General features: G+C 42.6%; 1 protein-coding gene across 1 annotated transcript; it reads left to right on the top strand.

Annotated features, from left to right (window-relative positions):
- The first annotated feature begins 33,184 nt into the window (after positions 1 to 33,184).
- On the top strand, positions 33,185 to 137,900 carry MB21D2 (Mab-21 domain containing 2). Its single transcript, XM_059922087.1, has 2 exons — positions 33,185 to 33,785; positions 134,850 to 137,900. Exons 1-2 carry the CDS (start codon positions 33,575 to 33,577, stop codon positions 136,112 to 136,114), a joined length of 1,476 nt encoding a protein of 491 aa, XP_059778070.1. The 5' UTR covers positions 33,185 to 33,574; the 3' UTR covers positions 136,115 to 137,900.
- Positions 137,901 to 144,179: the final 6,279 nt, after the last annotated feature.

Below are 144,179 nucleotides of genomic sequence, written 5' to 3'. Positions count from 1 at the left end.
CTTACAACTTATTACAAGATACTGAGATAAGCTGAGACCTTATCTTAACCGTAAGAGATAAATTATTACAAAACTATGAAAAACCAAGAAAAATCTATGACGACAGTTGGTGCAGGGCTGTGTTTGGGTATCAGAGGTCTACTATGAGCACAGTGAGAGATCTGAATTAATAGAGGCCTTTTGGATGTCCTGGAAGTGTGTCTGAAGTATATCAAAATCAAAGTCTGTGTTACTGGGAGCAGTTCTGCAATGACTGGGCCCCTGAGCAAAATAACTGACAAATCTGATGCTTACATTGTGGTAGGTAACAGCTAGTCCTCAGCTACACCTGGACTTGTGATTGATCAGACATAATGATACCCACTGACTTGAACTTGAAAGGATGAAATTTACTGAAGATTGATATTTTTCCTCAAATCCTCACTGACTCTGTGGGGACGCAGTGTACTCGGCTTCATCAGAAGTGCTGATATATTATAACATTATCAGCAGTCGTTCTGCAGGACATCCTCGTATCCTCCATTTATTTCTGAGCTTAGGCGGACAGAATCTTTTTCACGACCTTCATCCCTTGCCACTTTCTTCTTCCCCTTTCTCCTTCTTCTCCCTCTAGTTCAACAGATAGTTTTGTTGCCAAGGGTTGAAGAAGGATGTGTTCTAGTTGGTATCCATTGTTCACAAAATCAGACCCGAGCAGGGAGTCAGGACAGATCTTAAAACAATATGGGAATTTTTTTTTTCCCACCAAGTTTAAGCTAACTTTTATCCATCTATGATAATTGATGAAGATAATCTATGATAATGGGTAAAAGAAAACCCAAAAGTTACTACTAGAATTTATCTTGGGTTCTCATTTTGATGCACTCTTTCCCAAATATTAAAAGGGATGAATTTTAGAGTTTTCCTCCTTGCAGCATCTGAGAAATATAAATGAGGTGTGAAATGAAAAGGGAGAAAGGTGAGAGAAAAAAAAATAGCTTTGGTCTAACCACAGGTAGAATAATCAACTTCTGAAAGATTCAGCATGAATATTTTTGAGCTCCTATCTTAAGCCAAGCAGTGACCTAGACCCCTGGAATGGGTGGGAGAGGGGATGCTAAAATGAATAAAGATAAAGAAATCATGGTCACTACCTTCTAAGAGAATTTGAGTTGGGACTTAAAGTGCATGATTTTTGACAGTTGGCAAGGTAAAGCGTGGTACAGAAAAACAGTAGTAAGCATACAATACCTGGCATAATAGACTCTTAAAAATTTAAGTTTGACTCTGGCTCATTTAGAGGCTGAGTACCTAGTCTGTTTATAGTCTTTAGTCATCTTAGAATTTAAGCTTTTCTTTCACTGGGACAGATTTTCACCATTCCAGCTTTGCACATATTTTGGAAATTTTGTACGGTCTTAAGTACTTTGCTGATTACAGCTGAAACTGATTCTTCCAGGCAGAGTAATTCATTCCCTCTTCTGAGTTCCCACAGTGCTCTGTTCACACCTTTATGGAGCAGGGATTACACTGTATATTAATTATCTGTCTCCTTCACAAGAGTGAGAGCTCCTCATGGACTGTATTATATCTTGTTGAGACAGGGAAACATAGCAGTTAGGCATTTGGGTGCTAAGCTCGTTCTGCCCAAATTCAAATCTCTGCGCCTTTTCCTACCTTGCTGTATAACCTTGGACAAGGTATTAGTTAACCTCTTTAGGTTTCAATTTCTTGCTGCAAATCAAAATGAACCTACCTCATGAGGATGTGTTGTGAGCATTAGATTAGATACATAAGGTACTTTCTACAGTGCTTGGCACACAGGGGGGCAATCAATAAATACAGGCTCTTATCCTGTAACCCACAGTTTCCTGCATGCAGTAAGTACTGAATAAAGTTCGTAGAAATTTGAAATGAATAAATTATTTTCCAAGAGCTGCCTAGATTGGGAAATAGTTTTTAGCCTATTTTTCCTGCCCAATTTCCTTCAGGTGAAAAGAGAAATCCCCTTTCAGACTCCATGTTGCTGGGGTGAATCACTCATTTCCCTTTGGTTTGGTAGGGAAGTGTCAGTCTCTGTTTCTTCCACATCCTGCCCAGAAACTGCTGGACTCAGCTGAGAACTGAAGAAGAGAGCAATGTCAGATGTACAGCTGAAATAAAAAACAAAAACAAAAGCGAAAACATCCGTGGCCTTTCAGTTCTCTGAGGGCTGCTTCTGATCATTCTCATGGAAGAACATACTGTGGTCTGGTAAAGAGGTTCCGGATCTCTGCAAGAAGTTTCGCCCACAAGAAAAGTTGTTTCTATACATCTCGATTTTGTGAATAAATGTAGGTCACCACCTGCTCCCGAGATGAGTTAATGCTCCTCTTCTGTGCTCCCTTAATACCTAAAGCACGGCCATTACTAACCTCGATTGAGCCCATACTACATGCTAAGTGCTGTTCTAAACACTTCACATGTATTAACTCATTAAATCCACACACAAATCTATGAGGTTGGCATTACCCCCATTTTACAGGTGAGGAGACTATGATACAGCAAGGTGAAGTAACTTGCTCCAAATGACACAGCAATAAATGGCAGAGCTGGGACGTGAACTGAGGCTGCCAGAGTTTGATGCACACGAACAGTATATGAAACTGCCTCTGCACCTGCTCTGTCACTTATTCCCCTGTTGTGTAGAAATCCTTCAATGGCAGGTTTCCTTATCTGCCTCTATAACCCATGTGAGCCTCTTGAGGGCACAGCCCATATCCCCACTGATTCCCCGGCTCCCGTCACAGTGCGTGATGCACAGTAGGTGTTCAATACACACTGAGTAAATGAATGAACGATTAAGCACATTGAGGCAGCGTTTTAGGCAGAAGATAATTTGTTGGATTTGAGTAAAGGTTGGGAAGCAGAGGAATCATGCCTGCCTCGGGCTCCTGTAATATCCCTTCAGAAGAAGGTTGATATCCCTTCAGAAGAAGCCTTAACCCTTCCAGATCCAATGGCTCTGAGACGGTGAAACTGGAGCCCTCCTTTTCATACCCTCAGCAAAACATTTCATACAAATCAGTAGATAGGAATTATTTAACTGACCTTTCGCCACATTGGTTTCAGATCTCCATACGGAGCCTTCACTACAGTCTCTGAACGGTCCCTTGGCCTGTTCAGTGCCTCCTGGTTGGTTCCATTTCTCCATCTGCCATAGTAACTGAGATGCCAAACATCTGCCAAACTCTTTCAAGGGAAATAGTCCTCAGTGGCTGGAGATACAGTATGCCCAAGAATTTGGCTTCTGACAGTCTCTGAAGAAGGCTTCCTGCACAAGTCTACCTTCCTTCTTTTTATCCCAAGAATTGAGCTCCTTTTCCTGCCTTTGGTGGCTTCTCTCCACAGATGTCTAAGGGCAGAACTGGGCCCTTCTACTAAGCTACCCAGCTGGCTACAAATTTCATTAAGAATTTGATGAGGATTCAAGATCCCAAGGTATTTTGCTGAAGAATAAATCTTGACTTGTTGCCAGGAATCCAAGGGTTTATAGCAGGCTTTTCGTGAACTGAAACCACATGTTCTCAACAACCTTCCTCATTTCCCTCTGGGAGATGGTGCCCCGCTCGGGTTGAAGTTTCATTTCTTTCCAAATTCCTATGACCATACAACTGTTAAACAGAACTCCTTTCCTCCAAACAACACACACACACACACACACACACACACACACACACACACACACCATCATCTGTTCCAAAAACAGCTGCATCCCGGCCTGACTCAAGTGATTTTGATACACATGTAAGTAAAGTGAAGAAGCCTGGCACAACAAGCATCTTTGAGTAGCCATGGGAAACATTTCTAACATTAACCTGCATAAAATTGAGTTCATTTAATGCAACATTCTCAGAAATATCTCAGTGTTATTTAATTTGTAAAGAAAAAAGACAAATTACCAATTCACCTAAAAAAATTTTTTTTACCCTTCTCCTCCATGGTTTACTGACAGTAAAAAATGAAAATGACCCTTTCCGTTCACCTGGTATCATCAACCTTCTTTTGCTCATCAAATATTTACTGACCCTCAATATGCAAAGCACAGGATACTATAGTGGTTCTTACCCATTGTTCTGAATAGCCAACTTAGAGATAAAACTAAAGATGAGTTCATATTAATAATGGAAGATAACTAAAGTTCAGTGGAGATGTGGTACCCTATCAGGAAAATTTAGAGAAACTCATGAGACCATCTATACCAGTGGTTTTTCTAAAATTTTCTTTAGCTCCAAAAACTCCTTACATAAAATTCTGTTTGGCAGTCTGCTACATCAAATAAAAGTCATTTCCTAATTGAGACAGCTGATATCCAGAGAGGATTCAAGATTGGCCAGCACCTCCAGACAAGTTCATAGCATTCCATTAGGTCTAGTCCTCTTATCTGTAGTCATGAAAGGTTGTGCTTTCCTGTTGAATTGCAGGCTCCATTATTGCAATACGCTGAGTCTTACAATGCTGTTAATAGACTCTGGAGACTTTAAACTTGCATCCTGACTCCTGGATCTTGGCCTCAGTTGCCAATAAAATATCTAATTAGGTTGAGCACTATTCTTCTCAGAATTTAGCAAATGTATCTATGGTTCAGGAAATCTTCTGGATTTAGTGGAAAATATTTAGATCCTAAAGCATTTCAAATGAGACTGGAGTGGAATGGAGGTGAAAGAATGGATTGCTTAGATGGCAGTAGGAAAACTGGAATAGTAGTATTATATGAAGAAATATAAAACTGTAGCCCTACCTTATACCATATTCAAACACGGGCTTCAGGTAGATTAAGGACCTAAATGCTAAAGATAAAACTATAAAGCTGCCAAAAGAATATGTAGGATATTTTTGTGAAAGGTAAAGAAAATCTTCCAAAGGGACATCCCAAAGTACAAACCATAAAGCTAAAAGTTGATGAATTTGACTCCATCAAAATTAAGAATTTCAGCTCAGTAAAAGACACAATAGACTGAGGACAGACTGGAAGAATGTATTTGTGATATCTGTTAACAGTCAAGGGATGAATATCTAGACTATGTAAGGAACTCCTACAAATCAACAAAAAAAGAAACAGAAAAACAAATAGAAAAGTACTCAGAGGATATGAAACAGTAATTGGTAAAAACGAAAGACCTTAAGTAGGTCATTTAAGAATGAAAGGAAAAGATGTTAATAATCAGAAGAATGCAAACTATAGCAATGCAATTCCACTTTACACCCACCAAAATGGCAAAATAAGAAGGGAAGATACTAGCAAATGTTGACAAGGATTTGAGGAGATGGGAAAAATCAGGAATTGCTGGTTTTAGTGTAAAATGTATGGCCTTGTGGAAAGGAATCTGGCAATGCTTAGTCAAATTAAGAATGATGTATCCTATGACCCTATAATCCCACTAATGGGTGTACCCAGAGAATTTCTCCCATGAGTTCACTAAGGGATACATAAGAGGAGGTTAATTGTTGCATTGCTTGCAGTATCGAAAATAGAAGTTACCTACAATCCACAGAGGAGAATAGATAAGTAAAATGTAGTTAATACTCTGGAATACTAGGCTATGGTCAGAGTTATTTAACCAAATAAATATATAGCCACATAGCCCAAAAGCATAATGTTGAATGAAGATTTATAGCTCAATATAATTAAGTAAAATACATACATAATACAGTATTTGCGTAGCTAAGAAAATAACAAATACAGTAGAATGAGCATCTAAGGGAGAGAAAGGACTAGAAATGACAGCTGTGAATTGAAGGAGAAAATGTAAAAAAAAAAGAGAGAGCCTTTGCATGGACTAATGATGATAGATAGTATTCTATGAACCAGTGACTATAAATTAAGTAAATTCTGCAAAACTAGGTTTAAAGAATAGAAAAGAAAACAGGGAGGGCTGTTGTTGGAGAGTTGATGATAGAGCCCACTAGTCCATCCTGTGGGCAGGACACCTGTGTTCCCATCCTGACTCAGCCTGTCACTTGTAGGTCACACGTGCCCACGATGCTCTTCTCTAGAGTTCCGTTTTCCCCATGGATGGAATAAAGATACTAGGCTAGAATTTCTAAGATCTTTTCCAGCTTCGTGCTTCAAGTACTCTATTCTTCCCTTCCCATCAGTAACCTCCATAATGTCATAAGCAACAATAAAACCATATCACCCATTTCAGAACATTTTTATTAACATTGAAAAATAATCTAACATGAGAAATGTCTTTGGCTGAAGGTGTGTTTTTATACTCCTGGCTGACAGAGTGACTTCATTTCTTTGAATGTGCAGGAGTTATCTCCTTAAAGCAACAGTTTCCCTTTTCATGGATCAATGAACAAAGGAAGAAAGTAAAAAAATAATAATTAAAAAAAAGACAAATAATATTCAGGAAGATTGGAGGTGCTATAGAACCAAAGAGTGATTTTTTTAATAACCTGAGCTTGGCGGATGATGTTGATGATACGACAGTGATACCAACAGTAATAATGACTATGAGAGCAACCTAGAAAATCATCAGTCCAGAAGAGTTTCGGCTTGTCTCTGGACACCTAGCCCATAGAGGCCACTAGGCCCCTCTAGCTGACTCTAGGTTCCTTTGGATCCTACTTTACTTTGAAACACACCCATGAGATGAGATTTGGAAAGTATTATAAAATGAAGGTCACTTTATAGAACTGTGGACTCCATTTGCAAAATAAAATAACAAAATGGAAAAATACAAACTATCAGAAAATCTATTCTGCATTGTGCTAGAAAAATCTTTTTGCCCTTTTAAGAGCTCATTAGAATGCAACAGTGTTCATTTCAACCAATTAATATTTTGGCTATGAATAGGAAAATATGTATGAATGGCCAGTCCAGTACAAACTAGAACATTTGCATAACATCAGCTCTTTCTTTGGTTGCATAATTAATCATTGCAGATCATCCATTTGTAAGCATAATTTTTCACTGTCAGGGGACATTATGTTTTACTTATTGAAACACTCTAAATCATAATTACAGCTATCATTTATTGAGCACCAACTAAGTTCCAGGTATTCTACATATATTAATTGTTATGCTTACCTCAATATTATAAAGTGAATATTATTATACTTGTTTTTAGGATTAGGAAGCTGAAGTTCAGAGAGGGTGATTAACTTGTCCAAGATGATAAGTACTTCAGAGCTAAGTCTGACTGTCCACAAAGCTCATGTTCTTTTTACCATGCTGTGCAACATGCTCTAAAGATTTATTTTCTGAAAATTGAGACCCTATATTAACAGCTAATGTTTATTGTGTGCTCACTATAGGGCCACTGCACACACAACTTTATATGCATTGCCTCATTCAGTTCACCAAACACCCCTATGAAACGTGGATACTCATATATGTATTTGAGGTAATGAGAAAACTGGGGTTTAAAGAAAGTACCTGGTCCAATATAGCACACCCAGAAAGCAATGGAATCTGGATTCAAGGTCTCAGTATCAGTTCACATTTTTCTTAATTTAATTTTTTTAACTAACATATAATGAAACTGACCTTCTTGGTGCACAGTTTCATGAATTCCAACACATGCATAGATTCATATAACCACTACCACAGTCAATCAGTATACAGAACAGTTCCATTGCCCTGAAAAACTCCCTCATGTTCGCAGCCGTACCCTCTTCCCACGCAGACCTCTGCACTTACTGATTTGGTCTCTGTCACTATAGGCTTATCTTTTTGAGAATGTGATATAAATGGAATCATGCATCCTAGAAACTTTCAAATGGGCATCTTTCACTCAGTATAATGCTTTTGAGCTTTATCCATGTTGTTGCTTCCCTGTCTGTTTCTTTTTACTGCTGAGTAGTTTTCCATTGTATGGATATATTGCATTTGTTTATCCATTCTTCTGTTGCAAGAAATTTAGATTATGTTCAGTTTGAGGTGGTTATGAATAGAGTTGTTATAAACATTTATGAACAGGTTTTCGTGTGAACATAAGTTTTCATCTCCTTAGGGTAAACACCTAGGAGTGGGGTTGTTGAGTTACATGGTAAGCTTAATCTTATAAGAAACAGCCAAACTATTGTCCAGAATGGCTGCCTCATTTTTGCCTTCTCTCCAACAATGCAAGCGAGTTCCAGTTTTTCTACATCATCATCAAGACTTGGTAGTGTTAGTTGTTTTTGTAAATTTAAAAAAATTTTAGCCATTCTAATAGGTGTGCAATGGTAAGCTCATGGCGATTTCATTTTCATTTTCCTATTGCATCCTTTTATATGCTTATTTGTCATCCATATTTCCTCTCTAGCAAAGTGTTTGTTCAAGTTTTTTGCCCATTTTTAAAATTAAGTTGTTTTCTTACATTTGAGTTTTAAGAGTTCTTTACTAGTCTACATAAAAGTATTTTGTCAGGGATAAGATTTACAAATATTTTCGTTCATTCACTTGTCTTTCATTATCTTAATAGTGTCTTTCACAAAGTATGAGTTTTTTATTTTGATGAAGTCCAATTTATTTATGTATTGATTTTTTTTATGGATCATGCGTTTGGTGTCATGTTGACAAATGAACTCTCTGACTGAAGGGGCAGGGGCAGAGAGAAAGAGAGAGATTGGAAGATGCTACAGTGCTGGCTTTGAGGATGGAGTAAGGGGGTCACAAGCCAAGGAATCTTCTAGAAGCTGTAAAAGGCATGGAAACAGTTTCTTCCCTAGAGCTTCCAGAAGCACTGCAACCCTGCTGACACCTTGATTTCAGCCCAGTGAAACCCAGATTTCGACCTCCAGAAACGTAAGATAACACATTTGTGTTATTTTTAACCACAATAAAAAGGACTCTACCTAACTCCAGGTCAAAAAAAATATCCTGACTTCTTCTAACGGTTTTATAGTTAACGTGTTTTATATTTAGCTCTACGATTCATTTTGAGTTTTCTTTTGTATAAGGTATGAGGTTTAGGTCAAAGTTCATGTTTCTGCTTATGGATGTGCAATTCTTCCATCATCGTTTGTGGAAAAGACCATTCTTTCTTCACTGAATTGCCTTTGGAACTTTGTCAAAATCAATTGGCCATATTTGTATGGGTGTTTCTGGGCTCTCTGTTCTGTTCCATTGATGAATGTGCCTGTCCTATCACCAGTCTATACCACACTGTCTGAATTCCTATAGTTTTATAGTAAGTCTTTCTTTAAATCTGGAGCTGTGTGTGATTCTTCAGCCAGTTCCTATTCTGAGCCAACAAACTGCAAGGCACAGGTGGATCAGCCTTGGTGCCCTCCTTTTCTTTGCCGCCTGGAAGGTGTTAATAACATATTTTTTGGTGTACAAAGGGGTAGAAAAGCAATGTACCTGGCCTACTTTCCAGCTCAAGAGAGAGAAGAAAGGCTGTCATCTGCAGCTTTTCCTCTGCCTGAACCACCTGGAAATTCCTGCCAAACACACTTACTACGTATCATACATTCAGGCCATATATTTATCAAGTGTGCTGTGTTGGGCACCACTATAGGCTCTGAGGAAGAACAGGAGAACAGGACACACATGGTTCTCCCTCCTGTGAGGTTTATGCCAAATGGTAAATGAATAACAACACGAGAACAACACTGGATGGCTATTCTCCAAAGAACTGCAATTGGGCCATGTGTAAAAGAGTGACTCAGGTATCTTAGACCACATGGCAGGGGAATGCTTCTCTTGAGAGATCTGAATGACAAGAGGAAATCGAATGGGTGAACATCGAGGCAAAGAGTATTCTGGGCTCTTAGTCTGAAGAGCCTTAGGTGAAGACAAGCTTGATGCATTTAAGAAACAAAAAAATGACTGGTAGAGCTAGGAGGGGGTGAGCCAGGGAGAGAGGTGTAAAATAAGGACGGAGAGGTAACAGGAGCAGGTTGAGGAAAGGCTTTGTAACTGAGACAAGAAGTTGGGTTTAACTCTAAGTGCCTTGGGAAACCATTAGAGAGTTTAAACCAAGATGGGTCATGTGACCAAAGACAGACCTGGGCTCCCAGACAAACAAATGGGGAAAGGGAGTAGAATGAGTGTCCCCAGTCCCCATCCCCACAGAAACATGTTCCCTGCTCACATTAACCTGTTCTCTGTGCAATGGTGATGTGCAGGAGATTCTAAAGAAGCCAAGTTCAGGGCTTCAATCCTCATAATTTGCATATCACCATTTCCTAGCCTAGACTGCAAGGGGACTGAGAGGGGAGAAGTCAGTCTCTCGTTGAACTGATGACTTGCCGAGGAACCTACTACCAAGGAGACTGGTCCCTGAGCTGGGGACAGGAGCCTGCTGTGTCACAGCCCTATGAAAAGTAGAAACAGAGACCCCTGTTCGCGGGTAGTTGTTTCATCACAGCAACTGCCTCATGGTTTCCAGTCTTCAGAAACAGTGAATTATAGGAAATTGGCTTAAAACTGCAGTATAAAAAAGAAAAGACCTGCATGGAAGGGTTTTCCAGCTATGAGGAGTTATAAGCACTGGATTGAATTTCTGAGCAGAGGTGTGTGCAGAGTCTCCAAGAGACTGTGTCCATTCTCTTTATTTAAACTCCACTTTGGATAAATAACCACCTCTGGGGAAACATAAACATAGCACCTCTTCCGCATTATAGAGTCACAATTCCAACTCCATGTCATCCCTTCTACCATCAGGGGGTATATATAAATTCTTATAGAGTTATAATCCATGTGATGCTTTCTTCCTAGTGCGGTTTTTTGCTTACCATTGTTTCACATACATTTTTCCATATAGCGGCACCATCTAAATATGTGCCATTTTACAGAGCTACACAGTGATGCAGTAGATAGAAACAGCTCACACATACAAAGCAATTACTATAATGTCAGGCAGGGTTCTAAGCACTTTATCTATTTTTACTCATTTAATGTTTCCTCCTTTTAACCCTCCAAGGTGGGTACCATCTATCTTAGCCTGGCTTCAAAAGAAAGTAGAGCCTGAAGCCAAGGGTCCCATAGACTACTTTATTCAGGGTGCAATCCCAAGGAAGCAGGGGTGAGGGAAAAGTGAAATGAGGTAAGGAAGCGGGGAGAGTCCATTTGAAGGTGCGTTATCAAGCTGGTTACCATCGAGTGTGATCAATTGCTCCATCTAACAAGACAGTCTTCCCATAAGACCCTACTGCAAAAAGCTGCACAAATTGCATCTGAGATGGTCATACAGGGGGAGGAAGGAGGAACTGTTTATCCACCAGTTCCCATCTGTCCCATGAGACTTTTTATTGCCACACACTTTGGGGTTGGCACATGTCACACTTGAGTATCAGCAGGGAAGCCTTGGGGTAGGTGACAAGAGCCAGGCTTAATGCCTCTTGAGGCATTAAGGGCTTAAGGCTAGGTACTCTGAGGGCTTAAGGCTAGGTACTCTGTAGTTTGCCTGCACAGTCACGGAGTCAGTCAGAGCCTGCATAAACCTGGTGGGGCAGCAATGGTGGAATATATAAGGGATTCTCTTATTGCACTGGTTTGGCTGATGGAACACAGAGATTAAGTACCTGCCCTAAACCACTTAGCCAGTAACTGGTAGAGCCACGATTTGAACCCAGAAGGCCAGGCTCTTAACAATATGTTAAACTAGCTCTTTGATTTGGGGAGATCTGGGTTGTATTTAGCTTTTCACTGAAATGCCTCAGAGCATAACAGAAGGATTCTTGGACAGAAATCTTAGATTCCAACCCTGGCTCAGAACCTTGGATAATCATTTCTCTATGGGTCTCCATTTGCTCACATGTTTTTGAAAGATCTCAGACAGCATGATCTTAGAGGTCTCGAATTCTGAATCACACTTCTAAAAATCTTTGAACAAATAATGTTCATCTTTTAAAATTTACAAATCTTTAGGATGTAAGGATTACACTACTGGGTCACAGGTTAGGACCATTTTTATGACTCATGGTTTAAATTAGCAGATTGCCTTTGAAAAGAATCTTATCAATTTAACACATTTACTATATCTTCAGTGGATGAATGTGCCTCTTTCCTTGCCTGATCATCGAGATAAAATAAAATTATATATAAAATATTGAATTTTTGGTGACTCGATACATGTGAAGTAGTGTCACTAGATTGCTTTGTTTTCTATTTCTTTAGTGACTAATTAAGCCGAACATGTCTCCAAGTGTTTTTCAGGTCATTTCCTCTTGTGTTAATTTACTTTTAGCCAGTCATTTCCCCTCTTTGGGGGATCAGCTTTAACATCTCTCAAATGAAAAGGTCGACTGAGATCTTTAAGGTTGCTTTGAGAATTAAGTGAGACAACACCTACCAAAGTCCTACTTCAGTTCTCCAAATACATAAGGGAAGGCTTTTCCATCTTCAGTATTTGTACAAGTGTAGAAACCAGTAAGCATGTCCTTTGACCAGACTCTAAGACATGTCTTGGTCAACCAGATCTCTTCTTTCTGGGATGGTTCATATGTTAGTCCTTCCTAAAAGAAGGACAGATGAACTTAAATGACCAGCATGGTGTTTTTTTTCCCCCAAATCCGAACAGTTTGTAATATTACTGTATGATGAGAACACATATCATATGCCTTTCCCAAGGTAGTGGTTATCTCCATTGGCTAGGACTTCTAGTTTTTCCTCTAAGCCTAAAGCTTCTGAAACACTTGACACATTTGTTATGAACTTGTGGTGACCTACTTATTCTAAGTTTCATTCTTTCAGCAGCTGAGATTAAAATGGTCAAAGCAATGAAGTCATTGTCATTCTTTGGAGATTTAAAAGAAATAGGACAACACTCTCAGACACTAGGGGAGTTTGGGGCCTGGGGATTGGGAATCTGCGAGCAGATGACCATGTTTCTATTTTGGGACAGAATTAAAAGAAAAAAAAAAAAGCAGGGGCTGATTCTTGAAGAGCTCCAGCCTCCTTTTTCTAAGCCTCTTCCTCCACTCTGCCATGCTCCTCCTCTTCGCTTTTCTCTCCCGTGAAAATCTGTCTTCAGAACTAAATTAGGAGGCAGGAGAGATGGGTTCGAGCCCATTACTGCCACTTGATAGCACTGTGGATTTTAGTATATCCGTTCTCTCCACTGAGGGTCAGTTTCTTCATCTGTTCCCATGATTACAGTCTCTTTTTATTGATTATTCACGATCTCCCATCAATTAGTATGTAAGATTCTTGAGTTAGATGCAATATCTTGTTTATCTCTGTGCTACTGACAAAGGCCCACTATGGAATTTGTCATAGAAAGGTGCTCTCTCCTTGTTAGTACATTGAGTTTTTATAAATCTCTCCTTGACCCTGACGGTGATCACCATCATTCGCTCTAAGGTTTACCAGGTGGATTAGTTTCCTAGAGCTGCTGTAACAAATTACCACACAGTTGATGGCTTAAAACAACAGAAATTTATTCTCTCATGGTTCTAGGGGCTAGAAGTCCAAACTCAAGGTGTCCACAGAGCATAGCTCTCTGAAAGCTCTAGGGAAGGATCATTCCTTGCCTCTTCCTAGCTATTGATGGTTGCCAATAATCCTTGGTGTTCCTTGGCATGAAACAACATCACTTTAATCTCTACCTCCATTGTTACATGGCCTTCTTCCCTCTGTGTATCTGTCTTTTCATGTCTCCAAATCTCTCTTGTCCTTGTAAGGGCAACAGTCATTGGATTTAGGACCCCACCTAATCCAATATGACCTCATCTTAACTTAATTAGATCTGCAAAGGCCTTATTCCAAATAAGGTCACAATCATGGGTGCCAGGTGGATGTGAATTTTGGAGGAACACTATTCAACCCAGCACCTCAGGACATCTCTGTATCCTTACTCCTCCCATCCCATAGCTTTGGACCTTGTCTCCTGCCCTCATCATGAAGAATCCTTCCCCCAGAATGACCCTTCTTACTGGAGTCATGATGAGCATATTCGTTGTTCTCCTTGACAATCGGCTCTCCCTCCTTCGATCCGTTTCCACCGGAGCCTGCTGTCAGACTAACCTCATGAAAAGGACAGTTTGGTTGTCTTTGATTCCCAGCTCAAAACCTTTTTGATGGCCTCCATTACCTATAGCATAGAAGCTGCACTTCCTTGGAAAGACATTCACAGACTTTACCACCTGATGCCAACTCTCCTGTCCAGTCATAACATCACAACTCTCCCCCATGCACAACTCAGATTATCCTTTCGCTCTACCATCTGCCCTTTTCTTCCTCCATCATCATGTCTTTCTCTCCATCTAAAAGCCACTCTCTTGATCACAGGATGTATTATTCCCTTCACTCTTGACAATCTACCTCTTTTCCAAAGTCTACCAAGATCCCCACCCCCCCACACCCAGGCAGAATATCACTTCTGCTCCAAACCCCCATAATATTTTGTACGTCAATTGACACTTTTCATCCTTACATTATCTGTGATCATGCTATTTCTCTTTTGATTAAAACATGAGCTCTTCAGAGCAGAGTTCCTTTCTCATTCCCCAAGTTTCTGGTTCTTAGGAGAAGATTGTACATTTTGAAGAGAAGAAGGAAAGATTCTAAAGTAATAATTTTCAGAAGGTGCTTTAGGGGGTGTGCAAATATTTAGTATTTCATTAATAGTCAAGCTGATAAAAAATGAAAATGCCATCTTTACTCCTAATTTCAAATTTTCATATTTATAAAAACAGCTCATTTCTTTATACTAAGCAAATGCTACACATTTGGATTTACCATATAAATATACATTAACACAATGTGTTTCTACTTTATAAGTCGGTTCTGGATAAGGTTATTTTTGCACTTAAAAAATTATGAAAACCACTGTAGCCTTGGGGTCCTGTATTTCCCTTGGAAATTAAGCATTTGCATTTCCTCTTAGATGCTCTTAATCCCCAGAGCCATAATGATGCTTGAGATTTTTTAATCCTACATGTGAGATTAAAGAAGAAGGATGCTCTAAGGCCAGAGAAGAAACGTCATGGACTTTGGAGTCACAAAGACCGTGACAACTTTGCCATTTAGTAACTGTGTGATTTGTGGGAAATTACTTAACATCCCCAAACCTGGTTTTTTCCTGTTCACACAGAAATGAGCTCTGACTCATAGGGTTGTTGAGAGGATTAAATAATATACCTAAAATGAATAACATATGAGACACTCAATAAATGACATCTACCTTAATGACAAAGATTAGTTCTGGCGAGAGTTGTCTTTTGTTTGCTTGTTTGTTTTTTTGTTTTCTTTGCCTGGTGAAATGCTGCCGTAATTCTAACATCAGCTAAGAGAGTGGATGAGATGGGCCTCAACCTCTAAATTGCCCTAAGGGAGAGTTAGCTAATGAAAAGCCACAGGAGTGAATTATCTGCTGATTACACCCTTTTGCTGAGGTAAAAAATTACTTTTGTAGAGATATCCAGTTTGCTAATTATCTTTTAAAATCAAATGAGAGCTCTTTCTAAAGTCCTGGTAGTGACCAAGAAAATGTATTAAAGGAAAAGTATCGAATTTTACCCAAGAATCAAGAAGAACTCATTCTGAAATAAAATAAGGACTTGAATACTTAATGTTTGGACTGGCTCTGGAATAGATAAAATATTTTCTTGATGTGGTCCCCTCCTTTAAGATTTGGTTGGAAAAATTTGACAGATGACTCTGGGAAATAGAAAAACCCACTTCCTGAATTAATTTGGATCTTTAAGAGGAAATCAGTGACTGATTTCTTCTCTTACTAGCTGGGTTTCAGATCGTCTTTTTCTCCTTTCATGAGGCTGCCCTTCTCTATTCTTTTGTGGACATTGGTACCTGTGGATGTTGGAGCCAAGAGTCTGTGTAAGCATATGCTCTGCTCTTTCCTGTAAAGGTCTGTCTTCTTAGTCTCAGAGGCTCTTACCCACACAGCCAGCAACATCCATGTGCTTATGGATGTACTTTCACTTTTATGACCAGAGTATCTGGGAGAAGTATTCATGCCCTTATAGGGTTTTTCAGGAACCCTCCCCCTGCTACATGTTTTTTTCTCACAGTAAGTCCTCAGACCCAGGATCTTTTTCATCTTCATTGCCTTAGACCTCAAAGAACTACTGTCTCTCCCTTTCTAAAGGTTCCCACCACTTCCCACTCTATCCCTTGGACAAGCCACCAGAGCTCTGATTTTAAATGTTTCACTACCAAAAAAGAATAGGGAACAGATATTAGCTAAGAAAAATTATTCAGGAAAGATGGAAAGTTTCTGGCATCTTGCAAAGTACGTAGAGCTAGTGTCCAGAGTTAGTGTTGATTTCTAACACTTTGCTTTCTATCCTTCGCTTTCATTATTCCAATAAATCATGATCCAATTTCCACCCGCGGAAATTACCCTGCCACACTTACATTCACACACACACACACACACAGAAGCAATCAGACAAAATAGATGTTCCTGACTGCTATGAGTATACCTTTTGTGTCCGAAAACTCCAGATGGGGTGTCTCTAAATTTTCCTAGGATTGGTTGACACAGGGCACTCAGTGCTATGGAGGTGACAAGACTAAAATAACTAGGGGATCAGATTATTTAGAGGGACTTTATTCTGCTCATTCTTATACCCAGATCTCTTACCATCCTGCAAACCCCACCATCAAGTTTGATTTTGAATCAAGCCAGCCCCTCCCTGGTGGTTCTTAAGTTGCCTAGCTTGGTGTCTCTGAGAAGTTTGCTGCTTTTTTCCCACCTTCAAACTGCCAGAGGGTACTCAAATCACCAGCTGAACACGACATACCTTCCTGGTCCACAAATTCTACTCAAAGATTAGGAACTTAAAATTCTATCTTTAGATGAAAATAAACACATGTATGTTGTAAATAGAAAGTAAAATTCTTATATTGGACTTTATGCAATTGCCAATATTCAACCATTTTTGACCTATAAAAATGGCAACTGCATATGGTTTAACCTAACACATTTTAAAGGTAACAAATGTTTTCTTTGGGCTTTATCCTCAGGCCCAGGGATAAAACTTCTCTTTCCATTGATATTAGGGATATTTCAAATAAAAGTTTGAAAAGCAGCATTTTGCACAGCATAATTTATTCAATGATTTTTGGAATATTTAGGGATGGTTGGAATAATTGGCTCTAACTCAGAAATGGCTAACTGTCAAACTAATCAGCACTGGATTCTGAGAGCAAACGGGAAGTGATAGGTTTCACTTTTTGAATTCTCTGAGAAGCATCAGCTTCTTTAGAGTGCTTCCATCTCTCACCCCACACCAACATTTTCCCCTTTTCTCTTTCATGGGCCTTGTTCGTACAGATCTGTTCAGCTTCTCTCATTTTTTCCCCATTACCCAGAGCCTAAGAATTGATGAAACAAACAAATCCACATCACATCCGATGTGTCTCCAGGTGAATCTCTCTCTACACTTTCTCCTGGGAGTGAGGCAAACATAGTATTTTCTTAAAGGACTGAGAGGAGAAGCTATGTTGGAGAAAATAAAATGTCTTTATGAAATGTTGGTGGGGCAGACTGGAGGGTGTGCAGAAAACCTTCACTTATGATTCAACTCTGCTTCTCATTTGCATTAAAGTTTTAGTCATGTGATCAGGAATCTCTTTCTCCCCTCTCAACTGCTCTCTTTTTTGTGTGTGTAGAATGTAAGTATTTAACTGAATGAGATAACCCTTCTAGGTTTGGCATTCCAAGACTCTACAACCTAAGAGCATTCACACCTGTTAGTAAAGCCAAGAACAGTGTAAAAATATATCAGGTGGGCTCACCATCAACAGAGGACATCAGTTGTTGTCTTTGGGGTGGGGTCAACACATTCTTTTTCATATTCTACTGCATATTTGCTTTATGTGCCTAGGTTTCAAGCTGTTTTGCAAAGATTATTAATCCATAATATTCACTAAATGCAAAGGCAAGGAAGGTATTGAAAGTGCTAATAAGAAGAGGCACATGATAATTATGTAAATGAGGTAGAGTATATTTAAAATTTTTAAGTGGCATAATTCACGAGACTGCAGAACATTTTCTGAAGACAAAGAGCTATTCACAAAGCAGGTGCAAGGATCTGTGTCTACCTGGGCAATCAGCAAGCATCATTAAGAGCAACAGAAAGTGACTGATGAACAAAATACCACTTGAGCGTAGGACTCTAGTTTCAGTGGCAATGTGTTTATTCAGAACAGAGAAGGCCATGAGTTCGTAAAAGAATTTAAAGGGGAAGCAGGGTAAACTTGCTGATGAGATCTGTTACAAGCTATGAATAGTGTGTGGATGAAGGATCTCAGTGAAGAGGGAGGGAGTGTAGGCACAATAACTGCTGAAAGATTCCCCATACTTAGAGGGATTATCAAGGAAGGAGGTGGCCTGACTCAACAGATTTCCTTCATATGAGATAAATTGGTTATTTCTGGAAACAATGTTGGAGGAAAGGTAAGAAGAAGTGAATACTTGGCTTTAAATTTTGAAGATCACACTCATGATTGTATGTGGTAGAAATGAGGATGTGGACGATAAGTTTAAACCTCTTCTGTATTTGTTAAGGTGAGTTGCTAATTCCTGTTGGTTTAACACAATAAAGGTATATTTCTCACTCATGTAAGAATTCAATGTGGGTGATGCTTGTGGGATGACATTTCAGGTGCAGAGAGCCAGAAACTCTGTTTCTCATGACTAAGCTCTCCTTTAGATCCTAGAAGCCTCTCCATTCACTTAACAGATACAGACAGGGGCTCTGGAAAAGGCACGCCCGCCTCTTAACCATCCCACCCAGAAGAGACACACATCAGTTCCTCACGCTTCCCATTGGCAAGAACTAACCAGATGCCTTCCACTCCAGACGCACAGGAGAAGGAGCAAGAAATATAATCCCAGGCTGGGCATCACTTCCTAGTGACAAACTTACACTATGAAGGAGTCTTTGGGGGTCAGTTATCTAGCTTTGCTACACCTACTGATTCAGTTATGAACAAAAGTATTTACAACTAACTTTCAGAACCCAACCTATCTATGTATAGAGAAATAGGAAACTTCTGTGGTAGGTACTCAAAAATAGGAGCTATGACTCACAGCATTGAATACCTATAAAATGAATGGATAAAAGTAATTTTTAAAGGAACAAACTACAGTTTAAAGAAAAGAGAGGTGCTCTATTTTAGACTGTAAATGTCTTCAAGTCAAGCTTGGGTGATACCCATGTGTGTGTGTGTGTGCGTGTATGTGGGCACAGTATCTCTTTCTTTGAGAAACTACTCCACCCTCATTCTGTAAATATCTTACTCACTTCTTGCAGTTAAAGGAGGTAGGGGAAGGACTGACCAGAGTCACTTCCTTACCTCTGGTCTTTCATGTGACCCAGTCCTGGCCAATCAAGCAGCTTCATCCCTCTGGTCACAGTGAGTTTTTGGAGATAAGCATGTGACCTAAGCTGGACCAATCAGAGCTCACTTTGGTGCCTTTTCTGCAGAGGCTCTTTCTCTAGGGCCATAATCTCTAAAATCCATGTAAGCCTGGCAGACATTCTAATATTACATGGAGATAGACTAAGAATGAAGCCAATCGAGAGAGCTGATGACATTATTTGAATGCCTGGACAACCAAGACCAAAGTCCATTACTTGAACTTCCTGTTATATGAGCCAATAAATTTCTCTACTTATACTTTTTCTTACTTTGCTTAATTTGATTTGAGTTATTTCTGATAGTAAAGCCTTCAAAATTAAAAATGTCCTAACTATGACACTTGGTTGGGATTTTTCATATCTTTTCATCATATTACTATTCTAAACCTTTAATGGCCTCATTAATTGCCCACAAAGCCAAATTATATCTCCTCTGCTTCATTTTCAGAACCTTCCATAAAAAGCGTTCACCTTCCTAATCCAAGAACATAAACCTTAGAATGCCCAAGCACGTCTTTCTCATATTGATATCTGGTTTTGGTCAGGTGTTTTAACCTGTTTCAACCTCTAAAATTCCACTTGTTAGCACAGCTCCTGTGGAAATTATTACTGCTCTGACGTCAGGGACCAGGTCTCACAGACAATGGTAGTCAACATTGCCATCTACACCCTTACCGCTCGCAACAGTTCAATTCTTAGTGTGGTACAGAACCCATAAAACACTCAGCAAATACTTGTTGAACTACTTTTCCACAGTGATATTTATTTGGGATGCAGACATTAAAAGTTTGAACAGTCTACATTTTTTTTTTCTTTCTGAGAGGGAAATAACTATCTAAGTAGACAATTTGGGGAGTAAATTTACAGCTTGAAAAAGGTGCTGAATTGACTGAAGCCTTCTTGGAGGTTAGCATTAGGGTGACCTTTTTCTTTATTTCATTTTGAACACTGTTATAGCTCAGATAGCAATTCAGAGAGGATTTCCCAGTAACTTATCTAAGCGGTCTTTTAAACATGAAAAAAGAAATCAAGTTCTTCACAGATCAGCTATCCTGAAGCTGTTAAATGCCTGTTCTTCATTATTCTTGATGTGCCATATAGTATAGTGTATAGTATTTGTTGAATGAATAAATGATATCCTCCTTCCATTGGGTTTTTCCCCCCAAACCCAGATCTCATTAATTCCTGAAAAATATTAGAAAAGTGTAAAATTAAGCTGTAACAACAGTTCCTTACATCTTTAAGTATTTTTATAGTTTTGATTCACATCCTATCATTTTTACATGCCCTCTATAAAAACTTTGTAGCTAAGAGGGAAGAATAATATGCATTTTGCAGAGGAGGTAACTGAGGCTCAGAGGTCCTAAAGGTCATACAGCTGGCAAACAACAGACCCAAGGTGTCAGGCCTCCCGAGGCAGCTGTATCACTTCCCACCCAGTACCCTATCCACTAGGTCATCACATGTTTTGGGAGGCAACCAGGAAGGCAGCCCAGTGTGGTGGTCAAGACCATAGAGTTTTACTGAAGTAGATACAGGTGAAAGTCCAGGTGTGCTGCTTACACAATGTGGCCTTGGATGAGTTACATGATCAATTCAAACCTCAGTTTTCTACCCTGACAAATGGGAATAATCCAATAACCTTTTATGGAGATCGTGAGGCTTGAATGACATGCTGTCTGAGACTCAACAAGAGCTTGGAAATCACTAGCTATTAAGGACAAAGTTGTTGGGGAAATGAAGAGTCACGCAGGTACAGAGAGTGGTTACCACAGGTCTGAAAAATGGACTTCGATCTCCATTTGGATGAAATCAACTAGTTATTGTGTCTATTTAAGGCACTGTAAAGGACTGGACCGCTACTGTGGGAAATGCTCCCTCCTGGAGAACATCAAGAAGAAGTTGCTGGCATTCACCCTCCCCCTTCCATGACTTTATCATTGAATATTATCCCTCGGTGAATATGCAAGGGAACCCACCTGAACAAACTCAGAGTAAAGTCTCCCAAGGAGGGCAATGGCAGGATTAGAATCCTGGGGTGGAGGGGCTGCATCTCCGCTAACCCCATGCCACCTGAAACTCCTAAAGGAATTGCTTGCTAAAGCACTTGTTGCACTCTCCCCACGTGACAGCACTTCCTCCTTTAATGATCAGCTACATGGGCAGCTTTTCCCACCCAGCTTTGTGGTGTTCTCAAGTCCTGGAAGAAACAGATGCCTCCCCCAGCTGCCACACCCCTGCCCACTCCACAGATGGGAGCCTGACCCATCCGGAAGTGACTTTTGACTTTTCATACTCTTCTAGTTCCAATATCAAGCAAGTGAGGCTTCTTATTTTCTACCTACCTCAGCCCTGCCTTTTGTACTTTTCTGAGGCCCTCTACCCTGATGATTGTCTTTGAGAATGTACACTCTTTTCAGGGGATACTCTTCTCTCTATCTGAAGGGATGTGACCTTATCCTGAGACCAGAGTGAAAAACAATAAGCTAAACCTTGTTACAGTAGATTAATACCCACTCTTGAAGGAGAAATTTTATTTAACAAAGACCGTCAGTTAGTTCGTGTGATTACCATTTATCTTCACCAAGATGCTCCATGTCTATCTCTCCACACCAGCCCTTCTGAAATACACACAGGTACCTTCCTAGACACACAGCTAACCAGGTTGTTCACGTGCTGTGGAGGGTTGAACTCTGCCCTCCAAAATGTAATCCAATAGTCTGTGAGGCTATGGTGTGCCTGTCCTACAGGATTGCTGTGGAGATTAGCAATAATATGATATCGTACACAATAAATCTAAAGCATTGTGTAAATTTAAAGTAATGGGATTCTGAATCTTTAGACACTTTCTGATTCTCCCCACCCTTGGAAATAATAGGACCTCGTCACAAGACAAATGTCCAGCTATCCACTGAGGAAGTTGAACTTTGATCCCCCTTGAGCAGTCCACACATCTGTGAATATCCACTCCTTGGTGATGTCCATTTATCTAATACCTTTGATTAATAACCTCATTTCTCCCCAGCCTCCCTTTTACTAGCCTCTTTGATAGATTTAATTAAAGTAATGCACTTTATGGAGATATGAAACCAGACACTTGATGATGTCACTTCCTGGTTTGGGTCCTCAGCTTCCCTTTCATAAAGAGGAAAGTAGGAGGGGCACAGGGGGAAGATAGGTCTACTTTGCTTCTGCTCAATTCACCGTGATATGAAACTGAGTAAAGACTTGCTTGGCAAATGTCTGGAATCCTCTAATTCCTATAATTCTCTTAATTTTTTAAAATGTTATACTAGTCTCAAAACCAGGCACATTGTTTCGAGTGCCATAAAACCATCAGTTTGGGGAGCAAACCCATGGCTGGTGAGGTCATTAGTAGAAAACATGAATTCCTAGGTTAACAAAAAGATGACTGACTTTAATGCAGGGATGGGGGAGGCTGGTAGAGGAGTAAGGCACAGGCAATATCTATTTCATAGTGACTTGCTAGACCAACAGCTATTCCTTGAAATAAGGGACGGGCTTGGGGCATGGAAACGTGATGGCTGAAAGGAACTGTAACAAGTGGAACATAAAAAGCACACCACTGTGAAATAACTGGAGTCCTGGGTGTCCCTCTCTGTAGAATATTAGAAAAGAATATTAATTAATTAGTTAATATTAATATTAGAATATTAATATTAGAATATTAATTAATTAATATTAGAATATTAATATTCTATTCTACTTGACTTTCTGGTGAACACGGTGGCTCCTATACGTATTTGCTTTCTGCATGCCGTTCCCCTGACCATGGCAATTTAATTATAGCACAAACCAAGAAATAACCTCGATTGAGTGCTAAAAGCAATAAGTTTTAATTTTATGATATATAAATCCCTGACCATCTTGTTCGGGCATCAGTCCCTATATGCTCATTGAAAGCTAGGACCTAATAAATTTCTTCCACTTATCAAAGAATAACATGACTTTTTCAAAGATAAGTAAATTGAAATAACAAAGATAAAGCATAGTCTCCTTTCTTAGGGATGGTAAAAATCATTTTTGAAGAGTCAACTGTAGCTTCTGAAAGAAAATGGCACTGACTTGTATGTGAAAGTTTTCTGTGTGACTTTGGAGGAGCCTCTTGATCTCTCTGTTTCATCTGCAAATGTTTTAATATCTTTGGAATAAGTACTTGAACAAGTACTGGGTAATCACTAGCTAAATAAAAGAGGTTTTGATGAATGCTCTATATTTCCAGCCCAACTGAACCACTCCATGTTTCTATATACATCACATATTTTCCTGACTCTACACTTTTGCTTTTGCCATTTCTTTCACTAGGAAGTCACCCTCCTGTTTTCCTTGTTCTAATTTTACCCATTCTCTAAGGACAAGGTCAACTGTCTTTTGTGTTTTCAGCTTTTCCCAACTTCTTTAACTAAAAGTACTGTTTCTTTTTGCAGACCCTCAAAGTTAGCACTTGTCCTTTACCTCTCTTATAGATGTATAGAGCTTCATATTTTTATGTAAATTGTTTATGCCCTTCCTTCAGAGGGCAGGGACTGTGCATGATGTATGTCAGAGCTTGGAATGTGATCAGCACTTAATAGATTTATAGGGTAGATGTGTGATGGTTAGTGTTATGTGTCAGGTTGGCTGGGCCATAGTACCGAATTCTTTTATCAAACACTAATCTAGCTGTTGCTGAGAAAGTATTTTGTAGAAGTGGTTAATATCTATAATCAGTTGACTTTAAGTAAAGATTACCCTCAATAATGTGGATGGGCCTTATAGAATTAGTTGAAAGGTCTTAAGGACAAAAATGAGGTTTTCTAGAAGAAATTCTGCCTCAAGACTGCAGGATCAACTTTTGCTTGAGCTTCCAACCTGCCAGGCTTGCCCTACAGATTTAGGACTTGCCTGCTGTACAGATTTTGAATTTGTTAGTCCTCACAATTGCATAAGCCAATTCCTTGAAATAAATCTCTTTATGTACATATACACTATTAGCTCCATTTCTCTAGAGAGCCCTGACTGATATAGATAAAGAGGTTACTTGCAGCACAATATATCCAGTTTATCATTTAAATTAAGTGACTTACAAAAAAATCTCATCTAGATCCGTATAGACCGTTATTCTCCAAATAACGTTTTCTACTCAACCAGGAAAAAAAATTTAAGTGACTTCCATGAACTGTAAGCTCCAAGGGGACATGAATTTTTGCTTTGTCCAATGCTGTATTCCCAGTGCCTAGAACAGTGCCTGACACATAATAGAAGTTCAAGAAAAACTTGCTGAAAGAATGAAGGAATAAAAAAGACAGCTTTATGGAAAATACCACTTTTGGCTATGTAGTAGGTTTCAACTTGCCCTTACATACTTTGGCTCTTGTGCTGACATATATGGCAGACAAAATCTCAGTCCTGCCATTCGGTGTGTTCCTATAGGCAAGTCACATGCATTCTTTGTATCAATGCATCATCTTTTTTATCTGAATGATTCGGATCTTGATCTGGTAGAATTCTGAACTCCCTCTTACCCTTCTTTAATACCTGTGATTTGCATGCCTGGCTATAGTATCATTAATTTTGCATCTATTTTTGTTATCATACACATTTGAATATTATTTATTATGTGATGATTGCTATTTCTTTCATGGCTCATCATGCTATCATCAATTACTACCTGAGATTTAGAAATTTGCTCTTCTCCAAAGTACCTAAAGAAAACTTCAGCCTACATTTCTGGAACCAGACTTCTTTTATATCTTGGTTGTAAAGAAATAAAAAGGCTCCTTAAGGCTTTTTGCCAAAACCACAATTCCTTGTCTTCAAGCGCTTTATAAACCGGCTATAAAGGCCCATATATACATTCATCCTGCACCTGAGCTTCAGAACATCAAACCTTTGCTTCTAATTTTAGGGTCAGAAAATTATTTTATAACTGTTTTGCAGCCTCTTGTAAATACTTCCTGGGGTACTTTCTTTGGGTACCTTTATTTCCTCTCATCTTGAAGGGAAAATTTCTAGAGTCTGAACATACCTGCTGAGCCCTGGCTGGTCCCTCAGAGCCCAGAGGCCATCTCTCTGTGCCCCAGGGCCAAGCTGCCGAGTGAGTTTCCACAGCAGGCTTTGCTCTATCCCGCCCCCCAGCAGAGAATAAGAGGCTATTAGCCAAGACACGCCAAGGAGGGGTTCTCCATGCACTTACAAATTCTCCTCTCTTGATTTCAGGTTAATTCTTTTAAAGCTAGGAACCTCAACAAAATTCTTAGGACGTCCAACTATGGAGTGTCCAACTGTGCAGGGAAAGACTGGGGAAACATAAACAAACAAAATGTGCTAGAAATTGTACTGAGCACAAGATTGCTTTGCTTGTCTTTTCCTGTCAGAGTCACAGTCTCAGAACGTCACACCTGGATGACACCTTATTCTATTCATTTGCACTTGAGGAAAAGGAGTTTCAGAGAAGAGGAGAGGATTTTCCTCTGATAATGGAACTAACGGCAAAATCCAGATTCACATCTGTCTCCTGACTTCTGGCGCTTTGCTTTTATCTGAATGTATTTATCCATAATGTGTATCTATATGGCTCCACCACCCCCCCGCAAAAATTCCGAGGCACAATAAGGTGCGCATAACTCACATTCACAGGGTAGTTTAAATAGACATGATTCATCAGAAATTAAATAGAGAAAGGGGGCTGTGGGGTTTTTTCTGTTCTTTTTTATATTTCTTTCCTTTTTTTCCCTGTTTTCTTTTGTTTTTCCACTAGATGATGTAGAAGCACTGGATAATCATTTAAGAGGTTTGAGGGGTTTTTTGGGGTTTTTTTTTTTTTTTTTCTGCTTAGAAACGACTAACAGGGAAATTAGAATGAGAAGACATGGTCCAGGAAGTGTATTTATGGTTGTGTGTGATAATGTTGTCAGAGCTGAAGGAGTGTCAGCATTTTCCTTAAATGCCCTCTCTCCAGGTTTTGCAACTTGGAATTTAAAATGAGCTTTGGACCACAGCTAAACATGCTGGGTCTCGGACAAGGGGAAACAACTCCTGTTCATGTACTGTGCTGGGCATAGTTGAAGGAAAAAAAAGCCAAGGTTTTCAAATAAACTTGTTACAGTGTAGGGCTTAGAGAATCATTTTCTGACAAGCTTTAGAAAACAAAACAGGCGTCATTACCATTCCCTGCTCAATTTTACAGGTCCCCTCAGAGAGCCAGCTTCTATCATTATACAAAGTGTGTAAATAAATGTGTTCAAGGAAATCCCTTTCTTTTCTTTTTTACTGAGAGCTTCTCTGAATGTGAATTTGGGTGTGGAATTTGTGTTTGATGTGTGGGACAGGTGTCTATACCAACAGAATTGATTTGTAGGCAGTGGAATGAAATTGTCTGCTAGATTGGACAGTAGGAAAGCCAGAAACAACAAAATCCACGGATATTTTAAGCCGAGAAAAAGAAAGACACAATCCTTTATTTGGGAACTTATGTGAAAACTGATATAAAACACCTTGTGTTCAGAGTGCAGAATATAGTTCTGTTTTGAGGTGGATCCTTACAGGAAACTAGTTCTCAGCTATTGCATTAACTGAAAAAGTATCACAGTCTTAGGTTCTCAGAGCTGAAAGGCACCTCAGGGGTCAAAGCCTATGCTCCTTACCAAGTCGGTAACCTCTTCTGGTGTAACCCTGACAGATGGGTACAGGGCTCTCTGAACACCACCCATGATGGGGAGTTTACTAATTCAGAAGGCAGCATATTCTGTGCAGAGTGGCTCACATGGATAGAAAATGCTTCTGTATCCTGAGCTGGAGCCTGCATTTCTGTAACTGCCACCCATCTCTCCTGGTTCCATCCTCTGTAGCCACTCAGATATAATATAAATTAATTTCCCCTGTGACACGCTTCATTTAATTGCTCACAGCAAGCCAAACCGAACATCTCCAGTCTTCACTGATAAGGTATTGTGCACCCTCCCCCCACCATCAGTACCTGACCCAGCACCCAAGGTACATACAAGACAGGATATGGATTGGCGTAGAGGACCCAGAGCCTGGCCTTTTGGCAAGTTCAAGGGCTAGATGGGGATGGTGCAGTGTCCAGGGGTTGCCAAGAGGGGTCCCACAGTTTCCCCAGAGCAGTGGATGAGGTTAAGTCATTTGTAAAGAAATAGGATTTCTAGGGCAATTATTCCATTTGCTTTTTCTTGCCTGATGTGTGGAGGTCAAGGAGGCTTAAGTTTCCCCAAAAGAAGGACATATTGAATATTTAGACTTAATTTTTTGTAAGTTATTTTGTCATAAAAGTTATTCAACAAAGGGTCTTCGCTCGGATTTTAAAAGACAGAGGAGAAAAGGTTTTGCTTGCCAGGATGGAACTTGAGCTTTGGGAGCCGATTGTGTATGTGAAATGCTAGATAAAGTGTAAAGCTCTCAAAAGCGTAAGAGATGGTTGATGTTTTTCTGGAGGCTCGGTGGTTGCTGATAACAGAGCCAGGGAGGTTTGATGGAAAGAACCTGGGTCGTAAATCAAAGACCTGAGTTTGGGGCCTGAGCCAGCCACATGGTTCATTCATTTACTTTCTCCTTTATCAAACTTGTATTGAACACTTACTGTGTGCCAGACACATTGGTGATCAAGAGAGACACAGTCTCTGCCCACATAGAACGTACACTTTTGTGAGGGAGACAGACAAGTTTTGAGGCAGCTACAACGAAGTGATAGAGTCAAAGGCAATGAGTCTATAAGGAGCCTCCAGGACCTACACGGGTGTGGGGAGGGGGTGGAAGAGGTTCAGGAAAAGCCCTTTGCAGGAGATGATGTCTAAATAGAGAGCTGACAGACAACAATTAGTCAGATGACTCCACAAACATCACCATCTCTCTGAGCCTCAGTTTCTTATCTCTAAAATTGGAATAATAATCACAATCCCGACCAACCTGCTTTATTCAGCAGGAGGTTGTGAGGATAAACAGGTTTATGTGATAAGTGTTTTGAACCGAAAAGTGTTCCATCATTGGAAGGAAGACAATTGTTAATAATTGTTATCAGATATTGTTATCTCCCATCCTAGAGTCCATTTTCTTCTTTCCACAGGTACACATTTGGCTTCCTGGGGCACAGCAGGAGCAGAGAATAGAAGGACAGATCTGGGTGATTTATATGCAGTTTCTGCACAGCTAGACCACCCAGGCCCCGGGGGGCTATTAGGGCACAGGGTTCAAGGAGAGGGTGAAACGAGCCCCCATGAACCATGTGAGTGTCAGAGGGGTGGAGCTTCACTCTGGGGTCACCTTGTTAGAACTGAAGAGACTAAGTCATGACTTATCCACCCTGCTCTGGGGACCTCACTAACAATTCACTGGCCTAATCTCACAAGAGGTAAAATTAGCAACTTGCCCCAGACGGGGTCATGTGCACCTGAACGACTTTGTGAGATACCCAGGAAATTCAGCTCTAGTCCTGATTACTACCTATTAGTGGCAAAAAGCTGTAGCTAAGTAATTCCAAACGTCAGCAATTCCTGATATATCGAAATTTAAACTTTCAAGATCAATGAGTCCATTTTGCCCAAGGGCCACTCTCCTCTTGTTTTTATTACGATTCTGGTCCAATTTCCTAGCATTTTCCACACCCCCTCTGGTGGTCTGGAAACACAAGAAATAGTTACTAAATTTGAAGTTAGTATGAGAAATAGAACAGCACTGCCTCTACCATGTAGGCAAGCCTCCTCTCCTTTTCTGTGTCCCAGTTCTCCTATCTCAGAGTGAAGGCGGTGGATGGAATTTATCCCCCAAGTCCCTTTTGCTGTCAACATTCCACGTGTCTGTGTTGTTTGCCTCTCTTTTTCCTGACTACATTTTCAAATCATAAGAAGCTCGGGCTACCTCCCCTGGTTAGACTTTTATTGAAAATGGAACTGCCCAAGGAGGCCAGATCTTGTAGCCTGGGCTGCTCTCAGAGCAGAGAATCTTTGTTTAGAATTAAATTTTGTTAATCCATCATGTGGGTGTGGAGCTTGCTATTTTTAATGCATGGGCTGCACAGCCCAGTTATTCATGGCTGAGAGTTTGCCACAGAACTTGAGAGCCATATTTAAAAACAAACAGCCCCAGAGAAGCAAGCAGTAGGCTTCTCTCACAAGCTCATACAATTTGGGTGCGGGAAAGTAAGGGGCCAAGTTCTGCCTCAAAGTGGGACAGCAGCTTGGAAAGGCAGTGAGTTTCTTTGGTCTGTTTGATGCCACACAAGCAAGTAAAGGAACGACCTACCTTAGTGCTTATTTAGATGGTACGCTCCATTGACCTTTCCTGAGTCATCTGTCAAAACTCTAGAAACCTGCACTTTTATTACAAGTCCGAGACACTCTTTAGCATCTTCTAATAATTTTCTCTTTCTCTTTCTCTTCACCTTCCTCTCCATTTCCCTTCCTTCTCTTAGGCCATGTAACATACACAAGGAAAAATAAAAGGCACACAAATAGAAACATTTCATTCAACTTAAGCAGAAATACCTACATTTATAAGAACTCAAGTGATGGTCAGGAAACCATAGATAGCTTGCATTGAGATATTTAATTGTAGCAAAAATCAACTAAATGTTGACTTCCTGGACTTTGAGAGATGGTATTAATTTGTTCATTCATTCATTCATTCAAACACATTAATTAAGGTCATACGATGAGCCAGGAAATGTATTAAATGTGGTGTTTACAGAGGTGAAGAGACAGCACTCCCCCTTGAGGAGTTCACAGTCTACTAAGACTCGGAGGTTAAAAAGTCTCCCAAAAGGGGAGTCTCACTATGAGAACCGTCCTGTGACTGGTCATCGGCCCTGTTACTACATTAATTTGGAAGGATGTTGGATGGAAGCTGGCCATGTAAAGTGGTCCGGACCTTCTGAGAGCTTTCATTCTGCTATACAGCCTAATGAGGGGAGGCTACCCAGTCAGTGATGGGTTTTTCTTACGGCTTAAGTAATTCCAATTTGGTGGATGAACCGGTCTTTGGCAAAACAAGATACTTCAAAAGAGATCTTTTCTTTTGGTTCTGTGGATTGTGAAGGACATCCCAATCTTTTAAAACTAATTATTTTAAATTAGAAGAGTAATACAAACACATGTAAAGAATTGTAGAAAGGGAGTAATACAAAATAACCAGTCACTCATAGGTGATCACTGTTGAAAGTTTCTCTCTTTAACTCTTATTGTAGTTACCATTACAACTTCTACCTATTGATTTATCAACTTTGGGTAACATCTATTGACTCCTCACTATGGGATATGAAGTATTAAGTGCAATTGCAATATCCTTCATGTCCCATCTTCCACAACATTCTCAGTTTTTGTTAGTTATATTTAATTATTACAAAGAATATCTTTGTAATTTTAATACCTCTACTTCTTGATTTACTGAAATTAGACTTCTATTTATTTCCTGCTATGTTTTGTTTTCCTGTTTCCTGTTTTGTTTTACGATTATGATGTTTTCAGTATTTAGTTTGTAATTTGATTTAAAAAATTTTAAAACCAAAAAAAAAAAAAGTCTCCCAAAAGACCAATTCAGGAAATTCCGGTCTGATCCTCTTTCCCTATTTTGCTAATTGGACAAGGGATAGTTATATCATCTTATCAGAGTTGTATAAGAGCATATAAAAGGTATTTAGTTTACTATTTAGGACATTCTCCAAATATATAGACTCACTGAAGGTCAATGATTCATAGAATTCGGATCTGGCTGATGGAAAGTAAACAGAAAATGTAGAAGAACAGAGAGACCATTTGTTGACTCCCTCATTCAAAACATCCAAAACCCAGGGCTGAGGCACAATAAGGCACAATTCCTGCTAACTACTTGTTTTATCTCTATGAATATAAGTATCACAAGGGAGAAGCATTGCCTCATTCACACTTTTGGAAATTAACAAAGAAAAAGTGTCTTGACTTTTTTGCCTGAATTCTTTCAAACTGTATTAGGTTGGAGGTTGTTGCTGGCATGGGTGAACTAGGATCATTCTGATCCATGAAATGACTGTGCCTCAGCCAGCTGTCTCACAGATGCCTACCATTGATCATGAGAGAAGCACTGACAGATGGGAGTGGATGGATTTGTGTTGGAGTTCCGACCACTTGCATAGCTTATCCCACTGCCCAGTTAATGGTAATACCCTCTCAGATGAGAAGTCAGGGCAGCACAGCAGACCTGCAAAAGCCAGAGTTTTAAGTAGCTCCCTCATCAGTGCACCAGCGTTCATGTGGACATGTATCCTCCCTCTTTAATATTGAGTAGGTAAGAAAGCTTGTTTCAAAGAGAAGGAAACCAAAAGCAAAAGAAATTAACTGGTTATGCCAAAGTTCTTCACTCATCACTTGGTTCAATAAACATTGAGTGCCTTCCTGCAGGGACAAATCTGAAGATGAGTAAGATGTAGTTCTTATCCTAGGGAAGCTCATAGTTTGAAACTTGCATTAACAATGATAAAGTAGGGCCAAAATTCATCAGAGGCATATGAAAGTTTCTGAAAGGGTGCAGTGGAGGTTCTAAGGAAGAAAATGTTGCCATCAGCTTGGGAGAGGGTCTTAGGGAAGGCTTTCGAAAAAGGCATGTTATGGAATTGGCTTTGGTATAAAGTTGGGAAGGGAGTAAAGAGGAGAAAAATCCAGGAGGATGTCAATACCCAGATCTGTGTTGTGTAAAAATCACCATGGCAACAATGTGGATAGGTTGGAAAGAGGAAAGAGTTAAGTTTATAACAACAACAATAGTAGCAGCTAACATTTAATTAAATGTTTATTATGTCAGGTATTGCACTTAGTGCTTGACCCACTTTATTTCATGTAATCCTTGAAACAACATATGAGACAGGAATTATCATCTCCATTTTATAGGGAAAGGCACCACAGAGCCTGGACGAACAAAAGAGTTTGTATTATTGGCCATGAGAACCCAGGTAAGAAAAAGCTTTTATCTCATATCAGGGACTGTGGGATACAGATGAGTTGGATTTTGGAGAATTAGGGAGGAAGATAACCTTTTATTCTAAGAACAAATAGGCCTCCTTAGTGTCTGAGTCAAAAACCTCATAAACACTGAAAACAGCTCTGAGATCCTATTCTGTCTAAAGGACCATGACTTAGTAGAATCTGCCTTGTCAAGTGAGTATGACTCCAGCTCAGGAACCATGTCCTTTGGCTTATCCCTGTCCCCTGAGATTCTGGCACTCCGCCTGGCAAACAGTGGGTGCTCCAATTGTATTTGCTGTATGAGAGAATTTTCACCTGTCATTCAACATTCATTGGAACCTGGGGCAATTCATTGTTCTTCCCCCTCCCCCACACCTACCCTTGAGTTTTCCTATTTTTATATTGGAGGGGGCTGAACCGCATTAAGTCATTGTATGTTAAGTTTAATAGGCTGTTATCCATGAAAAATTAATTACCTCGGGCAAAGGTTGGGATACTTTATTGGCTAATGGGCGTGTCTCTACGGGACGGGGTGGGTACTGTCTCTTTCTTTTTTTGATATGCTTAATCATATCATATTTGGCAATCTGTGCAGAAACGGCAGAAGATTGGTTTATATTCCTTAAGGCAGGTTCCTTCACCACCTAAAGGCTTTGGAGTTCTAGAGATGGAAACGCTCCCATAGGGATGCCCTCGCCCAGGACACCGCCCTTAAAATCAGACAGAGGAAGGCTCCCTTCATGAACGCGCTTGGCAAGCCCTGCCCCCAAAAGGGGTGGAGGTAGAGAAAGAATACGTCTACACCTCTCTCGTCTGCCCGAGTACAGATTGGCAAGTGGCATAGGCGCGCAGACCTCTGTCATTTATTTATTTTTCTTTCCTCTGGGTGCGCTGTCCCTTTAAATGGGGGACGCTGGTGCTGGCTCCGTAACACCGGAGCCGGCAGCTTGTTGATTTCAGAGCTGGTGAATTTCACATTGTTTCCACTTCACTTTCCTCGCCCGGGGGAGGCTCGGGTTGGCTCTACAACCGCTACCGCAGTTGCCAGCTAGGTCCAGGGGAGGGCAGAGACCTGCAGCATCTGGGCCGGCGTGGGGCCGCAGGGAAGGGTGTCGGGGCCACACACGCACTCTCGCTGCAGTCCAGATCCTTCTGAAGCCCGGACGCCCGGAGCGCACCGAGCCGGAACCGCCCGCCTAGACGCCCGCCCGCCAGCCCGCCCACGGGCCGGGGTCACAGCCAGGGAGCCGGCGAGGGGAGGAGGCCCAGGGGGGCTGGGTGGGGGGGCGGGGGTGGGTGCTGCCGCCGCCGCGGAGCTGCTACTCGGCGCGTTTTGTATGAAGATGGCGGCTCCCACCGCCAGCAAGGCAGCCTCCCTGGGCTGTAACAACAAGCCTGCGTTCCCGGAGCTGGATTTCAGGTCGGGAGCTCGGGTGGAGGAATTGAACAAACTCATCCAAGAATTCACGAAGCACGACCAGCGGGAATATGACGACCAGAGAGCACTGGAGATTCACACAGCCAAGGATTTCATCTTTTCCATGCTGGGTAAGGAGGAAAAAGAGGGAGGGATGTGTGTGTGTGTGTGTGTGTATGTGTGTGTGTGAGATGGGAAGCGGGGTGAAGAACCCATTCCCCCTTCTCGCGCGCTCTTTCCTTCTTGATTTTCTTCCCGGAGCCGGGTGCCTGGGGTATAACCCATCTCTGTTCCGCCTCTTCCCTTCTTTCTCCGCGGCAACCTGAGCTGCCTTCCTTCCCCTCCCTACTATACTTTGTGCCGGGTCCCTTTTCCACCCGAGTTCGCTGGCTCTTTTGTTAATTTCTCACCGACGGGGGGCTGGAGCGCAGGTGAAGTGTTCGTGGTGAAACGTCTCACTGTTTGGGGGAAGCCCCTGGAAGCCGCGCGGTCCAGGTGAGAACCGGCTGCGCCTTTCAATTAAGGGATTTGTCTCCAGAGACACGGACCTGCTCCTTCCCAACGCCGAGTCTCGGGTCATCGCCAGAGCTCGGGGCGCGGAGACAGCCTGGGGCTCTGGCTCGGCGCCCGAGCGACAAGTTGCTCTCTAGTCTCGCTTGCGGCGCGGCGCTGTCAAGCCGGGCCCCCGGTGGCCAAACTTGTTAGGTGTTCCCTGGTAACCCGCTCAAGTAGGCTGGGCGCAGGGAGTTCCTGCAACTTTGATTTGCAAATAGATTTCCCATTGAAGCGGTCGGAAGCATTTCCGGTGCTTCTCCGGGCTTCTCGCTGAGCTCGTAATTCCTAATTCCCAGCTCGAAGACGACCACGCTCAGAGCTCTGACCCCGAGGAGCGCCAGCCCCTTCCTCTTTGTGTGCTGTCTATGCACCGGCCGAGAGAGGTGTCCTGGGCTTCGAAACCCTGCGACGTCCGGGTTTAGAATAATGCCGCCCCTCCCACCCCCCAGCCTGGCACCTACAGGTCCTTAACAGATTGTTGAATGCTGTGTAAAGGAAAACAATTGAGTCAGGCCGGGGAGACCGAACCCCTCCCCAGGTGTCCTGTCGTTCGGATTAGTGCTGTGAGTGTCCGCTGCTGGGAGCCTCCCGCGTAGCTTGCGCTCCACCGGTGCAACTCTAGCTGCATGCAGTACGTGGCCTGGCGGTGAACACTCCGCAGAACTGAGACTCCAGTGTAACGCTGCCCTACCGCGTGTCTCTGTGCGCTCGACAAATACATTCTTAGGCAATTTTCCAGGTAGTGGGAAATTTAATTGAGAAAGGTCTTGGACCACAGAGGAAGACTGAGCTTTTGCCTTCCTCCTGCCGTCTACTTGGATTTCAGCCGGCTGTCTGCTGTCCTTGCTGGTTCTATCATCGGGTATTACCTCTCGGCTGGCTTCCTCCCCACAGCCCAGGTTGGGGGTAATACAAATTGAACGTGTGCCGGCGGTGGGTAGTAACGCTTTGGGAAGTTGGATGAAGCATGTTAAAACTTGGGGCTGGATTTTACTTTTTGCTCCACACTCCCCAAGTGTATCCTAGGTTGTGTATGGGGTTGAAAAGCTCTCCGTTGAGAGATTCGACCATTCAGCTAATATTCAGATGAATTAAATGTGGTGTGTGTGTGTGTGTGTGTGTGTGTGTGTGTGTGTGTGTGTTTAAATAACTCCCTAACCTTGCGGTGGGAAGCTTACAAAGCTTTCACATCTGAAAACCAGCACAGTGATTGTCAGAAGGGTGGGGCTACACAGAGAAGGCTCAGGGCAGTTATTTAAGTTGCTTAATCATGGCCTTTCTCTTTGACGTATATAATGGAAGTCTGCCATTGTGTTGTTATAGGACCGGCCTCAATTCCGATGTCTCCTGCCCTAGGTCGTTCACTAGGAAAAGGTGCTGGGTCACCATCAGTCGGGATAGTCATGGAACAGAAAATGGGAGGCTGTGGGGAGGGGTAAGTTTAAGTGCCCAGCTCATGAGGAAATCCTGTGCTAACCCCACGGCTGATACACTGATTTCGCAAAGCCTTTACGAAGGGTGAATTATTGCAGGGTGCTTAATTTATTTTGTGTTTAATATCATGAGTGGCATGGTGTTGACAGGTAAACGAAATTCCCTTTTATTCCTTTTTACCCAGTTGATCTTGCAAGAGAAGTCTTTCTTGCCCCCTGGGAATTTGATGTTTCCACCTGCGGGAGAGAAAAGTCAGGAGCATGTCGTTTAAGCCTCTTGCCCCTCTGGACACTGGAAGGCAGATGGCGAAATGAGCTTGCCTGTCTGTGTGTGGTGCGGCATTCATTTGTGAGTTGCCTGCTTTCCTTTAATGAGGTGCTGGCGGCTCTAGACAAGTGAAGGTTTGGCGACAGCAAGGGTCCCTGTGTGGATTTACTTTTCCTAAAGCGGATTTTCGCTTGGCTTGAAAAAACAAAATCTCTTTTTGTGCACTTTGTTTCACTTGCCGCAGTCCACAGTCTTTCATGAATATGCGAATGATGTGTCTTAATGACCCTCAGCTTGTTAAGGTGTTCACAGCGGTGGCGCCAGGCCCTTATTTCTGGGAGTTTTTGGGGGGCTGGGTGTGAGTCCTCTTGGCTTTGTTCTGCTTCTGTATGAGCGGCACCTGAGGATTGTCAGTAGCCTAAAAACATTATCCCCTCACACAGAACGAAATGGCAGAGGAGTTTGGTGCAAACCTCTTTAAGGGAGCTGTGGATAACGCTACCTCTGTTTTTAGGCAGCTGGCAGGGGCAACCACTTCTGTATGAGATTGTTAGCCTGGACTAAACGCCCCGCCCACCGGCTTCCCAGGTCCTTTTTGTTTTATCGAGATTGGAGGCAACTTTACGCAGAAGGGCAAAGTTGTGGTAGGCTATTGTCATAAACAATGACCTGTCGGCACCGGGAAACTCCACTGTCCTATCAAAGCAGGGGTCTGCATAGGCTGTGTAGTTGATCTGAGCCTGCTACCGGTCACCCAGCTGTCCATGGTCTGTCCTGACCTCCTCTGCTTGTCCGGAGATTCTGATTCCTTCAGAGGCAGGTATTTGCGGGAGTCATCTAGACTCACTGTTTATTTCTCTGCACCTTGGTCTTTTAGGAGAATGATTGCTGTTATTATCTAGTTAATATGTGAGAGCCCAGATTGTGGGAGAGACTGGCAGTGCATAATAAACACCATTTATCAAAATTCAGGGAAATTGCCAGAGTTCATTAATATTTTAATAATAATTGGTATTTGCATAATGTCTCTGCCAGCTCTTTTGTTATCTTCATTCCCTGGTGAGGTCAAATGAAGACTGGTTGTGTCCCCATTGAACAGATGCAGAACAGGGGTTATGAAGAAGCTAGAAGAGCCAGGAAGAAATAAGAAGTCGCTTCCCCTTCAGTCCAAATGGTTGGTACCATGGTGTGGTCATTATAGAGTAGTTATCACTTACTGACTGCCTTCTCCGTGCCAGGAACTTCACACAACCTTAGGAGTGGTATTGCTTTCCCATTACCCAGATGAGGATATTGAATTTTACTAGGGTTAAGAATCATCCAGGGTCCCATGGCTAATAAATGGAAGAGATGTTGCTAAAACTCTCTTGGCCCGATTCTAAGTCTTTTGCTATCAAGAATTGATGTATTAAGTCCAGAGGAGGGGCTTTGTTTAAAAAAAAAATATTGTCTCTTCTTTCAGAAATTTGTTTCTGATTTCAGCTGTATTAGGGTAATCCAGTCAGCATTTGACATGAGTTCTGGAGCAGTCTGAGTTGGAGTTATTTTATTCCATAGATCATTTGTTTGAATTTCAGGTTAAGAAACTGATGGTCATTAGAATAAAATGTTAAAATCTATAGTTCCTGTCTCAGTCTGCCTCTTGCTGGCTAGGTGGTCTTAGGTTTTTCATCCAGTAAACACAGATAATAGTATTTTCAATCTATTAAACATGGAATAATAGTAATGCACTGTTTCAGAATTATGTGTGTGAATATGAAGTTACTTTGTAAACTGAAAAGGAATGTATACATGATTTTATTATTTATTTAAAGAAATGGGCATTGTTAGAAAATCTAGTGAGCTTACACTGGAATTTATTTCTGCAGCTTCCTATCAGAAAGACTATAGAGTATAATTAGAGGTGACCTAGGAGAATATAGGCTCTGGCTGGAGAGGGCATGATTAATTCCAACCCACATTGCCATTTGTTAAGTTCATACTGTATGCTGGCCCTTGTGCTAGCTACTTCGCATAAATATATTCATGTAATTTTCTTCCAGAAACTTTGTAAGGATAAATACCATCATGCCTGTTTTAGAGGTGAAGTAGGTGATATTAATCCCCCTTTAAAGATGAAACACTGAGGCTCAAAGAGGTCAAGTACTTATGCCAAGATCATATGGAGTTTGAGTTTGAACCCAAGTATTCCTGACTCGAAAGCTCATGTTCCTTCCACTGTATGGGCAATCAGTTTCTATCGCTCTTGGGCCAGACAACCAAAAAGTCCCCACCCCGTGAGGAATGCTATACTTAGTACCCTGCTTAGCCTGCAGGAGCAGAGATGGTCTCTTTTGGCCTGTCTTTCTTACTTTCATGCGTTCAACAAATATTTACTGAATGTTATACTGTTTGCCAAGCAGTATGCAGGGTCCTAAGGATAAGATAATGAGCAAAAACTTTAATTCATATGGGCCTGTGGAGACCCCCTCCCTCTTCTGCTTTGCCCATCAACTTTAAGAGAATAGTTAGCTGACTCTTGTCTCCTTTCAGGCCCATGGTTGTGGTGTTTCTGAGTGCTGTCGGAACTACCGTATTTTTAGGTACTTTCTAGATCTACAGAGTAGGCCATTTTGAAGCCCTGTCTTTCGAGTGTTTGAATGTCACTTTTCCTTAATGAATCCATCCAGCAATCTTTACTGAGGGAATTTATTGTGAATCTTTGCTTTGTGGGTCTCCAAGTCTTGGTACGTTCTTTACTGTTCTAGTCACTAATGTGCTGTGGTATCTGTATAATGGATGTCATCTCTGAAGTCTGTTCCAGCTCTGAAAACATTATGCATCTGGGGCAGGGAAGTCCCTCTGAACATTTTTTTTTGCTTCTGGTTTGAGTTGGTTTCAATTCTCCCTCCAGGGTTCTGGGCGTTTGCTGCCCTTCATGACAAAAGAGCCCTGGAACCATTGATGATCCCTGGTCTTCCTATGATGCCTTGTTGGGCCACCCATTGGATAATGCATTGCTTGTGATTAGACTGGGTCCCTTTTGTATTCACAGAAATAGTAGAGTCTCTCATGTCAAACTAGGAACTTGTCCTTGATCGTTAGCTCTTTAGATTCTCCTGGAGCTTTTTAACAATTTGGACTCTCTGGTCCCGTTTCAGACCTATTGAATCCGAATCCCTAGAGATCCCCAAACTGGCTGCTGAGCACTCTGACATTCTGTCCCGTGTTAGGCCTGATGTTGTTCACTCCCTGTCCAGTAGAGCTGCTTGTGCGTACAATGAGCTGATCCCAGTTGACTTTTGAGACTAGAACCGGGCTGCTGTGTCTAACGAGCAGATGTGTCTGCTGGCTTCTGGTAAAGCTGGAGTCCTTCCCCCTGGGACGGAGACAGGGAGGCATAGTGACTGAGATGATTATTAGAATGTTTCCTCTGTGTCAGAGGTTGTAATAGGGTTTCACATCATTGGATCATTTCCCAAGGACACCATAACCCTTTGAAGTAAAGAAGTATGGAGAACTCTAGGATTAGAAAAATTCAGGAATTTGTCCAAGTTTACTAGCGAGTAAGTGGTATAGCTGGGACTTAACCAAGGTCAGGCTGATGCAAAACCCTTGCTTTCAACAGTGATACTATTCTGCCTTCTAGAGGGGCAGGAGAACTGGGTTCTAGCCCCAACTCCTCCAGTTAACTTGCCCTGTGATTTTGGGCAAGTCACTTAACAGACTCTGAGTCTCAGAGTCTGAATATGTAAGTTGGGGCAAATAATTATACCTACCTCCTGTGTTCAGATGCATTCAGTTCTGAAGATGAAGGTACAAAAGAAGGACATTTCTGAGTTCTAGTAAAGCTCTGTTTTGTGCTGTGTGGAATGTGTGTTACCCTAAGTCACCTAACCTTTTTTGGGCTTCTTTTTTGCCCACTTTCCAATTGTAGAAAATGCAAAGAAGAAAGTAAAATCACCTCCAAATTCTAATTACTGTTAATATTTGATGTACATTTTTTCTGGACGTCTATGTTTATAAAACACGCTTATACCCACTCATACTTACATGCATACAGTTTTACATACATAATCCTATTGGATATGTGGGGTTTTTTTTAGTAAATTTATCAATGTGCTGTCATCTACTACACTTTTGGAAAGGAGCTATAACCTGTGTTAAGATGTTTTCTTGCTTCTTTCATTCATCTTTTATTTCAAAAAAAGATACTGTTCTGGAACTTAGAGCACATTCTGTGGTTTAATGATTGGGGAATGAAAAACCTTCTTGCTGGTGACTTCTGAGGGTTTGGCCTGCCTTTCAATGCCATCTCCTATTTGTGTCTTTGCATGTTCTACATGGTCTCATAACATTACCCGAATTTCTCACTTTCTTCTTTTGCTTGGGCTGTTTTGTCTATCAGGATTTCTTAACCTGGGTCCATGGAAACAAAAACTTGGAATCTGTGAACTTGATTGGGGAAAAATTACCTCTTTATTTTTATTGATCGCTAACTGCAATATTGCATTTCCTTTCATTATAAAAGTAGGTAACAAACTATAGTAGTATTAACAGTACCTATGTTTTTTGCTTTTGTTGCCAATAGAAATCACAGATATTTTCACTTCACATTACAGATATTACAGACGTCTCAAAAAGCCATTCACTGCTGCTTTGAAATTATAGTAGATGTTAGACTTGCTGCTAGATTTTATTGACCTCATTAATAAAGAATCACATATGGTACTCTATCACAAATTTGTTTTTTAACTGCATTTTGTGTTTTAATACCAATTTTCTTTGAAGTCCTGTGTAATTTTATCATTCATTTAAATATACTTGTTTTTTTTGCAGAGGTCGCCAGGCTTTTCCAGCCTGTCAAGACATCTGTGTCACAGAAACAGTTAAAGAGTCTCAGCATTCTGACATCTTATCTCTGCTTTGTTTTCTTCTCCCAGCTCAAATGCGGCTTGACTCATGAAGCTTTCCTATATCTCTCCAAGGAGAAAAGAAGTTTCCCTTTCCTCTGTGTTCTCCTAACACCTGGTCCCCTTTCATAGCCCTTACCACATCTTTCCCCACGCTGTAGGCTAAATAATCCCTGCTCACTTACCTTTGCAGTGCCCAGTGGGCTTACGTAAACAGTAGGTGCCAACAGAGTGTTACGTGACTAGATGCATTTTTTTTTTTTTTAAGGTGCTGTGCAGAGAGGTTGTTTTTATTTTTTTTTTATTTTTTAATGCTATTCTTGTCTGCTTACATTCTTTTTTTTTTTAATGTATGTATGTATGTATGTATATATGGCTGTGTTGGGTCTTCGTTTCTGTGCAAGGGCTTTCTCTAGTTGTGGCAAGCGGGGGCCACTCTTCATCGCGGTGCGCGGGCCTCTCACTATCGCGGTCTCTCGTTGCCGAGCACAGGCTCCAGACGCGCAGGCTCAGTAATTGTGGCTCACGGGCCGAGTTGCTCCGCGGCATGTGGGATCTTCCCAGACCAGGGCTCGAACCCGCGTCCCCTGCATTGGCAGGCAGATTCTCAACCACTGCACCACCAGGGAAGCCCCACTTGATGCATTTTAAAAGAGCCTTTCCGTACACAGCTTCTTATTTCAGGCTCTATTTAAGGCATGAGCGCTTTCTGACATTGTCTCTTTATGGTTGCTCCCCTCATTAAGCCATATTCCGTCATCTTCTCTGGAGTCAAGAAAATCTTGAGCTGATCTCCTCATGTGGTAGGGGAGTTTTTTCCTAGATTCCAATAATAACATCCTTAAGACTTATCATAGGGCAGTTTAAGAAATGTCCCAATTAATTGCTGTAGCTTGTTGACCAAGAGCGGCAAACCATGACTTGTGGGAAATACCCCTTTCTTGTAGACCCTGACTTTTCTTCCCTGGGCATCCGGGGTACTTGGGCGAACCTCCTGCACTCCCACACTTGGGGCTTTAAAGGATGCATAGAAAGCGTTAAGTCATCTTTCTCATAAAGGTGTTCCTTACGCTTATCAGTCAACCTCCAGGTGTTTGGATGCCTATTCTGGAATCCTAATTGCAGCAATTATTTATGATTATAAGCTAACTTGCCATCAATACTTTATCTTTGAGCAGTGCTTTATAGATTACAATACATATTAGCATCTGATATGGTGTGGTATTATTCTTTGGACCAGCCTTTGAGAAAGGAACTAGTAACCCCCATTTACAGATGGGAATACTGAGACTCCGGGAGGTGATATGACTTAGTTGGAGGTTATAGAGTAGGTTGTAGAACAGACTCAACCCAGGTCTCCGGTGTCTTCTGCTCCAGCACATAGCCTGCGAAGAACTTGTGGCTTTTCTACCCAGATATCTTTCATGGTTGCTGGGGTGAGTCTATGTTCCCAGACCAGGCAAGGGTAGCAGCTTTCATACCTCTCTGGCTTTTCTACTCTCCACTGGGCCAAGGGTACACAGTGGGTAAGGCTGGCTGAGGGCGGCATGGCTCAGTACATACCCTGTAGGCATGCATTCTCCATGTCTGTTTGTTAGCCTCGCATATCTGAGGGCCTGTGACAGCATTCACAATGGACTTGGGTGACTACTTGCCAGCTGAGTGATCTCTTTAAGGGCAGTTCATAATTATGCCATTATGTGAGGCCCTGTCTCCAGGAAACAGCTATCTGTTTTTCGTCCACTTAAGTGCCTTTTCATGAATTCCCTCTGCACGAGATAAAGAGATAGATTACTAGGGACAGTGCTGCTATGAATAAAGCTGGCACGGGGAGCTGTTGTTCAGTTTGTTTATTTTTTATATTTTTTTCCCTCAACACAGGAAGACATGATTAATACTTGTGAGTTAAGTCAGTAGTGGGAGTTGGTGTAAGGCATGTTGAGGTTTTTGTTTCTTCTAATGAGTATTTGAATATCTACAGTGTGCATAGAATTAAGCATTCATTCATTAATTCATAAAATACATTCAACGTATGTTGGAGTGCCTACCATGAACTAGTGTAATTACTATGAAGTTACTGTATTGTAAGAGCACAGAGTGGTGAATTAGAGAAGCAAGGTCACTACCTCCATAGGACTTACGTTCTCTGGGGAATTCAACAAGATTTAAGCACATGAGTAAATAGGGATGTGTGCTTAAAAAAAAAAAAAAAGCACAGACCCTTATGATGGAAGGTCACTGGGTAGGATGGAGTGAAGAGTGATAGAGAAGGCCTCTCTGAAGCAGAGACATTTGAACTGGAAAGATAAGAAGGACCTGGCCACCTGAAGACTGACGGAAGTGTATTCAAGTAGGTAGAACAGCATGTGCAAAGGCCCTGGGGTAGGTCCATTTGAAAGCAGCTTTCAAGGCTGCTTAAATTATAGCAAGTCTGATTTGGTCTCTACAAGGAGGAATGGTCTGTGTTTGGATTAGGCCCACGGTGGAGGGAATGGGCTGCCTGCCTTGGAATATAGTGAGTTTCCTGCAGGTGGAGGTTTTCCAAGTGGGGCCACCCTTTGGCTAGGCTCTTGTTGATAGCATTCAGGGACTGGAGGAGAGGGGGACAGTGTAGAAAGGCTGGGTTACAGGTCCTCAAAAGGCCCTTTGTAGCCATGTGATTCTCTGATTTCACCTGTGATAGCCCTAAGCTAACAACAGTGAATTCTGTATTAGATGGTTTATGCGTCAAACTGCAGTTTTCATGGGAAAATGATAAACCTGTATTTTTTCATCTGGACTTCCACAGTCTACAAAATACTTTCATAGGCATAATCTAGTTTTGACTTCTCACAACAACCATATAGAGTAGGTATTATTATTGGCTCTATTTTAACATAGGAAGAAACCCATGGTCAAGAGAAGTAACTCACTCAAGGTCACTGAATGGTTGAGGTGGAATCAAATTGAAATCCTTTGAAGTTCACCCCAAATTCTTTGTATTAGGCTGATTCTAGAAACCTCCCTTATCCCACGCCACCTCAGGGTATGGAAGAAGGAGGATTTCTGGTCCAGAGAGAGGCGCTGAGGATCGGTAGGAAGAACCAAGCCAATAGACTGCAGGTCTGCACGTGCCCGTTGTCGGTATGCCAACTTGGAAGCACTTTTCTAGGCTGCTTCAGGATCACCCTTTTAGCAGCTGCAGCTGTTCCTAATAGCAGCTGCTTGTACGGATGGTGCTGTGATTAATAAAAAAATCTCAACTGTCTGTTCTCAACTGTGCCCTTGGTGTGCGCAGCCTGCTTTAACACAGGCTGTGTTTCTGATCTGGAACAACAGAATCCTGCTGGCATATGGTGCCCCAGGGACTCATAGCCCAGTTGTGAGAAGGGGCGGTCCCTCTAGATCCGAACCAGGGAGCCAAAGGCCCACCAGGGACTGGGTAGTAAGGAAAGTGCGTGCGGTGTGCCGCGTGGTAAATGCCAGCTGGTTCTTGGTGTCAGAGTCAGGGATGCTGGGCAGTAGGGGACTGCACTGGTGAAGGAGATCACCTCTCACCTCCCTTGTAGGTCAAACTGTGGCTGCCAGTTTATCACCTCTGATTTGGAATCTGAGGCCCCAGAGAGGGGCCATAGTTCATCCACTACTGTACAGCTAGTTTGGGGGCAGAATCGTGGTTAGAACCCAGGTTTCCCATCTACCTGCTGTGTGTCTTTGTGTGTGTTGGTGTTACTTCTAGCATGCCATTTCCAAATAAATTTTCCCTTTGAATGAAAAACTATCTGTGTAACTGAAAATAATAATAACCACACTCAAATAGTGTCTACCATGTTCCAAGAATAGTTCTAAGTGCTTTATACTTTATGTACATTATCTAAATTAATCCTAGCAACAACCCTATGAGGAAGGTATTATTCTTATTTACTGATGAGCAATCCAAAGCACAGAGAAATTAAGCAATTTGCCCAAAGTCACAAAGCTAGTGGTAGACTGGCAATTTGAACCCAGGAAACTGAGCTTCAGGCAGAAAATAGCAAATACCTATGGATCTTTTTTTACCTCATTAAGAAAAAAAACCTTTCCTCCTGCAAAGTGGAAATCATTGATGGAATACTACAATTTTTAAAAAAAATTTATTTATGTATTTATTTTTGGCTGCGTTGGGTCTTTGTTGCTGCACGTGGGCTTTCTCTAGTTGCAGCGAGTGGGGACTACTCTTCGTTGTGGTGTGTGGGCTTCTTATTGCAGTGGCTTCTCTTGTTGTGGAGCACGGGCTCTAGGCGCGCGGGCTTCGGTAGTTGTGGCACGTGGGCTCAGTAGTTGTGGCTCGTGGGCTCTAGAGCACAGGCTCAGTAGTTGTGGCACACGGGCTTAGTTGCTCCGTGGCATGTGGGATCTTCCTGGACCAGGGATCGAACCCGTGTCCCCTGCATTGGCAGGCAGATTCTTAACCGCTGTGCCACCAGGGAAGTCCTGGAATACTACAATTTTAATGCTGTTAGGAAACTTGGAAGTTAGGTGGCCTGAGTTCCTCCCTCCTCCATTTTACAGAAGTGGAAACTGAGGCCCAGAAGGGAAAGGGGACTTGATCATCCTGAACACTGATTTTACTTTTGGGCAGAGTGGAGGTGAGTTAAATGTCTGGCAAGTGACTGCTTCCTGAGAAAGGTGTTTGCACCTAAGACTGTCCACTCAGTAGCACGTGCTCCCTGGGGAGCATCTGCCTGGGTTTAAAGTGAAGGGGAATCACCTTGAGAGGGCTGTGCTTCTAGATAGGGAACATTTCCCTGCTACAGAGCTGCCTTGTAGTTTGACGTTTTTTTAAGCTATTAGGTGAAGAATGCTGAATAAATAACCTGGTGGGCACAGTGTATTTCTGGTGTGTCATGTTTGCTTTTTGTCTTTTGATTGTTCCTTGTCTTTCTCTCTGGTTCCCCCTGCCACCCGCCCCGTGACGTGTGTCCTTTTCTCACATCTCTGCTGTCTACATGGCTTTGAGTATCACAATGAATATTTTTGTCTCTGAACAGTGTGTATCTACAGTAAGGAAGGGAGCTGGCTGAGTAGACTGTGGGATGCTGGGGCCAGCCTATGTTTGGGAGGAGTTGAAGCTCCATGGGCTAGTAAGATGCCTGGCAATGGACCTTCCCTCTCTGCTGCTGGTCTGAGAGCTCAGAGACTTAGGAGGATTTAGAGAGTTGTAATAGGATTCAAAGAATGATAGAGGAGTTAAGCTAGTGGGGATCTTCCTGAGATCAGTTCATCCACCCCGTCATGTCGCTGGTGGGGAAATTTAACCCCACAGTGGTGGACGGTAACTTGCTCAAGGTCAAGCTGACGGTGGTGATGACAATGACTGTATTGGGAAACTCGTCCCTGCTGTTTATCAGGCATTGTTCCAAGTGCTTTGTAATCAGTAACCCATTTAATCCTCACAACAATACTGCGATGGGGGTGCTGCTACCATCCCCCTGCTTTACCTGTAAAGCAATTACAGCAGTTAAGTCACTTGCTCAAGCTGGTGAGAGGCTGGATTCAAATCTAGGCAGTTGAGCTCTTAACCCCGTGTACCTTTCCATAACATGAGCGCCGTCACCATGCCAGGCCCTGTGCTCGTTGCTGGCATAAAACATGAGGTGATGCTGAACGTTGAGGGAGCGGATGGAAGTGAGGGAATAGTGGGCAGAGCGGAGAAGAGGTTGGTTTGATTGTCCGGCGAGCCAGTTGCTAATTTGATTCTTCTGGCTCCTGGTCCAGACTCTTTTCATTCTATCATTTGGCCTTTCTTGGCAGCCCTAAGGACAAACATTCTTTTGATGCTTGTGGTTTATGTTTATTGAAAGTCCTTTGTGTGAAATACCATCTTATCCATGCCGTCTCTTCATTTTGAAAGTAAGAAGGTGTGTCTCAGCTAATTGATTGATTTAAGGCTCTATAAAGGTCACCTGGGCCCTTGATGCTAAGTAAATTGGGGCAAGTCTTATGAAGGTACAGGCTCTGCCCCCCTCTTTCTCCCCATGTCATTCCAGATTTAGAACATTTAATTAGGATATAGTTAATGTAGTCTATCATTGTGGGGGGAATGGGAGCTCATCTTTTTTCAGTGAAAGGCAGATGCCAAACGTACTCTTAAGACAGTTACTGTGAAATCAAAATTTATAAATCGAATTGGGTTTTAAGTGAACTAAGGGATCTGACTCTTTAGTGCAGTAAGTGACTACTTTTGAAAAGGGAATAATTCTTTAAGTAAAAACTGGATCTAGTTGCCCTGCTTTGTAAGGGCAGATGTTTGTACGTTGACTTGACTTAAAACACTGAAGCACATTGGCTTCATGCTACAAAATCAGTCGTTGGGATGAAATCACTTCTTGAAAATCTGGTGCTCATGATGCAGAGGATTGGAACTGGAATCCTCAGAGAGGCCTCATCCCCAACCTACTTACTCATTTTTTCCTGGAATAAAATCTCAGGGGAATGGAGCATCCAGGATGGGCGAGGCCATCTGGACAGTGTAGAAACTCATGGGAGAGAATTTTATCATCTCTGGTTCTTGGGGAAGAGGATGGATGGGAAATGAGCTTTCTGAGTATCTTTGTGTCATTCAGGACCAACCTACCTCTGTTCCCGTCTCCTGGGTCCCATCCTCTCTACCGGCCCAGCCTTCTTCCCTGGGGATTATTTCTGCCCCTTTTATCTGCAGTTTCTCCTTCATTACTGATTCCTTCTTAAACACTCACACGTGCCTTCTCCATATTCCTTCAACAGAGATCTTTGAGAATTTCTGTGCAACAAGCCCTCTGTGAACAGTAGGAGTACAGTGGGGAACAAACCTTCATATTGTTGGTTACAAGTCTTAGAAGGAGATGGACAGTGAAAAAAAATTGTAGGTTATGATTAATGCCCTGAAGGAAACACCAACCAGAACAGAACATGGTGCTGTGATTTGTCTTTCCTTCTCCAGCTTGACCTTGTTGACCATTCTCTCCTAAACTCTCTTCCCTTGGCTTCCATCCAGCATACTCTTGCTGGTTTTCTCCTTTTCCTCAATCTCCATGTAAGGGACAGATTTGTATTTCTTTGTCCAGCCCTTGGTGATCCTTCTGTCTTTTCTCCCCTCACACTTTCTCTGATCCTCTCGTAGTATCATTTTCCATCTCTCTTGCTGCCTTCCGAGTCTGTGCCCCAGCCCGGACTTGACTGCCTCTTGCACAAGTCTACTTGGTTGACCCAAAGGTGCCACGAATTGAGTGTCCAAAGTGAATCTGTCTGTGCTTCAAGCCTGGATCAGCCACACCACCTTTCACCAGAGTCATAAGACGGGAATTCGGGAATCATCCTGAGCCCCTCTCTCGTCCTCCTACCCCGAAGCTGAAAAGAAACCGAGGCCTGTCCATTCTGCCTCATCCTTTAGGCTCTGTTTTCTTCTCTCCATTCCCACTGTCACCACCTTAGTTAGGGTCACTACTGTCAGTTTCCTGGGTTACTGCGATCATCTCCCTGGGTTTTCTGCTTCCAATCCCTTAAATCCATTCTCCACGCTGAGTCACCTTTTAAATAGGCCTAAGCCCTCAGGGACAACCCATCATTCTTCACAGTAAAGTTAAACTCCTTAGCGTATTTTACAGTCTTTGGAGACCCAGCTCCTGCTCACATCTCTGGCTTCACCTCCTGCCACCCCTTCAGTTTCACTGTATGTTTCTTATACACCTGCTTTGAGATGGGCGCTCTGTGAGGTACTGACACTGCAATCTCTCTTGAAGTAAAAGCCTAAACATTCTGAACAGGATTAGAAGGACTCAGGGCTCTGTTTCCTAAGGCCTTTTCAAGCCCCATCTCAAACCTCAGATGTCCTCACTCTCTTGGTTTCAGCCACACTGGCCTTTCAGTTCTTTGGAAATACCATATCCCCACCACTGAGGCCCTTTGCTGGAATGCCCCATCCCTCCTCCCACACACCCATGCAACCAACTCCTTAACTTCTACTTCCCTAGATGATCTCAGCTCAATCCAAATGTCACTTCTCGAGGAGGCTTTTCAGGCTAGCCCAGGACAGGTCACATTCTCCTAAACCTGCATTCTATCTTCATAGGTGTCTTAGTTGCACTGATCCGTTATGAGTTTGCTGATGTCTGATGTTTCCCATTGTCATGAAGGCTCAATGATAGCTTATCTCGGACCTATTCTTGCTTGTCTTTTTCTACTTGCCTGAACCACAGTTGTTCAATAAACATTGCTAGTGTAGTTGGCTACTTTGCTTTTGTTCTTGAACTTGAACAGTTAGGTAGAACACAGTTCACAACAGGCATTGAGTTAGTCATTGTGTGCTGAGTTTTAAGGACATACCTTGGTGTGTTCAGGGGACTTCTCTTCCTAGACTCCCACCTCTCTGCAGCTTATAGCCATGGAATTATAAAAATGTACACTTCAGAAATTATCTAGTTCAGTCATTTCCAACCTTTTCTAAACATGAGGGTCTTTTTTTTTTCGATTAAAAAATGATGAGGATTCAAATGGTAGTGGTTATATTTTTACTATCAGTTTATTGGAGAAAAATGAGTAGTTATAGAAAGCTACTATGAATTTAGCTAACCATGTGAATTACTTTGAATTTTTTCATAATAGCATCTATATATACTTGAAAAATAGTAGTATGTAGGCTTGAGAGGTAGTGCTTGGTGGGCACGTGGATTTATAGCACCAATAACTCCATGCCCTTGTGGTCCCTTGGTTAGGAACTAGCCACTTGGTCTCGCCCTTTATTATGCAAATTTACATCAGATTTAGAACTGGTTACCTGTGGGTTTGGTTTCCCCTGTATGTGTTTGATTTGACCAACATGGTGTTTTTAAATATTTAGAGCAAACATTTAAAAGTTGGGAGATTTTTCACAAAACCAGATTTCCAGCTTGAAAAATGAGAAGGACTACCTTTATTTCCTGTATGGCCATAATCTCCTGGGACTGAATAGCAGCTGTGTCCTTTAGAGGCACCACACTTTCTCCAGTTTGTCAGAGTCCTCACTCTATCTCTGTCGCTGTATAGCAAGTTCATGGTAGAATGGCGACTAGAAACCCAGTGACTTCACCCGACGTGAGCGAGTGAGGCCATCTCCATCTCCACAGAGGCTTGTGGGCCGAGAGAGCCCTGGGCCCAGAGTCAGGAAACCTGAATCCTTGTCTCCTCGCTGTTACTGACTAGCTTGGTGACCTTGAAAAAGCTACGTAACTTCTCTGAACCTCAGTTTTGTCATTTGTCATTTTGTAGTAAATACCTCTTAAGGCTCACAGAGTTGTTGGATGTCTGGACGGAAAGTTGTTTAGTCTAATGGAACATGTTTGTTATTAACTCCCTCATCTTCTCTTTCCTTGTCTTTTTTTTTCCTCTCACTGTTATAGAGGAATCTACCATTTATTGTTGCACCTCGATGTTCATTTTAGAAATATGAGAAGGGAGCTATTGATTTCTCTCCCCAACCCTTTCTTATCCACATCATGTCTGGAGGCAGCTCTAATCCTTTAATCCCATGCTGTCTGCTCCTTCTGGGGGGTCCCATGGCCATAAGCAAGCTCCTGCAGTGACTTCCAAGACACCCCAAAGTTGAACTCCAAGTATCAAAGAATTGGAGCCCACTGATTGCTTGTGGAGAGGCTCAATAACTAGCCAACTCTGTCATTGCTCACATCTATGAAATACTAACAGGATACCAGGCTAACATGGAGGATTTCGTTTTTAGTGGCAATATCCTTGTAGCCAGATTTGTGGAACAAACAAATTTCATTGTTTCAGAGGAACCATACTGGTTATTTTTGTCCTTCTGGATCTGGAAGGGAGAGTAGGCATCAGTACCACAAAAGAGGAAATAAATAGGAGTGTCAGCCTCGGAGATTACAAGAAGCAGGGTGGATCCTGGAAAACAAAAATGGGGACTTTGGAGTCAGGCAGACCTGAGTCTGTTACTGCATAGCTGTGTGACCTTGACTAGCTTGTGTGACCTTGAGCTAGTCAAGGTCACACAAGCTAGTCAAGGTCAAGCTGTGTGACCTTGACTAGCTTGTGTGACCTTGAGCCAACTAGCCTTTTTGATGCTTTTCTTCATTCATAAAGCAGGGATAAAAGAATGTATTTCATCCTTTAATTTTATACTCAGTTTTAGTTTTTAAGGATGTTGAAGAGAATGCCAACTTCATTGGGTTGTTTTAAGGATGAAATTAGTGCATGTTTAATATGTTAAATGAGCAACACAGTACACGAAACTGCCCTTCTCTTCCAACTTTTGGCTGAAAATCCTTTTTTACTTCCTTTAAATAGGATTAATAGGTCAGCCTGTGAACAGGGAAGCAGAACATAAAGTTGCCTGAATAAAGGTCTAGTGTAATTCTTCGTGCAAACCTTTTGGTTTAACATTTTACAGAGCAGGTAGAGTGGAGCTCCTACTGATTTTTTTTTTTAAGTTTTGTAAATAAAAAGCTAGGTTTTCCAGGAAACTAAAAGAAATTTCTTCTGCCTTTATTAGTTTCCCAGACATTTCCAAAAGTGAGGATGCTTACTGTAGCCACCCTGTGAACCCAGCCCGAGGGGCCTTTGGAAGGGGAACAGAACACCTCTTGCTTGGCTGGATTAAAGTAATTGAAGTAGAGCTGAGCTTTTCAATCTGATGCTTATACGAATAATTTTCACTTAGAAGAGAGGGAGATAGTTTAGGGGAGACCTGACTTGGAGATGGTTGGGGTGTGTATTCAGCTGCGGGAGAATGTGAAACTCTCACTCAAAAGTCTGCATATGGAGTTTAAGGTTACACTAATCCTTTTGAGAATTTAGGGTGGTGCTGGAGATTGCGCACCTGCTGGTGAAATGAAGAAGGTGGGCACTGGACCAGAAGTAAGGTATTAAGAAAAGACATCCCCACCTACACGTCCCTTGAGAAGTGAGGGCCATGGCGAGATTCCCTAGCAGGTCCCCCAGTCCCTCACCCACCCCCCAGTTCTCTTCATTTCCTGCATCTGTTGGAAATCCCTGTGACCAGCTGGCTGGGTGGAGTGGGTTGATGAAATTGGAGTTGATCATGAGTTGGATACCGAGAAGAATCTGGTTTTTTTTTTACTTGAAGTATACTTGATTTATGATGTTGTGTTAGTTTCAGGTGTACAGCAAAAGTGATTCAGTTATACATATACATACATATATTTTTTTTTCAGACTCTTCTCCATTATAGGTTATTACAAGATACTGAATATAGTTCCCTGTGCTATACAGTAGATCCTTGTTTATTTTATGTATATTAGTGTGTATCTGTTAATCCCAAACTCCTAATTTATTCCTCCCCGCCCCTTTCCCCTTTGATAACCATAAATTTGTTTTCTATGTCTGTGAGTCTGTTTTGTAAATAAGTTCATTTATATCTTTTTTTTTTTAGATTCTACATATAAGTGATATGATATTGCCTTTCTTCGTCTGACTTACTTCACTTAGTATGATAATCTCTAGGTCCATCCATGTTGCTGCAAGAGGCATTATTTTACTCTTTTTTAAGGCTGAGTAGTATTCCATTGTATGTATATACCACATCTTCTTTATCCATTCATCTGTCGATGGACGCTTAGGCTGCTTCCATGTCTTGGCTATTGTTAGTAGTGCTGCTATGAACATTGGGGTGCATATATCTTTTCAAATTAGGGTTTTCATTTTTTCTGGATATATGCTCAGGAATGGGATTGCTGGGTCACATGGTAAGTCTATTTTTAGTTTTTTAAGGATACCAAGAAGAATCTTGAAGAGACTGAGAAGGGCTTGGGAATGTGCTCCGAGATTTCAGACAAAGAAGAGATTGCTTACCAATCCTTATCTTTCTTATTAGTCTTACCTTTTTGCATTGTGGTTGGATGAGAAGCCTAAGGGAGTCTTCCCCTTGAGGGAGAGCTGCCTCATGAAATGGGGGCATCTCTGGTCAGAATGCTTCCTCCTTTGCTCAGGTGGGAGATGGAGGGGTGGGGTGCTGGGGGGGAGGAGAAGAGGGCTTCTTAAAGAACGGAGAGGTGGAGCTTCATCTCCAGTTTGAGGAATAGAAGGGGAAACTCTAACAATGTTCTCAGGAAAAAAATTAGACTCTACATTATGGACCATGGGCAACAAGTTTATAAGATTCTGGCAGCTTTTAAATGTTCTTGGGTTTGGTGTTCTATTTACCTGTTGTCTCTCTGTTGTGATGAGAGGTTGAGATCTTCCAGGATGAAAAAGGTCATGTATTTGTCTTCAGGGAAGCCGGGTAGAGGGTTGGTCAGAAAGCTGGGCGGCACTATGCTGTACTCCACAATCAGCTGGGGAGAGAAGATCCTGGGCTGGGCTCTGAGAGATGGTCAGCGAAGCCTGCCTCAACAAGGCTAAGGATTGTTAAGGACGTTTCCCAAGCATTGCAGGGAATGGAGTATGGTTTTATATGACCGGCGTTGGATACCTCATTCTGTTACTGTATGTCTTCATCTTCAGCAAAGCACTTCCTCTCTCCAACCCTGACTTTCCCCAACTGTCAAATGAAGAAACTGGGTTGTCCTAGTCTGTGATGCTAGGATTCCATAAGTAGAATCATCTCTCTCTTAACTGATACCAAAACTTGCATCAAATAGCTCTACTTTTGAATCCTGGGATAGACATGGAGATTTGCTGCAGTGGTTGGTTTGGGGGCAGTTATTTATTTTTCGAGGGAGTGTCTGGAGGGCAGTTTCTGTTCTCATTTGAGGCAGTCCTGGTGTCATGTCACAGGACACACGGGGAAGCCCAGATCCCCTCCTGTGGCTCTCAGAAGAGTCACTCATAGATTCCAGGGGAGTTTGGCCCCTGTCAGGGTTTGTTCACTTGGCCCCTTCTGCTGTCAGTGGTACGAAAGCTCAGGGCTTTCTCCTGAGCAGCCTGTGTCGTTGCTATGGAAGGCCCCAAGGAGGCAGTTTACACTGAAGGTGACAGCCAAATCTTTTTGTGCAAAGTAAGTAGGACACCAAATGGGAAATTCATCTTAATCTTCTTTAAATACTTCCTGCTCATGTGCCAAGGTTCTAAGTAATACAATTTCAAAGGTTCAGAGGTGTCTAATATAATTTCCCCCCCTCTGTACATAATTCTGTGTCCATTGTGTAGCTCTATTAGAAGCATTAGGGTAATTATAGAGCAACTTTCTGCTTTTCAATTGCTGTAACATTAGCCCCGAGTCTGCCCGGACTGGCCGTATTAATAAGCAATGACTGAAAATTAAAAAGAATTCAACAGAATTTTCTGAGGCTTTCTCCCTCAGAATGTGCTACTACAGGCAGGCAGTGTGGTCCATGGGGATGCACTTTGGGTGAGGAGTTCAGAGGCTCAGTTTCTAAATCTTCATCTGTAAAATGGAGACAGAAGTCTCTGAACTCCGAGTCACTGGTGGGTGTGAGGACCAGCGAGCCTGTTGGGTGTGAAGGTAGGTACTTTGGAAGCTCATGATGGATCATACACGTGATAAGCAGTGGGGGTTGTCTGAGCAACAAGGAGCTGCCACTTTCTCATGTGCTTCTTATGTGTGTATTTTGTGGAATAGAAATTTTATATTTCATATTTGGGCTAATAATTGTAATATTTGTTTGGCACGGAATAGTGTACAAAGTGCTTTTACCCCCAAACCCTGTGAGGTAAGTGGTTTTGTTTTTTCCCCTCCTACCAACCCAGCAATTAAGGCGTAGATGGGTTAAATAATATGCCTAAAATCAGATTAAACTATTGGAAAGTAATTTGTTAAAACTTCTGCCTTGTGTTCACAGCTTTTGGAGCTTTTCTTTTCTCATGTAGCGCATTTTTACTTTGGGAAGAGCTTCCCATCACCTCTGTAACAATAACAATAGCTGACATTTTCCCCATTTTACAGATGGGGAAGGTGAGGCACAGAGAGGTTAAGTAGCTTGCCAAAGGTGACACAGTTCATGTGGAAGACCAATTCGAGCTTTTTCTATACTATTACTACAACTACTAAAAACATTAACATTGACATTTCTTGTTAACTCCTGTCTTTGCCCCTCTCTCACAGTCAATTTGATTTTCAAAATCCCTCTTTTGCTTTTCTCTTACTGATTTGGAAACAGGAAAAGTCAGTGCTTTTCTGACTCTCCTATTAGATTTGTTATTCTAATCCAGATGTTATACGTCAGCTGTCTGCAGCCTGAATTTTGCTTGTAGACCTATTGTGTTTGGCCCTGATTGTATTAAAAACAAACACGCAGTTGAGTTAGATGACAGCATCTTCAGGCGACTGTTTAAAACAAATCTAGTAGCTAGTGGGAAGCAGCACAGGGAGGAGATCAGCTCGGTGCTTTGTGACCATGTAGAGGGGTGGGATAGGGAGGGTGGGAGGGAGACCCAAGAGAGAGGAGATATGGGGAGATATATGTATACATACAGCTGATTCACTTTGCTATAAAGCAGAAACTAACACACCATTGTAAAGCATTTATACTCCAATAAAGATGTTAAAAAAAAATAAACAATATAAGGAGAATCCAGAATTCAAAGGTGTAAATTCAAGCATAGAGGTAAAATAAAGGGAGCGAATTGGATAAATTTATTGCTACTGCCTAAATGACCTGCCTTCTATTACCAAAGTCAAAGATTATGTAATAGATCTTTTGTGTAACTAAAAAAATAAATAAAACAAATCTAGATTTCTGGTTTCTCATGTAAAATTGTGGCAATATGGGATCTGCTCATCCACACACTACAAAGGGAGTAGCATCAAACTACTCTCTTTAGCCTGGAAATGATCTTCATTTTCTTCTCCCTATCTCCTTTCTCCATCCCCCACCTAACTACTAGACTGAGATCCCTAGGAGTATATACTTTATGTAAGAGAAAAAATAAGTAAATTTTGGCATAGAGATGAAATTCAGTAAGTGTATGTTGAGTTGAATTAAAGTGGGTGGCTTAAGAAATAGGCCTAGTTTGGTAACAGAACATTTGCTATTTGTGAGGTGACTTGTTCTTATGGTACTTTTTGCGCAGATGGGCATATAGGGCTTAATCTGTTATGTAAGGGAATAAGGGCTCTATCCCTCTTCTTGAAGGTCTGTGACTCATCAAAAGGTGATATACTCAGACCTGTTTTTAATAAAAGTACTTGATTATACTGCCCAGTATTTTGGAAATATGAGGAAACTTTTCCTAAAAACAAACGGTAGAATTGATGAGTTAAATGAGATAACATATGTGAAAGCCCTTTCTATATTGTTGGGTATGAAGCCAATAAGGTATTGGAGATGTTTGGAGAGCATTATCCCCTTATTACCATTTCAAGCTCAAGATAGCCTTTGAAGTCTGCTCACTGCCACTTTGTCCCTGGCTCAACAAGCCACTTAACCTCTCTGAGCCATTTCCACAAATGTATGTAAATGTGGCTAATGCTATCTCCCTCCTGCCTTTGCCAGTGCCTGGCAAAGAGAAAGTGTTCAGTATAGATGCTGAATAAGTGAATGAATAAATAAATAAATAGGGTGATTTTTGAGACCGAGCTAATGCACATAAAGCATCAAGCAGAGTGTCAGCGTATATTAGACAGCTTGCAGTTTTTAGTTTAGGTTGGTTTTTAAACTCTTCTCCTGCACGCAGGCTTGAAAATGATCTAAATTCTTGGATGAAGGGAGCTGAGGGCTGGCGGGTATGCTGGCAGGCAGGTGACAGGAACCACAGAGCCCCAGCTACGTGAGAGACATTGGATAGAGAGAAGCAAACTCATACCAGTGCCAGAGCTGCCCTTGATGCTCTGATCCGTGTCTTTTCCCATCCAGAGCATGCTGCAGGCAAATAATTAGGCACGGGCAAGATGAGTTCAGACTCATGGAAATCTGGACCTGGAGATGAAGACTATTGGAAATAAAATGTCAGGTCTGGAAGGGCCCTTCACAGTCATCAGGCTGAACACTTTCTTTTTATGAAAGCTGTGTAGAGATGTGGAAAGAACAAAGAGCAAGGACTTTGGAGTTGGACAGTCCTTGGTCTAAATTTCTGTTTTGCCTTTTCCTATCTAAATGTTAGCATGAGTCTTAACTTCCATGACCCTCATGGCAATTCACTGGATGTTTGTGAGGTTGAATTAAGTATAAAACATTCTTAGCCCAACGCCTGATGTGTAGTTGGTACCTAAGAAAAATGGCCACCATCCTTGTTATGGAAAAGAAATGGAAGCCCAGAGAGATAGGACTCATTGGTCAAAGGTACCAGCCATGCGGGGTGGAGCTGGTGCTGACACTTCCTGATGTGGGAGTGTGGTGGGAAAGGACAGGGTGAAGGGGAGGGGGGAGGAGACGTGGACTTACTATGACCAAGATCGAGTTGCCTCTTTTGGGGAGGGAGCTAAGACAGTAAGTTTAGTACCATCAAGGCAGGACCTTACTCGCCTGTTTGAAATAAAATGGCTCAGCCAATTAATTTGAGCAGGAAGCTTCCAGTGGAACTTTCTATGAGTCAGAAGATGATGTGTGTTTTTTAGTCTAAATAAATCTTTTGTTTCATCTTCCCCTGAGTGGTGTTCTTTTTCTTTGAGATAAGCTGTTAAGAAATGATGAGAAAATGACCTCTAAAAGTACAACTTTGAGCATGTCACCATCATTTTTCCTCCACTGAAGACAGTCTTTGAATTTTTATTACTAATATGTTAAAATCTCCATTCTTCCTCTCGCCATTGCTCTGCCTGGATCTGATATTTCTGAGAGGCCTGCACATTCTATAACATAACCACCTGCCATGGGAGATGTGAGGGCGGCCGTTATGACTTCACGCCATGTTCTCATGTCATATATCGTTTTTGCTGAAATGCACTTGTTTCAGAGGTTTTTACAAGATAGCACAATCACTGAGCTTCATGGCTTTCAGAATTTATGATCCTATGCCGTCAGGAAGAGGCATGGTTTGCCAACTGTTAACTTTATAGGTAAGGTTTTTTCTTTAATCATTTCTTACAAAACAGACTTTTTCAATACCTAGAAAATTATCTTGCAGGAAGCTCAGGTTGTTTTCCTCCTTCATGTATTATAAGTACCCGTATTTCAAGGCCCAGCCTGAAAACCATCTTAATGGAGACCTCCTTAATCCTCTTGTCAGAAGGATTCCCTCTGCCTCCTCTGAACAGAATTATAGGATGTGAGTGTGTGAGGGGGGAGTGAATAAATAATATTTTAATTTTTCTGCTGGTGACTTTCCACTCGTCTGTTTGTTGAAGGCGGGGACGGTGTGGGTTTCTTCCATACCCTTCCTGTGGCTGGTTCCTTCTCTGCCTGTGTGAATGGTGAGGGAGGGGCGTATTCTGAGTCCTTCCGCTAGACTTTGGATCTCTTGGATCTGGAGTTCAAAGGGCAGAGAGCTAGTGCCTTTTGTGCAACATCGTTCCCTGCTGAGAAAAGCAAGAATGAACCTTTTAGGAAAAATATTTGCAAAGAGGCGAGGGATTTAGAAGCTTGTAATTAGATTGCAAAAGACAATGAGTGAAGACAAAGCATTTTAAGTGAAATAATTCATATAAACTGCTCAGTGCTTGCCTGGCACTTAGCAAGCTCTCAGGGAGCTGTGAGATCATATGGTAATGGCTTAATCACATACCATACTGGCTAAAGGAGGGAATCCTCCATTATAAATTATAATCCCTGCCCTCTGGGCATGCCTAGTCTAACAGATAATAGAATAGTCTCTGAGGACCAAAGACTTTGTCCTCAAGTTTACCTGATGACCATAAAACATTAGACAAACTAATTGGATTTTGTGGTAGGATTTTTACAGGTAGAAATTCTTTTCTTTTTTTGGTTCTTGAGAGATTGATGGTTGTTTAGGAACACACAAGCTTAAATGGATTTTTGTTTCTTTTATCAGATGGAATTTACTAGAGTTTCTAAGATATTTTGCTCTTTTAACCTCACGGCTTGTTAATGATTCGCAAGTCTTGCCTGGGCCTCTGAGCTTTGACTTCTAGACACGTTTCTTTGGTTTAGTCGTTACTTAATAGATTTAAAAGCAGAAACCTATCAGGGCAGGACTTTTTCATTGTTATTTAATGAGTTTAGGTGTACAGGACTGGCCCTGAAAAAAACAAACTTGATTCCTGGGATTCTTCTGTTTTTGTCCTGTCCGTTTTGGTGGTTAGCACTGGATGAGTAGTGGTGCCTGGTGCTGGGGTGCAAAGGAGTGGGGAGACCTTTCTCCAGAACAGGGCAGTAGTGTTGGTGCCCTTCTACTCCCCAGAGAAGCAATCTAAACAAAGCTTTGCTGACTTCTCCCCTTGCAAACGCTTGCTGCCTATAAGCCTTGCTACTCCAGGTGTGACCCTTGGACCGGCAGCATCACCTGGGAACTTGTTAGAAATGCAGAATTTCAGGCCCTACCCTGGTCCTGCTGAACAGAAACCACATTTTAACAAGTTCTCAAGGTGAACCACATGCACATGCATTCAACTTTGAGAAGCACTGTCCATTCTAGAACTACAACAGGTGAAAAAGGTCTCAGAACCATTAACATTTGAAAAATATGCTGCTTTTTATTTCTACTTAAAAGCAAAACTGGTTAAGCAAGTTGTGGGGGGGTTGTGGTTGGGCTAAACCCTTATTTAAATTTTCTTATTTTGGAGAACTTCAAAGATATAAAAGCAGGGAGACTAGTGAAATGAATCCCCATTTACCTATCACCTAGCTTCAGTTGTTATCAACTCGGCTGATTTTGTTTCATCAGTAACCCCCATCCTACCCTGGATTATTTTAAAGCAAATCCCAGACATATAATTCTCCCCTAAGGATTTCTTTTTCCTTTTTCAAAATTGGTGGTAAAATATATAGAAAATAAAATTTACTAACTTAACCATTCACAGTTCAGTGGTGTTCAGTACTGCATTCATATTTCTGTGCAACCAATCTCGAGAACTCTTTCCATCTTGCAAAACTGAAACTTTGTAAACATTAAGCAACATCTTTTGCCTTTTTAACATAGCCACAGTACCATCACACCTCAAAAGATGTTCCATTAATTCCTTAATAACATCAAATACCCCAGCAGTGTTCAAATTTCCCAGAGTGTAGTTTAGCTTAAAGAAATCAAAGGCATTCAGTTTGGCATCTTCTCTGCATGAAGCTGGTGGCCTAGTTTGTTCAGTGAAGAATCTCGAGACAATGGTGAGAGTGGAGGTTTTTCTCCTTTCCCAGCCTGAAGCTAGGTAGGATTTTGTGTGAAGACTTTGTAATTTCTAATCTTATTCTATTTTCAGGTATCAAGAATTTTGCAGTAAAAAGAGCATGGGACTTTTGAATAAGAAGAATTAAGTCAGAGTCAATCACTGCTTCGTAGAACTGGGCAAAATATTTACCCTGTTATCATTTCAGGCACAAGATGACTATGAAAGTCGAATTAAATTCTAATACCGTATAGCAATAAGAATGTATGAACTAGAGTCATATTTTCAACATAGGACAATGTCAAAATCATAAAGTTTAGAAGAGAAAGTTGCAGAACGGTTTGTACAACAACACTGTTTATTTAATGTTCAACAAAAAACAATACTATGCATTGTTTATGAGTACACATGGAGTAAAAGCACATGAACACATGCTTGAGAATGACACCTGCACATTTCAGGGTAGGAATCAGCACTCTAAATGGAATGGAATAATCGTATCTGTGTTCTCTATTCAAAAATCTGAAGGAAATGTGTCAAAGTATCAAGATTTGCCTGATGGATACCTGGGTATTCATGGTATTACCTCTGTTACGTACGTTTGGAAATATTGTAAAAGAAAGACTTTTAAAAAGCTGGTCAATTTATATACACATATTTTGTAAACTCACGTACTCAAAAATGTTCGTGTGATTTATTGATGCACCCAGCTCATCACAAAAAATTGGATGCTGTGGACAAAAATTAGGAAAATGATTTAACTGGTGGGGTTCAAGACAAAAAAAGTGAAAAGGGACCACTGTGAAGTGTGGGAAATTTGTCTCAAATTTCCGCTGGTCTTCTGTGCCCTGCCCACCTTGTCTACGTAGATTCTGGTGACATTCCAAAGAGTTATAATGGTGGGCCAGGGCCATTTTGATTTTATTGGAATTTATAGCTCTGCTGCGTCTGAGGAAGCTTTGAGGTGACAAAGTCCCAGCTCTGCCGTGGCCTTGAAAGCATTTTACACGCCCAGAACCTGCACATTGCTCTCACTTTCATCTGTTGCTGTCCCAGCCCTAGATAGCACTACTTCTGAGTCCTCTGAGACAGATGGTGTTTTTAAAGATCACTGAGAAAGGGGGCTTCTCGGAGGACTGTTTCATGTTTAATCACCTCTCCCTTCGGAATGGCCTTCCTCACATCCGGGTTTTCCTGCTGTGCGAGTGGAGACCACTGATCAGTGGTCTCATTATAATAATCCTTGCCCAGAGGATGTGATAAAGGTCACAAACTTGATATTTATTCATGAGCAGAGTATAGAACTGAAACTGATCATAGTGGATCTTCTTTCTGGCAAAAAGGAGGAGGATTTGGGCTTTTAAACCAAAATACGTTTGCTGGGGGTGGGAGCAGACATGTTGTTAATTGAGCCACATTGACAAAAATGATAGAATATGTCTTCCCAAGAGTGTAAATACGGTGCTATTTCTGAGGTTGTCTAGCGGCAAGATCCCTTCGTTGTGGATGTTTTATTGTTAGTAATTAAATGGAGCTCACAACTGCAGTCACATTGGTATCTGAAGACAGCCCGAAGGTCTGCCTCTGGTCTAATGTAACCCTTGCTACTATGATTTTATTTGCCTCACAGAACCGATTTTTTCCTCTTAATCATATTTATTGCTCTTATCTCAACTCTCAAATATGTCTAATCTTCCAGAAACATATATAATTATCTTTTAAGGGTCTGAATCGTGCCAGACGTAGCAGAAGAATTGCTTCTCGGCTCTCGCATGTCACTAAATCTTTCTGTACCAGGTTTTACCTCTTTGGAGTAGGAATGATACTCTGTCCTTTCCCATCTCTAAGTGATTCATGGATTTGTCCTCTTATTTAAGTATTCATCAGATGTTTTTTGAGCTCAGAAACGTTCATTTGTTCATTTATTTAATAATTATTGCATGTCAGTTTTGTGCCGAGAAGTAGGGTAGGCGCTAGAGACGTGTAACTGAATGAGGCAGATGATCCTTGCTCTCATGGACCTCAGAGGCTACTCCAATAACATCCTAAAAGGGAGGCAGGGAGTTCTTTTCAGGAATTAGAAGCAATGGGAATGATCTTTGTTGGCTCTCAGTCCCTTGAGGTCTCAGTGCTTACAAGGCTAGGATAAAGGGCAAATATCACAGAGAATGACAACCAGAGCTCAGTACATTTGGGGACAAGAGCAGATAACATTGATGCGACTTCTTTTTGTCCACATCACATTTATACCTTTCTAGTGATAAAATTCCGCAGGATCAAGGTTTTGTCATCTGACTCGGAGGGCTCCCACTGGCCCGTCCTGCCAAGTTTCTCCAGAGGCTTCCCTCTGTTTGCCTCCAGAGGTACAGATATGCTTATTAAGTTAACCAGTTTGTGACATAAACTTCAGCAATTTCTGTAGCAAAGACCTGCTGGAGAGCCTGCTTTTTCCCAGCAGGGTTTTGGTAACTGACAGCTCAGATTTCATGACTGTCAGTACAGTTTTCTTACAGCAAAGATATGCATTTATTTAGGGTATTTGGAGGGTTTGTCAGTTAAATTTAATTTTTCATTTCAAAAAATAGTGGGGTGGGGAAGTGGCTGATGTTTCTCTTAGAACCATAAAACACTGGCCTGAAAGGACCTGTAGAGATCTTCCAGCTTCCCCCTTCCCCAGCTAACAGGTGGGGAAACCAAGGTCCAGAGTGGCTGGAAATTAGCCTTTGTTCTCCTGGTGAGTCACTACCGGATCTAGGACTTTTCTCTAGTCTTGGGTTCCTTCGTCTATTATGGTGGTTCTCACTTGAATTTATGGGTGGGATATAGAAGTCCAGAAAGGATGCTTTTGTTTTGAGTTTGCATCTTTGTATCTGTTTACAAAGACAGATGCTTGCTACAGAAAATTCAATTAATACTGAAAGATATTAAGAAGAAAGCAAAAATCCTCTGAAATCCCAGCACCCAGAGATAATTATACTGAACATTTTGGAGATGTTCATATTGGGGAACATCCTTCCAGGCAATCCTCTATATAATTTTATACATTTATATCTGTCTTAGTATACAGTTACAGATGTATATAACTCTATAATTTTCAGTAAATGGGAAGAGCAACATTTTCTCGCAATTATTTTTCCTTTAATCTGAAAAATGATTATCAACTTATTTTAAGTACAGATGGAAATATTCTCCTATTGATTTGTATTTTACTCATATTAATATATCCCCAGTAATGTAAATTATATTCTTACTATTCTTAAATTTAATCATAAATATCAAGGCAGGTTATGTCTTTGAAGAGGTGGCTGTGAAGAGATGAGCCACTTAGGTCCCCTTTGAGGGAAGGGCTGGCTGCCAGTTGCACAGAGCGTGGTCTGCACACAGCCTTGTGCTGGCTGTCAGCTCTGTGAGGGTCCCCCTGGCTGGGCTGTGCAGAGAGCTGCTCACCCTAGGACATGTCTTCCTGGGGCCACCTGCATTGGGGTAATATCTGGTGACATCAGGCGATAAGGAAAGGCGTATGAAGGCTCCCGAGAAACCAGAACACCCCCTGATAGACTGAGGCTTTGGATGCTCTTTGCTGCCTCCTCTTCTGCCCAATCCTGCTTCCTCCTCCTCCCCTTACAAGGGTTGACCCCTAATTAACATCTTGAACCCCAAACTCCATCTCAGCTTCTGCTTCTGGAGAATCCAACTTACAACTGTGGATATTGTCCTCGTAGTAATCATTGATGCAGCAGGAATGCCTACTGCAGCCCCTCCTGGGAGCCAGTGGAATCCTAGGGAGCTCAGGAATCTCCTCATCCTTTCCTCCTCTCCGAGTGAGCTCACCCTCTCACCCCTACTCAGAGGTTTGGCATTTGAAGAATTTTGGCCTTGGGCAAGCTCACTGCTCTGTGGGTTTAAGGGAAAGCTTAAAGGCTTTCTTGCCATGAGGTATTCTCTGCAATAAAGATCTATTTTAATTGTTTATGACATTAGTCAGTTAAAGATTCATCTACTTTGGGGACTTCCCTGGCAGCCCAGTAGTTAGCACTCCCCCTTCCAATGCAGGGGGTGCGGGTTTGATCCCTGGTTGGGGAGCTAGGATCCCACATGCCTGGTGGCCAAAAAAAAAAAAACACATAAAACAGAAGCAATATTGTAACAAATTCAATAAAGACTTTTTTTTAAAAAAAAGATTCATCTGCTTTGGGAGAAATTTCTCTAGAACTGTTGAAAGCTCCTGCCTAAGAGTTGATTAAGAAGTGTTTGTTGTTGTTTTGCGGGGTTTTTTTGCCTCCAGCAGATACCCCTTTGTTTAGCTCTCCCCCTTCTTCCAACCTGCTGCGCGGTGATCAGCTTCCTGTCTTGAGGTTTCCTATTTGCATAATCTCTCCGATCATTCTTTCATTTCCGGGAGAAATTAATAATCTCACTAAGCAGCTAGAAAGGGATACGGAGATGGAGGAAGCAGTGAATGCCGTTTCGAGGCCCGATGCGGGTCTGTTCCAGTCACTGCCTTTGCTCAAATGCTGTGTCTTCTTGGTTATTGTTGGGAGCATCCGTGGGCCCCGCCTCTCCATCTTCTTGAGGTCCCCTTGGAGACTTTAATTTCCAGGCTGTTTGTGCTGCCAGCCCTTGTGCTGGTGGCATCTGGCTTAAAAAGAGCCACATGTGCTCTGTGGTCCCTTGGAATCTCTCCTTTCTCTTTATTAAATACTCTGGGGGGCAGAGAGAGCCGTTCTTGATCTCTCCCCTCCTAACCCCCAAGATGCAGTTTTTTTGGTGCTTTTAATCTTCAGCCTTAGCCAGCAACTGCTGTGTGTATTTTGGAATCTGTGCATTTTAGGGAGATAAGGAATGCTTGCTGAAGGTTTGGTCATTGCTTCTTTACTACCTGTTCTGTCTCTTTTTCCCCCGGGGGTGGGGGGCTGGGGCGGTGTCCTTTCGTATTTTGCTGACACAGTGATCCTGTTCTTCAGCACAAAGTGCCCACCACGTGATCAGCATGCGTGTAGCTTGGGCTGAAGAGTGGAATTGGGATTCTCACAGTAAGGTCTGCAAGACACAGTTCATATAAATGCAGACATTCAAAAGCCTCACTTGCTTAACGGATGTTTTTTAAGGCTATCAAAAAGTTAGTTTTTCATGAAAGGGCAAACTAGACCAGAAGATGCTGCTGAATAAGTCTTTATTCTATAGAAGGTAATAGGCAAAAATCTGGTTTCAAAGAAGTTGTTAAGCTTTTTATTTCTTGTCCAGTTTTCTCTATAGGGGGAGAAAGGTCTATAAAGGCACTCACCTGTGTCCACCTTTTTAATAACTTAGTCCTGCCCCTGAATTAGCCTGGGGGAAGAGAACTTATAAGTAGATGATGCACCATAGCGTCAAAAAGCCTTTTGAAGTCTTTTAGTTCACATTCACCATTTTGGATGTTGAGAGATGGGAAAAAGGGGATGGTAAACCTTTGGTTGGGGGATAGACCCTACCTAATTCCAGGTTTTTTTCCTCCACCATCGTGCTGCCTGTCTGCGGTTTTATTCTTTTGCAACAGTTAGGTTTGTGTGAAAAGGACGTTATGATTTACTTGGGAACCCTGAATTCCCAACAACTGGTATCTTTGGTCCTTCCAAGTTCTGACAGCAAAAATGCCCATCAGAATTTTGACATGGAAACCCCTGGAGAGAAAGGTGTGTAAAACCTGTGCATCAGTCTGTAATACTTGCATATGAGTAACTTGGTGTCACTCAGTTGTCACTTACTCTTGTTAATAAAGATGCATTGGCTAGGAGTTTGAGCAAGTATTTGAATAACTACAGATAAATGTTGTAAACTATGTATGTATAGTATGTAACTACAAATAAACAGTGAATATATGAGTAATTTCAGATGAACCGTGTGGACCATCGGAAGATCTCTGTATGAAGCCTTGTGGGAGGACGGTGAGGTAAACTCTACCTTTATTCTCACTGACGTGGATGGTCGGGGAAGCCTTTGCGGATGAGTTGATATTTGAGATGTGCAGAGCTTGGAGTAGAGAACTGGGAATGGCACTGAAGAAAGGTTCAGATACTGAAAAAGTACATAACATCACCTGTTTGGTGGAGGGTACCTAGTTTGAAATGGTTCTGAACACTCAGAATAGTTGTCAGACTTCCTTACTTTGAAAGCTTAATTTCAGATTTAAAAAAAAAAAATTATGACCTAGATAGTTATGAGTGTTACTTTAAAGATGAGCTTGGAATCATCTGGAATGATTTGAGGGTAATACAGCTTGAGCACAAAATAATAGATGTAGTAATCTCTGAGAATTCATTCCATCTCCTAAGTTAGAACTCTGAGAAAATGTTAAGTGTGCAGCCAAGGCTTTTATGGAATCTGTGGGGTCCTGGCTAACATGGTACAGGGTCTTAGAGTTGCCTACAAATCAGTTGCTTTTCATCTCCTACTTCTTTCTTCTTTCTCCCTCTTTCTCTTTCATGCATTCATCCATAATCATTTTTAATTACTGTGGGCAGACATAGTTCTTGATTCTGGAAATAAGTGATGAGAAAGCCTCTGCCCTCGAGTTTCACTCAGAAAACAGCCTATTGTAATTCTGAATAATAAGCATAAGGTGCTACAAGAGCAGCATAGGGAGAGCACCTAACCCAGATTTGGAGCCCTAAGGAAGTTTATGGAGAAAGCTGGAGCCTTAGGGACCAGGAGTAGGAAGTAGCCAGACCAACATGTAGGAAAAATGTGGAAAGGAAGACCGTTCTAACCAGAGGGCGTGTTGTGTTCAGAGGCCATGAGCCCAAGGAAAACGTGGTCCCTGGGGGAGCCGCAAATAGCTTAGAATGACTGACAATGAAGGGACAGGAGGAAGGGGCCGGAAGTGAGGCTGGGAGTCAACAGGGGCTAGATAATGTAAAGCCTGTGAGCCGACCTCGAAATATAGGGCATTATCTTCAAGATATGGGGCAATTGAAGGGTTTTTTTTAGCAGGGGCGTGAACTGCTCTTTAGGAAGACCACCGTGGCTACCATGTTGATAACAGATTGAATAGACTAACTGAAGAAGACCGGTTAGATGTGTGTTGCAATGGTCCAGGAGAGGGATCACGAGAGCCTGAGCTGGAGTAGGAGCAGCAATTATGGTGAAAACAGGAGAGAGGGTCAAGAGACTGTTAGGGGACTTCCTGGTGGCTCAGTGGTTAAGAATCTGCCTGTCAATGCAGGGGACATGGGTTCGAGCCGTGGTCCAGTAATATCCCACATGCCGCGGAGCAACTAAGCCTGGGCGCCACAACTACTGAGCCCTCGCTTTAGAGCCCGCGAGCCACAACTACTGAGCCTGCGTGCCACAACTACTGAAGTCTGCAAGCCTAGAGCCCGTGCTCCGCAACAAGAGAAGCCACCGCAATGAGAAGCCCGCGCACCACATCAACGAAGACCCCATGCAGCCAAAAATAAATAAGTAAATAAATTTATAAAAAAAAAAAAGGGAAGGTGAAACTGATCAGTTGAGGGGGTTTGATGTGGGTGGTAAAGGAGAGGCAGAAATCTAAGGTGATGGCCAGGTTGCTCTCTTGGGCACAAGAACACATGGTGGAGGCATTCACAGCAAAGAAAGACAGAGAGCAAAGGGGAGCAAGGTTTTGTGTGAGATAGAGAGGTTGGCATTGATCCTATTGAGTTGGCAGTGCCTCGGGAATGTCCTAGTAATTGTATTGACATTCCACCTTTGCCATCAGGTGTCCTAACACTCCAGGTAGTGAGCGTAGAATGTCAGAAGGATAGGGACTTCCAAGTTTGGCATGGATCCTCTGATTTTCCACGTGAGGGAAGTGGAGTCCAGAGTGGTAGAACGACTTGCTGAGGGTCGGTCACACAGCTACTTACTGTTTGATCTGGGCCTAGTGTCTAAGTCTCCAGCATCTGTGTAGAAGTATTTCCACTCTGACTGTAGCATCTGAAAAATGTATAGAAGTAAATAAATGCATATAACCATGTAGTCCCTCGCTTGGGAAGAACTGCTGGCAGTAAAAATGTGGGCCATAAATCCATGTGGGGACTATGCCCTGTTTGCATCTCATTTGCTTCCATCTGCCTTGACTTAACATGATTATGGCAACTTTGTTAGGCAAGTGGTTGCTTAACACAGTGGAAAGTCTTAATTCCTTTTTAATGCTATGTGTGGAGAGAAAGTCAACTTTAATGTTTAATCATTTGGCTGTCTCTTGACAAAGTTTATTTTAGTATTCCATTTGTGTACCCATAAAATATATACATGCATATTTTTTTACATTTCCCTTCTCATTCCAGATTTCAGTGACACAAAAATATTTTCTTTTTAAAGTATTATTGCTATATAAACACTGCGACTTTAATGAAAAATTAAAAATTAAAAATCCACCCACAGCCTTTCCATAATAACAACAACAAAAAATCAAGCTTTATGTTCTTTTACTTCTTTTCTCTCTACATCCATATGGTAATTCTAATTCATATTCAGTTTTCTGACTTTTTTCTTCCATCAGATATTTTACCATATTGTTCGTTTGTCCATCCATCCATCCATTCATTCATTCATTCATTCATCCATCTCTTTGGCAAGCATCTGAGTATCTTCTAAATGCCGGGTCCTCCGCATGGTATTAGGGGATACAGCAGCAGCAGTCCTCGCGAAGCTGACATTTGGAGAATAGGGGAATGGTTGGTGGGTAACATATTAATAAGTAACAAAACCTAATAGAAAAAAAACTTACAATTGAGTTACTAAACATGGTGCAGGCTGTTGTTTTCATGTTGTAGATGTAACATAACTACTTTCTTGTTGTTCAACATGGTATCAGTCAGTGTCTCAGGCGGAAACGGGTGGCACACCCAAATTAGGGAAAACAGAGGAGCGGTTCCTAGAGGGAAATTTACAAAGGTGTGGTCAGCGTGTAGGAAACCCCCAGGATGGTGCAGTACTCCAGGGCTGGGGACCATAAAGCACATGTTTGCCTGAAGGGGCCATAGGAGGAGACATTTTAAATGTAAACATTTAAAAAGCATCTTCCAGTATTGTGCCCAGTGCTGAAGAGAAGGGAGGGAATGTTCTAGGGGAGTCTTCTGCTTCCAGGGAGTGGAGCTCACAGAGCAGGACAGCAGATCAGAGAGCGGTAAGGGAGGGATAACAGGGGAGAGGCACTAAGAGGCTGCTTGGTTTCTTCAGCTGTGAAATTGGTTGAATGGTGGGCGTGGGGGGATGGGAAGAGAAGGGAGGGAAGACTGGGTTGACCTCAGTGGTTCCTTCAGGCAGAGCTTTTCAGATTGGGGCAATGGACGGGTTATAGATGAGGAGGGGGAATGGGCATGGAGGCCTCCTGGGACTGGTGACTTCCGGTCCTGGAAGCCTCTTCCCCTTCACCCTGGTATCATCCTCACTCTCTTCTGTGTGCTGTGACATGGTGAAGCTGGGAAATGTCCAGGGGCTCTTTGAGTTATTAAGTACTGTCATTCTAGAAATTCTCCCTGTGGTGTCTGAACTTACACCCTTGAGAGCTCGTAACCATTACTCAACTCTAATGGAATCATATCAATAGTTACTTCCTATACAGTGGCTTTCCATTTTCAAGGTGCGGGGAGGCAGATGGTGCCAGGGGGAAGGGCTTCATTTTGGAGCAAAGCACATAAGCACTGCCCCCCACTCTTGGTGTATAGGACAGGGGTCGGGGGTTGCTTCCTTGGGGTTTGTGTCTTCTACGCTGGTGAATTTCATGCTTGGTGCTTTGCTGAGCATTGCCCGTTTGGGGATCTGCTGGGCTTGGGGAGCTAATCACTTAGGCTGAGCCTCAAGGAAAAGGCAATAGAGGTCAGGATCCAATGGCATGTTTAATAGCTGTGCCCGTGTGTGTGTGTGTGTGTGTGTGTGTGTGTGTACGTGTACGTGCGCGCGTACTTTTGTGTTTCTGAGAGGGAAACCTTGGCTGTGGCCTCTGTTTTCAAAGACATAGTGTGGGATATTTAATGTTATCAAGTTATTTATTCGTCCATTCTTTTGTTCTCTTTGGCTCTTCTGAAGGAGGGAGAGGGGTTTGTCCAGACATGAGCCTGAAAAGAACCTGGAAACTGATTCTGGGTCTTCATTTCAGCCATCCCTTGACCCACGATTCTTTTCTGTCTATTGAAATGTTTGGCCCTAAAGTCAGAGCTTTGCCCTTTTGATCCAGAGGCCTCCAGGGGTGGTGCAGAAGGTTAGCAGTGAGCTCCCTTTTACCTTGGGATACATTTTGGTTTTTTGGGCTCTCTTTATCTTTTTTTATTATTGCCTCAAATCCTTTTTGGAAACAGGTTGAGCAGTAAATGAGTAAATGTTCCTTTATCGAAATCTAAACAGCCAAAAAGCAAGGCAAGCATTATTTCCATACTTCAGTATTATGAGACACAAACTTGGATCATGATTATAAAAAAGTGGGTGAAATGTCTAGGATATGTCACAAGATTAGGTCAGCTCTTTGTTTTTCTTTATATCTCAGTACCTTATGATGTCTCTGTTTAGTACCCAAAGGTATTTCTAGTTAGTAACATGCCTTTTGAACCATCCAATAGAGTCTAACTAATTGCTCTCCCCATAGAGCTTTGCCCCCATCATGTCACTCGTCTACTTGAAACCTTCCATGGCTCCCATTATCATGAAATTGAAAGTCATCCCTGTCATCGTGTCTTTAGGGACCTCCTGGCCTCTGCCCACTCCCCCAACCTCATCTCATGCCTCTAGCCTCTTCGTGCTCTCCACTCTGGGTTCCTTCAAGGTCCTTTAACCCAACTCACTTCCTCTTGACTTCAGACCTTGGAACATGCTCTTTCTGCCCTCTTTCTCTCTCCTATTCTTCAGGTCTTTCCCTGACCCCATAGATGAGGCTAGATTTTTCGGTTCTATTCCCACATCTGTACCTGTACTTGTCAGCTCTTCTCCATAGAAGATGCTCCCCATGAGGACAGGTTTTGTGTTGTTCTTGGCACCATTGTATGCCTAGCTTCCTGCACAGTGTCTTTTTGTTGAGAAAAAGGAAGCATGTTTTACAGTAGTCAGGTTTATTCTGACATTATTAATCCATGTTTAGTAGGTCCCATCACCTCCTAGATAACCATAATTTTTAATAAGTTAGTACCCTTCCTTTTCCAAAGAACCTGGGTACCTTCAATCTACAAATGGTTGTAACTTTCCATGCTAGGCGACTGTCAGCATGGGTGGCATGGGCAGAAGGTGGATTGTGTATAGAAGTGACTGACCCATGAGCATGCTCGCCTTCCATGTGAATTAAAGCTTTAGAATTGGAAATTCTTATTTGTATAATATCCATTGGTGGCCTCATAATAACCTCTGAAAGTTCTTTATCCACATCTGACAACTAAGAGATGTTCCTGGTAACTGAGTAGTGTCTGGTTGAGCAGTCGCATTGGATATTTGCTCTGGGGATGGAGATGACCAATTAGGCCACGTTGATTAGAAAGAGAGCAGTATGGAGTTACAGAAGGAGACCATTCTCTTCGGAAGTAATATATTTTAACCTAAACAAGGCATGTGATAAGAAGCTATCTCTGGACCTGCCTGTTTCAATGTGGGTTTTGTATTTTTAAATATAAGGGTAGCATGGTCAAAACACCCAACTGATCTAGGGCACTCACTCATTGCCCTCACTGTGCTGTAAATGTTCTGGCTTATTTACCCATTTTACAGATAAGAAGTTGAGAGTCAGAGGATATCATTTCCCAGGGAGACTCAGTTGCGGGGATGGAGTTGAGGTTCAGATCCAGGTTTCCTGACTCATGCTGGGGAAATCCTCTCTGGGCACTTGAGAGTAAAGGGCAGCCCTGATCGCATGGTTTGGGGATCATTGTGTGCCTGAGCAGTTCTGGGCCAAGCTCATCAGATTTGGTTGTATTGATGTATTTCATGATGGTTGTTAATCGGCCTCCTCCAGAAAGTCATTCTGACAAATCTCAGGCCCTTGTTCTACTCGAGCATCATCCATCCAAGTACTATTGCTGTACAATTTATTTTCCTCTGGGAATTGCTTCGCATGCCTCTAATAGAACGTGAGTGCTGCAGCCGCCCTGTTTCTTGCCATTCAGTTCCCTTTCCTTGCTCAGTTCGGCAGTTGTAGACAGTGCTGTTTGCTGCCCAGAGAGCCGTGGTCTTTTCCATTATTCATGATGTTAGTGGCATGTCGCTTGCTTTGGCCTGTGCAGGCTGGAAGAGACTCATTGATGGCAGGGGGTGCAGCTACTGCTCTTTCCTGTGGAACTGGCCATCACCCCAAGTGCAAGCCGAGGTCTAGGGCTATTGGGGTGGGGTTTGCAGAGTGAAGCGTCTCATCTGGGTAATTGGCAGCCTTCACTCTCCTTTGGCACAGCCAGGAAACCCAACTGTGATTAGAGTCTGGGCAGTGTGAACCACGTACTACGTTGTGCTTGGGGTTTATTCTAGTGATGTGGGAAACAGGATTTGAGCATCAGACCTCAGCTGGAGCCGGCTTTCGGATTCTGGATCTCTTCCTTCACTGTGTCTGTCTCCTTCACCACCCAATCCAGCCACATTATTTTTCCTCCTCTTATCTCATTACTAAATGCAGTACATTTATTTTAACAGCTAGTCTGTGGCCTGCTTAATCAGTTAGTGTTTATTAGATGGACACATTTTCAGTTAGTAACATGGTCCCCAAACTCTCTGTTTCATTGCCTCTGTCATTTCCCACTGTGCTTTCTATGGTAGTTTGCTTAGCTAGCCACTAATACCAGTCTGCTGGGTTACCTTCAGTTTTTCATGATTATATGAGGTAGTGAATAGCATGAAAGAGTTGCCCTCACAGAATCCCAGGGATGTTCTTCCTAGGATTATTCTTTCCTAAGAAAGAAAGAATTCTTCCTTCCCTCAACATAGCTCAGTCCAATCTTTCATTTTAAAGACCAGAAAGCGAGGCCCTGATGTGTTTTAAAATGTTGCCTGTATGTCTCCCCCTACTTCGTCCACCTCCAAGATGATGTCTTTCTCTGCTACTGATGCCTGATTGGCTAGGAATGGAAGAAAGCAAGGGCCAGCGATACCCCTTTCTCCATTAACTGGCAGTTAGGAATTTCAGCAGCAGCAAAGTGTCAGAAAACTCAACACAAAGTTGCCTAAGCAAAATGTGAATTTATTGACATGCATCACTGACAAGTCCAGGGGTAGGTTTGCTCTACCTGCCTCTTCTGTTTCAAGTTCATGGGGGGAACCTCTGCCTTATTTATGTCTCATTGGCTCTGAGTGAATCAGTTACCCACTCCTGAAGCAATCACCGTGCTCAGAGGGATGACCAGGCTGATGGGCAGAGATAGGGGGTGGGATTACCCCTGGAGCAATGGAAGGTGAATCCCTTCCTTTTATGTGGACTGAGAGTGGGGAAGGGGTGGTTCCTCAAATGAAAATCTTGTTCTTGGGCTATGGGGAGGATGGACGCAGACAGTGATGGTTCACCATAAACATGCACCCAACCCTTTCACCTTCCGGATTTGGCTGCCCTAGCGAGGATGGAGTAAGAAGTGGAGGACCACCAGTCCTCCAGGATGCATAATGGTCACAGAATCAGAGTTGTTCGAGCTGGAAGGGCTTTTATAGGTCCCTGTTTCAGGTACTGATTGCTGCATGAAAAACTACCCTAAAACCTAGTAGCTTAAAGTAAGGACTTTTGTATGTGATGACCCTGTGAGACAGGAATTCAGACAGTGTACATAGGGGATGGCTCATAATTGCTCTATGATTTCTGTACCTCCGTTGCAAACTGACCAGACACCTCTCTCCCTTGCTCCTTCCAACCTCTCCCCCACCTCTAGTCTTTCTTTGTGACTAGTTTGGCTTATGTCATAGCATGACAGCCTCCGTGTAAGTCAGACTTCTTATGCGGAAGATGAAGGCTCCCAGAGAGAATGCTCCAAGAGGCTGAAAGTGGAAGCCGCTAGCTTCCTAAGGCCTGGGCCTGAAAGCCAGCAAAGCATTCTTCCACGGTATTCTGTTGATCAAGTGGTGGCAGAGTCAGCCTAGATTTCAGGGGAGAGGTCCTCTTTCATTCATAGATAAAATAAAAGCGCCTGAAGCCCTAAAGGAAGCAGTGATTGACCTCATTTCTCAAGAGCCCTCTTTCCAGAAATAACATGGAAACAAACAACAACCAGGACCAAGTCCACACCCTCTCCAGCCAGAATGCCTGCCCTCGCCACCTTTTGCTGCCTCTCCTTGTGCCATCTGTGAGCCATGGGGCCCAGAGCAGCGGAAGCCAGGGCGTAGGGTTTCCTCTCTGCACATGAGATGCTGACAAGATGCCGCTTGTTGGTCTGCGGAGCCGCTTTGCATCAGCCTTAGGCCGCTTGGCTCTGCTGGGACTCCTTCCTCAGCCAAGAGCCAGGAGCACGAGCCCGTGAGCCCGTTTGGGTTGTACTGCAGAGGATTCCTTGTTGCGTTTTTCCTCCCTGCAGGGGTTGTGGGCATCGGGTGTGAGGGACCGAGGGTTCCACAGCTTGGCTTATCTGAGCTGCCTTTTCCTCCTTTCACCCCAGCGCTGCTCCCACTAATTAGTGAGGCACTGACATTCCCGTTTGAAAGTTAGTCACTTCGTAACCTAATATTTCAATAGCTTCTGGGTTTATTGTCTCCCTCCGACCCCTGGCTTCACACCATCTTGTGTGTACGCGCTCGGGAGAGGAGATGAGGGGGAAGGGAAATGGGTTTCTCCAATCCCTCTCTGTTCTCCCTTCTCTTCCGGGAGGAGGGAAAATGTACAACCTTTCCGCACACAGGGTGAGACATCTATTTCTAGGCCTGTGGGGCTGGAGGAGAAAGATGGTCAGAAAACATGGTTGTGCTTAGTATTTGAGCAACTTCCCAGGAAACCAGTGGACTCCTCTAAAGATGAGAACTATCTTCTCTCCTTCTGAATTATCTCATACCTAGTATGAGGACAGATTGGTTTTTTTATATCCTTATGTTTCATGCGATCACCCAAGTGCCTCAAAAGCAGGTGCTGCCTTCATGGAAATGCAAGACAATTAAGTTAGTTCAGAATTCATTTACAACCTGGGGCACCTGGAAAAGAATACATAACAATTCAGAATGATATGAGCATGTGTGTGTGTGCGTGTGTATATGTGCATGCGTGCATGTATGCGGAGATGCACTGTGTCTTTAACATTATAGATTAGGCAGAAATAAATCCCTGAAACACACATACTGGGCTACGGGATAGGATGAGGTAAGGAGATTAATTAAATGTAAACTTCATTTATTTCCTTGCATTAATTCCCTTTTTAATCAGAGAGACATCTTAAAACCAGAAGATGAGATTGAATTTATGTTCTTTTTGTTTTTTTAATCCTCATGAAGAGACAGCACCAGTAGTATTCTCAGTTCTTTCAGGAAGAATGTGATTCTGGTTTACACTTGTATGTTGCAGCTTTAGTCTCTATTTAAATTTTGCAGTTACTTTCTTAACTTGAGCATTTGGGAGAAATTCTGAGCCCTGGAAATGAACAATTAGCTTAATAGAGTGATACTTCAGGAAAAGTCCATGGGCACGAGGGTCAATGACTCTGTTCTCAGTTTCTGATGAGTTGATTTCCTCATTACCATTGGTATCAGCAACTTCAAGCAACCTCCCTTGCTTTTTAAAGGAGGCAGATATAGTCATATATTGGACACAGAAGTCACATATTGAACATAGGAGCATGGCAGGGGTGGCAGGTCAGGGAAGGGGTTAGAGGGGTCTGCTGGACCAGATCTGCTCCCTGAGCTCTGTCGCAGCTACATGCATCCCACATCTTCAATTCCTACTTTACCCTCAACTCGTTTCTTAAGACACCCACATTCAGAATGTGGAGATGTAGTTATTTTGATGGTATGCATGAAATCTCTCTCACTTATAAGATGGAGGAAAGCAGGACTTGCTCTTTTTGCCCTTCCAGTAGACTCTTCGTGTAAGTTGAGTAGTTTCCGTTTACTCCTGCTGAACCATTTTCCCAGTATACCATCCTAGGAGTCCTTTTACATGCTTCAAAGGACAAATACACAGAGCTATGAAGGCAGGAGCACCCTGGGGTCAGGAGACCGAGGTCTAACCTTGGGGGAGCCTCCAACCTGCAGTTCACCTAACCCCTGGGCTACCTCTTAACCTCATAGATGCTACTCGGCTCCCATGGTTGTTATAAGAATAAAACCCAGTGACACGTGAGAGTGCTCTGCAGGGGGGGGAAGCTCTCTACACCAGAGGTTGTATAATTATGTTCTGAGAGGGCTCACAGCTGTCATGTGTGACACACTGACATCTTCTCATGCTCCTCCACTATTGAGAAGCAGCTGTTAGTTTCATTTCTGCTTCTCCCATCTCCATATGCCAGAGTGAGGAGAAATGAATGGATTCAAAATCTGGTGGGGGAAACCATCTGATGCGTCTAGCTTTTCATCCATGAGTATTTTAAGTGTTGACATCCCCATTAGAACTACAAGGTGGACATGTATATGTATGGCAGAGTTGCTTTGCTGTGCACCTGAAACTATCACAACATTGTTAATTGGCTATACTCCAATATAAAAGAAAAAGTTAAAAAAAATAAATAAAACCCTGAAAAAGAAAAAAAAAGAAAAAAGAACTACAAGGTGGTATATAACCAGCCATGGGGGAAGGAATCTAGCACTCCAGTTACTCTAAAATGAAACAATAAACATGACATAGTGTTCTGGGTGTGAGGGGGGGTAATTAAATAGGACTCTTAAAAATTGGAATCAGGGTTGTCCAAGCACTTGTGAGGTTTCCTAGACTATTTCCTGTACAGGTTAAGATGCTTCCCCATAGCTCTTATTTTTTGTCCCTTCTTAGGCCCTAATCTACCCATATCTGGAGGAGTTAGTCCAAGGCCTTTGTACTGGGCTGTCATGTCTAGAAAGCACTTCCTTATCTGGTTCACCTGGAGGACACCTACTTTTTAAAGATCTAGTGCAGATGTAACCTTTGCAAAAAGTCTTCCCTGCCGCCCACTGCCGCGGATGACATTCTACTCTTTTGCTTACCTCTGTGTTTATAAATGCCTCTGTTACAGCCCTATCACTGATGTAAAGGCATCTGTCAAGTTATGGTAGAAGGTGGATGGTGAGTTCTCTGAGGGTAGGAATCATGTCTCCTTATCCTGTGTCCTCAGGGCTTCGCAGAATTTTTGTCACATATTAAGCACTCAGTGAATGAGTTTTAAAAAAACCCAACTAAACCAGTTTCCTGCCATTCCTTCTGATTCGAAAATTAATGTTATTACTCCATCAAAATTCCCGCTTGGAAAACAACTTTCAGTTCCTAAGACATAGATAGAATGTCACCAGGTTCAGGGATTGCTACGTTTATCAATTCTGAAGGGCTTCAGTAACACATTGTCGCAAATTGGGTGGCTTCAAACAAATTTATTCCCTCACAGCTCTGGAGGCTAGAATTCTGACATCAAGGAGCTGGCAGGGCTGTGCTCCCTCTGAAGGCCCTAAGGAAAAATCTTTTCCTTGCCTCTTCCTAGTTTCTGGTGGTTGCTGGCCATCCTTAGAATTCCTTGTCTTGCAGCTGCATGATTTCAGTGTGTGCCTCCATCTTAACATGCCGTCTTCTCTGTGTGTGTCTGTGTCCAGCTTTCCCTCTGGTCATTGGATTTAGGGCTCACCCTAATTCATAAGGACCTCCTCTTCACTTGATTACATCTGCAATGACCCTATTTCCAAATAAGGGCACGCTCATAGATAAGGGAGTTGGGGGGTTAGGACCTGATCTTTTTTGCAGGACACAATTCATCCCAAATTGCACTTTGACCTCTTATGGAATCATGACTCCTTAACTCCTCAGCCTCTTTTCTCAATGGTTGTCCAGCCCCTGCTTCAGTGCCTCTAGCACTGGGGAGTGACTCTTCCAGAGGCAAATTTTCTGTATTTGGGTGGCAGCTTTTGGGGAATTTCTTTCTCTAATGGGGGCCCACTCTCCCTCCCGCCATCTCCATCATTCAGCAATCAGGGTGAACATGGAGTAATAAGCGTCCTCCTCTCGAGGGAGGAGGGAGGGCTTTCAGGCTTTGAAGATGGTGCTCCTGACTTCCAAGGCTTCTCCTCTCTAAATCTTCCCAGTTTCTTCAAGTCTTCGTCCAGGTATAGTTTCATCACCAAGCTTCCTCCACACTAATGGAACTTTCTATTTGTCAGTGCGTTGGGTGAAATGAAATGAGAATCTTCCAGGTGTAGTGTGGGCACAAATCCAAGCAGACACATCTACTTCCAGAGAATCCACTTCTGTTCATGCAGCTTCAGTCACACAATCTTAGTGGTCATCACACCCCCTTGAAACGTTTGAATTATTCTCGGTTGCATGTGGTGCTGCTAAGCTCCGTTCTTCTCATTTAGCATTTTGGCCCCTAGAGCAGGGCCTGGCCCTAGTGTGATTATACTTTTCTCTGCTGCACTTGGCCTGTGGCCCCAGCCTATGAAAACAACTGTTATCACAGAGTTGTCATTGCATGTTGGATGATAATGTCGGATGATAACGGACTGTGATGGGGGAGGGTGATAGGAGGGGCTGTCACTAGAAATGGGTCTTTGTTAGAGGTCATGGTACTGATTCTCTGTCCCCACACAGCTAATCAGAACAGAACCCAGATATGATTTGGGGCTTTAAGGAGCTTTTCACTGCTTCTCTGATTTGCTACTGAGGTGGAAAACACCTTTCATACCGTTAGGTGGGAGGTCTTCTCCCATACTTGGGTGCTATTTGAATGCAAGTAGACTCTGGTGGCCTCAACCCTTTCTATTTGAATGAATTTACACAGATGAATAAATGAGTGCCTTAGATGGTCAGAACCAGAAGGGGCTTGGAGATGATCACCTGAGGGCAGTATAGGGTTTGGATTAAGGACATGAGACTGGGAATCAGGCGGATTCGCAGTCCTGGCTCAGTTAGCAGACATTTGATCCTGTCCAAAATGCTCATAAGACATTTGGTCCATAAAACATTTGGTCCATGCCAAAAGGTTTTTGATATTCGGTCATATTTGGTCCTGTCCAAAATGTCCACGGAGATGGAGACAGTTGATCCACACCCAAAGGTTCTTGATATTTGTTCCTGTCCGAAACCATTTGGCATGGAACAAATATGCTCATGGACGTTTTGGATAGGACCAGCTTTTTTTTTTTTTTTTTTATAACTATGTTTATTCTTTTAAAATTAAATTTATTTATTTATTTTATTTATTTTTGGTTGCGTTGGGTCTTCGCTGCTGCGCGCGGGCTCTCTCCAGCTGCGGCGAGCGAGGGCCACTCCCCGTTGCAGTGCGCGGGCCTCTCACTGCTGTGGCCCCTCCTGTTGCAGAGCACGGGCTCTAGGCGTGCGGACTTCAGTAGTTGCGGCACGTGGGCTCAGCAGTTGTGGCTCACGGGCTCTAGAGCACAGGCTCAGTAGTTGTGGCGCAGGAGCCCAGCTGCTCTGCGGCATGTGGGATCCTCCCGGACCAGGGCCCGAACCCGCGTCCCCTGCATTGGCAGGCGGACTCCCAACCACTGCGCCACCAAGGAAGCCCAGGACCAGCTTTTAAGGACCTTTTGGCGTGGACCTAATGTCTTATGGATGTTTTGGACAGGACCAAATGTCCAGCGAGGCCCGGCTCTTCCTCTTGCCTGTGAGTTTTGGAAAAATTATTTTGTTAAATGGGGTTAATAATAGTATCAACTCAGAGGGTTGTTACAATTCAATGAACTAATAGTATCCATTTAATTCTCAGTAAGATGCAGTCAGGAAGGGAAGCTGAGGCCCAAGGAAGCCTAATGATTTGCCCAAGGTCACTTGGTGTGCGCTGCCCCAAAGCAGGAACGAAGTTTAACCTTTTGGTTTTTCGTTCAAGGCACTTTCCTCTAAACCACTCCAGCGCTTCAGAAATCATCAGCTTACGTTATTTATTTACCAATCTGCTTTTGTTTGCAGAATAAAGAAAGAGAAATAAAATTGGTATTTAAAACCTTCCTCACTAGAACATCGATTGTATCCCTCTGAGTGTCTATGGATTTATTTCAGATGTGTTTAGATTACTTGTGGGAAATGGCTGCCTTCTGAGTCAGGGACATAAGTGAAAAAGTGGCCGTAGACGTTGGTAATGTCGCCTGCTTGTCCTGGGTGGCTCTGGCGGTGCTGGCCCCTGGGGCGGGCAGGCAGACAGGGCACAGAGGCTGTCTGTGCCCACTCAGCAACTGCCTGCATCCTGAGGCCATGTTCTCTCCATTTAATATGCAATGTGGACTATATTTTCTCTCAATTTCCTGTGAATTGGAGAGGTACATTGTGCCAGCTTTCCTAAATTGCCACAATCAATATTCTACTGCCTTTATTTTTTATGCATGCTAATGACTTTTCTCCTTTTCAGATTTACTTGTTTCCCAAATCAGTCTTTGCAGCGTTAAAAAATATATAAATAAAATAACTAGAAAAGAAAAAAAAAAAAAGCCCTTTGCATCCCCGTGAGTTTCTGCCCAGTTTTGTGGCATGAACCTGAAATGGGGGTGGAAAACAATGCAGGAGAGACCCTGGCTGGCCTTTCTGGGCTGGCCAAGGCAGAGTGAAGGGCGGGGCAGCGCTTTGGCTTAGGGAAACACTTGGCCTCGTGAACAACAGCTTGAAAGCCTGTGCTACATTCAGTGGCTTCAAGCATCATTCTCTCCCCCTACCCTCCCCGCCTCCCCAGCTGAATTGCTTTTTAACAGGGTCTGTGTGAGACTGGGGCTACCAAAGTGGCCTCCTGAGATTGGGTGGTAGCCCTCCAGCTCTATTTATACAGAATTATGTGTATATACTGTCCCAGACATTTGGGGTTTCCTTGTACGGTATCTCTGCTTTAGTTTTCTTTAATCATCTTGCATTTAGGACAAGGAACCCCTCACTGGTGTGACACTGCTTCCTCCACCTGTAATGTCTACTCTGACACCTACTCATGTCAGCATCTGTGTTTTGGGGTTTTTTTTTTTTTTCCTGAATACCATCCATCATTTCAGGATGAGGGCAAATGATGTCTTCTTCATGAAGCCTCTGATTTCTGCGTTTATTCATTGTTTTCAGTAAACATTTCATTGGGTGTCTAATACACACTTGGTGCTGTGGATGAAGCTCTGAGGAAAACGGACAGAGATCACTGCCCATGGCCCTTCCATCCTATGCAGGGGAGAGAGAGAAAAAATGTATGCATAGGGTGTCAGATGGTGGAGCAGGGATGGGGTTGTCCTTAGTCAAATGGTCCAGGAGAGAGGGCCTCACTGGGAAGGTGATACTTGAGTTGGGACATGAAGATGGAAATTCTGCCTTCTTCTCTGACTGACCTTCAGGCACTCTCTTAGCTCTGTTGTGGGCAAGGAATCCTTTTGGGGGGGGGTGGAGGGAGGAGGGAGAAAGAAAGAAACACGAGAGAGCGTGTGTATGTGTCCGTGTATGCACACACTTGCCACACTGTCTAGCATTTTGTCTCTTGGTGCTTAATAAGTGACTTTGGAGTAAAGATTGATGGCCAGGCTTGTTTTACTGCTGTTCCCAGTGAGGTGAAGTGAGACCTATTCTGTATTGCGCAGTATTGTTCAGCGAGGGTCCATGGTCTTTGGTGGTGGTGCTGACATTGCTGTGTGAGCCCACTACCCAAGAGCCCCTTCCAAAAGCTTAGTTTTCTCAACCTTAAAATAATGGAGTTGAATAACTGACTTTTTAAGAGCTCTCCCAGATCCATAGTCCATCCATTTTGTGCTATGAAATCCTGGTTCAAGTGTCATCCTGTGTAGGATCCTTTGCGGGTGAGTCCAGCTCACAAATTTCTCCCCTGCCTATGCTGTGGTCTGTGTCCTGGAAGTAGCATCTGCAGGTGTATCGTCTTCAGCCCTGTGTGTCCTGAGAGCGTGTCTTCTCCAGCTAGATTGTGAGTACTTACGAGATAGGTCCAGGAACATATCTTGTCCCATTTATAACCTGCAATAGATGATACTAAATTGAGGGTTAGCTGATTCATAACTTTATCCATTGATCTCCATTATTTATTGAGTGCCTGGAAAATCTGTCAGCCTCTGTGTTAGATCCTGGAAATACTCCTCCGTGAGTCCACTGGAAGTTCACAACATATGAGATGAATAATATTACTGTAAAGCACTTGGTTGTTTTCACAGTGGTTTCACGTCTCTTTTACCCTCTTGGTCTTCAGACATCGCTCTGATCGAGGCAGGACTTATAATATGATGTTATATTTTGTGCCCTTTAATTACAGAAGTGTAATAATACGACTTGGAAAAAAATAGAAAGAGGGCAAGCAATTTAAAGGGTGCTGATGACTTGGAGTCCCACCAGGAGGCAGTGTCCTCAGGGGCAGGAGATGGCAGAAGGAGACAGAAGTGTGCACTCTCCTTTGGCCTCAGGTCCCATGTGCTCTCATGGTATATGCATTAAAACATGTTGACCCTACCATCTGGGTGAGTGTAGGGATATCCAGGGCTGCTTTTTTTTTCAGTTTTAATATTTTTTTAGTTTTTTTTTTTAGATTTAATATTTTTTAAATTGAAGTATAGTTGATTTAAAATATTGTGTTAGTTTCTGCTATACAGCAAAGTGATTCAGTTATACATAATATATGTATATATTCTTTTTTAAATATTCTTTTCCATTATGGTTTATCATAGGATATTGAATATAGGTCTCTGTACTATACAGTAGGACCTTGTTATTTATCCATTCTGTATATAAAAGTTTGCATCTGCTAACTCCAACCTCCCACTCCATCCCTCCCCCAACCCCCTCTGCCTTGGCAACCACCAGTCTGTTCTCTATGTCTGTGATTCTGTTTCTGTTTCATAGATAGGTTCATTTGTGTCATATTTTAGATTCCACATATAAGTGATATCATATGGCAGTTGTCTTTCTCTTTCTGACTTACTTCACATAGTATGATAATCTTTAGTTGCATCCATGTTGCTGGAAATGGTATTATTTCGTTCCTTTTTATGGCTGAGCAGTATTCCATTGTATACGCCACATCTTCGTTATCCATCTGTCGATGGGCATTTAGGTTGTTTCCACGTCTTGGCTATTGTGAATAGCGCTGCTGTGAACACAGGGGTGTATGTATCTTTTTCAGTTATAGTTTTGTCTGTATACGTGCAGGGCTGCTTTTAACATATTTGATTTTTGCCCATTGACTTAGGAACCGATATCCTGATGTGATGTATTCCTCCCGCCTTCTCCCACCTCACAGGTGAGGAAACTGTCTCAGAGGGAGGACTTTCCCTCCTCTCTCTGCGTGAGGGGCAGAGTGAGAATTGATCTCATGCCCTCCTAACTGCAGCCGGGCTTTTTCCTCTTTAGCCACATTTCTGTAGTTCCTCAGCGATGCTGGACATGTAGACTGGCAATGCCTATGGGAGGAAAGGAGCCCAGGAGCTGGGTAAGATGCACAGGCTGGATGGGTTCATCACAGAGTGGTTTTCCTTTGAGTCTTCAGCCAGCTCTGGGCTGCCTCGGGCTCCTCCTGGCCTGGGCTGGAGAGGCCTGTTCAGAAATCTGCGGCTGCTTCTCCTCTGGCGTCTAATGAATTCCAACTCACTTTGAATGCTCCCTCGGCTCAACTGCAGTTCTTTAAAGCCCGTCTTCCACGTGGAACTGGCAGGTTCATTTAATCATATGGGAGCCAGATAAAAACGCTTTGTTCTTTGTTCCTAGGTTATGCCATTTCAGAATATTTCTTCTCCCACAAATTGCTGAGGCTGCTCAATTTGGGCTTTCAATCGGTTCTCTCTGAGCAGATCTTTCAATTTATATTCCAAGGCCTGTTCTTTTTGATTACACGTTTTAGGATATCCGTTAGATTTCTTTATTTATTCATATTTCTTTTGGCCTTTCTCTTTTCTTCCTTTATATCTCTTCCATTGTGAAAAGTGTGCAGTCATGGTAGCTGTAACGAAATGCAAATACTTCTTTTTCCTGTTTGCCTGCTGTAGGATATTATTTTTTAATTTATTTTTGCTTAATTTTTTTTTCCTTATGTTTTAGGGTGGTGGTAATAATAATGATGATGACGAATATGCCGATGATGTCTTCATTATTTTTAGATATCACGTAGGCAGCAGGTTATTAGTGGACAAGAGATTCAGGCTTCAGAAAATGTGCCAAGTGCAGTGCCAGGGGCAGGGGTAGAGCTGTGAAAAAGGTAAACTGGATCTCTTTCCTTGTGGTGCTTAGGGCCTGGATTCCCTCATGTTTCCTCATTTCTCCTGTGAGATAGGCATTGCGATTCTCACTGAACCCGTGACGTAGCTGAGACGCAGAGTGCTGAAGTGGTCTGCACCAGCTCACAGTGTTAAAAAGTCTGGAAGCTGGGGGTTAAAGCCAAGTGCGGAGGCTCCAGGGCTTGTGCTAAAGGAAGGTATCCCACATCTCACCTCCTCAAACCTGCCCTCTGATAAGACGTGGTGGGGGCAGCCCCACCTGAGTACAGTCAGAAGCTCTTCTGATTTCCTTTATTCTGAGCATAGTTCTCTGGCGTTTTTGTCTTGCTTTACAACTTCTCCAAAGCTCCATTTTCTATCCCTTAAATGGTAGGCGGTGGGGAAGGGGGAGGGCACGAGGGAGAGGAGTTTAATGTTCAAGAGAATGAGTTCTGGAATCAACAGACCTCGCACAGAATCCTGGCACTGCTGCGTTTTGACTCTGATCTTAGAAGCTGGAACCCCAGTTTCCTTATTTGTAAAATGGAAATGATGGTACTTACCTGAGAGATCATTTGAGGATTTAATTAAAGCGCGCGCACACGCACACGCGCACACGCACACGCGCACACACACACACACACCCAGAAACGTAGTTGAAGCATTTAGTATAATGCCTGTCATTTAGCATAGTGCAAAATAAATGTCCGCAGACATCCTATTTCTGTTGGGGTCCCTTATTCATTGACATAGTCAGTGGGTATTTATTGAACGGCGCTCAGGTTGTAACCCCGATACTACTGTTGTAACCCCTGTGTTGGCCCATCATAGGTACTCAGTAAGGAATTGTAAATAAGACATGGTTACATTTGTGGTGAACTGAAACTTGGTGAGCATCAAATGATAAAACTCACATGGCATTAAATGCTACCTTAGTGTGAAAAACCACTTGGCACAGAAGTGCCCTGCAGAGAAAGGAGTGTTGAGTTCTGACAGGGTCATGATGGAATAGAACGGCTGTGGAATGGTGTGGAGGTGAGGAGTCAAGAGGCCTTAAGTGGGAGAGGAGCGGATGTGGGTGTGATTGGTCTAAAGGTCAGGCTGAGGACTTCAGGCTTCACTCATGTATGCACACATGTGTTCATTCATTTGCTTATTTGTTCATTTATTTATAAATATTGGGGTATGGGAAGATGGATCAAAGAGCTATACAGTAAGATAAACCAGGTCAATGGCGATTCAGATAGTCTCAGGGGGAGGGAGATGTTGAGGGCTGGATTCAGGGTGATAATGGGAAAGAAAAGTAGCTGAGAGAAATCAGAGACGATGAGACGGAAGCACTTTTAAGAATCTGGATTTCTGAGTGCTCTGGAAAATAGAAACAGGCAAACCCAGAGAAATTTGGAAATGGAATAAGATTGCTACAGGCAGAGAAAATGAGCATCTTGATGAAAGTGACCTGGAGAGACTGTCCAGAGAGTCTATGGTGAGGAGTTAATTCTGAAAATTCTAAGGCACAGCTTGAAGATTTGCTGGATGACTGGGCTTCACCTGTTTCTTTATCCATCTTCTAATTATGTCGGCCATATTGACACATTTTCTTTGTTCTAATTGTTTTAAATTTCCTATATGTAGAGCCTTTGGAGTCTGGAAAATGCAAGAAAGAACATTTCTTTTTTCTCTCCATCATAAAATAAAAACACTATTTTCCTTTTCTTATTTGAGACTATAGTGCATTTCCCCTTCCTCTGTTTTTTTCCCCCTTAAAAAATTTCTGTGGGGAAAATGACCTCTAGAACGTGTGTATGGGGAGGGTGGCAAGGATGGTTCAGCTGAGTGCTAGAATATATTTAAGAATTCTTCACTGCCCGCCGGTTCCAGAAAAGAAACTGTTGCTTTGAAATACGTGCCAGTTTGTTTCCTGTGCATTCTGTCCTTACCACCCTCCTTTCCAGTTCATTTATTTTTGTAGTCATTACATTGATTAAAGGGAGGCGGTATAAATAGGTCTGCATATTGAAAATTGAGGCTGGGCATGCTGATGGAGGACTCTGATTATGACCCCAACTGAAAGGATGAGATAGGCTCCCCCTCCGCACCCCCCTTTTTAATCCTGAACTGATGCATCCAAGTTCTGTTGTTTGATCATTTCCCCTGTTGGCACAACCTGCTTTGACCCTCAGCCTCAGTGAATGAGTGTGTGCTGGCCTGACTCCAAATGCCTGGGAGACCAAACTTGGCCCAAGTTGGCCAATCATTCCTTGTAGCTGCTCAGTTGTTCTAGTCTTTGTTGATGTTTCCTAGAAAATTTTGGCTCCGCATTTGTCATTGGTTACTTAGTTTATCTGATGTTTAGTTTGTCTTGCTTTTTGTTGGGGAGTTTGAGGGATACAATGATAAGACTTGGGCATAGTTCTGGAGGCCATAGAGGAGGAAGAGGAGGGATAATGCCCTTTTTCTTTAAAGTGTGCAATTTAGTGGTTTTAGTCTACTTACAGCGTTGTACAGCGATCACCCCTCTCTAATTCGAGCACATTTTCATCACCTTGAAAAGAAAGCCCATACCCATGAGCAGTCATTTTCCTTTCCCTCCTCCATAGCAACCCCTGGCAACCACTAAATCTACTTTCTGAATATAGATTTGCCTATCCTAGACATTTCATATAAATGGTATCATATAACATGTGGCCTTTTGTGTCTGGCTTCTTTCATTTAGCAGGTTTTCAAGGTTCATCCATTTTGTAGCATGTATCAGAACTTCATTTCTTTTTATAGCCAAATAATATTCCATTGTGTAGATATACTCCATTTCGTTTATGGGAGTAATATCTTGAGTATTTGCTTGGGGTGTCTCTATGTTCACTGTTCCATGAGCTTTGCCTTCTTAAATTTGTCTGTCCTCACACTTAACCTACGGTAGGTGCACTTGCAATCACCATTGTAAACCTAGTAATTGGCACAGCTAGTAACTGGCAGAGCAGGCTTGTTTTTAACTACAGTCTGTGCTCTTAACCCCCACCCGCATTACAAGTCAGAGGATATGAAGCATTTAAAAGTGATTATAAACATGGAAGAAGGTTACAAAAGTCTTAAACTGCTGTATGGGTCAGTAGCTCAGAGGCCGGGGTGGCTCGTGGTTTGAGGGTGGCTGATACAATGTGTGTTGTACTCTGAATCGTTCTTACGTGCGCTTTGGATGATGGTGCACTGTGGATTTAGGTCAGCAAAAGTGATCCAGGCCAATGGCTGACTCAGGCAATGGGCGGGGCTGAGCCTGAGGTTCCCAGACAGTCTGTGCACGTGGGTGGGGCTGGGGGCAGGCAGGGACAAGCAGCTCTTTCAGTGGCATGTAGAGGAGCACATGCAGGGCTGAGATTGGTGGCTGGTTCACCACACATGTGATGAGTGATGGAGTGAATGAGATACCACGCTGGGTGCCAGATTGGAGAGCCTTGAATTGAAACCTCGAATTGAAGAGTCCATGCAGTAGGGTGCCTTGGAAGGTGCTGAACCCTGCAGGGATGAGATGCTTGCTTTTTGGGCGGTGTATGTCTTGTCCAAGTCTGTCCATCTTTCTGTTACTCTGCTTGAGCTTTTGTCCAGCATCTGCCTGGGGTCCTTTCCAGGAGTCCTGTCCAAGTCCTTTCCTGTGGCATTGTAGAGTGAACGCCCTAGGAGATGGAATCTTCAGGCCTAGTCAGAGCCCCAGGGAGTCGTTCTGTCATAAAGCACTTCCGTCTCTGGCAGTTCAGTTATTCATTCAGCCAATATTTGAGGCCCTACTATGCATCAGGAAGTGTTCTAGGCACTTGAGACATACATCATTGAACAAACTGGGGAAGGACTCCCACTCTCTTGGAACTTAAACATTCCAGCAGGGGAAAACAGACAATAAACAATTGACATGATAATAAATTATCATTTTGTTTTTTATTTATTTAAAATTTTTATTAAAAAGTTTTTTGGCTGTGTTGGGTCTTCGTTGCTACATGCAGGCTATCTCTAGTTGCGGCGAGCGGGGGCTACTCTTCGTTGTGGTGCATGGGCTTCTCATTGCAGTGGCTTCTCTTGTTGTGGAGAATGGGCTCTAGGTGCGCGGCCTTCAGTAGTTGCAGCATGCGGGCGCAGTAGTTGTGGCTCTCAGGCTTAGTTGCTCCGCGGCATGTGGGATCTTCCCAGACCAGGGATCGAACCTGTGTCCCCTGCATTGGCAGGTGGGTTCTTAACCACTGTGCCACCAGGGAAGTCCCATTTTGTTTTTTATTGAATACAGTAAGTGTCATGAAAAAAAAAGGAAAAGTAGAGCAGGGTAAAAGGCAATGGGAAGAGGTTGCAATTTTGAATAGAGTAAGATGGTGATACTAAAGCAAAAACTTGCAGACGGTTAGAGATGAGCTGTGAGAACATTGGAGAAGGGTCTTCCAGCCAGGGCAGAATTCTAAAGATGGTCAAGGAGCAGCAAGGGGGCAAGTGTAGCTGGTGTGAGCACAGCAGAGGAAAGTGGTGGGAAAGCAAGGCTTGTCACCCCTCTGGCCATTGGGAGGACTCCAGCCTTTCCTCTAAGTGGGATGGCATTTCAGCACTGAACAGGGGAGTGACACATTTGCACGTGTGCTTTAAAATGATCTCTCTGGCTGCAGCGTTGAGAATCTTATAATGGTATTGAATCTGTAATACGTTAAGTACACTTCTTTGTGTAGACAGATTAACTACTCAAGAAATAAAAAAATCATAACTGTGGTGGATCCAGAAGTTGGGGAATTCCAGAGTTCTCTGTTAGGCTCCCAGGGGCCCTCTGAATACGTTTGCTTTTCCTTGTCTGTGGTCAATCAGAGCCTCAAGGGGAAATAACACTTTCTATAGCAGAAGCTTATCCAATGCCATGGTCATGGGGATGGGTTTTCCTGCTGCTGGCTGTACGTGACCAGGCTTTGGATTTTATTCTAGGAAGATTTGGCAATTAGTACTGAATCATTTGTATACCTTAAGTGTATACTTTAAGAAATAGAGATGTGTGTGTGTGTGTGTGTGTGTGTGTGTGTGTGTGTGTATATACATATATATATATATATGTATATATACACACACACACACACACACACATACACACAGTACGTAGCTCCTGGATGCTAGTGTATTAAACTGTTGTAGGTTGGTTTATTCCATTTTACAAGGTTTTGTTCAGGTTAGAAGTATGAACTCAGAAGTATACTTTTAGTCTGCAAAATAGTGGGTCTGTCACAATCTCAACTTACTTTGTTTGGAGTAGGAAGTGGGTCAGGAATTATCTCCTATATGAATGGACAGCCTCTTGTGGCATAAATGTATAATAATATTAAAGTACTGATGTCACTTTTAAAAGTCTGGCTTGATGTTGGGCCTTCTCTGGACCAGAATATTTTTGAGGACCCCTCCAGTGTTTGAAATTCGTGTATAATTGTTGTATTCCCTTCTCCCCTCCCCGTTAGGGATTTGTGGGATAACTCTTTGGCAAAATGTCAATGCAAACGTTTGTAGAGGTGGGTGAATGAATGAGAAAGCAGAGCAGGCATTTAACTGGCAGGTTGAAAGGAAAATGTCAGTTTTTGTGGGTTAAGCAGTATCTTTGCAGCATATTTGCACTTGACTTCTTCCAGATTTGTCTACATGAAATAACCTCTGTGTTTTCATATAGGAAATATTTGCATAACTTTAAAATATGTGTGTAATGCTGGGTATGTGACCAGATGGACGAGCATTTCTTGGCTGAGACATGTAAACAAGCTGCCGCTAATGTTAATGTCACAGCTGTAGACATAAATATATTTTGGTTGCTTATATTTTATTTTTGAGAGTGTACAGTACTTTGAAACTAAGCCCAAATGGAGTTTCTATTTGAATCTGGTTGATGGAATTTTCATTTTTGTTTATCAATTTTGCCTGCTCTGATTCAGTTAGAGTATTTCAACCCCATGTTAAATGGATGCAACTGTTTACATTTTTCAGATAGTGTCCAAATAATCATTTCCATCTCTAGATCCCTGGAAGACAGTGCTCTGCAAACAGCTTTAGGGTGTTGTAGTCAGTGAAAAGTAAGTTGTCGACTAGGTTGATGGGGTACTGAGTTTGTAAAAAGGCTGAGCAACTGATTTGCTGCTGTGTTGAATTGGGAATTGTTTGTCCTGCAAGAACTCTGATTTGGGGTGTTACGGTGTTCCATTGTTGTATAACCTGGGAATGAAGGAAGATGAAGTACCTACTATGTATCAAGAGACATCCTGTCACGTGCTATCTCATTTAATCCCAACTCTTCATGAAAATTGTTATTATTTCTATTTCATAATGAGGAAAATTACCCTTTGAGAGACACCATTCCCAAGATGCCTAACTACTAGTTAGTGGCAGAGCCAAGATTTAGAATCAGTTTTAATCTACTCAAAAGCCCCTCTTCTTTTTAGTGTCTTTGGTTGACTTTAGGGAGGGAGCAATCTGACGTTTGTCAAGCATGTCCCAAAAGATTGGGTCTGACAGGTCTAATGTTTCTTAATCTCTGGATAATTAAATGGAGAACCTATGCCTTTGCCTGATTGTGAGTTTATTTTCAACCCTTAATCAGCAAAGTAATATTGGGTCTCTGAGACCCAATCATCTGGATCTTGTTTTGACAAATAATTGTGCGATTGTCTTGGGGACTAATAAAGCCTTAGATTCCTTCCAACTCTGTGACCCTGAGACCGTGAAGACTCAGGAATGGCTTCTCCCAGGGGATTCCCGGAGACTCTGCTTCCATGTGGTTAGTCTTCCCTGGATCTGGGCTCTGGTTGCTACCTCCAAATAAAGGGGTTCAGGGAACCCTGAAATCAGGTCATCTGGGAGAGCTTAAATTAACTGGCATTTAACAAAAATGTTTGCAGGAATCAAGGTCCCATGCACACAGCTGCCTATACCAAAGTCTCACAGGCCATCGCCTGAGTTAGGGATGGTGTAATGTTCTTCCTGAGACTAGTAACGAATGAAGTGGTTGGAGTTGCTTTTTCCCTGGCTCTTAATTACATATGGAAAAAAACCCCTTACTCAGTAAATTATGTCATTTGAAGAAAGCGCCAGTCACCCTATAATCCTTCTTTTACAGTTCTTTAGGCTTCTCATCACTTAAGTCTGCAACTTCTGAGCTTCCCAAGGAAGTAGGACAATGAATACATGTGTTTCTTTTACTTTTGAATCCGATTTACTTAGCAGTCAAATCTTTGGTGAGTAGAGGATCGCTCTTGTTAAGAGGCTGTTAATAACCCATTGTAAAAGTTCCAAGTGAGAACTAAAGGGCCAGAGCTTTAATCTTGTCGCCCTCCCTCTGGAGGAAATGAGGGAAGACGTTGCCAACCGTCTGGCTGAGGGATGGGAGGCTTGGAGGTAGACTTTCTCCTGCAGATCAAAGAGGGGCTCTTTACTTATTCAGGCTTCTCTTTTTTAAGGCAAAACATGGGCCGTGTGTGAATGGTGTCCTTGTGAAGGAAGAGGCTGGAATGGGGCCCTGGGGGTTAACCTGGGGAAGGGGTCATGGGCAGGGAAGGGTGTTGAAGCATTTCATCTCCCTCTGGGGTCCCCAGCCTGTCGGAACGTGGGAGCTTTGTCACAGAGGCACTTAAACCTCCACCCCGTCTCCCTCAGGGGGTTTTGCTGGCTCCACTTGCCAGAGGAGAGAAATGACAGGGGAGAGATCTGCTGGGGAACAGAAGTGGGTGCTGCCATTTTGTTTACCTCATCACCTGTGTTTCTGGATTGCATGGGCGCTTTGGCATCATGTTAGCAGTGTGGTGTATCTGCCCATCAGTCTTTGAAAGGGCAGGAAAGGGCAAGGCGAGCAGCACCGTGGTGGGGAGAGGTGAATGGAGATTGCCAAAGGTTTTAGGGAAAAGGTGCTGATGTCTCTGAAGTAACCACATGATTGAGGGCATCCACTCACACCAAGGCAAGGAATGTAGAGGGAGTTAATCACATGAGCACTAACTAGCCTTCTGGGGTAACAAAAATTGTCTAAACCCATTCCTTCCAAGGGTAAAATAAACTTGAATGTCGATGTGCATTGTGTATCCAGGCCTGACCATCGCAGAGACTGGGACGAGGTAAAGTGTCTCCTGAGACTTGGCCGGTGGGGAGGACCCCATTCAGGTGGTTTCAGTGTAGGTTTCTGACCAAGGGAGGCACAACTAGAAGGAACACAACTGAGCAGAAATCAAAACCTGGACAACAGCAGCATATTTCATAATCAGCAATGGAGAGTGGTCGCTCCAGACCTGGGAGGGCAAGAGCTCTGGCCCAAAGCTGGCAGTTTGGGACTCAGTCTGCAAAGGGGGAGTCCATTTCAGGAGGCTGCTTGTCCGACTCTGCTAGGAGGGTAGCTCTGGTTGCTTACATCCTGGGCTGGGCACTGCGTGAGCACCTCTCTCCCTCAGGCTTCTTGACATGTGGACAAAGAAGAGGGCATTTATTTCTGTTTAACGGATGAGGAAACCAAGGCTCAGGAAAGTGAAATAACCTGCAGGTTAGGCGGCTGGTAAGTCGCAGAGCCAGGATGGAAATACAGGCGTCCCCTTCCAACGTCTGGAGCTCTTTCTTCCCTGACCCAGCTATAGTTGTTTATATGTACGTACTGTACATGTGCCCTTTGGCAGATTTCACTGTTTCCCAAATAGAGAGATGCTTCTCTTTCTGTGACTTTATCAAGTCCAATTTTCAGGCGCAAACGTCCCTACCTCTATTGCTTTTGAGCCGAGTAGAATGCTTGGCATCTATTCCGTCCCGATACGGCATGGTGTTAGCAGAGCTGTCCCGAAGTGGTGATGACAGTCCTGTGTCATCACAGCAGGAGGAGAAGCACGGTTCCTGAAGCTGGGTGCTTAGCACCTTCACTCCCTGGAAGGCTAATCGGCATTCTGCTAGGACATGTCAAACACAGGAAGGAGCTTGCTTTCAGTTCTTGTCTTTTGTAGCTCCCCTGAAAGGACAGCCTTAGTGACAGACGATCTTCGTTTAGCAAGCTACAGATGGGGCTGATGGAGCCCCTCCCTGTCTGGGGTTGAATCACGTTACTCCCTTTGTAAAAGCGTCCGTGTCTCCCCATTGCCTGAGAGATAAAGTTCACATTTCTCTTGGAATTCCAAGCCTCCCTGTGCACCTGGCCTCCCAGTCTTCTCCTTCTCAGGCCTCCCTAGAGCCAGCCTTCCAGCGTGCACCGTGGCCTCCCAGCCATCTCCTTCTCGGGCCTCCCTAGAGCCAGCCTTCCAACGTGCGCCATGGCCTTCCCAGACTTTCTGAATGGCCTCTGCCACCATCTCCCCGTTAGGACCCTAGCTGCACTCTGAATGTCACCTTCTCCAGTAAGTCTGCTCTCCCCTCGCCCTTGATAGTCAGCCTTCGGTTAGTCAGCTATGACCATCTTCTGCCTCCACGAAAGTGCCCCAATCCCTGCTTCCATTTGCTCACAGACTCATCTCTACCTCACAGGACCTGGCAGAGTGCTGGGTGTAGGGTAGATGCTCAAAGTGTGCTGAACTGGAGGGTTCCGGTTTTGCTTCCGGGTGGAAGTGAATGTCAGGGCACAGTGCGTTCCCTGGAGGCTCAGAGAATCTGCCTTCATCTTATTCTTGCTGACCACCATGGGGGTGGAAGGAAGCGAGAAGAGTGCTGGGCTGGGGGTTAGAGAAACCAGGATGTAGTCCCAGTCGACTCTCTAGGCTGCACGACCTGGGCCAGTAGCTTTAAGTCTCGCTTAAGTCTCTCTCAGCCTCAGTTTCCCTAGCTGTCAAATGGGTGTGGGCCAGACGACCTCCCGCACATGGGCGCTAGCCTTGTAGGTCTGGGAAGGGATGGCCACGTGTGCTCTTCCCACCATGTGTGGCACGCTGCTGTCTCTCCTCCAGGCCCTCGGAGACTCTGTGAGTCAAAGACAGTCAGCCAAAGGGTGGGGCCCCTTTGTCAGCCGTCCTGCTGTAATTTCACCAGAATGGCCCTCACCGCTCTCAACATTAGCAGCAACTTCGGCAGCCTCTGAGTAATTGGATAGTGTCACTTCCCAGAGAACCCCAGGGATCCCACAGTGTAAATGTTGTCTGAATCTCCATTGGCATTTTGGTGATTTTTCTCCTGTTACATAGATGACTGGGCAAGATTGATAGTACTAATATTGTTTCTTAGGGCTTTCCTCCTCCGACCTATCGCTGGCGTGAAGGATTGTTTTTGAATTTTCTGAGGGTCACTTACACAGTGTCCTCTTTTATTAGTATTTGACATTATTAAGGATAACAGTGTAATTTGGAGTCCATTCTTGCAGTCGAGGTGATTTAAGAGGAAACAAAGCTTACACATTCACTCTAATTTTGTGTCTAAATCATCTCTGATATTTATGGCATTAATTTCGTAGTGCAATGTGTCGTATGCCAGAACAGCATGTTATATGAATGACTGAAGGATGTGTCCCGTGGTAGTCGTGTCCTCAGGCATGTAACTGACTCTGCACACAGATTAAATGACCAAGTGGAGATTCAGACACCTCAGGCTCTGGCAGACGGCCATGCTCGACATGGTGGACCATGTTCATGATGTATCTCACATTCATTTCTTCTCTCCATTCTTAACTTCAGCTGCACTCTAGATCAGCTCCTTATTTCCTCCCCTGGGGCATTACGGAAGACTCCCGCTTGACTTCCTTGCCTCTGGTTTTGTGTAGCTAATGCATCTTCTACTACATGCCCACCAGTGGGAACTCTCAGCCCTAGTTACTGCGTAGGCATCTCCTTACTCAAGGATCTGTACTCACCCTCCACGGTCTGAATTAGAAGTGGCAGATGCCCTGGCTGGCGTCCTGTCTCTCTCCGCACCGCCCGTTGAACCTGTGTGATGCTTTCCTGCCTCTCTGCCTCGTTCACTCATGTCTGCAACCCAGTGCTGCTCCCTCACCTGTCAAACTCATCCTTCCGTCCAAACTTACTTCTTTGACAAACAACTCCCAGCCTTCAGGTATTTCTTCCTCTTCCAAACCTTGCAACTTTCATTGTAACCTACTGCGTTAGTGATTTATTGCGGTGTAACAGGTTCCTCCACAACTTAAAACAACAAACATCTGTTATCTCCCACAATTTCAGAGGGTCAAGCATCTGGGAGTGGCTTAGGTAGGTGCGTGGCTCTGGCTCAGGGTTTCTCAACCAGGGCTGTGGTCATTTGAAGGCTTGACTGAGGTTGGAGGATCCATTTCTAAGCTCAATTATGAGGCTTTTGGCCAGAGACCTGAGTTCTTCTCCACTTGGTCCTCTCCAGAGGGCTGTGCGATGATATGACAGCTGGCTTTCCCAAAGTGAGTGATCAGAGAGAGAGAGAGAGAGAGAGAGAGGAACACCAACTTAGATGGAAGCTGAAATGCCTTTTTGTTACCTAATCTTGGAAGTGAAAACTATCACTTCTGTTGGTCACATTGACCCGCCTTGGTACATTGTGAGAGGTGACCACTCAAAGATGTGACTACCAGAAGGTGAGATCAATAGGGGCCACCCTGGAGGCTGGTTACTGTACCTGCCTTGTCTTTTGCATTCATATACTCTGTTTTTCCAGCTAGCCTGGGAACTGTGGAAGATCAGAAGCTGGTGTCATTCACTGTTGTGGCGTCATTACTTCATTCAAAGTACTTTTTCGTGGAGATGCTTATTTTGTCTTCACAATAAACTGTTGGCTTTAAAAAAAAAGCGGGGGGTGGGGGGAAGGAAATGCAAGAAACTAAGGCCCAGGGGGTTTAGCTATGTAAATCAAATCAATCAGCTACTATGAGGCAGAGCTTGTGAATTCAGCCCTAGGTCCTTCAGATCTAAAACCTGTTTTCTTTCCATTATACATGTGGTTTGCTGATTCTGATTTCTGTAAAATATTTTCTACAACCTGCTTCCTGTCTGTAAGCTCTGGTGAAAATTAAGAGACAACTCAGCAGCACCCAGTGATTGCAGGAAATATTTGTATGTAACAATCCCAAATTGTATATGAAAGTTTCTAAGAGGTTGTGCTAATCAACTGAAACCTGGTCTTCTAGGCCTTCATTTATTCAGCAATTGCTTCATCAAAGCCTCTGATATCTGGCTGTTCTACTGGACAAGGTCGCTTGACAGGCCCTTACCAGTGCTGTCTTTCAGCAGGATTTTTCTTACTTGGTCATCTGGGGAGATCCAGCCTGTCACCTCCCACCACAAGAAACTTCCTACCGCAAAACCTTGCTCATCTGTTTCAAACAACGAAGGCTTTTGAGAACAAACTCTAGATTTTTTAGGTTTGGTAGGATTGGGCTATAATTTAAATGGGAATAACTCCTGATCAATTGCCCCAGATACTGTGACTTAACTTCACAGGGAGGGTGGAGGGTTTGTGGGGAGGGAAGAAAAGCAAAAAAGCAAAAAGGAAAAGTCCTTGCTGTACCCTCAAGCACAAAGTTATGGTGGTTGAATTAAAAGAGCTTTGATTTTCTTTTTCATTTCGAACAAACTCTGTCCCCCTTAGTTGACTTTGAAACTGTGGGATGAGTATAAGCGTTTCTAATTTCAGCCCTTCTCCCTTTATTCTCTGCAAAAAGGGGAGCGCGGCAGGTGGCTTTCTAAAACTTGAACACCTCCAGTTTTTGTGTTCCCTCTCATGATCGCCTTTTATGTCTGCAGGGGACCTTTACACTTATTCTTGTAATGCTCCTTGAATTTTTGACTTATTAACTAAAGATACATTAAAAAAAATACTTTTGATTTAGGTATGTCCTCCAGGCCTCAGTGCTTGGAAGAGTTTTGAGTATTGTTTTTCAAGCTCTTCTTTTATCTCTGCGTGGGTATGCTTTTTGTTTTTTATTTTTTTCAAGGCCACGGGGTGGTTTAATATTACATGCCTTACCACAGTGATTTTCCCCCAAACGGTGGAATTTCTTGGATCTCTTTAAAGAGTCTGAAAACCCTGGGGAGGAAGAGAAAGAGATTTGAAAAAGAATTGGGAATGAGCTTTCTCAGATGCGTTCCTACACCTCAGTGGTTATAAGTTTATTTTCTGTGTAGATTGACGTTTCCTTTGGCAGCCGTGCTCTGAATCAGATTCTTCAGAGCTCCAAGGAAGTTCCCATTCTGATTACAGTAGAATTCTGTCTCACTATTTTGTTTTATTTTTGCATATAGCAGGTTTAGATAAATAATACTTAAATATGTATATGTAGACATACCCACAAGCACAAAATATTTCTAGTTGTGTCCATATTTATTTGCAGTTCTTCTCACTCTCGCCTTCAATATGAATGGGCATTTACAAATTCAGGGGCACAGTTGTAAGTCCTTGAGAGGCGTTACCTGATCAGGTAGCGTTAAGCAGTTTAGATACATTTTGCAGGGCCGGTGCAGACATAATTGCTAGGAACAGCACAGGTAGGAGGTGTCCGCCAGAAAGAATTGACAGCAGGGAGATGAGTTTCCCTGTGGGTGGGATTTCCTTAGAGAGTGCCAAGGGGCTGCTTTGCACCTAGAAGGAAGGTATACAGATCCAGAGAGGGCCTTGCAAAAGGAATTAAGGTGACCTGGGTATATTGGCCTCATCACCTTCTGGTGTGCATACCTTTGCTTATAATAAACATGCTAGTAATCATAATGATTAATATGTCTAGCACTTTGCTGTTTGTCCCGCACTGTCATGGATTTTATCTTCTTTGCCTTTGTAGAGTCTCTGCCCCTTCACCACTATTGAGTAATAAATAATTTTCATTTTGTAAAGAAAGAGGGTAGTAGCTCAGTGGCTAAGTGAGGTACAGAGCTAAAGCTGGGCAAGTCGGGTCTCACACCCAAGTCTTTTTGCCTTCTAATTTATTACATTTATGTGCCTCTGCCCCTAACCTAACAGACTGTTCGCTAGCTTGACTTCATAAAAGGAGAATAATGTATTGGGTACCCTGGTCCTTTCTTCTACCCCTGCTCCCAGATTCCATGAGGGCAGCGTCAAGACCAGAGATGCTTCTGTATTTCTAATTTCTATTCCATTCTCAGAGTATGACATATATTGGAAATTGTAGTGGTTTAAAATATGTCCACAAATTCTTTGATACTTCCTTTAAAAGATGAGGCCTCGGGACTTCCCTGGTGGCGCAGTGGTTAAGAATCTGCCTGCCAATGTGGGGGACACGGGTTCGAGCCCTGGCCCGGGAAGATCCCACATGCTGCGGAGCAGCTAAGCCCCTGCGCCACAACTGCTGAGCAACCCCCACTCGCCACAACTAGAGAAAGCCCGCACACAGCAACGAAGACCCAATGCAGCCAAAAATAAAAATAAATAAAAATAAATTTATTAAAAAAAAAAAAAGATGAGGCCTATTCTCCATGAATGTGAGTTGGACTTAGTGACTCATTTCTAATGAATAGAAAAAAGTGAAAGTGATAATGTGTAACTTCAGGGACTGGGTCATGAAAGGCACTGTGGCTTCCTCCTTTCTCTCTCTGTTGGATTACTTGCTCCTAGGGGAGGTATCTGCCGTGTCATGAGGACACATAGGATGTCTTATGTAGAAGCCTAGGTGGGGAGGAACTAAGGCCTCTGCCAGCAGTCAGTGAGAAACTGAGGCCTCAGTTTGGAAGTGGATTATTTGGCCTCAGTCAAGCCTTCAGATGACTGCAGCCCCAGCCAGTGACTTAATGGCAACCTCGTGAAAACCCTTGAGCCAGAAATACCCAGCCCCACCACACCTGAATTCCCAACTTACAGAAACTGAAAGATAAGAAATGTTTGTTGTTACAAGTCACTAAGTTTTGGGATGTTCTGTTATCTAACAGTTGGTAAGCTAATATAGAAATAGATGGATGGTACCTCAAAGAACTCCAGGATTATGATGTTTGTGATAGTTAGTGATAATGACTCAATGATATAAACTATGATTTGTAGACACCAGCTACTTCTCAGTTGTTTTCTTTCAACTCTGAAAAGTGTAGAGCGGTTTTGAGTATTTCCCAAATTTTATACTCACCCAAGGATCACCTAAAAATACACAGTCCAGAGCCCCACCCTAGACCCGTGAAATAGCACAGCCTAAGGATGAGGTTTTGAAGTTTATATTTTTTAAAAAAACCAAACCCTTTTGAGATGATTCAGATGCAGACAGCCGTGAACATGTCCATTTAGGAACCAGTGAACTAGAACCTTTCCCTTTTTCCTGAAGCCAGTTTTGATAATCAAGGTTTGCTATGGATAATTTCATCTGAGTTCTCTTTCAGGGCCTCCGTCTTCTGTGGTGGGGGAACATGCAGCTAGGTCCCCCCTGGAGCCTCATCTCAGGCTTGGCATGGAGCCCATGTCAGCCCAGGGACCCGGGGACTGCCTGGTCAGGTCTTGTGTGTGACCAGGAGTGGAGAATGGAGATGGGTTCCAGTGCAAATGTTGAGTCTCATGCCTGGTATTAGTCTCAAAAACAGTCATGCTTATGTTTGAGTGTCTCTCCCTGTACACAGACTTCAGGAGGCTCCTTTGGGAAAGAATAGAGCACAAAGGAAAGTCAGTAGCTAAGGTGAGCACTCCCTGGAGGAAAGTTGTTAGCCTTCTAGAGTAGAAGTCCTAATACCTCCTGGATGCTGACAGAGTTCTGGGTAAAACAGGGCATGTTTTAAACATGCGTTTTCAGTTCATTGAAATACCATAATTTATAATTGGTCACTCAAGCATATTATGACTGTACACTGGGTATGAGTTTTTTGATGCATATGTCTATGCCAAGTTTCAGTGTTTTATTGTATGACACGGATTGTTTTTAAGGAAAAAGTCCAGGCTGTTGAATATACCTATTTCCCTCTATAAGCTCTGTTCTAGTGTCTCTTCAGGCACTAAGTACCTGTGTGACCTTGGGAAAGTTACTTTCCTGCTTTAGAACTGAAGTCTTTTCATTGGAGAAAGGAGAGATATAGACAAGAAGATCCAAGTTCTTATCTAAACAGGTGAATCAGTTCAGCATTGTATTAGTTGACAAGGGCTGCTGTAACAAAATACCACAGACTGGGTGGCTTAAACAACAGACATTTATTTTCTCACAGTTCTGGAGGCTGGAAGTCCAAGATCAAGTGGTCAGCAGATTTGGTTTCTCCTGAGACCCCTCTTCTTGGCTTCTCAATGTGTCCTCACATGGCCTTTCCTCTGGGTCTCTTTGTGTCCAGTCTCCTGTTCCTATAAGGACATCAGTCTGCTGGGATTAGGGTCAAAAAGAGTCACATTTGGAGGTACTGGGGGGTTAGAGCTTCAAAATATGAATTTGAGGGGAGCACACTTCAGCCCATAACAAGCGTCCAGATTACCTTTGGGTGTTAGAGGTCCACTGTGAAGCAGTGGCCAGGGTTAGGTGCAGAGCACCCATGGGCATCTATAGCAGAGGCAGAACAGACAGTAAACCCCCCTCTAGATATCTGGTCCTTTCTCTGCTTTCCCAGAAACAAGCTCTGAGGTTTTCTCTCTGTGTTAGTAGGGTCAAAGTTAGAGTCACAGGATGCTAGTGATAACCGGGACCTTTGAGTAATGCCCTTTATTTAATAATAGAAGAAGCTGAGGTCCAGGGAAGAATGGTGCTATGTTTATAATTAGGTCTCTTGATTTATGCCCCAAGTCTATTCACTCAAAGCCAAATCAGAGCATATAACCACACTCTCTGACATCACTGTTGCCTCACTCCAACACCTCTGAGATACCCCAGCTTAGGAGAGGTAGGACATTTTTTTCAAGCTCCAAGGAGGGGAAGATATAATGGTTTTTCATAGGGAATGTGCTAAGAACATTCCAAAAATAGTGACATCCTGTAATCAAAGCTTTTTGTCCAAGGGAGGGCTTTTCTCACCACTTTGTTCTTGGTCTTCCAAAGGAGGGCAGGTTTTTCACCATGAGTTGTAGGATCAAGGCTAGTAAACCTTCAAACTGACAAGAGTTTTGTTATATTTAAACAGGTGAAGAAGAGAGAGAAACAGAAGTGAGCCATTTACTTCTTTAGTTTAATTCCAGAGTTAGAACTGGAAACGATTTTTGATATCTAATGAAACTGTTTTAGACCCAACAGATTGTCAAAATATTCTAAGCAATTACATCAAATTGTCATATTTCTTTCTGGAATCTGTAAGTGACTTGGGGATCAGAGATGTGACCTGGCCCTTTCTCTGGGTTAAGTGGAAAAAAATTGCAAATATTGCTACATGCTTTTAAGAAACTTTTTAAAGATGCAGGGGCAAATTGAATTAGAATAATCCTCTCAAATATCCATACCTGTTGTAGAAAGCAGTTGTCTACATAATCCAGATATTTCAGTCTCTCCTGGGAAAGAAATTCTGTGAGCATCACACTGCTGGTCCCAGTTTGTCTTAACCTCATGCTAAAATAACTAGCATTTCATTGTGAACCCATTGAAAGAAGAAGGCTGCCCAGGTTTTTCCCAGATTCTGAAACAGGGACATCCGAGTTTAAGCATCAGTTACATGTTATCTGTAAAGTGAATTATCTGAACGCAAAAATAGAGATATCTTTTAATATTGTACAGGAAGGGTGAGTTGCTTTGGTTGTATCTCTGCTATTCATGAGACAGAATATTTGTACGACTGACCCACTCCTTATTTTTGGAGAGTTTTTAAATGATTTATTCATTCAACAAATAATTAGTCGAGTGAGGCTTCCTGCACTAGGGATATAGCAGTGAGCGGCAGCAACAAATATATGTTTCTACTCTCAGGGAATTTAGTGAGAAAGCTGGACCTTCATAAAATAGTTTCACTTTTTTTTTTTTTTTTAAAGTTATTTATTTTATTTATTTTTGGCTGCGTTGGGTCTTCGCTGCACGCGGACTTTCTCTAATCGTAGCGAGCAGGGGCTGCTCTTCATGGTGCGCGGGCTTCTCATTGCGGTGGCTTCTCTTGCTACAGCGCACAGGCTCTAAGCGCCTGGGCTTCAGTAGTTGCAGCACGTGGGCTCAGTAGTTGTGGCACACCGGCTTAGTTGCTCCCCGGCATGTGGGATCTTCCTGGACCAGGGCTCGAACCCGTGTCCCCTGCACCGGCAGGCGGATTCTTAACCACTGCGCCACCAGGGAAGCCCAGTAGTTTCACTTTTGAAAGTAAAATTGCAGGCTGGGATACATTCTCCACAGGAAGGAAGCATGATTCGAGGAGGTATGGGAGCAGATAATGAAGGAGCCTGCCCCAGACTGGAAGGTTTCTCCCTGAGGACCTGACTCTGGGTTGAGAAATGATGGATGAGGGAGAGACTAACTAAATTGGAAGGTCCAAGAAGTGGTGGCAGAAGACAGGGGTCTGGCAAATAGGTCAGAGGTCGTGTAATAGGTCAAGTAAAGGAGAATCAGTGGGTTGGGAATGAGAAAATTTGGATTTTTGTCTGTCTTGTTTCCTTTTTTTGGTGTAACTCTGGGAAAGATGGGTTCTTTGGGCCTAATGTCCTTATTTGCATAATGACTGAATTTGAATCAGAGAATCTGAGGGACCTCAGAGTCCCTGAACTAGATTCTTTCATTCATACAAATTGACCAAGCACCTGATGTGTACCAGGTAATCTGATTGGTCCTGCAGTTCAAAGAGGAATTAACTGGGATCACTGACCTCAAGCAACTTGGTCCAGCAGCGGAGACAAATAGATAAGGCAATCCATTGTGTTGTCATGTTGTGAGTGTCATGGGAAGACAGATGAGAATGGGATTAACCCTGATGGGAGGAGAGGGGCAGTTGGGAAGACTTCACAGAGTAGAGGCTCTTTGACCGAAAAAACAGGGTGAAGTCAGCTTGGATAGCCAGATGGTACGAGGAAATTCGTGGAGATTGGAAATATTCATTGGAACATCAATGAGTTAATACTACTCCATACTCTATATCGATAACTTAGTCACGTCCTTTTGAGCCTCTACGTGCACCTCAGACTCCAAGGTTGATTATGAAAATCCTTGCCCTGAGTCTCCTTGCTCCATAAGGCTGGGGAAGAGTAGAAGCAATTTCCATGTTCTGTCTTGGTATCCCATCTGTCAGAAAATGCCCTTTACACAGCAGGGTTGTAGTGACTTAATTATTGTTTGGGAGATATTTAGACATTCAGGTCAAGGATGAAATTCTGTTGCAAAACTGAAAGCACATGAGTAAGATGTTGGAAAATGAAGTGGAAGATTTTTTTGTGTGTTTTGTTCTTATAGGGAAAGATTTTAATGGCCTGACTCTGCTGCCATAGTTGGGTCAGATTGTCAGAAAATTATGTTATGCACCAGAGAAAACAAGAAGAGGCTTTTGAGGAGGTGCTCTAAAATTATTTTCTGTTTATTTGCATAAGTATTTGGCTTGAATAGGAAATCGACATTCCTTGCCAAGATGGGGTTAACATTCCTATGATGTTTTAAAAGCTGGCCAAGGGATTGGCACGAGAGGAGACAACCCACGTAACTCAGCGAAGAGCTGCTAGAAATTGCGTTGTGGTCATTTAGTCTAAACGTGATTAGAAACAGAACAAAACAAAACAGTATTCATTTTAAAATCTGTTTCTTGCCTACTTCCAAAAAGACGTGAGTATTAAGAAAAAACACATGACTATAACATGACCATTAAAATACACAACAAACTCAAAACCTCCCAAGAAGCTTTGTGCAGCAGCAACTATGTTTTTGACCAAAAATATTAATTATTTTTAATGTTACTATCATTTGGGGGGCATGGATTTTAGGTGAAAGATTCCTGGCAGTCTAAGCAAAAAAGGAAAATATGGTTGCTTAGCAACTCTTATTGACTGATTAAAAAAGGAAACAGGTCACAAACTACTATGTATAAAATAAATAAGTGGGCTTCCCTGGTGGCGCAGTGGTTGAGAATCTGCCTGCCAATGCAGGGGACACGGGTTCGAGCCCTGGTCTGGGAAGATTCCACATGCCGCGGAGCAACTAGGCCCGTGAGCCACAACTACTGAGCCTGCGCGTCTGGAGCCTGTGCTCCGCAACAAGAGAGGCCACGATAGTGAGAGGCCCGCGCACCGCGATGAAGAGTGGCCCCCGCTCGCCGCAACTAGAGAAAGCCCTCGCACAGAAACGAAGACCCAACACAGCAAAAATAAATAAATAAAAATAAATTTATAAAATAAATAAGTGACAAGGATATATTGTACAGCGCAGGGAATATAGATAATATTTTATAATTATAAATGGAGTTTAACCTTTAAAAATTGTGAATCACTATGTTGTACACCTGAAACTTATATAATATTGTACGTCAGCTATACCTCAATTTTTAAAAAAGGAAACAGATCAGCCTATTAGGAGATACATTCTTTAATATATCTCCCCTAATATTATGCAGATTTTTATACTATAAGCATTGAATAGTATAATTTTCCATGACTTCAGTAAGTTTTCTAGTGATGGCAAATTCCTTTGTAAGACAGTTTGTTTGTGTTTTTTTACATTGACCTTCAGTAAAATCTTATACCAGATCGAGGGCCTTTTTTATATGGGGACATAGCTAAGGCAATCCAGACTTATACTTTCCTATTATGTTTGATGCAAGGAAAAATATTAATAAGGGATGGATATTATATTGTTTTGATCAGTGTTTTAAATCTTGTGTGTTCATAAGAACTGCCTGGGGCCCTTGGTAAAATATAGATTCCAACACTCACTCCAGATTTACTGAATCAAAGTCTCTAGCAAGGGGCCTGGGTGTATATTTAACAAATGCACTAAGTCATTTCTTATGCTCCAGCAAGTTTAGGGAGCACTGCCATAGATGGTTTTCCTTAACTATTTTCCCCTCTCAGTTGGGCTTTGTGGCAGTCATTTTGAGCATAAATTGTGATAGGAGCCCGAGGCAAGAGCATTAAAAGTGAAATGATGAAGCCCAGCAGATCCAGTTTAATTAGCTGGTCTGGAACCATAGTGTCACTTCCCTTTCTCAAGCAGTGGTGCTTCCGAATGCTGCCCATCACTTCCTGCCTTCTCATCTGTTGTGCCATTGATCCTTTTACCATCTCCATGTGGCAGGCAGAACAAACATCATACTGTATTTCATCAATTTTAAGATGCACATCTTCCCACAATTTTACATCTCTAAAATTTGTATGCATTTGAGGACCTAAGATGTACTAATTTGATGACATCTTTTTTTCCTGTCTTAGTGATATATAAAGTAATGGTGCATCTGTATATTCAAAGGGGTTGAAGATTGGATGAACTGTGGTTGTTCCTTTTGTAGATGAGGCATCTGAGGCACTAAGAAGATGACATGAGAGTGGAAAACCACTCCTAGTAGGGGGAGCCCAGTCTCAGACCCAGCTTTCTGTCCTTGTACTAGTTATTTGTCACTGAATAAGCAATACTGCAAAATTCAGTGGCTTAAAACAGCATTAAACATTGATTCGCTCACACGGTGTCTTGGGATCAGTCATTTGGGAGTGGCTTAGTTGGGTGTTCCTGGCTTGGGGTCTCTCATGAAGTAGCAGGTAAGGCATTGACTGGATCTGCAGTCACCTGAAAGCTTGGCTGGACCTGGAGGTTCCACCGACAAGCTGGCTTGTTCACGTGACTGACAGTTGGTGCTGGGAGGCCCCAATTTATCTCCATGTGGGCCTCTCCACCAGGTCTTGAAAGAGCCCCCCACATAGTGATGGGCTTTCCACCCCGCTCCCCTCCCCACCCCACCCCAGCAAGTGATCCAAAGGACCAAGCCAGGAAAATGTTGCGGTGCCTGTTATGACCTTGCCCCGGAAGTCTCGTGCTCTCACTTCTACACATTCGATTTGCCACACAGACCAACCCTGACTCCGTGTTCGCGGGAACTACACAAGGGCATGAATATCAGGAAGTGAGGGTCTTTGGGGCTGGCTGTTTCTTTCACACCACATTGCCTTTCCAACATAGTTTTGTCCCGATCTGCTTGGCCATCTTATATGCTTAGGTCAGGCTCTCGGAAAACTCTCTGGGGTTTATATCCCATTCTAGCACTCCTGAAACTTTAATGTGCCTACACATACTTGGGGTCCCCTGATTCAGTAGGTCTAGAGTCCGGCCTGAGATTCTGCATTCTAATGAACATTCTAATATAATGCCCGTGCTCCTGGTCCATGAACCACGCTCTTAGTAGGAAAGTGAGCTGAGCCAGGCAGGCCTCCAGTGGCCCTCTGCAGGGCTGCCCTACAACCGGAACTCCTCTCTCCTCAAGGGGTACTTGCCCCTCCTCTTATTTTGGCCGAGAGACTAATGGTTTGGGGGAAGGAACTAGGGAGACCAACCCACTTCACTAAGTTGGTTAAGGGAACGAGACGCATGAAGCCGATAAGAACCCAGGCATTACTAGGTAGACAGCTTGCTGCAGCTGTGAGCCTCTTCACAGTGAAGGTCAGGTTTCAGACAGCAACAGCTGGGTACTCAAAACAGCAAGGCAATTAGCTTGCAGGGGGGTGGGGTGGGTGGGATGGAACACAAACAGTGCTTAAAATGAAACGTGTTGATGCATTATTCAGAGCTCAGATGCCCATCAGTGGAATCCCCATCCTCCTTTCTTGCCTCTCTCCTCTCTCCCTCTTTAACACACACGTGCGTGCGCGCGCACACACACACACACACACACACACACACACATTAGCATTCAGGAAACCTTTAGACCTACAGTATATTTCCCTGAATAAAATGGAAGTTAGAGCTGCAGCAATCCCATAAATGCTGCCACACTTTAAGCTGCTTGGCTGAGATCTAGAATGCTGGCCCTGGCACTCTGCCTTTTTCCTTGCCCACGGCAAAACTTCTGTCCTGTGTCTTTCTACACATCAGTTAAAAGGAACACATTAGACCCTAAGCTCAACAAGAGAGGAACTCTTTCTTTTGTTCATTTCTCTCTCTCTCTCGCTGTATGTACATATTTAATACATACACGTATACACACGTGTATACGTTATAAATAAGGAGAAGAATAAATACACCAACATAATACGTGGAGAGAGGGAACTCTTGAACCGTTTGAATCTCTCAGGAAAACATGGTGAGGTCTGTGCAGTGGAACACAGGGCACTCCGTTTTCACATTCTAGTTGTTGTTGGGGACTTTTGGAAGGGGGTCAAGTTTATCACCTACCATTTCTTTATCAGCCATGCCAGTCTATAACTGTAGAAGCTAAAAATTGCTATTTACCGGGCACTTACTGTGGGTTGAGCACACATAATTATATCATTTAATCTTCCGACAACCTGCGCAGAAGGTAATGATCACCTCCAGTTTGCAGAAGAGGAAATCAAGCCTGTGAGAGGTGAAAGTATTTACCTTACACAGCTAGTAGGTGGTAGTTCTGCAGGCCGTCTCAGACCGATTTCAGCCTAAAGCCAGTGTTTACTCTCCACTGTCACAGAACAAAGTGTCCAGAGAAGGAAAAAAAGAGAATGATAGCACTATCGGAGCCGGAAGGGCTCCTGACACTGAGTCCGTGCACTTACTTTGCATCTGTCCTTGGTGCTGTGAAGGCTACTGAGATGCATTTTAGGGGACGTCTGCTCTGGAAGAGTCGATATATTCATGGAACATTGATAGGAATCGCAGTCATTATCTGAGGCTACCCATTAAATAGCAACCAGTCCGCATACATGGCTGGTGGGAACGCACAATGGCACAGCCACTTTGGAAAACAGTGAGACACTTTATAAGAAAGTTAAACACACACCCCACACTTAACAAATGGCACAGCTATCATACAGCTAAGTATTTACCTAAGAGAAATGGAATTTATGTTAACACAGGCATACAATTTTATTCATATTAGCAAAAAACTAGACACAATCCAACTGTGCATCACCTGGTGAGTAGATAAACAAAGTGCATCATATCCATACAGGGAAATACTGCTCAACAATAAGAAGAAGCCAGCTATTGATTTGATGAATTCAACAACATTAATGAATATTTAAAGTTCCATGCTAAGTAAAAGAAGCCAGCCATGAAAGGCTATATACTTTGTCACCTATGTGCCCTTCAGGAAATGGTAAAACTACAGGGATAGAAATCAGATCTGAGATTGCCTGGGGCTTGGAAAGGAGATTGACTGCAAAAGGGCATGAGGACATTTTGGGGGGTGATGGAAGTCTTCTGTGTCTCAATTGTGGCTATAGTTATCAAACTGTATACCTGTGTCAGACTCATCAAACTGTATCTGTCAAAGGGGTGAGTTTTATTGTAGATAAGTTATACCTCAATAGACTTGACTTTAAAAAATACATCAGTCGGTCCAAACCCACCATTTTCCAGATGGGGAAACAGGCCCCAGATGAGGGGAATGACTTGCTACAGTTGTGAGTTGGGAATACAGGTTTCTTGGCCCCAGTCCTGAGGCAGAAGCAAGCTGGAAACTTGGCCTCCTGTCTGGGTCCATGGCACATTCCAGGGAGGACTGGAGCACTGACCCTCAGCTCTGAATGCAGCTCCGTGGGTGGCTTTTTAAAAACTCACACTCCACTGTGCCGCTCATCAGGCTGTTGACCTGCAATTTGGCTAGAGGTCTCCTCATTAGAGAATAAAGTAAATTAGCATTCAGCCAGAACAAAAGCACATAAAGCTCCGATGATGAACTTCTGTGTACATATTCCATTGACTCTGTTGGGAAGAAAGGGCCTCAGTGTAGTACCATTAATTTATTCGGAAGAGTGCCTTGCAAGGCTTTGTCATCCAGTCTAGAAAGAACAAAATATCCCAGAGATTCACACCAACATCTTGTTGCAGAAAGCTGGTGAGATTTGGAGTGAGCCAGACCTGGTTTTAGTTCCTAAATTTCTTACTTCCTCACTTCATGCCCTTGAGTAACCACTTCTCTGTCTGCAAAATAGTAATCCTAATACCTACCTCTTATAGTTTCTTCAAGGTTTAGGTAGGAAATTGGGAAATTAAGCACCTAGCCCGGCTATGATAGACTTCAGCGTGGCCAGCCGTGGGCTTGTGCTTGACACACATTAACTACCGTCCCGCCCATTGTGGAAATGATCAAGCCCAGGGTAAGTAATCTGTCAGCCATTGTACCACCTGGCCAGAACCACTGGGCTATGTGTAGACTTCAGTAAATGATTATGGATCTGAGTCAAGTCCTATTTATAAAATAATTGATTACAGTGTTTGGAAAGGAGTGGAATTCTGCTTCTTAATTTGAGAGAAAGCCTTACTTTAACTTTTTTGCTTTTTAAGAAAGAATGGGAAACCATTGAAAACAAAATTAGGGCCCTGAGTGAGTGCCAAACTCCCAGTTGAAGGGAGGGTATTTTTCCCACTCAGACTCCTCTATCTTTGCCCAGAAAAAAAATACCCCAACCACACAAGAGACCTTGAGCTATTCAGGGCCCAGGGAGACTTCCCTCCCACCCCTCAGCAGGGCAGCTCTCTGGGGACGTTCTCTGTAATCACAAATCATTTTGCCTTCTAAGATTGAGTCTGGTTTAACACTAACGGAAATAGGGTCAACTAGGCTTAGGGTTGACTTTTCTTAAACTTAATTGTGTTTCCTCTTTTACAATTGTAATAATATACCAAGTAAGTTTTTCAACTTCACTTGAAAATATGTCTCATTCTGTCACACAGCCAGATTTACAAAACACCAACTAGTTTTAATAATCCAAGACAACTGGCAAAACACCAACTGGCAAACTTACCAAAGACAGTAGAATTAGTTTCTTTTTTTTAATTTTTATTTTAGTAGAGTTGATTTACACTGTTGTGTTTCAGGTGTGCAGCAAAGTGAATCAGTTATACACATACATGTATCCACTCTTTTTTAGATTCTTTTCCCATAGAGGTCATTACAGAGTATTGAGTAGAGTTCCCTGTGTTATACAGCAGGTTCTTATACGCTATGTCTGTTTAAATCTCTCCATTATATGCTTCATGTGTGTGGACTCAATTTTCCTTTCCTGACTACTGTCTTCCAGTATGAAGTGGTCAGTTACAGATTCTAGTGCATTCTCTGAAGCACAGTAACTACAATGGTTTAGGTGCCAGAGATTTCTCTGCTGCTCAGGGCAGAATTATCCTCTTAGGTAGTTAGGAGCCTGAGGACTAGAAAAACTGAAGTCAAGGCTAGTGGTCAAAGTGGGACGGTCTCCCAACACCAGCTCAGAGCTGTTTCCACTAGCCCACACCACATTCCCTTTGTGTAGGTTATTTAATAAATTCATTTCACAACCCATAGAGCACAGTAGGAAACAATGCAATTACTGAACCATAGGAACACAGCTGCCAACATCTTGTTGATTCAGAATTGTCCAAACACTTCCATGTGTGGGCGGGACTGATGCAATTTGCTGGTTCAACAGTTGACATTGATAAATTGAAGTTTCGTTTCCTCAGCCTTCTGTTGGAGGTGCTAATGAGCATGAAAAGCTGGAGAAACACAGGCGGGAGAGGAAGAGAGGATCTTGCCTGATCTACGTACTAAGTAATTGAGCCTGGATGATGTAGACTTGACACTGCCAGGTAATAGATGGACACTTTTGAAGGCACTAATAGAAGCCAGATAAAATTAGCACTGTGAACATTTTAATTAAGTTCTGCTTGCAGATTGTGTGGGCTGGTATCTTCCTTCATTAGAGAGAATGTTTGCTTTTCCTAATATTCTTTCATATGTTTTCTGAAATATTCTTTTATAGTTCATGCAGCACTAAGCCAAGATTACTTGGCTTCTGGAAAATGAGGAGGTTGGGCCAGATGATCTCTGAGGTCTTTTCTACGTGCCATGTTTTTACTTGCTTGGCAAGAGAATTTGTCTGAAATGAATTGCATTACCCACACACACATTCGTCCAGGCCTCTGTTCTCCCCATTCATTGTTTCCATTCATTCAATAAGCACTTGGATGCTTTCTCTGTGCCGGTTACTGTGCTAGGCGCTAGAAGTAAAGAAGGGTATAGGCCAGAAGGCCACCAGGCCCCTACACCCAGGAGATGACATTCTAATTGGGAGCTAGGTAAGTAAGTAGAGTGTATCAGGGATATGCCTGGGGCAACACATGGCAGCAACTAGGCAGAATCAAGGACGGCTGCTCAGAGGATGTAATATTTTAAGTTGCTCCTTGAAATAAGGTGGAGACTTGGGCGGGGGGGGCGGGGAAGAGTGTTTGGATGGACTTTCCTCTGTGTACCTCCCAGGACTTTTTGCCCTAAAGATCATTTGGCTCTCTGCGGGATGTCCTTCCAGTAGAAGTATTTCTGTTAATGCTTCGGCATAGGAGTCAATGATTACTTCCATGACTTTTATATTTTCTCAACCTCTTAATCTTAATTTTATTCAGAAAAAAATTGATTGGAATAAAATGGGTTGGCAAAAGTACTGAACTTTTGAAATGAACCTTTTACGTATACATATGTGAAGTCCAAACCAGCCATGAGTAATCTTTTTCCTATCCTTTCAGCTCTCAGCCAGGAGAGTACACTTATCTTGGAGAGATGCATTTTGTTAAGCCGTGATCACAACCCAGTTAGGAATCCTCCAGCTACAAGTCATTTTAGAGATTATCAGACATTTATTGACTCAATGTTTTTAAAGCAAATTGGATTCATTTTTGTATGGCATTAGTCAAAATTAAATCTGTTCTAAACAGAATTTCTTTGCAGGTAATCCTGATTTTTAAAAAAATGTTAAATGTGTTTGGTTAAAGTTACCTATAAATAGAGAACTCAGGATATTCAGTGTGAAAATAATGTTTTAAAAAGTGCCAATTTAACTTTGAACGAATATTATAGTAGCTTCTAAATGTGTCACAAACAACTTCTATCATATTATTATATTCTATCATAGCTGTTTGGTAGAAACCAGAGAAATCAAATGTTAACTGATTATTGGCATTATTGCGATGGCCGGACTGTCCTGTAAAGGATTTAGGTTTGTATATTTATAGCCCATCTCAGCAACTCTGTGTGGTCATACTTGACTGTTATACCAGAGTGTCAGTGCTGATGCAAGAATTAGGAGACCTTGACCCACTCCAGGCTCTGACACTCACTAGCTTTGTGGGTTTTAAGTACTTGCAGCCCTGCTTTGGCGTTCTTGTCCGTAAGTGTTCTCATCCCTCCAATGAAGTGGTGAGACTAGATTCTCTAAGGACCCTGGCACTTTTGAGATGGATGAATGTGAGTGATGAATGCTTCCCTCCCATTTGCACGCAGAGAAGCAAAGCCATGAAACAGAAAATGATCCACTCGTGGCTGTGGGGAGCGTCACTGGCTCAATAAGAATAGGTCAGGCTCTCACCTTTTTTGGTCCTCTCCGTCCCTTTGGATCTCATGCTCCCTCCTAATCACCCTGATAACACTTACTTGATATTGGATTTTATGGTTCACAAAGCCCAGTGATTTGCATTTGCTCTTATGTTTGTGGGATAACTTCTAGGTGGATATTTAAAGGGCATGAGAGTAATAAAGTTAGTTGGCAAGATCTTGTTTTAATAGTGAATTCTATCCCACCATGCCTATCAAAATGGGTGTCTGAAATGAACTAATATTACTTTTTTTTATTGAATCTTATTTCGAGGAGAAATGAATAATTAAAGAGTAAGAGTTACTCTCCAGGGTATCACAGGTTCTCCTCTTCAACCACATTTAGAAACAACTTCCTGTAGGAGTGAAGAATTGAAGCAGATTCCCCCACTCCCCATTGCCTTTGGATTGATTCTGTTAAGCTTGTTTGTGCTCGTGTAATTAGCTTCTGTATGACTTGCTGTGAATAATGTCTCTTGGTAGCCTCACATTTAGAAATATGGTGAATATATATTTGTTTGTTTGGAATCAGATCACATATTTCCATGTAAAAACACCCCAAATAATGCCTGGGTTCATCGGTGCCATTTTAACTCAGTCATCAGCTGAGCCCTAATACTTGTCTTCTTAGCGTGGGTTGGGGGTAGGAGTCCGTGTAGTAGGAAGGAAGAGCAGTTTTGAAACCGACACCTCATTTCCTTGGCCCGGCCTCTGGAGGCCTCCCTGTCTCTGACGTCTGTCCTCAGGGCCTTCCAGCACAAATCACAATCCACTGAATCAAATCTCCCATCCCAGCCAGGCAGGTGGTCTCCACTGTGGTGAGAATGCCTCACTTCGATTGAACACATTTATCCTAAGGAGTAAATGGTAATTAGCACCTTAACTTCCAAGAAGCGATTTCCATTTTCTCTTTTTAATTGTGAAAATGAACCTAATGGGTAGAATTTCAGGCAAGAGGAGAGGGAAAAGACCGAAAATCCAGGCCTGAAAATCTGTCTCCAGGTTCAATTCTCCCTAGATTTCCCAGCTTCTTTCATTTCTGGACCCCTAGTATTTGAAGGCTTTAGTCCCTTTGCCATCTCCATGGAGCTGTGAGAAGGAGCAGCTTATATATATATTGGTGACACTGCTTGGCATGCAGGAATCCCAATTCTCTGACCAGGGATCAGACCCGTGCCCCCTGCCTGCAGTGGAAGAGCAGAGTCCTAACCACTGAGCCGCCAGGGAACTCCCAAGTTAATTGTCTTCTGAATCAGACACCTGGGTTCAAAGGTCAGATCCACAGACTTTGGGTAATTATTTAACCTAAGAATCTCCCTTTCTTCATACCACTCAGAGGCAGCGTAAAGATGAACAGTAATACATTAAAAAAATCCTTGGCTCAAAGTAGATGCTCAATAAATGGGCTATGTTATTAAGAGGCTAGGAGTGGTTGGATGATGGCATTAGCAATACCTGGAAGACAGCAGCATCAAGGAGAATTTTCAAATCAGTGACATGGACATTGTTATTTGAAGGAGGCATAATGTCAGACTCTTCTGTGTGTGTGTTTGAGATAGATTTCTGGGAATGGAAAACAGGTGGTGAGGCTGCAGTGTAGGTACCCCAGGGGTGGTACCTCCAGATGTGTGCAGGTGAGGCCAGCTGAGCTGCTCCCACAGGGAGGGGGAGGGGCCTTTGCAGTGAGAGCCCGGGGAGGGGGTGTGCGGGGGCCAGGATGCTGGAGAAGCTTTCAGACACAGGCTGAGCAGTCACCGAGGCATGCGTGCTTTCATCTGCAATCACTTGTTGTCTGTCTGAGGCGAGAATCAATACCAGAAGGAGATGGTGACGAATCATTCATTGCCCAGAGACTGGCTGTAGATCCAGCGCCCGTTGTTTTCTTTCTAACCACTTTAAAGAAACTTCCCTGCACGTCCTTTCCCTGAAACGTGGAGCCTCACCGCTGGACGCCGAGAGGTCCTTGGAAAGATCTGAAACGACCTTTTGTGTTGTTAGGCATTATTCTCTTGTGGGGGAATTAAAGATATATGTATTCTGTCCCATTCTGCTTCAGTTGTATCAGCACTCATCATATTTCGCTTTCTTTTTTCACATCTGTTCCTTACTAGTCATGAAGTTTAGAGAAACAACCCATCCGAAAGGTCTGTATTTGCCTCTGCGTGTGTCTGTGGGGCATGTGCTTTACACCCATTGCACCCACTACACGCATTTGCTTGCTATAAACTCACTGTTAAAACATCTCCCCCTCCTTCCCTCAGCTCAGAAACACACTCTTTTCAGTCAGGAAGAATGTTAAAGAGCGTCTTGTCCAACCAGCTCTCTTGGCGGTAAGGAGCCCGCCTTCCTTAGGAAGCACCAGGATTGGCCCTGGGGGTCCTGCTCGGGTTCGGATCCACCTTCTCCCTAGGGCGTTAGCTGGAGGGTCTGCCCTCCAGGCTCCTGCACCTCTGCCAGCCCCCAACCTGCCTTGCAGTGTCTGGAAAGGGATAGAGAGAGTCTACCCCTCTGAGGGGTAGCGAGTAAAGTGGGCATGAGCGAGTAAAGTGGGCATAAAGTGAAGTCTTTTTAGAGCTTTGGAATGATTAGAGCAGGGAATTTGGGGGACCTACCCCCCCAGTCCCACAACAACATTCTGTATAGAGTAGATCTTTTGTAAGCAACTGATTTATTTTTCTGCTGAAGGCCAGCCTCAGGCAGAATTGGGAAATAGCCAGCTTGATAGGATGCAGTGATTTTCAACCCTTTTTATTCCTCCCTTTTAAAACTGTAGGACTCTTACTTCAGATAGAAGTATCAGAGGAAGTCCAATATGTAAAAGAGATAAAAGTGGTTCTAGCGGGGGCAGGAGGCCCAGGGGCTGCCCATCTGGCGCAGGCGCAGTCTCCCTGACCCTTCACACGCCCTCACCCTCCACTCGCTACAGGACCTGAGAGGAGCGCTCGGCCCTTGGCACTCAGTTTGGAAGCCACCATAGCAGTGAGAAGCCCACTTGTGGGGCTCGGGCAACCCTGTGTGAGTCACCACAGCAAAACCCTTAACCACTGAGTCTGACTCTTTTCTTGTAAATTGAGGGTAGAATGTCAGACTGAAAGATTTTGCATATAAGTAGTGAGATATAACATATAATATACTTGGTTCGTAGCAGACACTCAGAAAACAACAGGGCTTGTGGGGAAAACAGGGTTAGGAGCAGATCACTCCAAACCTATTTGACCTTGTAACCAGGAAATTAACAAAAGCAGTAGCAGTACTGAACAAATAAAGACAGAATACTCTAATACAGGAGTTTACCGTTGAAAAAAGGTTGAAAGTGGCTTTATGAAAAGGGTTTTAGGGGGGACAAAAAGGGGGTAAAGTTGTTGAATTGTGGAGACAAAGATGAAATGCACTAAAGTCATACAAAAGCATTTCCATGACAGATCACATGCCAATTTGAGTCTCGAAGAATTTGAGCGTCATTCGTTCTGTGGATTGATGCATTCTGCTGTGTTTGAGCATGTTTTGTTTGATGGCTATTCCTTGGTTGTACAAAATATTAACATTCTTGGAAAATTGCGTATGAACTAACACTACTTTTATTGTGCTGACATAATTTCGGTATTTGCAGTCCAAGCTAGTTCATGTTATAAGGACATATTCTGTATCAGGATGGACCGTTGCTAGATCTCAGTAGCCTAACCCCCAGGACTCAGGGGGACACTGGTGAGTCCGCAAAAAACTTATCTTGTGTGAGACTTGGGAATGAATTCAGATAGCTGTAATACAAGTCACCTCATAAATCTCATAAAATATCAGGTTAATCAAAGAGATTGTACGAAGAAAGAAAGGAAATAACGTGTGAACGTGGGGGGTTAGGAGGCAGAAGCTTTTAGATGGAGTTGGCCTGATTTCAACAGGCAAGGATGGAGGGTCAAAAGGAGAGAATGAGTAAAGGCTTGGGAGCTGGAAAGCAAGGACATAGTTAGGGGACCAGTAGAGTTTGGGGGATCCACTTTGGGGCTGGAGCCACTGAGGAAGATAAGGGAGCAGTAAGACCCATGTTGAAATGGAAGTTGGCCTCAGAATGTGGGAGGCTTGTTTGTTTGTTTGTTTATTATTTATTTATTTATTTATTTATTTATTTATTTATTTATGGCTGTGCTGGGTCTTCGTTTCTGTGTGAGGGCTTTCTCTAGTTGCGGCAAGTGGGGGCCACTCTTCATCGCGGTGCGCGGGCCTCTCACTGTCGCGGCCTCTCTTGTTGCGGAGCACAGGCTCCAGACGCGCAGGCTCAGTAATTGTGGCTCACAGACCCAGTTGCTCCGCGGCATATGGGATCTTCCCAGACCAGGGCTCGAACCCGTGTCCCCTGCATTGGCAGGCAGATTCTCAACCACTGCGCCACCAGGGAAGCCCCCTTTTTTAAAAAAATTAATTAATTATTTTTATCAATATTTTTTGGCTGTGCCTCATGTCATGTGGGATCTTAGTTCCCTGACCAGGGATCGAACCCGTGCCCCCTGCAGTGGAAGCACCAAGTCTTAACCACTGGACTGCCAGGGAAGTCCCCTGGGAGGCCTTGGCTACAGGGATGGTGGCCACCCTATAGGATTTGGAGCAGGTGAGTGATGTGATCAGATCCGACCTTGAAGGAGCTCCTTTTGGCAGCTTATGCTGGGTGTTGGTGAAGGGGAGTGGAGTCCAATTAAGAGGGGCTGCAGTTGTCCTTGTGAGAGACATGAGGGCTTAAGCTCAACTGTGACAGTGACATACAGTGGCAATAGGATGTATGGGGAGGGCATGACACAGCAGACATTTTAGAGACAGAATCTCAAGCATTTGTTAACTGAATGGATGGTGTAGGGCTCTGGTGATCTAATGATGACAAATGTACTGTTTCAGTAATGATAGCCAATACGGAGCTTGGTTTTGGAATGTTTGAGAGCTCAGGCTGAGGGCTGGCAGGGCTATGGCACACCTGGGTTCTGGGACTGGTCTACACTGAAGTGTGGGCCAAGGTTGTGGCCCTTAGGTTACTGCTGGGTGATCCATGCAGACAGAATAAAAGAACTTGCCCTCAGCTCTGGGAGGGGAGATGGTGTTCTCTAGATTGAGACCTGCCCGAGCCCCAATCACTGCTCACGTTCTGACCCTAGGACCATAGCATTTTTACATTTGAAAGACCTTAGGGATCATCTTTTCTCTAAACCTCTTGCTAGATGGAAAACTATGACCCGTAAGGGTCAAGTGTGTGTCCAGGGTAAGTCAGAGGCAGAACCAGACTAGAACCCAGGACTGTCACTTTCCAGTCTTTTAAGGAAATCTTTTAATGGCTGTGTATTAGAGTTCTCCAAAGAAACAGAACCAGCAGGATATAAAAGGAGATTTATTATGAAGAATCAACTCATGCAATTATGGAGGCTGAGAATTCTCACTATCTGCCGATTGCAAGCTGGAGACCAGGGAAGTTGGTGCTGTAATTCAGTCTGAGTCCGAAGGCCTGGAACCAGGGGAGCCAATGGTGTAAATTCCAGTCTGAGGATGGGAGGAGGCGAGAGGAGATGTGCCAGCTCAAGCAGTGAGGAAGGAAAAAGAGGGTGAATCCTTCCTTCCTGCACCTTTTTGTTCTGTTCAGGCCCTTGACAGATCAGATGATGCCCACCCACATTGGGGAGGGCCATCTACCTTACTGAGTCTACCAATTCAAATGCTAACCTCATCTGGAAACACCCTGCAGACACACCCCCAGATCTGCACATCCTCTGATGTAGTCAAGTTGGCATCTCAGATGAACTCTCATAGGCTGTTAGAATTGTTGATCCGTTACTTTGTTCCTCCAGAGTAGTTTCTAATTTTTCAAAGTTTTAATTTACCCATTTCTTCTTTTGACCCTCATTTGATCTCATCAGTAGAGAGACATTGTTCCTCTTTCCAGGTAAGCAAATTGGGCATGACAGGTAATGAACCTTCCTCACCACACAGTGAATTCATGGAAGATCAGGATTAGAGCCTAGATTCCTTAAACTGATTGCATTTTCTTTCCTGTAGTTGGATTGTAAGTTTTGTGACGGTGCTAAACCAGTTCTAACCAGCATCAGCATCAACCGGGAACTTGTTAGAAATGCACATTCCCAGGTCTTCCACCAGAACCACTGAATCAACAGCTCTGGTGGCCAAGGCCCAACAATCTGTGTTTTAATAATTTCTCCAGATGATTATTCTGCATGCTCATTAGAGAACCACTGTAGTTACAAGACAGAATCTATTCAGTATCAAGGCTTTCACTACATTTTGTTCATATACCAAATTCATAGAGAACAAAAAAGATGGTATTAAGCTAAAACTGACCATAAAAATCAGTACATCTGTCTTTTCCTGTTCCTCCCGTTTCCCTCTCTGCAGCACTCCTACCAACCAGGTACTTTGTGCTGACTTTTCATTAAAAATGCTTTTCTGTCCCCTACAAAGATGGCAGAGTTGTCATGAGCTTTGATTCATTCAACCCACATTACTTGACAAACGTGGGGAAACTAAAATCAAAAGAAAAAAACAAGAAGGGAGGGACGGAGATGATTGAACAGATAGGCAAATACTGGAACATTTCCTTAAAAACAAAAAATCACATGCCCAAACATCAAGGTAAAAGCCAGTAATATTAATTGACCCAGAGAAGTGTGAACAGAATGCTATTTTAAAAAGAAAAGTACAGTTTCTCAGCATCTGCAAAGTTCCGGAAATTGTATTGGGAGCTTTATGTAACTGTTTCAGGCAAGTCTCATAATAGCCTTGTGAAAGAGGTAGTATTATCCTCATTTTTTTTTTTTTTTTAAATGGGGAAACTAAAGTTTCAAAAAGTTCAGTACACTTACCCAAATGTCACGAAGGTAATAAATCATGAAGCTAGGGTTCACATTCAAGCTTTTCTATATCCTAAAATTATGATCTCTCCATCACATCATCCACATTATCTCTTAGGGTATCTTCCTTTTCCATATGCCTTCTTTACCTTAAAGCTGTGGAAATTTATCAGTTAATGTATGACATCCATCCCACTATTTCAGAAGAATTGCTGCCAGCAGCACGTGGACACTGGGGGTTCACCGGTAAGAAACACTGTATCTGAAACCCAAATCCATTTCGGACTCACTTAGAAAGCATATCAGTAAAATCAGGTATGAATTTTAAAAATTTATATCCAACCTTCAGGCCTTTCTCCAGTCCTTTGGCTTGGAGCCTGTCCGAAACCTTAAAGAAAAAGGAAGGCACGACCTCTAGTGGAAACATGGAAAATGTCCTATGGTTTTGCTCGAGGGTTTCTCCCCAAACCACCCTTCCCCCCTTTTAAAATGAATTTATGGAATTTTTCATTTGAAAGGTACTCTCATGACAAGACTTTGGTCAGTGCACAAATGTCATTTTTGTAACGACCTTAAAATGAGATTTCTACATCTCACAGTCACATCACACTTGGGTTTGAGTCCTTTAATGACCTCTCTCAAGCTGGCACTACTTTTTAAAAGAATGCTTGTCATTTAGTCTTTTTCCCGCTTCACTATAAAACCTAATCTCACTGGATTTTTGGAAGGGACATAGTATGCATATGAGTGTCTGTATTAAATCCACCGTGTCTAAATTCACCTCCCGGGCAGTTGATAGCTTTGGAGATTGTACACTTCTGTCTAAACGGTGTGATCTTTGATTTCAAGGACTGAGCTGTGATTGTGCCCATGGCCACAGGTGTATGGCTGGGCTGCCAAGTCAGCCCCACAGTGGATACCCCCCCACCCACATACTGCTCCCGAGCGAGGGTGGTTCTTGGGCAAAGTACCCTTAAGGATTTCGGTTGATTCCACAGTTGCTTTGTCCAAGCTTAAGATTGAACAGAAGACAAAAATCAGCCACTGTCTGATGGGTAGAGGGAGTTAGAGGGGTTGAAAAAATAATTGGCAGGAATCTAACAAAAATATCTTTTTCATTCAAAGCAAACTGAATAACTTGGAGGTTGGAGATGTAAATGAGCTCCCCAGGTGTGAGGCATGAGAGATGTCTCGTCTTTCCTGAATCTCAATTACTGGCATGTTTCCCAAAGTCCCACCAATCTCTCCTGATTTGAAGGGTGGTTAATCTCAGCTCTTGAAGATTTTAGAGAATCACTGGTCCAGTGAACCCCTTCCTCTACCCAGACAGCTCTGCCTTTTCTTGAGTCCATGTAACAAAACTTCCTGCTTTGAAATTGAGGGAGGGAGCAGGCAGTCTCCATTTTTAAAAGCATTTAAAATTTTGCTAGTTTAAAACACATATGTCTCCTTAGAGATTATGCTTCAGTCCTTCTGGGGTGGGATGCGGGGACCCATATTTTCCCACTGTTTGGTTAGTGACCCCGGCATGGAGTGGAGAGAGCCCTTGCCTGAGGGTCAGGACTTTGCGTTTGCTTCTCAGTACCTGTGCCAGGTGCTGTGCTGTGTCACCCTTGCCCTTTGGGCCTTAGCAACATGTTCTGTCCCATGACAGTTGGAGTACAGAACTTTGGAATTCATTTCTGTCCCCAATAATCTATGATTCATTCCCATTCTTTGTGCAGGGTACACACAAGTTCAGTTTTACCCCCTGGAGTCCAAGAGTTACCAAATTGGCAACTGATTCAAACAACATCCTTCAACAGTATAAAGCTTAAAAAAAAAAAAAAATCCAAACCCTTTTGTATCTTTCTTAGCCGCCATTGTAGTTTACAGTCTCTGGCTAGAATATTGATTTTCCCTTTTCATCCTCATACCACTGACTCTTGCTCTAGTTTTGGATGGTTGGAGGAAAAGTAGGCGAAAGAAGCCATTTTCAAAGTATCACTTGCAGTTGTCAGCATGAAGAGACTCCCTTTTTGACTTTCTCTTCGGCTTTTTTTTTTTTATTGTGCCAGCCTGGATTTAAAAACACTGCAACAATTTGACCCTCTTTCAAATGATCTACTCATGCTCTTAAACTGCAAATGTCAACCTCCTGCACAGAGCTTTTGGACTACTTGTTTTTTAAGTCTGACTTCTTTTGATGTGAACATTTTCAAGCTCAAGCAATAAAGTATGGTTTTATCCAGTCATTGAAAGTAATTATCAGGTAGACAGTTGTGGCTCAGAAGTAGATTCTGCTCTTTATTAGTGTGTCAGGCTGTCAGTACTTTTTTCCAGGTCTGTTTTCCTTGGAAATATTTATTTGATCCCCTCGTCCCTCCTTAAATTTTAGGTACGGGTGTAATTGTACTAATCTGAACTTTTGTATGGAATGTTCCAGCTTTATACAGTGGAAAAACTTTTAAGACTTGTTAACTGAGATTCTATTTTTTGAAGTAGCAGATTTTTAGGTTGTTACTACTTTGTTGTTTGGAAACTTGATTGAGGGTATTAGTACAATGAAATAACATTTTTTTTTCAAATTAAATGAAGATGAAGACAATATAGACAAGGGGGTCATGGCTAATATAGGTGTTATAACAATATGTGGAAAATTAATTACTAATTTTAGGTATCTCATTATTTGAAACTTAAAGACGAATTATTTTCTAGGAATGAGGTGTGTTTGTTTAGCAGGTGTAGTTAAGGAAAGAGGGGCATTTTGTCAGTAACCCAGTCAGTCTAGGCGTAACTCAGACCTCTAGGTTTATCATCCATAGATTGCCTCTGGCAGAGCAAGCTTTACATTTTCAGCCCTTTCTTTCTCCTGCTCACTCTGTAAGAAACAAATTGATAACCTGGTGAAGAACCAAGATAACACCCCCTTCCTTCTTTCAAAATAATTGTATGTGATCAGACTAGTTTTTAATCTTGTTCAGGCCAAAGAACTCTGTGGATATTTTGTACACTTATCTTGGCTAGTCACTCAGCTGTCAAGAGCCAGCTTCCATGCCTGTACAATGAGAACTCTAGTGTTCTTCACAGCATTATTGCTGGGAACAAATGAGGAAAGGATCTGGGAACTGCAAAGCATCACACAAAGTAAGGCAGTGTTTATTTGGATTATTTATTGATTGAAGCCAGGTTTAAAAAAATCGATTCCATCTTGGCTCCTGAAATCTTTGAGTGTGTTATTTGTAGTCAGAATGAAACAGCTTTGCAGAAAGAGCGGTTCCTTAAACCTCATACCATCAAAAACTGTTTACTCTGCCTTCTGTCTCCCTTATTCCTGGCACCTGAAGCTTTATTCGTGGTTTTTTTGTTTTGTTTTCATCTCAGCTGCAACCGATGAGAGCTGAAACTGTACTTTGCAACAAGGTCTTCAATATACTCTTAAGAATCGTTTGCCAGCCGTGTTGCCTGCCCAGTCAAAGCATCTTTCAGCCTGGGCTCCACCTAGATGGAGCACGTCAGCTCCCGAATAACCAGATTTCCTCTGGGAGACCAAAAGACAAGGTTTTGAGTCGCTGAGGGCAAATAGGCCCCGAAGTGGTGCTTTAATATAGTCTTATCAAGTCTTAGCCCTTTGCTAATAAGCCTGTTTCCCTAGAGCTTTCTTTGGAGGATTTTATGACTTCGGTTCCAAAAACTCTTAGTAAATGAATGGAGTGTGGGCGCCACCTCCTGGCAGTTATTGGGAATTGCTTTATAAGAGGGAATCCGTTTATTTACCTGGTCTGTTCTTGGGCATCAAAGGAAAAATGCACTGTTATAATCTTTTTTAAAAATCAGGTATTAGACTATGATCTTAGCTCACACTGTAATTATATAGTAGCTTTTTAAAAATCTCTGGCTAAGGTTGTTGGCTGCAAATTGGTGCTTTGGAAAATGTCCTAGAGTTAAGTTATTCTCAGAGGACAAGAGGAGATGCCTTTAGGTAGTTACCATGTAGTTTATAGTCAGCTTATTAACAGGCTCCTAGTTTCTCCCTTCCATCTCTTCTGAGTAAGTAATAAGAGTCCCTTGGTTGCAGATATAGTGGCTCTGGGATCTCTCATCATGTCAGGAAATAACAGTGTCAGACTGACATTGTCAATCCAAGTGTATCACTGAAAATTTTCACCCTTGAAGATTCCAGTAAACTCTTGATGTGATAGCTCACTTGGGAGGTGATTGTGAGAAGCACGAGGGAGGGAGTAGAGCAGTTGAGACGGAGAAGGGAGAAAAACCAATTAAGGGACTGTTCATGAGCAGATTCATCTTTTGGGACCCTCTGGGAAGTTGTGTAGAACTCAGAATTGTCCCACCAGAGTCTGGGGAAGCGGGGCACTTGTCTGCTGATTCCTGCCCTCCCCTTCTGCTGGATTAAAGTAAGTTCTCCTGCATGAACTCCCCTGCACTTCCCAGTGGTGCCAGAGCAGAGATAACCCTCAGGCCAAGGAGCAGAATCATTGGCCTTAAGGAGGGAAGTTGCCATCTCACGGGAAACTGCCTACCAATGGCTGCAGGTACAGGGCATCAACAGCCTGTCCTACACATACACACTCATATATTCACGCATATTAGGAAAAAAGGTAAAATCAGTGAAGTCAATAATAGTAATAATAAGTAATCATTTAAAATCTTCTTTAGATATGAAAATGGTGTTTACAGTTTTTAAAAAATTAATTAATTAATTTATTTATTTATCTATTTTTGGCTGTGTTGGGCCTTCGTTGCTGTGCGAGGGCTTTCTCCAGTTGCGGCGAGCGGGGGCCACTCTTCATCGCTGTGCGCGGGCCTCTCACTGTCGCGGCCTCTCTTGTTGCGGAGCGCAGGCTCCAGACGCGCAGGCTCAGTAGTTGTGGTTCACGGGCCCAATTGCTCCGCGGCATGTGGGATCTTCCCGGACCAGGGCTCGAACCCACATCCCCTGCATCGGCAGGCAGACTCTCAACCACTGCGCCACCAGGGAAGCCCGTGGTTACAGTTTTAAAAGGTTTTGTCAGACAAATATTTTGATGTGTTTTATGGGTGAAATGGTATAATATCTGGGCTTTGCTTTAAAGAACTACAGCCAAAAATTTGTGAATAAATGAAACAAGAATGGCAAGCATAATTGTTGAAGCTGAGTAGTGGGTACATGGTGATTCATTATACTATTATCTCTACATTTCTGTATGAACATTTCCAAAGTAAACTAATTTTAAGGCAGGACTTTTGCTAGCCAATGAAGTTTTAAAATCCTTTAGCTGGGTCTTTATATAAATTGCAACCATTTTTGAGCTAATGTAGCAACTCTGCGTGTGTCATGTAGACCACAGCTACACTACTCTACACTGTGGAGTCCCTTTTTAATCAACAGTGACATAGTTTCTCAGGCTGCTGAGTCACAAGGGGCATATCTCTTATTGAGACTCAGGATAACAGTTAGGTTGTTTAGGTTTGATTTGGGTTTGGGTTGGTGTTTTTTTTTTTTTTTTTAAGAGAAGGCACAGAATTCATGTTTCTCTCCCTGTGGCTCAGTGTGCCTGAGCTGAGTTTTGCACAGAGGAAAAAAGTGACGGTGGTAGATACTGCTGTGTCCACAAATGAAAAAGATTAAGAACTCAGTAACAGCTTCTGGCTTTGTGGTTAGTATTTCCCTTGGTAACGATGTTCTCGGCCACTCTCTGTCCCCCCCAGTCTAGTAGTAAAAACTTAGGGGATAGGACTTTAAAATTTAGGCTTGGGCCTCCCTGGTGGCGCAGTGGTTGAGAGTCTGCCTGCCAATGCAGGGGACACGGGTTCGAGCCCTGGTCTGGGAAGATCCCACGTGCCGCGGAGCGACTGGGCCCGTGAGTCACAACTACTGAGCCTGCGCGTCTGGAGCCTGTGCTCCGCAACAAGAGAGGCCGCGATAGTGAGAGGCCCGCGCACCGCGATGAAGAGTGGCCCCCGCTTGCCACAACTGGAGAAGGCCCTCGCACAGAAACGAAGACCCAACACAGCCATAAATTTAAAAAAAAAAAAAAAAAAAAAAAAAAAATTTAGGCTTTGCTGTTGGATTAAAGTAAGCAAATTAAACTACGCATCTGAATATATAGGAACATTTTCAGAGTTTGTCTTGGGGGCCTGAAAGGATTCCAAGGATGCCCTTGGAATTAAAATACTTGTGGAATGCTCTTTCAGAATTGTCTGAGTTAAGTATGCAGCACACACACGTGCATGCACACATGGCTGTGTGTCACAGCACTAGATACTCACTTTTTTTTTTTTTAAAGTAATTTCTAATCTTGTCTTTCCTATAATCCTTGACCCATTTTGCTTATAATACTTCATGTCCCAAGGATGGCTAAAATGAGCTTTTAATCTGCTTTAAAAATCATTTTACTCCAAAATAGAATTTGTTTTATTTTTGGGCAGAGAAATAAGCTTCCACTAACTGTTTCTTACAGTGTTTCATGTGGCAATTTTAAAGGTCCACAGATATTAAATTATTTATCCTCTCTGGAGAGCCCATTTAATGCTGGAAAGCATCACTGGGATAGTGAAGAGAGTATGGAATGAACCTGAATTTTCATCCCATTTCAGTTTTTATGGCCATGAACAATTTACTCGACTGTTACTTATCTTGATTTCCTCATCCGTAAAATGGGGACAGGATGACCTACTTCGAAGTGCCAAGAGGATAGAAGGAAATGACGTAGGTGAGACATTCCGCCTATGCCTTAATGCATAGTAGAGCCAATCAATGTTTGTGCCCTTCTCAGAGAGCCCTTGACATGAGATGTACATACTTTGAAAGTGTGCTTTGTAAAGTCAGTCCTTCTTTTGTTCTGATGTGTGTTTTTGCTACTACTGTGATCTCTTCTTGTAAAATCAGCGGAGTTGATTGGAGGATTGTGATAGCAGCTGGATTGCAGATTAGAAATGACAGAGTAAAACAGATGAGAGGGAAGAGCAGCCTCCTCCACTGGAACATAATAAATGCTCCCCTGGATTTCTTCCTGCACCTGTTATGGGGCCCACATTGCACGGCCGTCGGTGGCTACAGCAGTCTATGTGGTACCTTCAGCAGGAGGAGGCTTTGGTGACGGGCAGCCACCTTGAAGGACACCTATACTCAGACTCCATCGCATGTTAGTATTTTTAGTCGTCACCCCTGCTGAAAATGCTGATTGGTCATTTCTTGGGACAGGAAATGTACTCCCTCCACAGGCAGCCTTGCTAGAAGATTCTACTAGATAGACGAGCCTTTCATTTACAGATTAGACTGATTTTTTTTTTTTTCTCTCTATACACCTTCTACTTATTGGAATCCTAAAGTCCGTTTCTCCTTTACCAGGATAACTCATCACATATTTGAAGATGGAGCTCATGGTCTTCTTGAATTTTTCATCCTCCAGGCGAAACAATTTGCAGTCCTCCTCATCCTCTTCTATGTTTCGGCTAGGACCTTTATTCACTTCCTTCAGAGTTATTATCTCAGCTTATAATTATATGCTCATTAGTGTGTGCTTATTTGATTAGTGTGGGAGTTGTTCATGCCGCTTATCAAATATTTCTGGCTCTCTGCTTTCCCAGCATGAGGTAGAACTGCAGTTTCTTCCCTGGGGTTGGGTGGGACTAGTTTTGGCCAGTGATGTGTGAATGAAAATGACATATGTCCTTCACAGGCCAAGGCATTTAGCTGCCGAAAAGAGATCCCCCAGGGCTTCCTTTTCCTCCAGTAGAGGGCCTGTGAGTTTCTAGATGAGGGGTACTGTAGCCACCTGGGTCCTGGATGAAGGAAAGAAGAGCCCTAGCCAGCAACCTCTGATGGTCACGTTGCCTGAATGAAAAATAAGACTTTGTTGTTTGAAGTCACTGAGGTTTTAGGTTTGTTACTCAGCATAATCACATCTCTCCTGATTGATTCAAATGTAACTGGCTTTCTCGCTCCACATAAGGACCATGCAGTGGGGACAGTGTGTTTCTTTTCACTGTTGTGTCTTCAGTATCTGGCATAGTACTGGCTCAGAGGAGGCACTGATACTTATGGGTCACATGCATGAATAAATCAAACCCAAGTTTTGAATCCCACCACCATCCTTGCAATTTCCCAGACTTGGCCTCCTTCATTATTCCTCTTCTAAAATCTAGAGCCTCCCCCCGCCACCCATCAAACCCAGCCTTCCAGTTTCAGAGTAATTAAGTAGTTGGCATATACATCCCCAAATGAGAAAGGAATACAAACCAGACTCAGCTGGGTCACAGGCTGAAGGAGGGTACATTTGACTTAATGCTGAACATCTCCATTAGAAGCTTCTTGCTGCTTCTGAAGATCAGGAGAGAGGTAATCTGGTCATCACTGGTATATTTCTGTATCCTTAGGTAGCCTTATGATACCCTATTGGCATCACTCTTACTTTTTACTTGCTACTGTTTTTATCTTTCAAGAATGAGCCTTCTAAAATGATCACTCGTTTGTAAACTAACAACCTATCTTTCATGCCCTGTTGTAGCTGTAGGCGGCTGCTAGGTGGGGCTAATGAGACACTCCTTTGAGTCTTGCCAATAAGTCTTGATTGGCAGAAACCATGAGTTTTTAAACTATGCTAAGAACTAAAAGGAGGAAAAGGGCAAGACTTAATGTATGGGAAAAATATTTTGCTAATGTGAGCACATGCCCAGAACCCTCTGTTTATTGACTGCCAAGTGAGTACCAGACCACACACTAAGTAATTTGGTGTGCATTTTCTTGTTTTATCCCCATGGCCACCCAGCAAACTTTTAATTGTTATTCCCCAATGTCATTTAAGGAAACCTAGGCCCACAATGTTTAATTAGGTTGGTCCTGGATGAATCGGACTTGAGTCCAGGTCTAACTCATGTTCATTCTGTTCAAAATAGCTTAGTAAACTTTGCCAAAGCCGACCAATTTTTAGAACTTGAGTTTTAATTTTTAAGAAAGAAAATAATGAAAGATTCGAGAGGCTTTTTTTTTTTCCAACCTGACTTTTGAATGATTTTATAGAGATATGCTGATAGTATTTTCTATTACATTATACGGCAAATCTCATGATTCCCAATTTGTGATTGATGATGTAGTCAAGTTGACTGAGCCAAATGATGCACCCAACCCACAGTTGCTGTCTAATCCCAAAGTCTGTATTAGCCCCTGCAGTAGTAAAACCTTGACTGCAGGAGCTCATAGACTATTGACTGTGAGAGCATCTTTCATTTACTGATGCTCTTTGCCAATTACTGTGCCAAATGCTTTATGTTGTTATCTCATTAAGGAGCGACAATAAGCCACGAATACAACCCACTATGATTATAGGTGTAGAAAGTGCTAGGGTAAGAATTCAGATCAAGGTCCTTCACAGGGGTGTATAGGTTGTTCCTTTTGCAGGGCACTTGTTCTGAGGGAACACGAAAGGGCTGGAATCCAGCCCGCCTTCTACTGGCCAGGCTGTGCACCATGCTACCCAATGGCAGCCGCCAGAGGAGGCATCCCTGGGCTAGCTTCAGTCTGGGTGCGGCTGGAGGAGAGGATGCGCCATTCGTTTCCCTTCATCTAACGTGTTCTGTAGGCCTTACACATGCTTAGAGGCTTTAGATAGATTATCAACTCTGTGGAATAGGAGTTGTTTGGCCAAACCAGTGTTATAGGTGGTGGAGAAAGGGAAGACTATATGGGGAAAATGAACTAAATATCTGCAGTGTGCTTAGACATTTCATATCAACCCTAGAAGTGCAGTTTTATGGTTTTATTTGTTCATTTTGAATAGATGAGGAATTGGAAGCTCAGAGAGGTTAAATAACTTGTCAGGCTTACTTAAGTAGTAAATGACTAAACCAGGATTCAAACCCAAGCCTGTCTTGCTCTGACTCCAGTGTTCTTGCAGACATTATTAGTGTCAAGATGGGAAAAGATCAAGGAAGACTTCTTTGAGGAGGCATCTTTTGAATCAGTCCTATTACTATATATATTTGGTCAATAGGTTATTACCATACGTGAATTAATCAGGTCTCTAAAAAGTTTAAATAAAATTACCTGCAGTTGTCTCAGAAGTTATGCCAAATAAAACAGACTCTTTGACTTATAAAACATACTATAAAATTGTTAATATTAATGATCACTCAGCAGATAATTGAAAAGCTAGGAAGCTCCACTGGTGTCTTACTTCTGTATTTCCTGTGTCTTATAGTGTATTTATTTGGGAATAGGGGTAGCTTCTTGTAGACAGATCAGGTGCATTCTTCCTTCTGATAAATGTGCATGATGGGGCATGTTCTGCTGACGGTCCAAGGTCACACGAAAGCTTTGACCAACAAAAGTGCAAAGCTGGCACTTTGCCTTGAGACCTCTGCTACTTTCCTTCCCAGCCATTCTACATTCATGTCAAGTCGGGTCATTGTCATAGGGAGAAGCGTATGCATTTGCCACTCTGACCTTCACAACAAATGTGGGAATTAAAGGCAATGCTGTTAATCTCTCCCCAGGGCTGTGTGACCTTGAATGAGTTATTTCTCCTCTCTGAACTCAGTTTTTCACCTATAAAGTGAGGGACTTCATGCAGATGATTTCTGGCTGTGAATAAAGAAAATGAAAAAACTTTCCCCAATTTGAAGTCATTAAAAATCTCATAGATTGGTGACTTTTTTAGAAGAAGATGGCCATGCCTACTTTTTAGAATGTTGCTCAGAATATCAAATAAGTTTGACAGAAATATTTGAAACATAGATTATAATATTTTTACAGGAAGGTTTATATTGTTTATTAACAGCTAAGGAGACTGCTACCCTAAGGGAATGTATCAAAATCACAGAAGGACTTTGCAAAATCATCCCATTCTGTACCCTTCCTACTATTAAGGATCAGTGCCATAAAGGCACTGTTACTGGTGTTTCACATGAGTTGAGGTGAAAAAGGTAATACTTTTTTTATGAAACAATGAATATTATTGAGCTATTCAGGTCTTTTTTATCTACATAGAAATCTTTTTTATATACATAGTCAAAGATATAGAGAGAGATAAAATGTATTCTGTAGTTTTAATGACAAGATGTAAAAGTTTTATCTCTTTGATAGATCTTTATCTCTTCAACATAGTTAAGAATTCTTTCTTTTAAAGGAATCTATATAAGTACAAATTTCACTTATCTATTTACTAATTGAGTTCTCATAGATGTACTCGAGGGAAGCTGTGAAGATGGGAGAAGACAAATGATACTTAGTTCTTGTGCTCTGGTGTCAACCAGCTGGCATTATATGTTTGAGTGATGGGAATTAGTAATCTGAATTCAACAGAATGTGATAAAGTTTTGTTCACTGGAATACAAGGGAGTCCAGGACAGACTTCAGTTTTTCACTTGATATTCTAAAGGCAGTCAGCAAAGAACTAAGTGGATGATAGGGAACTCATTCCTTAAACTTGGGGCCCCAGAACCTAAAACAGTAGTTTTAAGGTCTTCATAAGCAGATACTATGAAATAAACTGAAATCAAGGAATCAATTACAGGAAGGGAGGCTGGGAGGCACTTTTGCTTTGTGTTTTTAAGAGCAAACATATGCCAGTGCTTCCCTGAAAAGAAGAGACCCACCCAGGGGAATAAGCTACTTCTCCATCTCTCCTTTTCTCTGCTGCTAACAAGCTCAGTGGTGTGTGTTCAGCCTTTCTTTTGTTCCCACTCACGGTTTCCGGTAATTTACTAATAGCTAAACAGCCAGAGGCACCTGATATCACAAAAATCTCCTGTACTTACACAAAAAACCTTGGATCAGTTCAGTGATGGCACTTGTTGGAACTAATGCCTACAGCCAAAGTGTACAGCAGAATTTTTTTCCCCTCTCAGACCCTGCCTGTGTTTTAGTTGCCTGGCAACCCATCTGGGATGATAGCTAATGTCAGCTGATTTTTACTTAAACTTAGCCCAGGAAAGTTTTCAAGGAGGGCCTTTGAGTTTGTGTAGTTCTGGGGAAGGCTCCAATTTGTGCTACCAGATAATCTGTAAAACTGCAGACTAATGGGCTCAGGCAGGCTAAATGTAAATGTGGAGGTCTCAGGAGATCAGCTTCCGGAACAGTGTGGCCTTAGGGATTTTGTTTCTAACTCCTAGGAGCTTAGCAAATGAGCTTCAGCTATATTCTCACTACTACTCAAGTTCTGTCTGCCCTTTTTAAAGGAATAAGAAATGTCCAACATTATCCTAACCCCTGAATATTAGAATTTAGCCAAATACTTTATACGGCTCTTTTGAAAGAAGGGCCAACATTTTAGGTGCATGAGCAGCAATTGGGAGGAAAGAGGAATATTCTAACAAGTGAAAATATGTTAAAACTTCTTCTTTAATCCAGTAGAGGGCAGAAAGGAATTTTAGCTTTTTTCTCACCCGTAATTATCCGAACAAAACTGTGGCAATCCAAGGCAAAGTTCAGTGACACGTTTGTAAACAAGCTATCCCCAGCCCATTACTACACATGTTATTCTGGTTGTGTAGACAGGTTCTGGCTAGCGTGCTCAGAGCCAGTTGGATCCTGTCTAGGACAAAAAGATGTATATAATTTTGAGTTATTTATGCCTAAGAGGGGACAATAATGTAGTGTCCATATAACAATACTACTAATCAATTCAGATCTTATTTACTACTTACAACCCAGCATGTCACGGTTTTCCCCATGTATGTTTGGGACGCTCCAGATGGTGGAATGAAACAATATATGAAATAATGAGTAAATTATTTCAAGATCAAATGTTTCCTTTTGAAAGTATCTGTACCTCCATGTGAGCCTGTAAAATAGTAGAAGTGATTTTCACCACCTACTCGGGATTCTGAAAGTTCCACCTTATCCTTTTAGAGCTACAGCCAAAACTTGTGGTGGTAGTAGCTATTACTTTGTAAAGATGAGGTTAATACTGAAACATGATGATAACTGAGCAATGAATCTTTTTCTTGGTGTTACAGTTTCCACACTGGTTGCTGTCTGGCTTTTAAAAACCACTTTTAAAAGGAAAATAAATTGTTCACTGCTGATTTGTAGTGAAGGCTGCTTGGGTTAGTCTGTAGTGTTTTAGATTGGGTTCCTCAGGAAGCAGCCTCTGAGATGGAGTGAGGATATTTACAAAGGAGCACCCTTGGGATCTGCACCTGTGCAGGGGAGGGGGCGGAAGCAGGATCGGGGGGGGGGGGGAGAAGTGTGGTGTCCTTCTCAGCGGGCCCCAGTGGGAACTCTGGACGCCGGGGACTCGTCAGAGTACCCTGAACTGGGGCTCTTCCACACCGATTGGTTACGGGATGTTTACCTCCTACCCTAACCCTAACCACAGCCCACGGTCTTGGTTGAGGTGGCTCTTTACGGTCAGACCATCCTTAAGGGACAGCACTGACAGCCTCAGCAGCTGAGACAAGAAGTCTTTATTGAAGAGGGATCTGGGTGCCACATCACAGCGCAGGGAGTGTGAGAAACAGCACCACCCCCCCCCCCAAAAAAAATCAGGTACACGGAATTCTCTTTCTGATGAATTGTTGACTCTTTAATGCTGGATAACTTATTGATTGCTTTAAAAAGAAAGTGATCATTCGCTATTTGTTGTTTGGAAAATAGGATTTTAAAGAATGAAAAAGCACATTTTTCTAAAAGAGTGTCAGATTCTGAAATATAGTGGTAGCATAGACACATATACCTGGTTTATTTATTTGCATTGGTATTGCCTTATGAATAAAAACTATGCTGATTAAAAGTAACTACAATGGGCTTCCCTGGTGGCGCAGTGGTTGAGAATCTGCCTGCCGATGCAGGGGACACGGGTTCGAGCCCTGGTCTGGGAAGATCCCACATGCCACGGAGCGACTAGGCCCGTGAGCCACAACTGCTGAGCCTGCGCGTCCGGAGCCTGTGCTCCGCAACGGGAGAGGCCGCGACAGTGAGAGGCCCGCGCACCGCGATGAAGAGTGGCCCCCGCTCGCCGCAACTGGAGAAAGCCCTCGCACAGAAACGAAGACCCAACGCAGCCATAAATAAATAAATAAATAAAATTTAAAAAAAATTAAAAAAAAAAAAGTAACTACAATGACTAATGGAATCATAGTTTGTGTCATTCTTTTCGATCTTTCAGGAAAAGTTGTTAAATAAGTCACGGAGTGATGCTGGTAGTTTGTCAGATAATGAAGCACAGGTAGATCCGTAATAAAAAGACAGGAAGCAGGGAAGGTAAATTTGTGTGTTGGTCCTGGAACAGTCATTTCCGTCTCGCCTTTATGTATTTCATATTTAAGCCTATTAATTTCATCTATTTGTTCCTTTGTCATTCAGTCATAGCTTCAATTGTGTGCCTGCTGGGAGCAGACCCCTGTGGCTGCTTCATACATCTTTGAGACATGGTTCTCACTCTCAAAGAGCTCATAATATCATCCCTAAAATTCACATTTGTTCTATCACCACCAATCTCATTAGAAAAGTATACAATTTGGGAAGATGTTAAGTTTATGGTGCAGGAGATAAGTTTTCTAAAATAATGGTTTTTTTCCTGAAAGGTCTGATATTTTCATTGGCAATAAATATTTCAGTTGTTTTTGTAAAATCAATCTTAATTTGTTCAGTTTTGAAGAAAATGTCTATTACATACTGAAGTCTAAATACCCATAGTTTATATGTAATTCTTTAAATTAAAAATGGTGTTCCATGAAGAAAGCAGCTCATTTAGCCTCCAACTCAAACATGAGTGCTTTTCTTGAAGACAGAGTTTGTATTTCAGTATGCAGCGGAAGTGCTTTATGGTTACTTCCTATTTTGTCACATAAAAAGGAGGTTTGAAAGTTGGGATTCAACAAAATTAATCCAGTTTTCTTTTCCATTAAGGATTTTAAGTGAAACTGGATTATTACAAATTTTTAAATGCTAGTGCATGCCAATAAAAAAGAATCAAATGACTGTTAGTACGGTTGGTGCCACTGTCTTGACTAATGCTAAGGCACCAGCGATTTTGCCCTCCTTTACTTTTGTACCATTAAATGTCAGCTCAAGTGTCAACACAGTGAAAAAGGCAAATAATGTATTAGTATTATGAAAGGAGTCATGACCTCACTGTCCTCTGAAAGTGTCTTACTTTCAGTGTCCACAGCCGACATTGAGAATCATCGGAACAGAGGAAAGTTTAAGCAGGGGGAGGATGTGGGGGAGGGAGACAGCTTTGGCAAGAGATGGAAGAGCCAGGCGTTATATGATGGCAGCAGAGATGGAGAACAGGGAAGGAACAAGAAATGTTGCAGAGGTTATATAGATAAGATTTGGCAGTAGAAAGGCAAGTAAGACTTGAAACTTACTAAGGTTTTTCAGCCTGGGTGACTGAGTGGATGGCAGTGCCATTAACCGAGGTGATGACTGGGGGAAGAGGAGCCCTGGTTTATGATTGAAAACGATACTGCTTTCACCATGAGAGAAGAATCTGCATAATTCTCCCATTTGGAAAAGGATGGATTCTAGCACTGATGAAAATGAACAATGTACTGTTGGCTGGGTCCGTGCAGCAGCCTAAGATCTGGTTTTGTACTGATAACGAATAGTGGCTCTTGGAAGCTCAGCACATTCTCGATTGATGCATAAGACTCTTATATCTGTGCTTCCTGTAATAGTGTTTTCTCCTTCTGTTTCTAGGAATGGTGCAAAAGCTGGACCAAAAACTTCCAGTGGCCAATGAGTATCTATTGCTTTCTGGAGGAGTCCGGGAAGGCGTGGTAGACCTGGACTTAGATGAGCTTAATGTCTATGCCCGAGGGACCGACTATGATATGGACTTCACTCTTCTGGTGCCAGCCCTGAAGCTTCATGACCGTAATCAGCCTGTGACACTGGATATGCGCCATTCAGCCTTGTGCCACTCTTGGCTGAGCCTTCGGCTCTTTGACGAGGGGACGATCAGTAAGTGGAAAGACTGTTGCACCATCGTAGATCACATCAATGGTGCCACCAACTACTTCTTCTCCCCAACCAAAGTGGCTGACTGGTTCTATGACTCCATCAGCATTGTCCTATCAGAGATACAGAAGAAACCCCAGCGAGGGATGCCAAAGGTGGAAAAGGTAGAAAAGAATGGGACCATCATCTCCATCATTCTGGGTGTGGGGAGCAGTCGCATGTTGTACGATATTGTCCCGGTGGTCTCTTTCAAGGGTTGGCCGGCGGTGGCCCAGAGCTGGCTCATGGAGAACCACTTTTGGGATGGGAAGATCACCGAGGAAGAAGTCATCAGTGGGTTTTACCTGGTGCCTGCTTGCTCCTACAAGGGAAAGAAGGACAACGAGTGGCGGCTGTCCTTTGCCAGGAGTGAGGTGCAGTTGAAGAAGTGCATCTCCAGCAGCCTCATGCAGGCCTACCAGGCCTGCAAAGCCATCATCATTAAACTCCTGTCCCGGCCCAAGGCTATCAGCCCCTATCACCTGCGGAGCATGATGCTCTGGGCCTGCGACAGACTTCCTGCCAACTATTTGGCCCAAGAAGACTATGCAGCCCACTTTTTGCTGGGCCTCATTGATGACCTGCAACACTGTCTGGTCAACAAGATGTGTCCCAATTACTTCATCCCGCAGTGCAACATGCTGGAGCACCTGTCCGAGGAGACGGTCATGCTCCACGCGCGGAAGCTCTCCTCCGTCCGCTCAGACCCGGCGGAGCACTTGCGCACCGCCATCGAGCACGTCAAGGCAGCCAACCGGCTGACACTGGAGCTCCAGAGACGAGGGAGCACCACTAGCATCCCCTCCCCGCAGTCCGACGGAGGGGACCCCAACCAGCCCGATGACCGTCTGGCCAAAAAACTGCAGCAACTAGTGACTGAGAACCCGGGGAAGTCGATCTCCGTCTTCATTAACCCTGATGATGTGACAAGGCCCCATTTCAGAATTGATGATAAATTTTTCTGAGCGTTTTTGCTGCCTTTTTTTCCCCTCGGGTTCTAAAACTCTCATAATAGGTAGTGTGGTTTGTGATGCTGTCTTTCCGTTTTTTACATATCCAGCCTAGATTGGATCTGTTAAGAACACATTTTAAGTTTCCTGGTTCTGCAGGATGGTGCAGGCTCTGAAACAGTATATTACTATTTCATATTCTGCCTCTGATTTTGTTGTTTACTTTTTGTAGTTATTACACATTGTTTTGGTGTTTGGTTTTGTTTTTGTTTTTTTAAGGAGAACTTGAGCCATAGATGAAAATACCCATGAATTCTCTCACTTTTTTCTGTTTCATACTTTGTGCTTTCATACTTTTGTTCATGGGAGTGAGGAAACAAATCTCTTTCTCATGCTTCAGGATTCTCTTATTTTTTTGTTTTCCTTTTTTTGTCTTTATTTTTTTTAATGAGCGTTCATCACCACAGGTATTTGAAAATCATCTGAACCTGGGAACTACCTGGTACGTTAGTTGGATTTATTTCTTTCGACCAGTGGCCAGGGTATTTTCTCCCTCTCTGCCAAACAACGTAGACTTTGAAAGTGATAATGCTACAAATTGTGTTTGGAGCAACTTCATTGAATGTAATTGTCTTTAAATCAGAACTTTGGATGGTTTGGAAGGGTGTCTTTGACAACTTTCCAGATAGAATTAAGGTTTCCAAATGGTAGTTTTAGTGTGTGTAATTATTTGAAGCCTTATTTAAATCCTATTAAAGAATATACCATTATAATTGTTATTTGCACTAATGAGATTTTTGCCATTGTCGGAGTTCCAATGCGTGTATTTCAATATAAATTGACATCCACTGTTGAAATGCTATCATTTCTTCATTTAGCCCATTTGTCTTAATCAATAGAATGATTCTTTGTTTAGTTCTTTAATTGTGGGGTCCTGTTTTGCCCTCCTTGATATTCCTGGTTCCTATCTTACTGAGAAATTTTTAAAGCTTTATATCTGCTAAGTGACTTTATCTGAAGCTGGGGAAAGTACATACTTGATAAAGTAGTTGTCTTTGTATGTACAGTTGATCCTTGAACAACACGGGTTTAAACTGCATGGGTTCACTTATACACGGATTTTTTCCACTAAATGTGTTAGTTGAATATATGGATTTGGACCCGTGAATAGAAGGTCAACTGTAAAGTTATATATGTATATTCAACCTCACAGGGGTCGGTGCCGCTGACCCCCGCATTATTCATGGGTCAACTGTATTTCTTTTGACATTATAGAGGTAGGCTTTTTTGTAAAGTCTCTTTGCTTCTACTGAGAGTTTTGAGGAAAACTGGAAGGAAAAATTAATATCAGTCCCCAAATAGAAGATACCATGCCTGTTCAAAAGCAGGTTTTTCTATAGAGCAGGAACCAGGAGATAACTGTGGGTGGCAGCCTTGGTGTAGAGGTGTCCTGTCTTCATGAATGAAATTACTTGCCAGGTTTAGGTGCTGCAAGGCATCGATCGGCTCCCTGTTTTGGTATGAACTCATGGCAAACTGTAGTGTTTGGGAGGTCAGGGGCCTGCCGATCTCTCAAAGGATGACCGTGATGTCTACTACTGGAAAGGTCAAGCAACATTTTGATTTTGATCTTGAATGTCCAGTCTCACGGGTTAGATTTTGGCCGATTGAAATTAGGCATATACGGTCTTGGTTTTTGCATGGGAATTATTGTAATGCTTATAAATGAAAATGAAATCATTCAACCATCTTAAGTCAAAACAAAAATAATAATAATAAAACAAACATACTGGCCTTGGAATCTTGTTGTTGTTTGTTTGTTTGTAATCTGGAAACTATTTTCTTATTAGTAATCCCAACAGTAATTTTCAGTAGATATAGCCCTGGGCTTGCTGTTGTCTTTCAGGCCAGATGTCTATGTAGCGAACAACCAGTATTCATTCTTCCCTTTCTCCAGTTTTCCTACTAGTATCTACCTATCCTCCATATAATCTGTGTCCTTCTTGGGAAATGACTTCATCCCCAGCTTCAGACATGCACCCTGATTGGTGTAGGCCAATCAAAATAACCATTTTCCTGGCCACAATCATTAGTTAGGCATTGGGCATACAATGTCAGCTGCTTCATTCAGGGACATGCTCAGGATTCTAGCTTGGGACGCTGGGGCAGCAGCATGCACCCTGGATATGGAAGAGGAAGTACTTGGGTTTGCTATCAGTACCGTAGACCTAGGGCTGGTAAGTCAGACATTGTTGAAGGTGAGTAGAAATGAGATGTAGTCTGATACCTTTTCTTGTCTGAAACATAAGCAAATCATTGACCTGCTAACCCTCTGTCCTTTTGAAGCCCAGAAGATTGGTTAAAATAATGTTTCAAGTACAATATAAAATGCCTCAAGGCAGCAGTCATCATTTTAATGTTACTTACATATACTTCTTTGGGTTGTGGGAATTCATAAGCTATAACTCAACAGGATTCTGGTGCTCTGATGGGACATGTTTTTACATATTTCAAGAGTAGATTATTCTGGACTGTATGGCTTTCTCATCTGGAATGGAAGATCCAAAGATGCAAGGAAAGGTTGGTTTCAGAGCGGATGGAGCCAAACGGGACCAGACATTTTCAAAATAAGAATGTCCCTGAAATTACTGTGCAAAGTTATTTCAGAGAACATGAGAGGCAGGTATATGTGGCTAATTTAACTTCCAGGTGGAGATGTGAGCAAACAGGGAGGAGGCTTTGGGGGCTCGTTGAAGAACCCCTAGTGACTTCTTCACCAACCCCTTATAAACATACACACACACACACACACACACACTTGCTTTCACATCATGAATTGGAGGTTTCGTTAGGGTGTTTTGTTAACACTTCCTGGAAGGATTAAGCCCATTGGCTGGTCACAGCTAAGTGCTGATTATTTTGGATCAGATCATTACCTTGCTGAGAACAATTTCCTAACCTGGAGTTCAGCCTTGGACAGTATGGCCGGGAAGGAAAAGGAAGGCTGTGCTTAGCAGCAGCTGCTGGGTCAGGGAGCTTCCTGCTGCGCCATACCTCAGCGGTGGTCTTCGGGGAAGGGACTGAACTCCATCCTTATAAGCTCTCTCCAGAACCTCTTCCTTTGAGTCGCCCAAGGGACTGCTTGTGTGGCTATTCCACTTCCTATCTGGTCATTACTGGGGGTCAAGGAAAGACTCCCCATATTCTTATCTGCAGGTAAACCTTTTTACCATGAAATGGAGCACTAACTACTACCTATACTAAAGGAAGGGGATGGACATTATTTCCTGTTCCTGTTATTTTATTAATATCAGGTAAATATGTATATAGTTTTAAACTGATTGAATCGATGTAGTTAATGCCCCTCTCTGAGAAAAATAGCCAGTTTTGAAAATGTACCTCTTATGCTGTAATTTTCATTAGGTAAACAAAAAATGTATGATCTAAACCTTGTTTAGAATAAATATTCGCCAATGGAGAATTATTTGCAATATGTCTAAAGTTCTCTAAAGTTCTACCTTCTGTTAATTAACTGGAAAAATCTCTTTTTTTCGTTTTTTAAGAAAATACACATTATACATGGTAGAAATCAAGCTATAAAAATTTTAACTAATTCTGTTTCTTTCTCTATGCCCATTTTATAATGCTACCCTATTAGCAGTAAGTTCAAAAGCAGCATGTTTAATAAACTGGGGCATTTACCATATGGCACTGAACTCATACTAATGTACTGTGACCCTGGCTTTCTAAGTGTGGGCTGGCAGTTTTCAATCCGCACTTGGGTCCTGACATTCATCAAACTTCAGGGAGTCCATATGCCTGGGTCTGTGTGGTTTAGGGTAATGAAGAAATTTCAGAAAACTCAAATATTAATCTCCCATATAAAAGCATTGATTTTCAAAGATCTTTAAAGACACATTTAGCCTTCATTTGGCATGGCAGCTGAGATGAAAATATTTGCATTTCTAGACCACATTCCCTCTCTTTTCAGGACGAATGGATTCTTAATGTGGCTTGGGAAGGGAAGGCACATTTTTCATCTGCCATCTTCTGTTCCACCAATTTATCACAGATGCTTAAGGGGGGTCTAAGTGTGGGTAGAAGCAAAACCTTGTTTCTTTGACTTTACATTCTTATATGTAAAATGCAGAATTGAGGCTGTTCCCTGCCTTTCTGGCTTTCACAATCTAAGATTAATTACCTCTGTTTCCAAAATAATCTCAATTTTAGATTTATAAATCCATCTATTTACACACATAGAGTATTCATTTCTGCAGAATGTCATTTAAAAAAATCTTATTTATTGCACTGGCATATGTGGGGAGCCCAGCAAACATTTATTGAATACTTGCTGGTGCAGATCTTCTTGCTAGATGCTTTTACTCATGAACCTGTTTACGCCTCACAATAACTCTAAACATTTAAGGAAACCACAATTCAGACATTAGATAACTTGTTCAAAGTTCCAAAGACAATTAAGTGGTAGGGCAGGGCCAACATTTGAAACCATTTGTCAGTTTCCAAAATTAAGAACTTTTTGCTATGCCACTCTGCCTCTGATATTAGTATCTATTCTTATTATTTAGATTCAATTCTGTGCTTTATACAGGATCTTCATTTAGTTAAAAGGTAAACCATAAATAACAGAACCTGGCATAAACTTTTCTTCAGAGCTTTTCATCAGCAGAGTAGATGGATCATTTAGAGAAAGTTAATTTTCTGTCACTGACAGATCCTGGGAGAAGAGAGATGACCACTGTGGGAAAGTTTCCGGCTGGGATAGGAAATGGACCAAATATGAAGTAGCAGTATCACCTATGAAGTATTCTTGCCAGTAGTGAGTTTATTCAAATTTTTGTTACACCTTCTACTTCATACAGAATTCAGAAACTAGACAAACAACTAGCACCACAAGGAAATAAACAAATCTAGGAGGCAGGTCATCTTGTAGACAACTGGTCTGGACTTTTCAACAATTAATACCATGGTACAAAAAGAGTGGGGAGGAGGTGTTTTAGAGTTACATAATGAGCAAATGCTATCCATGATCCTTCAGAGGATACTTATTTGAACAAACCAGCTATAAAAAAATTTTTTGGAGCAATTTGGGATTTTTTTTTTTAAACCATTCCTAATGAGCTTTTTTTTTAATTTAATTTTTGGCTGTGTTGTGTCTTCGTTTCTGTGCGAGGGCTTTCTCCAGGTGCGGTGAGCGGGGGCCACTTTTCATCGCGATGCGCGGGCCTTTCACTATCGCGGCCTCTTTTGTTGCGGAGCACAGGCTCCAGACGCGCAAGCTCAGTGATTGTGGCTCACGGGTCCAGCTGCTCCGCGGCATGTGGGATCTTCCCAGACCAGGACTTGAACCTGTGTCCCCTGCATCGGCAGGGAGACTCTCAACCACTGCGCCACCAGGGAAGCCCCAATTTGGGATTTTTGAGTATGGTATTAAAGAATTACTAATAAGTTTTGTCAGGTATGATAATGGTATTGTGATTATATAAGAAAATATCCTTATTTAAAGACGCATGCTGAAGTATTAGGAAGTGAAATATGTCTGTAACTTATGTTAAAATATTTCAACAAAAAATTAAAGCAAATATGGCAAAATGCTAAAGAAATTTATTTTAATCCCTGAGCTCAAAGGAATGGGCAGTAGGAGAACTACTACTATTAGCAAAACACTACTCATTTTTCAAGATGTAGGGAGAGAGGTATTGTCTTTGAAAGAAAAAAAATGTGCAGTTGGGAACTTAGTTACATTTAAAAATTAACTACTAATGATAGGTAACCAACAACTGTAATAGATCTTTCAGAGGCATTGATGTAAAAGTGAAATACATGTAAATAGAACAGCTTGTATTTTTAGAACTGTATTTTTTTAATTTAGGTTTTTTTGTAATGTGATGGTATTTAAAAAATTTTCTGGTCATTGGTTAAAACTTTGACTAAACCTCTATAAAATCTTACCATTTACATTTTATAAACCTATACATTTATTAGTTACATTCATAAATCTTTTCATAGAAATCACACTCTTAAACCAGGTTTTGTAAAACCAGCTATCAGTAAATTAAAGACATGATTTTAGTGATGACTTAAGGGCTGGCCCCAAGGGGCAAGATGGCATTTCTTGATTTTGACTGTCAAAGCTATCTTGAAATAAACAGGTTCGTTTGTGATCCTTGCTTCTTCCAGCCTCAACACAGGCTGTGCTTGGAAGACTGAAGCAAATATCTGTCATCATGAGCCGAGCTCTTCCTTATTTATGGGAATGAATAAATGCAAAGAAGCTTTCCATTTCATGTAATAATAAGAATTCTTAAAAACAAAATAAAACACTTGGTTCACAACCAGGGCAACTTCGCGAGTGAAATCTGAAATTCGCCCCTGTACACAGAGGGCAAGAGGCTGAAGAAAGGGCCAGACGACTCCAGGTTGGTAGGTGGCAGACTTAATAAGCAAGAGAACTTATATTTGAGGGTAGGCTTGTCTTGGGTGGCTGCAGGAGGAGTAGATCTCCGTACCTGCCCCCCAGAATCTTTAAGTTTCCATTGAGGCCTTCACAGGGTTCAGTCAGTATCCAGTCCAGATGGTCTCAGCAACACTTTACTCTCTCAAGGCTGCATCCTTGCTCCTAGTGTGGGAATGGTGGGCGGAGCATACATTACCTGGACGAGAGGAGGGGTGAAGAGCCTCCGACTGCCAGGGTCCAGCTCTTGGGTCAGCTGGAGGATTCATCCTCTTGATAATCTCCTCCAGAAAACACACCAGATCTTCTACGGTGATTGGCAGGTACTTTCTATAATGCTTATTGAAATTCACCAAATGACTGTCCTCTTCCCTTTTCTAGGTCTTGTTTGCTCTTGTCATTTATAAATTGAGGAGTGAGATTTGTGACCTCTAAGGACCCCTCCATGAAGAGTTGTTGGCTGTAGAGGGAGAATAAACACAAAGATAGGAGCTGGACCCGAGGGAAGATTAATTGATGACACTTTATGACAGGTAGATGGAATTTGCAGACCCCGGCGGGCACTCCAAATGAACTGAGGTGGATGGACATTTGGGGCAGTGCTCCGATAGGCTAGGTTAATGAGAAGACATCGCTTTTGCTTATCCCATCCTTCCCCTCCTCCCCTTCCCCCTCCCCTCCCCCTTGTTTTAAAAATTTCACTCCAGGGTGGCATCATTGTTCTGAAAGTTCCCCAAGGCCAGTCTCGTGCTCATAGGTACAAATCTCTCTGTGCCCTCCACACAGCTGTGTTTGTGACATTTTATAAAGCTATTGCTTACAAAAGGATTTTACTGGAAAGTTGAAACTGTTTTTGCTCTCAAGTTGCTAAATATAGCATTGACCCTGGCTAACTCACACATCAGTTTTGTTCGGCTTCTTTATACAAGAATTCTAAGAGGAAAAAAGCCGTTTGGGGGTTTGTGTGACATGAAGGTAGATTGTGTGTATAATCCACTTAAATGTGATCTCTGACTACTATGTGTTCACCTCGTGGTAGAAACCTTTGGGGCAATGTCTTCCATCATAATCCTGCGACTCTGACAAGATCACAGCATGACTCCAGCCTCATACTGACCTTCCAGTCATTTTGTGTTTTTCTATGCTGATAGTGTGGGAAAGAATCATAACAGAAGTATAGCAGAGAGCCCAGGAATGGTTTCCTTATCTTCACAGTAAAGGTCCTGGCCTACATCTCTGGCCTTTGGCATTGGCCGCTTCATTTTCCAAACGTTCGATGCCCAGACTCAATCCTCTTTCGATTGTTTTTAACACCAGCTACGTAGAACGTTGAAAGGTCCCAGGTCATTACATGAAATTCCCTGTGTTCTACCTCCCACTTTTAAATATCCTGCAGTCTTCTGATAAACACAAAACCTCATACTGCAACCTCTCCTTGTGAGATTCTCTTAGACGTCCCTTTTCTACTTTCCTATTATTTGTTAGAGAATCACTACCTTCTAAGTATTCCCACCCGCCAGCCAAAAATATTTTGACAAGCTTTCTGAGGTATGTATTACAAAAATTATAGGTATTAGGGGGGGTTAAAAATAAATTTACAGGCTATGC

Source organism: Balaenoptera ricei, chromosome 4 (genome assembly GCF_028023285.1).
Source record: "Balaenoptera ricei isolate mBalRic1 chromosome 4, mBalRic1.hap2, whole genome shotgun sequence".
Classification (NCBI taxonomy): Eukaryota; Metazoa; Chordata; class Mammalia; order Artiodactyla; family Balaenopteridae; genus Balaenoptera; species Balaenoptera ricei.
The sequence above is the reverse complement of the archived record's forward strand: the minus strand, read 5'-3'. Positions and strand labels throughout refer to the sequence as shown.

Excerpts from the sequence above, each read along its gene's own strand:
- MB21D2 (XM_059922087.1), top strand. The coding sequence starts at position 33,575 with ATGAAGATGGCGGCTCCCACCGCCAGCAAGGCAGCCTCCCTGGGCTGT. Across the intron at positions 33,786-134,849 it reads TTTCATCTTTTCCATGCTGG|GAATGGTGCAAAAGCTGGAC; the intron begins GTAAGGAGGAAA and ends TTCTGTTTCTAG.